At 40.4% G+C, this 144,179-nt stretch overlaps 1 protein-coding gene and 1 long non-coding RNA gene across 5 annotated transcripts; one reads left to right on the forward strand and one right to left on the reverse strand.

The window, feature by feature from the left end:
* Window positions 1-1,200: 1,200 nt before the first annotated feature.
* On the forward strand, window positions 1,201-12,722 carry LOC121675606. The gene is made up of 4 exons (XR_006020131.1): window positions 1,201-1,465; window positions 7,159-7,381; window positions 11,111-11,200; window positions 12,280-12,722. It is a non-coding gene; the product is annotated as an uncharacterized LOC121675606 (long non-coding RNA).
* Window positions 12,723-34,092: 21,370 nt separating this feature from the next.
* Window positions 34,093-120,444, reverse strand: CHRM2 (cholinergic receptor muscarinic 2). 4 transcript variants are annotated; one of them, XM_042050969.1, is made up of 4 exons: window positions 52,488-52,562; window positions 42,724-42,805; window positions 37,583-39,015; window positions 34,093-34,377 (listed from the first exon to the last, which is right to left on the reverse strand). In XM_042050969.1, the coding sequence occupies exons 3-4, from the start codon at window positions 38,974-38,976 to the stop codon at window positions 34,356-34,358; spliced, it is 1,416 nt and encodes a 471-aa protein (XP_041906903.1). In that variant the 5' UTR covers window positions 38,977-39,015; window positions 42,724-42,805; window positions 52,488-52,562; the 3' UTR covers window positions 34,093-34,355. The 4 variants fall into 4 exon arrangements, 3 of the variants coding, with proteins under 3 accessions (XP_041906903.1, XP_041906902.1, XP_041906904.1); XR_006020078.1 differs by lacking the exons at window positions 42,724-42,805; window positions 52,488-52,562 and adding an exon at window positions 119,693-120,444 and having other exon boundaries at window positions 36,530-39,015; XM_042050968.1 differs by lacking the exons at window positions 42,724-42,805; window positions 52,488-52,562 and adding an exon at window positions 119,693-120,444.
* Window positions 120,445-144,179: the final 23,735 nt, after the last annotated feature.

The raw sequence follows: 144,179 nt of genomic DNA on the forward strand, positions 1-144,179 counted from the left end.
AAATTCATGGCATGTACCCTCCCACCATGCAACTCAACATCTATTTATTATTCAGCCAGTAAAAAGTAAATAAACATCCTGACATGACCGTTTTTTGATTCACGCACTGCTCATTTTTAAAAATGATTCCTGAATCTTAGAAGCTACCAGCTCTATAATGAGGAGTATGTTCTGAGCATTTTAAAAATATCAAGCATTTTTCTGCATTTGTTTCTTCCCTGTGCAGTACTGTTCTATCAATATCAGCAGTTGGCCCTCATCTAAACTGGAGAAGCATCAAACACAATGATTTCATCCCATGGAACAGCAAGATAGTTAATGGTACACGTGAGATGAAGCTCCAAGAAGAAGTTTGAAAACAGGACAATTAGTTGGCAGGAGCCATAGAATTAATGCACAGCAAAATGTGCAAGAATGCCTGATTCACTGAATTTTAGTAATAGAGATCAGATGAAGTTGGTAGCTGGAGGGGCATAAACTGGATAAATGCTTATTTATCAAGAAACGTCTTTCAGCTGAGGAAACGAAATAGTGAATACTGTAAAAGATTGGATACACTTAATATTGGCTTGCTTAATGGAAAACTTTGCCTGCGCTATTAGCTTTAATTTAATGCTAATTTGCCCATTTAATAACAATTGATATTAAGCAGTTTCCTATTTAATGTTAATTGAAAATCACTGGTCTCCTGTTCCAGACAATATTTAATGTCACTTATTTCAACTTGGGACAAAAAAATGCATTTTTATTGTGGCCTGAAAACTTTGCAGGAAATATAAAGCACAGAAGAAGCATAGATCAGTTAGTAGAACTATACACTTTAATTTAATTGTATTATTATTTTAAAAATGACCATCAAAGACCTAGAAACATAATTAAATGCCACAAACCACGAAGGATACACTGAGATGAAACTGCAGTGCCTGCAAACTGAGTCACACTTGTGTTTGCTTCCTTTACTTTTTTTCCTTATTTTTTCCTTCTTGTTGAGAAAGGGCATAAAATGGTTGCAGTAAGCAAAAGAATTCTGGTTTGACTGCCACCTTTTCTGGATAAAATCCTATACCCATCTTCTGACTTTCCAGAGCAGGTGCCACTGGCCTACCAACAAAAACTGATGGCATAATGCCTCAGCTTGCATTCACTGTTTTGCTAGCTCTATGAATATATACTGAAAATACGCATTATGGATTCCAGACTGTCTGTGAACTCTAAAAAGATTCTCAGCACCCTACAGCCTCTCCCTGTAGGTATCTGCAAGCTTTTATTTAGATCCAGAATGTAACTCATTTTAGAAATTATATTCTATTTCTACTGCAGGTGTGCTTGTATGACATGGATTGCGTGTGTAGACCATTTATAAAATATCTTTGTTGCTTCCCTTGTGCATGTACATGCCCAGAGTAAAAAGAATATGTAACACCTGAGGGTGGGATAAAAAAGTGAAATATGTTCACATGCTATGGTAAGTACATTTGCATCATTATTTATAAGTGGTCTGTCAGTCTAGCTGTCTAATCTGCTACTGATGTCAGGATCTTCATACCTCCCTCAGTCTTGCTGGATTTCTTCGCTGTCATTTTGTTTCCCAGGATCTGACTCTAGTTTGGCACAAGTTATCACAGTTATGTTTTCTGTGCATTCTCTTACTGGTTTATTTCAAAAAGTACAATGAGTCAATTATACTGTTGCCTGTTTCCTACATGTGGGGGAAAAGCTCTAATTGCTTTCTGTCAGTTGACCCAGGCATGGCTATTTCCTAAGTAATTTCTCTTCTCCAGCAGAATAATCTCCCACTGAGAATACTCCCTCCTCATTGTAGAAATATGTATTTTGGTGGGTTATAATTAATAACAGTGATGTTATTAATCTCCACAGCATTTTCTAACCTTTCAAAAATAAAAAAAAAAAAAAAAGAAAATCTCCCATAATTTATAATGTTAAGGAATGAAATTATGGCCCACTCCTTCCCTGAGGGGAAATAGGTTTCCTGCACAATTCTCGATTCTTTCCCACAATTAATAGAGCCTGCAGCAGTCTTTTAAAAGCAAAGCTAACTGTGGAGGAGTGGGAGGCAATACGGATGGCATTACTTTACTGTGAGCCTCATTGCTCTTGCACATGGGAAGTGAAGAATGCATTCAGGGCAATGCTAATGGTAAAAGGTCTGTTTTGGACAGGAGCTGGCACGTCTGTTGTGAGCACCACTGATGGATCACCCACTTTTCTGATTCTGATCTGTGCTGATGTGCAAACGTCCGTTTACCTGAATCAGTGCAAGGCATTGAGCACATCAAGCTGCTGCTCTCCTACTGCTTGCATTGATAATTCATCCTCTGCAGTAAAATTTGACAAGCATAAAGTTTTGAAAAGGTCAAGTTTAGGGTCTCCTGAGATTATTTTTGACCTTAGTTTTGACAGCAAATGAAGGAAATCACTAGCTGTGTGCATTTTGCAAGTCCATTAAGCAACTGAGGCCTGGCAAGATGCTGTTATTAGTAGGATTAGTGATAGCAACCTTTCCATAGCTAATGGAAGCCAGAGTTGACATTAGAGTCTGACAAATACAGACGAGCTTGTGTCACCGCAGGGACAAAATAAATACACACAGCAATTGATTGTGGACAAGTAGGGGCTTTCCAAACTGGAAATCCTACTGCTTCGAAACCATGAGACCATGTCCTGGTAGGGTCTTTGATCTCTGAGGTATCAGCATTTCAGGAGGAGGCACTAAGGCTTTAACGAGGTTTGTTGTATGTTCTTCTTCATGGTGACCTGAAATCTCTGAACTGCTGGTCTAACAACTGTGGTGTCTTATCCAGCCGGAACAGGAAAATAATCCCCACTTTAAATATGACTTTGCAGGGTCAGATTGGAAGGTTTAAGGAAATATCCCATACCAACCTTTGCCATCTCCAAAGGCAACAGTAGGGATACAAATACTCCTCCAGGGAATGATCTGTGGGCTCACTCATTTGTACCAGCAATAAATTACATCTGTGGTTCTCCTACTAACAGGTGTGGTCTGAGAGGAGCCAGCCTAAGTGATGAAGGTACTTATGCAGTAAATATGTCAGAATCCATTTTCCATGTGCACCAGAGGAAGAAAGTCCTGTTAATTGAAGCTTAAGTAAAATGTAAGAACTCTGTGTTAGGAAATTATCATGCTTGGCAGACTAACCACTCACAAATTAAATTTATAACTGTGGATTGGTGTCCTCTTTCCCAATTTTACCCTGTTGATGTTAGTCTTCACAGGATAGTTACAGAAAGAAAATGAGGGATGAATGTAGCAGGGATACTGTGAACTTGGTATTAATGAAGGAGCCCTTCTTCTGAGGGCAAGAGGGAAGTTCAACATAAAATTTATGAACTGGCTTTTGACAATTTAGAGGCACTAATATAGACTTTGGCCAAACCAATATAAATATTATTTATTCATGCAACCTTACAGATTTTTAGTAGTGGCTTGGTTTGCTTTCATAAAAATATGTTGGTTTTACTAAATCTTTATTTCAGGTAGCAAATGAGGGTTCACTTTCTTTAAGATCATTCCTTTATTTCAGATTTTGATTTAGTCTATTTAGAAAGGAAGATAAATCCTTTGCAATGAAAAAGAGCACAATATGGGGACAAAACAGAGCTGGTGCCAGGGCTTGTACAGGCCCATAGGCTGGCCCACTTTTTTTGCCAGAGTCAGAGATCTTCTAGCCACATTCCCTTGCTGTCAGCAGTTCTGCCTGTGTGTCCCAGCTCTACCCATTCACCAATCAGTCAGCAGTGCTGATTTCTCCTGTCTGCATACCTGACTCCAGCACAGCACTCCCAGGACAGGGAAATACCTCATTCCCCTCTTGGCACAGGGTCTTCAGCCCAGCTTTTTGATGGATATCTAGTAGCAACACATTTCCCTGCTGTTGCAATAGTAGCAAAAAGTAATGAGGGAAGACAAGAAATTTCAGTCAAAGAGAACTGATTTCACTTCAAAAAGAAAAAAAAAAAAGATGTTAGAAAAAGATAATCTCAAGGCAATTCAGAAACTGTTGGAATTTCAGGCAGTATGGTGCTGGTTTGTTCCCTACTCAACTTCTATTTTGGCTGTACAGTATGTCAGTTTATTTTTTCTTTATAATTATTTTTAAACTCAACAGCCAGCCAAGGTAAATGAGTTCATCCTTAGAAACAGGCTATCATTTATTATGAATTGTCTTTTGTGCCATGTAAACTGTCCTTGTCTCAGGCATTTGTGCCTTTTAGCACTCTGTGGCCCCCAGAGCATAGTGATAAACCTTTGATACCTTGAAAATTATACCCTTTTTCTACATTACCACAAAATCCTCCAAACTGTATCAATACCAAAGGTGGCTATGATAGGGAGGAAGGGAGGAAGGGAGGAAGGGAGGAAAGGAGGAAGGGAGGGAGGGAGAGAGGAAGGAAGGAAGGAAGGGAGGGAGGGAGAGAGGAAGGAAGGAAGGAAGGAAGGAAGGAAGGAAGGAAGGAAGGAAGGAAGGAAGGAAGGAAGGAAGTTTCATAGTAGCAAGAGACATAATACAAAGAAAAGAACTCATTTAGGGAAGAAAAAAATATATAAAAGAATCAGTCTCTTAGGAGGTGAAATAAAATTTGAGTCTTGTGTTCTACTGTGACTATTTTATCTTTTGGAGGATTCCTTTCTCTAAGGGTGATCTTCTGGTGATATCTGCCTGTACAAGGAGCTTTGAAGTATACTTAAGGACTATGGGAGTGTGTCAGAGGATGCTTCAGAAAATGAGACATGATTTGAGCAGTGCTGGGTTTCAATATAGTTAGCATCTTGAGATGTTAATTAAGTCCACTTGGGAATATTGTTGAGAATATATAGTATTTTCTCTTAGAACCATGCCTTTAACATGCTTGGTGAATCCTCCTAGTGCACAAGTTTTGGACTGATCTGGGGCTATTTGTAGTCACCTGTAGCCACCACTCTCCCATTTGCTGACATTTTCACTCACTTTACATAAAGGATGACAGTGGGCAAATACAGCTGCGAGATTTGGGTCTGACTCGTGGCCATGTGGATGTGCACTGTGCCATGAAGAGCTATAAAAATTATGTCAGTGATGTTAAAATGTTGTAAGTACACGGCACAGCATTTTAGCTCTGAGGGTTTAAAGCAATACAGCATCTGCTGGATGGTTTCATTGTCACTGTCAATGACAGTGGGAGGTGGCAGAGGAAAGGCATCTGTCTGATTTACACTGAATTCTACTTGCAAGTGTTCCTAACTCCTATCTGAAAGGTTTCCAAACATTTATTAGTACTTTGTGTAGGGGATAACAATATTTTCTCTTCTGTAAAGATGAGCACAGTGACTGCATCTTGTCTGCAGCCCTTGCGCTGACAAAGGCAAAGTTTTAGAGAACCTTCAGTTGTCATTTTGCTTAAATTAATTGAATTGCTCTGGATCCTGTGTGACATTAGCCTCCTGGTCTCCCCAGGGAAAAATCTCAGCACTCAGTTACTCTTGAGCTGGAGATACTTTCTCACAAGATCCTTTCCTCAGAGCTCAGCAAGAGCTCAGCAACAATCAGTTAGTTCTCTTATCTGTTAGAAATAATGTGTTGTCAATACCCTTGGGTTGGAATCACTGGCATGGGTCAATTTTTTTAATATTAGAAGGTGTTGGAAAAGGTAAGCCTATTCAGTGCAATCGTTTTGCAAAAGCTACTTAGTGTTGCCACAGAGGAGCTAAACTTTACTTATTTTAAATTTTTGCAAAAACTTCATTTTTGACTTTGTTTTCATGACATGCCAAAATTTCCTTTTAAAGGGGCTTTGAAAGACGCAAGCATTAAACTGGAAGAAAAAACCTTGCAATGGAAAAAACGTGGGATTTTTTCCCTTAGTATGGAAAACATGAAAAAAAGGTACCTTTTAAAAAATCTGAAATACACAAGTGCATGCAAGTAGTTGTTGACTGCCATTTTTCAGTCTACAAAATTATTGACATTGACTGCATTCAGTATACTCGTACAGAGTATGTGGTGTAAGATACACAAATATACTTAGGAAATAGGTGGATAGGGCTGCTGTTGTGCTGTTTCATTGACTTACCACATACAGAAGGAGCCCACAAGTGTGTGTCTGTGCCACACAGTAGGACCAAGGACCGCACTAGAATTGAAATCTTAGCTCTTTTTTAATCATAGGTCATAAACCAATTTATCTCACACTAATCTTATAGATATTTACAATTAAATTGGATCTTGCCTCCTCTGAAGCCATCTCCTTTGACTGTCTCTGAGCTTCTAGTGAAGAAAAATTACACTGAGCTCGTGTCATCCTTAGCAAGATATTATCCTGACATCAAATGCAGGGTCAAACAAGGGTAGGTGCCTTATTGCAAGAAGAAGAAGTAGCTTTTACAGGAAGCCTGTCTGGTGAGGTAAACATTCCCATCACTCCAGGTTCTTTCAGGGGAGTGCTAGCCAGCATCCATATGTTGTTATCAGTTCCAAGTGGCGCAAAGTCTAAAGGAAAAGCAAAGGCCCTATGGGCCTCTATAATACACCACAACCACACTGAAGGTCAGACAGATGTGTCAGTTTGAGAGTTGTATTTTTGAAACACTGAAAACCCCAAAATAACAAATTATGAGTATTCTAGGAAAGCAATATATTCTGTTCTGCAAAAATAATATTTGATTTTTTTTTCTGAGCTCGAAGCCATCTAGTAACTTGAACATTTCAAATATCATTCCTGAGAGACAATTCCAAAAATGTGAAGCACATTTTAAACCATGAATATAGTTAGGCATGGAAGAATGTCTACTGAATTGTGATGGATTCTTCATTCTTGAAAACTGTGGCACTAAAAATGATCATTCTTCCACAGAGGACACTCTTGTCCAAACAGAAATAATTCAGTCCTGAAAATCGCGTGATCTGTGTTGTGCTGTTGGCCAGACTCGACTGTCACAGTGGCACTCTGGGATTATTTATGGATGTATCTGTGTGGCACTGCTTACAGAAGAATCAGCACTCATTTTGTTGAAGAATTTTTATTGATGACTGGCTTTGTTTTAACTTTATTTTTCTCAGTGTGCACCAAAACCCAAATTCTAATTACCAATTTGTAGGGAAAAAGCATAAAAGCGTTTGTCTTCATTTCCTCAAGCAGATGTTTAGATGCAACCTAGAAGAGTGGATGAGAGAAGAGGAAAGCTGTGGGCAAGGGCTATCCCAGTCTGTTAGGTGTGATGCTGTGTGATGAATGGCTCTTGATGCTCAACGTGCTGGAAGCCTCGGCAGCTCCATCTGACAGTCACAGCCACAAACAACAGCAGCACACACTTCTTGTTTAAAGGATGAGAGAATACTTTTTGCTGCTGTTTCAGCTTTGGGTAAGTGTTTGTTTCTCTGTTCTCCAGATAAAGCTTTAAGTTCCTTTAAGTTCAAGGAAGTGAGAGAGAAGCTGCAAGCAGAACGAGGACTAGGAAAAGAAGTGCAGTGTTTAGCAGCTTCAAATTCTGTTCCTGACACCAGCAACCAATTGAAATGGTGCAAAATCCTTAGTGTTGGTCCTGCTCCCTCACATGCTACAGTTAGAGGGGAAGAGTCATTATCCTGCCACCAACTTTTCTCTGCCCTGTCTGTGAGCAAAGAGGCACACAGCCCTTGTCATATAATCATAGCCCGAGTTGGAAGGGACACAAGGATCATTGAGTTCAGCTCTTGGCTCTGCACTGGGCAACCCCAAACCCCACACTTTTGCTGATATGTGAATGTTCATGTAGACTGCGGAGAAATTTCTGGATTTTAAGTTACTGCCGAGTGCACCCAGGATGGTCTAAAATTTGGCTTTTCATGTTGGAGATGAAATAGGTCCGTGAAATTCCTTTGTTGTTTCCTATACCTCAAAATTTTGCCTCAGGAATGCTTGAGGAATGCTTGCAATGAAGGCATAACTTCTTTGTTAATGTTAATTCATAGTCTCTCATGACCAGAACAATTAAACTGTTTCTCTTTAAGGTGAATATATATGGCAGGAATTTATTTATGCATATTCAGCAAGAGCTTGAGGATGAACCCAGTGGAAAAAAATGAATACTGGCAGTGTTCTGAAATCCCAAAGTGAAAAATGCTATGATTAAACCCATGATGATGCTGGTTTATATGTCTCCTTTAGTGGAAAGAAATCATGACATATTCACATTACATTATTTTTGCCTCCCAGATGACCTTTCTTAAGGAAATGGGAAAATTTGCTTTTTCAAGAAATGATTGCAGGATTTCTGTTTTGTTTGTTTTTCAAATTTTCAATGTTGTAGATAAAAGCAAAAATTCACTGTCAGTAGTTCCATCTTTGATGTGCTGCATTGATAAATTAGTGGCTACATATATACATGCTTTTTTTTCCTCACCCACCTACAAGTCTTTCCTCCCCTGACAAAGGTGAATAATTTGAATTACCAAGAAACTCAAAATAATATTTTCAAAGGTCTGTTGAACAAACATCTTTTTCAATGATTTGAACTAGACTTCAACTAAGGGAACGAAGAAATAAAACAAGAAACTCTAAGAGAGAGGAAAAAACTAGCTATCCATCAACTCTATCAGTCTAGCTTTTAGTAGAACTCTTCTAATTCGAATTAATATCTTCAATGACTTCAAATTTCTGATTTCATAAATTCTCTTAATTAATCTTGGCACAATTACTCTACTCCCTGATTGTGGTCTTTACAAGGCACTCATTACACTGAGTGCATGTGACAGAGTTAGAAGGATGTGTCACAACATCCTAAATGATATCTGTCCCTCTGTCTTTGGAAATTGCCTCCTGAAACAACTGCACTGCAGAACTGGTGACGAAAGACTGTAACAAGTCAAAGATGCTTCTGAAATGTCATCCTTGTTGTATCATGATGGAGTAGTACCCATTAATCCTTAGATTCTGCATGGAGAAAAATTATTGTCTAAATTGATGGGGAACTGACTTAATTTAGATGTCATGCAAGGAGACCCTGAAGGTGAAGATTGATTTCAGTCACATTGCAGGTTTTTACCTGATAATGTTTAAATAATTCCACCTTGTTATTTCCCACATATCTCAAGGAAGCTGAAGTTCCCTGCAGCTCTAGTGCGAGGCAAGAATGAATACAGTTCGTTTGTCAAAGTGTCACTGACCTATTTTATAATAACCTGTACAGTAGCCACAAGTTCCAGATTTATTTCTCTGGTGGGACAGTGAAAGCAATTTTATTGCAGATAAATGGACACTGGAAACAAGCTCTCCCTTTCCCTGCAGCGTTCCTATGGGCAGCAACCCAGACAGGGCTGTGGGAGTCTTTGAAGGAAAGTTTTACTGCACAACAAACACACATTCATAAACTATCAGATGCCACCAGACAACCTTCTGGAAATGTAAGCCACAAAAACGAGACACCCACTTAAACACTCACCCAGGGATCAGCCTGTGTCCACATATAGGCACACATACACAATATACAGGCACATGTGCACATGTTCCCACACAAATGTGAGAGGAAGCAAAGGTTTTCCTGTTTCACTATAACCATAAATGTATAAAAGCCTATTACTTTCTCACCTTCATATCCACACAGGGAGGAGCAATTAGGCAAGTGTTAGACTTTATCATGTCAGTATTAGGGGCAGCTAGTTAATCTTTAGAGAGGATTAAAAGGGGGTTATAGCATTATATGGACTTGGCAATATCCTAATGAGAGAGGGAAAGTAAGGAAGAGCTTAGAGAGCCCTGTCCCAGTAGGTTCTGGCAATACAGAAGAGAAGTGGGAATGAGCTGGGACTTTTGGATGTCTTTCTTTTCCCATGTGCCACATGCCATCCCCAAGACAAGTGTACCTGTAATTATCTCACTTGCTTGAGCACCAGGGTTGTTTATCAGGAAAAATGTGTTTCCCGTCCTTCCTGCATTTAGTGGAAATAAGATACTCCTATTGGCTTTGTGACATTTAGCACACTCAATTTAAAAGAGATGTTTTATTGTCTTTTCAAGTGCCTTCTCTGTTAGCTTCATACTTTTGAGACTATCCACAGAGTAACAGCATGATGATTGTTTTCTAAAATCCTCTTGAAGTTTCATTAGATTTCTTTGGATCTTGTAATAAGCTCAGAGAAACTCTTTGAGACCCATGACTGTAAGTGCATTTATTTTGCTAAACTTTATTTTCCTTTCCTCTGTTGCCTAGGGCCAATATTTTTTTTGTGTGACACTTTGTAAATGTGTTAAAAGACTGTGGACATACATAGAGGGAGGTGACTGCATTTAATCAGTGACTGACTGCATGCAAAGAACAATATTTGATTTCTCCCTCGTATCACCAGCAAATGAAAAAAGAAGGGTAGGAAGGAGGTGGTGTGGTTTCAATCTTTCTCATTAAAACCTGCAAAGGAATTATTACCTACCTCAGCCTGAGTGTTGACATAGTAGATGAGTTGTAGCATAAGCAGTCCAGTCGAACCCTTCTGTCAGTCTCTGTCTTGTGCTGGGGCAGAAAATGGAGAGGTCTGAGATGGAGGAATTGTGCACAGCTCACACCTACATGGTGCTTGACTTCAGAAAGCCATCTGCTCACAGTGCTTTCCTATGACATGTCTGTGTTTCCAATGGAAAACAGTTCATGTTTATAGTCTCAATTTATCAGCGTCAAACCACGACACCCTCTCACAGATGTAGAGAGAAAATGCAAGGCAAGGCAGAATCAGGCACCATGCCTGGGATCCAGAATTTAAAATTAAACCATTGAATCCAAGTTTTTATGCCACTACATTCCATTTAAGCTACTAAGATTGAAAAGATATAGAAAAAAATATTTTTCCTCATAGAAGTTTGTACATTGCTGTTTGGGTTTTGTGATGAGAACAGTGCTGAGAACATAGGGACAGAATCAAGGACCTTTTCAGCTTCTCACACTGCCCTGCTCATGAGGAGGCACAAGAAATTGGGAAGGGTCACAGTGGGGACAGCTGACCCCAGCTGACCATGGGAAGATCTTCCATGCCATATGATGTTGTGTTCATCAACTAAAGCTGGGGGAAGAAAGGGAAGGAGGACATTCGGAGTGTTTGTGTTTGTCTTCCCTGACTATTAGGTGGGATGGAGCCCTGCTTTCCTGGACGTGGCTAAACACCTGCCTGCAGATGGGAAGGAGTGGATGAAGTCCTTCATTTGCTTTGCTTAGGTGTGCAACTTTTGCTTTACCTAGTAAACTGTCTTTATCTCAGCCCACAAGGTTTCTCATTTGTACCCCTGTAATTTTCTCCCTATCCCGCTTGGGTGTGAGGAAGCAGCTGTGTGGAGCTGAGCTGTCCACAAGGGTAAACAGACAGCAGTTCTTTGTGGTGCCCCAATGTAGGCCATGACCCATGGTCTGTGCACCCCTGCCCATAAAATGTGTCCTTTTGGGCTTAATGTTTTTGTCCTGAAGCAGCATTTGTTTACAGCAGTTCAAAAAGGACACAAAAAGTACCTTTCAGTACATGGCAGTAATTACATCTACCCAGTATAGACTTAGGTGCAAGTTCAGTCTAAACCAGAGGTAAGCAACTCCTGTTTTTCCTGGAAATGAGTCCTTGTTCAGTGTGCTGGAGGAAACTGAAAGCTGGAGCCTTCTCTGCCCTTACACTGAATTAACTGGGGATCTCTCCCATGATGATGTAAATGTATGTTCTCTTCAGGGAGGTAACATATGTACCATGGTGATTCACTATCAGTTCATCAATCAATAAAGAGCTGACTTCTTATGCAAAACCGAGCTTCTAAAATTTTCATGATTGCTTGATGGGAAGGGACCAAAGAAAAGCCAGCCAAATTGGGCTGTGAGCTATTTGGAATTTGAATATGACTAATTTTTCATTCACAATTAATGCAGCGATGCACTCTGCATGAAGAGCAAAATCACATGCTGCCCCTGAAATAGTTTTTAGATGACTTGGAGGCACACAGTTTTGTTCTTTGACTGTGTAAACTGAGGACAATAAAAGCCCCAAGGGATCCTAGAGGGGACCTGGCTTTGATACTTTGTGCTAAGTCCAAGTGACATGTCATAGCTGCTGATTAGAAGCATTCATTAAGTTAGAAAGTTGTTTTAAAAAGTTTGTGCTATTCCTTTCTGTGTTTTTCTTTTAATTAAAAGTTCAAAGCCTCACTAAAGTAGAATAGAGAACATTATTCTAATGATTTGTAAATATATAGGAATAAATGTTATTCGAGATATATCTTCCAGACTAATTTTTGTTTATGTTTTTTTTTTTCTTGCAGGATACTGAAGATTTGCTAGGATGGCACATCAGACTGAATGGACTTCTGGTCAAAGAGCACATGTGCATTAGTAAAGCTGTCAATCAATTCTAAGCCTATTGGTAGGCCCAAGTGTAAGACCTTCTATAGGACAATGTAGGAAATAGTATGTGGAAATCACTATGGATGGAACAAGATAAAAATGATGACAGTAATTTCACACAAATGAGAAAAAATAAAGGCCACTTATGCCAGAATAATTTATTATGTTAGGAAGTTAGGTAACTGGGACACTTTATGGACACAGATCAGAAGAGTTAAGTCTGTTCAAAAGGCGCCTGATCAACATTTTATAATGTACTTCAATTAAGATAAAAGAGTACTCTGATATGTTACCACCTTAAATAAGGTATTTATTGATATGTGTATGCCAATAATAAAAATAAAAGAAAGACCACCATGGAGAAGATGCTGTCCTTCCATTAATCCCATGCTCATCAACAGATTCTCATCTTTTAATACCTTAAAAATACCTCTGTGACTCTAGCTCAAGAATGTAGGTTGCTTGGGTAAGGTTTCTGCCTTAGTAAATTAAATTCTTTAGAAATAATCTTTACATTTACTTTGTATAATCTTTCATATCACATGCACTTTTCAGTGTAATTGTTGGCTGCATACCCTTTACATCTCTGTGAGACAGGACATGTATGAGATACTATTTACTTATTTAGTCATTGCATTGCAGTTTCAAATGAAAATTCTTTTTATCTCTTACAGTTGCTTGGAGTGGGTTACTTGAACTCTCTTGGTTCTCAGCTAATGTCAACATGTGGGAGAAACTGAACCTGTCTGGGTCATGTTCTTTTTTGCTCAAAATTTAATTGCTGCATGTGCAAGGAATGTGCAGCACTGCCAAATGGATAACCCCATGGAGACTGACATTATAGCTTGCTGTGGGGTGCTTGTGCCTGGGATGAAGCAAATTCCAGAGCAGTAGGGACCTGAACATCTCTGAGCACAATCTGTCTCATTTTACCGAGTATCTCACAGAATTCTGGCCTTTAATCCAATGCAGAATGAAAACAAGGTATTTTCTAAAAAAATTTGATTCCTGTTTGATATTAATCTAGTCCCACATATCCTACTGATTAGGAGAGCATTGCTGGAGGAAATGAACTACCTCAAGGCTGGATTCTACCCCCTCCTTAGCTCAGCCTGCCCAATAATTTATGTAGTGCTTAGAAAGGGCAGCCAGGCATTACTTTAAATGGAGGGAGACCTGTACTTGTATTCCTACTTAAAATCCATCACATTTCTCCTTAAGCCACCACCTGTTTTCTGTGAAAGCTTGGAACAAGCTGTCTGAAGTAAACAGGGGTTCATTGGTTGGACTCAGCTGGAGTGCTGTTCTCCACAGACATCACAACAAACTGCTAAGCCAGTAGCTGCATGTGCGTATTTCCACTGCTCTGCTGCCACCTCACCTTTCACAATGTTGCCAGTATTTTACCCGTGTTTTGCATTCAGCCTAGCTCATACACTGTTAATTTTCTGCAGCATCATTGATACCAGTTTTGGGGGTTGTTCGTAAAGGAGTCCAAAAGGAGTACCTCCATAAAAAAGGAAAAAAATTCTTGTTTTATATTTTTATCTGTTTTAGGAGCTGAAAATCGAGGAAAAAAGGGATGTTAAACTTGACTGGTATACCCATTTTGCTTTTTGCCAGAATAGTCTTGATGCTAGCCTTTGAAGATTTACTTCCTTTGGGGATTGTCTCCTCCCCCTTCCTCAGCAGCCTGGATCAGAGCTGTTTGCCCTTGAAGGCTGCTTCTGGTTAAGAGGAGTTGTCCTCCCACGCTCTCGATAACTGCTCCTGGTGAGGATGAGTGAATTAAAAAGGCAAAAGCACTGTGAGTGTCAGAAATACTATTTTCCTTGTGATATTTTAATGAGGTTACATCTTATGGTAATCAAGAAATTCCCCACTCTGGGAAAGGAAAGGGGTTTATGCTAATCTGCTGTGATGCTGATTGTTTTCCTAGTGTGAAATGATGTTGTGCCTGTGTAGCAGCAGCCTCAGCCTGTGTCCTCTCCCTGCTGGGCCTGGGAGTACAGAGGTTGGGGTTGTGAAATGGGTGATAGAGAGCCACTCCTGTTTGATACAAGCTGCCTAGGTGTCTTTTACAGGTGTTTTATCAGTCCTTCCCTTTGACCACAACCTCAGGGAATGTACAGCTCTCTGTGTTTCCTTTTTGCACCTGCAGTGGGTTGTGAGACCAAGAACATATTACCACTTTTAAAATAAGTGATTCCATTTAAGGAGAATCTTCCTGTTGAAATATAATTTTATGGGTATGTTAGCTCTCTCCCTTAAATATTGCTTTCATAAAAGCTGTCCGTTTTCCCTGGGAATTTTATTTGCATGCATTAAGAAACTTGTAAAACCAAGAGATTGGGCTTTCACTACAGTTAAATGGTAAGAGTGTTGAGCAGGTTTGGGTAGAAATATTTTAACTGTGGGATTTTAAAAAAAGTTCCCAAACATCATCACTTTAAAATTTGAGCTCTGAAACTAACAGGGAGCATATTTCAGTGAAAAGTATAACAGTAGAGATTGGGGTAGCCTGGATTATCCTGTAATCACAACCCTTGTGTATATTGAAAACACTGTCTTGTTTACTCACGGTGTGTTTTTCCATGCAGGGGTATACCCTACCCCTTCAGGCTGGGCTCTGTTGGCCCTGAAAGTATAGTGGCTTAGGGGAGATGAACAAAAGGCAGAGGAGAAAACACTGCTTGTTTCTAGCTGGCAAAAATTAACTTTGCAGAAGGCTGCATTTCCAAGAAAAACTTTCTGAGTGTCTACAAGCAAAAATATCCCAACACTGAAAGTTATTGTCTTCTGAAATGGAGGGATAATTCAGGAGTCAACAGCACAGTAAATGGTTCAGGGATTGCTCTCTTGAGAGATGGAGTTTGCTTCTTCGGACAAAATGTGGTGTGAATAATTCTCCTGTGCATCCACGGATAAATAGGAAAAAGAGACGCTGATGAGAGGAGTCCTTCAAGCTGACAAATTACAGGTGTTCTACTGTATCACAGAATATTGTGTGTTGAGAGGGGCCCACAAGGTTCAAGTCCAACTCTGCAGTGAATGGCCCATCCCGGGATCAAACCCACAACCTTGGTGTTGTTAACACCATGCTCTGACCAACTGAGTCAGTATGATGCTATATTCAGAAGAGAAACTCAACAAACTTGCATGCATAAGGTGTAGTCCTACAAGACTGCTTGTGCACATCTTTGAAAAGCTTCACTTTAGAGAGGAAATTATGAGTAGAATTTCATAAATTGCACCCCAAACAGAAGAGACTACACCCATGTTACCTGGGATAGAGTCATTTCACTGCTTCCTAATATTTTTCTTGGAAAGTTGCTCTATTTTAGGAGGCTGGAACAAGTACTGAAATAAACAGCACAAGTTGGAAAGTCATTAAAAAAAATCCACACCAAACCTCAAATGCTACTGTGTGCCTGAGACAAATAAGAACCTGGCTGTCATGTGGTTTGGGGCATGCAACAGCTGCCTTTACCTAGAAGAATTGTACAGGACCTAGTTAAGCTGTGCTGAGTGCCTATAGGCACACATTCTTTCTCTGTCCCTCTTTCTCTTTGCCTGAGGCACAGTAATTATATCTGTATTTTGGGAAAACATAGGCAGGCCCTCCTTCCAGTCACATAAAATTTCCTGCCTGGACTGCTTTTTGTTTCTTGTCACAGAGAGAGGGAGAAGCCTGTGACTGCTTTCAAAACTGACTGCCTGTGTGAGGAACTGAAGCTGCAGGAGGGATGAATGGTGTAAGTGCCAAGTTCCATAGCAAGAGGGGACTTTAGAAGATATGGGATGCTTCACATCTCAGAGGCCTGGTTTTCCTGAATGGAAGAGAAAACTGGTAGGTGATTAAGAACTGGAAATCTTTTCATGGCCATCTTTGGAGTTGCCTTTCAATATGCGAGCAAGGGCAAATCTCCCTGGGTTTCCTGTGGTCATCCTCTTTGCCCTGATCCCTTTCCCTTTGCTCAGTTCCCTCAGCAACATTAGTTGTGGATACCTTGCCTCCAGCTGGAAGGCTGAGATGTGTGGGAACTTTCCAAAGCTGCACATTGATGACAGCATAGGGGGCTCAGCTGAACAACTATCACCTTTTATTTAATACAGCTAAACGCAAGGTTGCTCATCTAGGAATGAAAATTGTAGGCCTTACTTGTATAAGATGAAGGATGTGTTTAGAAATCATGATTGAGATAAAGGACTGAAGGATCACGGTGAATAATCTTTGCAACATGAGCTCTAAGGATGGTGTAGTAGCAGGATGAGAGGCTAAGCAGTCCTTGATTGTGTAAATAAAGATCAATCACAAGCAGAGCAGCTGCTACCACTATATGTAGCAAGACTACATACAGACTACATACATCAGATAAACCAAGATTATCTGAAAAGCAGGAATGGTGTTTTACCAGTAGAGATTGGGACAGCTTGGATTAACAGGGTATTTCAAGGCATAGTCGTTGTTTTTAGCCCTGCAAACCAAAATCGTCTGATATTTGTTGCGTAAAAGCTAGAGAACTCAAAGGCATTCAAAGTAGCCTGTGGCAAGTAGTGGTTGCCCTCCCGTGGGACATCGTGGACTTTAATTCAGTGTCTGGATGAGTGTCCCAAGGGGTGCCTTGGAGCCTGGGTACATCTTGGCACCTGGTGCATTCTAGCCTCCTTGATGGTCCCCAGCCACAGCCACCTCTTTTCCCTGCCATGGCAGGGCTCCCATCCTGTGGGAGTGCTGCAGCAAGACCTGGACATGTTTGTACCTTGGACAGTCCCTCAGGACACCCAAGATGGTGGTCTTCCCACCAGGCTATGTGTCACAGTTTGTGGGTCTGCTTTGCTGGATTTGGATCAGGAATTTGAACCCAAGATATTCGTGCCAGGAGCAGTGCCAGGAGAGAGCTTGTGCAACACATGATGAACTACAATTTCCTCAGTTTATCTCCACTGAGCTTCAGTGAGTTACAAAAAGTGCAAGAACTCCAGCTGGAGACAATCAATGCAGAGCACTGCTGGTTTAGTGGTTAGGTCAATCCCTTGGATTACCAGAGTTAAATATTTGAGATCCCTGCTTTGAACTTAGATGACTTGTACATGTATCAGCCACATTCCTAGAAAATATTTGCATTGTTGGTCTAATTCTGAGACAGTTTGGCAATCTCCTGTAAATCCTTGTGTTTCTATGGAAAACTTTGTTTTACATTGAGAAAGGTGTTTCAAAGAAAACTGCTCACAATCAGCTCTATTTCATATTTTTAAAAGCATATTGACAAACTGAGAAGTCTAGAAAAGAGCTACAAGGAATACTGGAGTCTCGTAAAATCTTTTTTACTGTAAAATGTCTTTTTCGTTTATCTTTAAAAGTAAATGGTGCCTGTTCACAGCACATAAGTGCCATTGAGAGGAGCAGATTTACTAGAAGACAACATTTTAACCTTCTGAAAGTATAAAAATCTGCAGATGGCTTTCATGGCTGGAAGCTGAAGCTACTCAAATTCAGAATAGAAATCAATGGCAAATGTTTAAGATAAGAATAATCAATCACTGAAGCATCTTTAAGAGAAATAGATTATACCTGCCAGCAAAGGCTGTCACTAAACCAGGATTATTTTTAAAATGTCTCAAGTTTCAGCAGGAAGTTTTTCTATAAAACAAGTTTTAATTCTAGTGCAATTTCTGAACTTGCAGTAAGAATCTCTTGATGGTGACTCCTGGTATCTCTTCCGCAGAAGGTCAGAGTTGATGACTGTATTGAAGTCAAGGTTTTGCAATTATTTTCTGCCTCATAAGTTAATCTAAAATTAATGATAAAAAATATTAGGTCAAATGAAATGTTTTCTCACTAGACATTCTGCTGAAATCTACTTAAATGAAACAAGGCTTGTTTTACTATTCCTTTCCTTATTTTCCACTTAATAAACTATAATGTAGGCCATTTTTCAAAGACATTCCTTTCTTTTTCACATTTTCCTGAAAATATTTCAATTATTCATTCTAAGATTTTCTTCTTTTCCCTCAGTATAAATTTTGAGAAACACTTGACAAATAGCTTTTGTTGACTCAAATATGTATTTTTTAAATCCCAGCATTAAGAAGATCTATGCCTTATCATCTGAGCTCAAATGTTAGGATTTTGAGAAAAGAATCGGAACTTACTCTCTAGTACCTTTCCCCATACTGAAGGGCATGCAAGCCCTGGGCTTACATGTCACCTTTTTCCTTGAGGATTTGTTAAGTAGCAGTCTTAGTTCTAGAGAGATGATAGAAAAAATTTTTAGACTCTTGTTTATAGGGATGTTCACTAGTTATGCTTAATAAAGAGTGGCAAATTGCCATGATAAAGGCAGATAAGTAACTGATGAAGGCTAATTAGTATCAGAACACCTCATTGCTGAATAGGGTTATAGCTGGCTGAAAGAGAACACAAATGCTGAATTTCACCAGTATGAGTGATGATTTTGGCACAGGAAATAGATGATCCTGCCCAATTTCATTCTTTTTCTAATGAAAATTTTATAATTTTATTTTATGGGACTGTTCCCTGCACCCATGAATCTTTCCACAGAGATGAAAGGCAAAGGTTATGAGAAGATTTTGACCAAATCTTTGATGATTTGTTTTCAAAATATCCTCTTCTTTGTTTCCTACTAAGCATGCCATAGATGAGGAACGCTCCCAGGGATATGTAGAAGTGGTGCACCTAAAAACACAGAGATGGCATTCTGGAGTGGCATCCCTTGTGCTTTCTTACTGTGTGGTGAATCCAACACACTGTTAAAAAATACAGTTCTTTGAACACTCCTTCATTAAGTGTAAAATAAGAAGCTCGTAAATGGATTAAATTTCAAAGAAGGTTCAATGTGCTTTGGATTGTCTGAGTGTCTCTCTGAATTGCTTTATTTCTAAAAGAAATAGTGACATCTAAAAAATGTCTCAGCTGGATGACTGTAGTAATCACCTCATCTCATTATTTTCAAGAATTTGCATGTTGCTACTTCAGGAGAGAAAAAGGGTTCAGAAGCCACCTCCATTTGTGTTGGCGTCTCATTTCAGATAGTCCTAAAAATGAACAGGTTTCCAGTAACCCCCGAAACTTGGTTTCAAGGAAGATTCTTGCCTACAAGGAAATGAGTTTGTGTTCAAATGCAGCCTCTTGCTCAGTGAGAGCATCACCACTGGGATCTCCAGGATTTCAGAAGCCTGTGGCCCTAAGTGCAAGGCAAAGGGTTGCTGCTAAGTCTTTCCTGAGAGACTGAAGGAGAGGAAAGAGGAAGGGCAGGGCTGGAGAGGGTTGGGTGAGATCAAGAGCTCAATTTTTATTCAAGAAATACTGCTGAGCAATGAAACCTGAGTTAATTCATCATCTTAGCTCCCAGGCCTATTTCTGTGTAATTCTAATTAGCCTACTTTGTGTTTGTGGTCAGCTGTTGAATCAGATTACAGAACAGCATATGTGTCCTGGTTTCAGCCAGGACAGAGTTGGAGTTAATTTCTTCTTGTTACAGTTCTGTGTTTTGGATTCTGACTGAGAATGGTCTTGATAACACATTGATGTTTTGGGTTTTTTTGCTAAGTTATGTTTATCCTAAATCAAGGACTTTTTTTGCCCCTTGTCTCATGCTCTGCCTTTTGGAGCTGCACAAAAGAAACTGGGAGGAAGCACAGCTGGGACAGGTGATCCAAAGTGAGCAGAGGGATATTCCACACCACAGAACATCATGCCCAGTATATAAACTGGGGGGAGTTATCCAGAAGGGTGGCTGATCTGGGCTGGGAAAGGGGGATCTTGCATCAGTCAGCAAATGGTAAGCAACTGCATTGTGCAATTCCAGACCTGGAGAGAAGAAACCAGTTTGGATCCTGATTTGAAAAGCCTGAAGCATTGGGCAAGTGGCAGAGCACCACGGATGACAGCCTGGGGTCCCCAGCTGGAAGAGCTGCCTGAGAAGCTCCTCCATAGGAATGATTTATCACTGCAATGCATTTCCCTCTGATTAGGCAGCAGGCCTAATTGTTGTTGTCTTCAGCTGCAAATGCATTAGTAAGGATGAGTGTGTCATGGGGAACATACTGCCTTCTCACTGCACTGAAGGAAAGGGCAATTTTTTTTTGAGGCTATTGCTGTAATTATTCTGTTGTGTTTGAATTACTCCCAATATATGTCATGAATAGGAATTGACCTTATAGGATGTCTCCAGATGCAGAGCTTCCATCCATCTATTTTGTATTTATAGGTACAATTTTTTCCCAGCTTGCTGCCAGTTTCTCAGACTTAAAGCAATGCTTTTGTGGCCCAGGGATGGTTGTCTACCATTAGAAAACCTTGGTTCATATCTGTCTGTCGTGTCCAAGAAGGCTAAAATATCCTTCTTCCATTTAAGTCCATAAGAGCAACAGATTCATCAATCTCTTCTTTTTAATACACTCAACAAAGTGACCACCTAACCTCCTGTTTAGAGCACTGGAAAAAAAGGGGGAAAGTCAGTGCTGACAGTTGTCCCAGGTAATATCTGAGGCACCCACAGGCATCTTCTGCCACAGCTGAGTGTCCTAACAGCAGGTATCCAGCGGGTAAGGAGTCATTCTTCTGTTCCACTCTTGTAGTTCTTGAAAAGTAGGAAAAGTTCAGCCAGGAGATATGAGGAGGCATTGCTGACAGCCCCTGCTGACAGCAGGACTGGGAGAAGAACTGGGAAAAAAGTGAAAATCCATGGATAATAACGCTGTCCGCATCATTAATTGTTGTCTTCCCTGATGGGGGACACGTTCAGATTTTTGCCAGGACAAAAAAGGAGGTGAATGGGACTTCATTCTCCAGACAGGTGTTTATTAATTCTTATCTAAGGAGTACAAGCCACTGGCATGGCCTAGACCTAGCACAGAGCAGAGAATGCAGCAAGAAGACAACTTATCAAGATCTCACAGCCTTTTTAAGGTAAATTACCCAATGAAAACTTAAAACGCAAGATCTTTTCACTTTTTTACCAATGTCCAACAAGTTCCTAAATCACGTAGACAGGAACAACTGTGGAATTCTGTATCCAATCATCCCAAACCACTACTGCTGCAAAATATGGAGTTAGTGAAGAAGGAGAAAGAAGCTTTTAACTACAACTTATCCTCCAATTTGAGTTTTCTACTTCTATCTATTTACTATGCAAATAGACCTAAAACCTCTAAATTTTTCACCCTGTGATAATCTCACATAGTATTCTATCACCTCATTCACACCATTGTAGATTCAAATTCTTCCCAGAGGCTAGGCAAATTTTCCCATGGACAAAGGTCAAAACCAGTAATGTCCAGAGGGGTAAAACCTTTCAAAACAGGCAGAGAAATATTCTCTGCATTCTAGGTTCCCACAGTTTAACAATTGAAACAAAGTAAATATAACACAAATAATACTAATGACAACAATGCTAATAATTGTAATGAAAAGGAGAGAGAGGGAAATAAAACCCAAGAAAGGCATGTCATGCAGAGTATGTGTTCACCACCTGATTCCTGGCCTGTCCCTGAGCAGTGATTGGCCACCCCGGGCCAATTCCCCCTTAGTTTATATACTGAGCATGATCTTCTATGGTATGGAACATCCCTTTGGTTATTTCGGGTCAGCTGTCCTGGATATGCTCCCCCCCAGCTTCTTGTGCACCTGCTTTCTGAAAAGCCCTTGAGTTTGGGTAAACACTACCTAGCAACAACTTAAACATCAGTGTATTAACAACCTTATACTAAATCCAAACCACAGCACTGTACCAGCTACTAAGAAGAAAATTAACTCTGTCTTGGTTGAAACCAGGACAGACAGGCAGAAGAGTATTTGTTTATGAGTTTTTGAATGCCAGCAGATCTTGTGGATGAACAGAGACCCTCCATAGTCAGCACTCTGTGGGCAGAGGCAGCTCAGCAATGCAGCTACAAGTATTTAGGCACTGCGGATGTTTTATCAGTTCTCTACTTAGTCCTCTACCTCTGCTCCTGTCACTGCACAGGGAGTCTTGCAAACTCAGAGTCTATCCTCAGCTACCATGTAAGCTGATCTCAGCTCATTTGAGTATTTTTCTCTGACATTTTGCATGGCTGTTTCTGTGTCCTTATGGCTAAGGTCTTGGGTGTGTGAGGAATGTTTTGTTGAAACTTTTGGACTATTTGTTGCTTATGTCAGAAGTGTGGGCACAGGGGAAATGACACCTGTTAGGTATTGGTGACTTCTGCTGAAGATGTTTGCTCAATTTTTCTCCTTGTTGTGGTCTAGTGACCTGAAGTCAATCACCTTCTCCTTCTGCTTTGTTCACTACAATCTCAGTATGAGAAATGTCATAAAACAAAAATGGAAGTTGCTTTACACTACAGAACATAGCTGAGACTACTTAAAATAACTTGTATATTATTAGGAAAAACAACCAGGAACACTTGTCTTGCTTTTTTCTGAACATAAATGTTATATCTGTCTAACTCTTTTTTTGCACAGGTTATTTTCTCTGTGTTTGCTACCATTGCCTTTTCCACATGCACTAACAGCAAGCTGTTAAATTAAGCAGTGAAAATGGGATACCTCCCTCAAGTTTCCTCATATATCCCTTGGAAAGAGCCCAATATTTTGTGATTTTTTGACCAGCAAACAGGATTTGCTCCTTACTGGGAGCCAGCTGCAGATGATTTTTTCTGTCTGTCATTGTTCTCCATGCTCCCTTCAAGCTGTTTTAATTTCCTCTCTTACTCCTGAGGACCACAGAGCAGTCAATCCAGGTAGCTGAACACAGAGGGACCAGGGAGCTGAGGGCTCTGTGCAGCACTGCCACTCTGCACCAGGCAGTGCCCACAAGGGGCCCCAACCCCACTGAAAGCCCCTGATTAAGACACAGCAGCATCTGACACCTAATTGCTTTGTGTGGGAGTTTTCAGTGAAACATCCTGAGAGTGTAATAACTTTTGCAATTGATGGCACCTCTTGGAGCCTTTCTGGTTATTTAATTGATTCCAGGCTGGTGCTAAGAAAAATGCAGCTTGTGGGTGCTTGAGCTGTTTATTACCCATTAATAACCACGTGGGTGGACAGCTGCATTGTGCTGATCAATATGCAGAGCTGTGCTCCTGAAACAGGGGTATGGGGAATTTGGCACCCAGGCTGTGCAGGGAGAGGAGTTCCCTTCCAGCCTACAAAGATACTTCTTGCCCTTGCTCAGCTGGCCTAAACTCCTACAAGCATCAATCATTCCCAGGTGTCTGGAGAGGCTTGTTTGTATGAGGCATGAAAGACAGGCTGTGTGCTGATGCTGATTCACCTCCTCCCAGCTGAGGGACTGATCAGGACAGCAAACACCACCCCCCTCTCCCAGATTGTGAAAAAGTACTGCCTTTCAGTGTTTTTCTGAGGTTTAAAAAAGAAGATTTTTGTTTTGCCCTGCTCAAACCATACTCACTGCACAATTACATTGAATACAAATTTTAAATATTGAAATAAGTATTTATACTGAGGAGGCAGTAGTTATTTATACTTCAGCTTCTGTGCCTGCTTTTGTGATGTCTAGTATGTCAGCATCCTGGCCTTCAGGTTTTTCAGTTTCATGTCTGTGTATGTTCTCATGTGGTAGACACACAAATATTAGGGACATTGAAATACAGTTTTTCAACTCATGGAAAACTAGGAAATTATTATTTTGTTTTTTAGGCTTGGAACAAAAGCTTGTTTCTACAACTTTCTATGAAATGAGAAATCCTGAAAATTGTTTTCAGTATCTTATGTTATATGGTGCATGAATTTCACTGATTTATTACAGCATCATTTAGAAATACATACAATAATCAAAGAATAAATAATGGGATTGTGTTAAATGAAATTTTCATTTTGTTGAATTTTTCATTTCTAGTTTTGAAATGCTTTTCTGATGTTTATGTCACTGCATGTGTAATACTATGCCCCTCCCTCCCCTTGCCACTTTCACTCTAGAATAACTTACTGACAAATTTATGGGCAAGATTATTGACAAATGCTTGCTGGGCTTGTATTTGCTCTGAGTTGAAGGTTAATTCTGAATTTGTTTCAGATAAGCTACTGACCTGATGAAAAACAGCAGAAATTAAAGAAAAAACTCATAACCTTCCCTCCCTAAATTCTACATTTCATCTAGGTTCTGCCTTTAAGTGCTTTGCTTTGCGGCAGCAGTACCCACCACCATTAACATATTTTGTCATCAACAGATTGTGATCACTTCTAGCCATGGAGAAACTAGAGGTGGTTTCAAGTCAGTGACCTAGAGATGAGGGGTACTTTATCTCATTAGAAGGTAATCAGCACTGTCTGGGCCCCTGAGAAATTACTGTTTTATGATTAGGTCCATAACCCAATAGGAAGAAAGCCCCTTGGAGGAGGTTTCTTGGAAAAATAGGCAAAAGGCAATACAGAAGGAGATAGGCTGTGCAACAAAATTTACTTTAAACAGGAGTCTCAAGGCTTCTCCTGGCAAATTAGCAGCCAAGGGTGTATTTTTTTATTCAGTATATTTACAGCTTATCAATTACAGTCACAACCTGTGTCCAGCATAACAGGAAGAGCAGTGACTTGTGTGGAATTGATTCCAAATCTGTTATTTTATTTGTCCCTTCTGTACAAAATGCAAACTTCGAGGGGGAGGGGAGGATGAAAATGGAAAAAATGCACGTAAACTGCTGCCTGCCCCTTCCTTTTCCTCTAGGTGGTTATTAGGCCTTTGCAATCAGGTTCACAGTTGCCTTTGTAAGGCTCCTCTCGTTTCAGGTTAGTATTCCTGTGGGGCGATGTTATCGTGAAGTGGCTTTCCTGGCACCTTCGGTGGGATGCATGCTAATAGGGAGTGATGGAGAGGGGAAAACGTGATGGGGATGTCAGACCCTGTTAACAGAGCAGTCCCGCTCTGCCCTTTGCAGCTTGCACTGCACCAGGCCGGAGCTCTTGGCCTGATTGCTTTGTTCACTTCACATGATGAGAGGGGCAGGTCCATGCTAGCCGTGATCATTGCACCCAGAGTAGAGAAAGAATACTGTTCTGTGCCCTCAGGAAACTTACCTCAAAGGTGGCTCTACTGCATTCAATGACATGCAAAACTGGACATCACCGTCGCTGCTGTAAGAACCGAATGTTGTCTCAGAACAAAAGACTCCTGGATACAGAGCAAAGGCATAAGAACTAATCAGATTTATTTTCTTCCCATCCAGTTTGCAGCTTTGCATAATGGATTTCTCTTCTTTCCTCCCCTCTCTACTTCTTATTTTTTCCCAGCATGACACCAGTTATTATAATTACTGTTACAGCTACATCTACAAAACCTATGAAACCCTGGAGCTGTGCACACGTGGACTGAGAAGCATCTTGTCTAACTGCAGCAGTTCAAAAGAGGGTCATCTGAGCCTGTCCCCCTGGCTCTCCCTATCATCAGTATAGGCAGAAAAAACTGTATCCAAAGAGGCCTTCAAGCCATTTCAATAAGGTTCCTGTTCTAGGGAAAATTATATTTCTACATTGCCCCCAGGAGGGTGTCCTACTTTTGACAGATGAAGTGTGACATGCCTCATCTTCATTTCTTGCTGTGGCTTCAGAGTTCTTTGCAAACACCATTGACTTTCACTTTTCAGCCCTGTCCACTCTGAACTGTGCCTGCCAGGGGATTAACACATGTTATAGCATGTATCTTTTAAAGTATATATTCCTCCCTTCTATTCCTCTTTGCAGGGTCCCACGTGTTAGAGTAGCACCACTATAACTGTTCATAAAAGTATAATCATGCTGGTTGTTTGCTCTGGATTATGACCCAAGCATGCCCAGAACAGAAATGGTGGTCATTCCTGTTCTTTGTGAAATGCTATGGAGATCTGCTTATGCTTGTTCTAGCCTGGTGCATGTCTCTGTTGAGCCTCTGCTCAAGGCTGTGCATAAGCCATACAATTTATCCCTTTTTTTTCCTAGAGCATTTCAAAACCAGGAATTCATTTGAAATCACAGATTCACAGAATAAGCTGAGTTGGAATGGACCTTCAAGGATCATCAGGTCCACCTCCTGATCCTGCACAGCACCATCTCCTAGAGTCACACCATGTGCCCAAAGAGTATTGTTCTTGAGCTTCTTGAGCTCTGTCAGGCTTGGTGCTGTGACCACTTCCCTGGGGAGCCAGTTCCAGTGCCCAGTCACCCTTTGGATGAAGAATATTTCCCTGATAGCCAACCTAAACATCCTCTGACACACATTCAGGCCATTCCCTTGGGTCCTGTCACTGGTCACACAGAGCGGAGATCAGTGTCTGCCCCTCCTCTTCCCCTTACGAGGAAGTTGTAACTGCAATGAACTTTCCCCTCAGTCTCCTCTTGCTTTGCCCACCCCCCTGAAAAAAAATTAACAAATCAGCATTTTATAGCAGGAAAAAAGTTTCACTGGAAAGTTCCCAAACAATTGTTGTTGTAACTGCTGGACTCTGCCTAGCAGGCTGCAGCTCCCTGAGAGCTCAGTGAGGGTTTCCTAGGGCCGTGCAACCAGGCGCATCCCGGAGCCCATTTGGGACAGCCCCGCGATCTGGCTCCGGCAGCCAGCAGCGTTACAGTGCAGTGGTGGTAAAGAAGGCAGAGAAGGGTCTCTCATGAGGGTGTGAGATGGCTTTAATCACATCTTGTCCCAGCACCCTCGGAGGCAGAGAGAGAGAGACCTCGTGGTCTGGGTGCAGGGTGGTTTTGTCAGGGGCCCAGGGGTGGTCCCTGGGCAGGGTTGGGGTACAGGAGCCAATAGAGAGAAACCGAGGGAGTGGCCAAGGCTAGGGCAGGGAACAGGGGGAACATGGCATCACAGAATCAGGGGGGTTAACAGGCTACCACAAAACAACTCCATTATTTTGTAGTTGTCTAGTCCTCTCAGCATGATGTAAAAGCCACTGAACAGAAGACATCAACCCTCCCTTTTAAAAAAATTATGGTGACTTTTTTCCACACAAGGAAATTACATGGAAAATATATTAATTTAAACACTTGGAAACTTTTTCTTTATTTATTTTTAATTTTAGAAAGACAGCATAACAAAATCTGGGATTTGATGTCCATATTTGATATGTCTTATTTATATTTTCTGAGAAACATCCGGAACATCCACGGTTTTAATAACTAAGCCTGTATACACTGAATTCTGCTCTCATCTCTTGGCTACTGGCAGGAATGCTGAAGCCTAACCCTCATGTTGAAAGACATGCAATATTGGCAGTAGCTTAGTTCTTTGTACCCAAAATGGCAGCCTGGCCAGACAACCCAGGAGTACCTTAATTTGTGCCAAAGAGTGCGACTTTTATGGAGTTCTTGCTCTTTGGGCTCCTGGCACTTCTTAGTCTTCCCCTCTGTGATGGGAGCTAAGGTAGATCTGTGCTGGAGGGATTTAATTGCTTTGACCTTACTCCCTATTCTTTTATTAGGTTGCATTTTAGTAGGATGAATTTTGTAAAACCACAGATCCACTGTATCTATATTTCCAGAAAATGGTTTGGTGCAGCTGCCATCAGCTTCCATTTAGAAATATTGCTCCAATGTTTCCCTTTAGAAATATTGCTCCTGTGCCATATGGATTCAATCATCTCTGCTCAGCCCTGTTTATAAGTGTTTTTCAACTGCAGGCAAAATGATAGCAATGATTATGGGGAGAGTCAGGGAAAACCTTTGGTCCCTAAGCTAAATGAATTAACTCCAGTTTTTTGAGGCATTCCTTCTTGTATTTCTCTCCTACATTGCTTCACATTTTTAAGCCAAAGGCTTTGATTTCTTAGTGATTTATTTGGCACCTTTTGCAAGCTGTTAATGAGAGAGAGAAACCTGGAGAGGTAGATGAGACTTGTCAGAGACAGGAGAGGAAGAAAGGGACAGGGAGAGGGAGGAAGGAGCGAAATAAGGAAGGAGAGGGTGGCAAGACAGAACAAAGACTGAGAGCAGAAGGAAAGGGGTATTTTTGTCTCTCTACTTCTTCAATATCATTCTTGCTGATTTTCTTCTTTTCCCTCATTCTGTGTGTTGGCAGAAGTGAAGTTGGCAAGCTCCATGGAGAAGAAGGTGTCAATCTCCTAGTGCTGCCAAGTAGGTTCCCACGTCTAGACGGTGCATGTAATGATTGGCAAAAGGCCAGAAACAGTGTTAATGGATTTACTAAATAGCAGCATTTCTCTGTATTGATTTTCTTAGGGAGTTCCCAGAACTCCGGGTGAAGTAGGTAGCTATGCTTTACCTGATATTTTCTGCTAATAAATGGCCTCAGATAGGAGCACTTAATAGAGACACTTCTGGCCTGGTGCCATTGTCTCAAGATGTCTCTCCAGAGGGAGATGATGGATATTATCAGGTATTATATTAACTGCAAGTATTGCTGGCTGTACTTGAAGATTGAGGTGGCAATTTCTATTGTGCTAAGAGTGATTCTGCACTTTTAAAGAAAAACGTAACTTTGCTCAGAGCCCAGTGGTGAAACTGTGAGTGTGAGTGAATGGCTTAGGCAGGTATTCTGGCATATCCATGGACCTTTTCTACTGTGTACAATCAGCACTGGCAAAAAAGTTCTCAAAATATATGTGGGAAGACAAACAAAGGTTTAGCATCAGTGCTCTGAATTTACTGGTAGCCTTAGCTGTACGTTTCTGCAACGTTGATCTTAAATACATGTATAAATAAGAAATGTGCATGCCAAAAATAGTTGTGCCTTGGGAAAACAGAGTTCAGGTACCTGTTTGTGTCTCTATTATGATTCTTACAAATGTCTTTTGACCATCAGGGTCTACCCCTTAAAATTTTCCCACCTTACAGCCTATCAGTAGAGTCCTTCATCTGCAGGGTTCAAGGGGCCTTACATACAGGGCAAGAAAATAAATCTATTCAAACACATCAATTTATCTGACTGCCCTGAGAAAACGACAGTTAAAAAACTGGCTTTTCTCATTTTTATTGTGGAAAGGTGGTGGGCAGCAGGGTGGTGAAATGGCTGGAGGTGAGCTTGGGCTGAAGAAACAGTAGAGCAAATGGCAGAGGCAGGAAGTCTTTGGCAGAGAGGTCGACACAGGTGTAAAGTCCTCTAAAGGTGGAACCAGTGAAGATCCTCAAATTTTAGAAAGGAAAAATTGAGAAAAAGGAAGCCAACATAGACCACATTATTAAAATGGCTTCTTCCCATTCTGGAGTGGCTGGACAAAAGTAACCTGACCCTGCCATGGCTGATGCATCCACCATGCCCAAGAGACCCCCTCTTCAATCGCTTGTCAGACTGATAGACTGACTGAGCTCCAAAACCTAGATTTACCTCGGCAGGCATGGCCCCACATCACCCCCACTGTCTCCCTCTGCTTCTTTGGAGCCCTGTCTGCTTCCAAAGTTGGCGTGAAACTGTGTTCTGAGACCCTGAGAAGATGAATACGCACCTTATTTCTTTACCTCTACTCCCAGATGCTTTCCGAGCCTGCCATGCAGCTGGGTTTGCATTCATAAGGCAAAGGGAGCTCAACATATATTTGGTTGTTAGTGGTGCCATCTGCCTTCATAACTAAAAAAATTCTTTTGCTTGGATACAACAGGATGGCTACAAAAGAATCTTACCTATTCCCTTCCAATACTTGGATGACAGAAATATCTGGAGGAATGTTTTATTGGAGGCCCTTGTCAGACTGCTCAAGGGACATTGTGGTTAAAGGTGACATTTTCTGAAGGAGGAACAGAGATGTGGACAAAACAAGGACAGGTGAAGTTGTACTTCAGACCTCTCTTGAACTTCACACTTGCCAAGAAAGTCAGGCAAAAGAAGGTTAGAATTTTTTTTCTGGTTACTACAGACATTCTCACTGCCTGTGGCTACTGTAGGAAAAGCATTTCTTTCGATCTATCACTGTTTCGTATTTCACAGAGTAGTTCAGTAGGTGGAAAGATAAATTAAACAGAGATACCACATACAAACACATTTTTACTATTATAATTCTCTGTTTAATGCAATGCTTTAACTAGGAATACAACTCAGCAGAAATACATACACATATATTGCATGTAATTTTAGTCGTCTCTTCAAAATGTTTCAAACCCTCATCATCTTATTCCTTCATGGCTTGTTTTGGTGAAATACCTTCTTTCTTCATCTTGTATAACAAGTTAGAATGCTGCTGAATAACACAGACATTTTTCCTCCAAATGAAATACAACATTACATCCAAATTCCCAGTTAATATGACTTTAACAAACTTCGCTTTCACTGTATGAAGGTTGTGTATAATATATGTGTATCTATACAGCATATATAAATATATATCTATAATGTATATATAATCAAGTGGGTCAGCTTTACACAGCTAACCATAAACTTGTGCTTATCTTATTTATATGAGATCAAATGTACGGCATCAAGAATTTGACCAGTTCCCGACTTGTAAGATCCTCAGTTCCTGGTTTTACCACAAGATTTTGGACATCACATACAGGTAACGCATTCCCTTCTTTTTTGCAGTCATATTTTCTTTTGAGGAAAAGAATGCAGGTGTTTTTTAATACATATATAAATGAATAACAAGTTTTTCATATCCTTAAGTTAAAAAAGATCTCAAGAAGATATGAGATTCTTCCTTGTACATAGAACTTGAAGAGTAGTTTGACATTCATTGTAGATATATTTACATTACAACCTTATCTGGATAGTATTACACATAATGTATTATTTTTTACACAGTCAGGATATGGTATTGGTCATGTTAAAACACACTATCTAAAGGTATTTACAAATTGCTAGTCTCTAACTTACCAACCACCTCAGCTAAGTGGCACCAGAAATAAGGGATAAGATAGAAGAAGGTCTGTGTTTGGCAGTCATGGCACTCCCGCCAGTGTTTTTATTATTATTATTACTGCCACTACTACCATGATGTGCTTCAGAGAAGGGTTGTCTTTGGGGTAGAGGTGGAGACAGAGTCTCCAGTGGGGGAAGAAATCCCTACCTCCTCCGAAGCCTACATGAACTGGGGGAAGCAGAAAAGCAATCCAGCTGGGACTTGCTTGTCCCTTTGCAAGTAAGAGAACACCAACCTTGTCCCCCTGTGCTTTCTCCATTTCCATCAGGTGAGTCCAGACATTAAACGCTCAGCGAGGTCCTTGCTTCCAAGGGCACTGTAACACGGGCTGTGATCACACTGCCTCATGTACTACACAGAGCTGCTTCTGTCAGTCAGAGCACGTTGGGACATCTCTCAGAAAATAGTTTCTGTGTGCTTTTTGGTAAGTATGATCCAAAAAAATAAAAAAGAAAAAGGAAAAAAGGAAAGAAACTCACCGTGGAAAGATGGAAAAGAGTAGTTACTGAATGGCACTTTTCAGGTAATGCAGAATTTTGGAAGGCAAAAAGACACCAGAATTTATTTTCCTTTATTTGGTTAATACTGGAATAAAATGTGTTTAACAAGTCTACCCAGTACCCTGAGATATGAGGCCTGGGAGGACTAAGACGCTCGTGTAACCCACTAGTTCCACAATGTAGCAAAAGAGGCCATAGCAAAAGGAGGGAAGGAAAATTATAGGAGAAATAATTGCATTGGTTGTGGTAAATGATTCATGTTCAACCTAGCCTTGATATAATTACATTCTTAGGTTTGGACTCTCAGTGCATACTCTGCTAGTAAGCTCATGAATGAAAGGGGATTTGAGGGAAGGCAGGGCTGCCTTTCCGTTGCACAGAGCATAAAATTAATCCGTGCATGTTGCAGCATGATATTCCACTACAAGCACATTTGCTCCTTGACATTATCCACTGTTGTGCCTAATACAGAGATAACAAAACTGGGGAACAAAAGAACTGATTTGGCTTTTTTTCATCTGAGGGTTTGTTTTACTTCCATTTTAAAACCCATGCAGAAAGGATTTATGGAACTTGCCACTCCACACAGTAGTTTGGGCTTCAGTGGAGGGGGGGATGTGCATGCTAGGGAAGGCAGTTTTTGGGTGGAGTTAAAGAGGTTGAGTACCAGCGTTCACAGTGCCTGAAAGGCAAATGAAACTGCATGCCGGTAGCTGAAACACAGGTGACATTTGTTAAAGTGAGGAAGGAAGAAAGCTTTTTGTTAAAACTGTGGTAAAAGAGGAAAAACAGGCAGAGAAGAGAGGCCACAGCAAATTAAAGACCATCTCTCAGATTCCTTCAAGGCCAGATTTTCTATAAATTAAAAAAAAAGATTCCTTAAAAGCCTGCAGCATTTCATGACATACAAGAACTGTAAAAGCAATATTGTATAGAAATCATATCCTTGTAAGTGTCTTTAGACATAGTATATAGACCCAGTGTGAAAGAAAAGCTAACTTCTTTTTAGCCTCTCAATTTCTACCACTTGTACTGCTGTCATCTGGAACTATTAAACTCCAAACTCACTGTCAGAAAACACCCCCCATGCACAGGGTTTGTTTTCTGGTCATTTCTTTTGTAAGACTTTAGCTTCTCACCCCAAAACCACCACAATTTGTCAAAAAATAAAGATTTTTAGGATATATTTTAAGGGGAGGGAGAAAAACATCAGCATTGCTCTTCTCCACTTCCCCCCCACCCCAAGCTGCACTCATGTCAGCTTTGCAGCAGGGGGGCTGTCAGGATGCTTTACCTATTTGGTCCTGCTAGGCCACTGCCATGATTGGTTTTGGGGCACAGAAGTGGCAAGGAGAGGTACTGTCAACAGAAGTGAAAAATTCAAAATGTGCCACCTCAGCACCACAGGAGAAACTGGGAGCCATATCCTGAGGCAACACTCATCCACAGGAATGTCTCATTCATAGGAACGAAGAACAGAGACCAAAATTGGTCAAAACTGGGCAAGTGGACAGTGAGTTTGCTAGCAAGTCCCACAGACAGATGGACACATTCAAATCCATAAAGAGATAAAACCAAAAAATTCTGTGCCCTCCTGCTCCTAACCCTGGATGGGAGGCCAGGAGCTGCTGGGCCACTTCAAGGTTTCTCAGTGGTGTGTGGGCTGCTCTCACCACAGTCACACTTCATAAAAGCACCTCTTCTAGTCAGTATGTTGTCCTCCACCAGAAGGGCATAAAACAGAGGGCTGATAGATTTAGCACTTGCTTTTGTCCCCTTCATGCTTTGTGAATGCCAAACAACTGATCTCTGGGGTCCACTTGAGCACTCCCTATCCCGTCAGCATTTGTACAGCAAAAAAAGAATGAAAGAAGGGAAGAAAAAGCAATCTGACCTCTACAGATGTGTTTGTTGCCTTTGGACTGTCTTTCATCAGGCAGCATTCATATACTTTCCTATATTTTAATAGATCCTGTGATTTCTAATAAATCAAATGAAAATCTCAAACAGAAAGAAGGCTGACAAGTTTTTCTTAGACTTTGTTCTCGCTGGAAAACAGATTTTCAATATTGCTTCAGATTTCTCTTTCTTCTTTTCTTTCTTTTCTTTTTTTCTTCTTTCTTCTTTTCATTTCGTTTCGTTTCATTTCTTTTCGTTTCTTTTCTTTTTTCTTCTTCCTCTCTTCCTTCCTTCCTCTTTTACCACAACACCTTTAATACTCAGAGAAGTTGCCCACTGGATTGTTGCATCTTCAAGTTGCTGTTTTCTTCCTGAAGAGTGAAGGTAGGGCTGTCCTGTGACAACACAAATCACTCCCCGTGGGCTGCCTCTTTCTGGAAGTAATGAAAGAGGAAAAAAAACGAGGGAACAAGAAGTTCTAGCTGCAGTTTTTTGTTGTTAGCTATCCTTTTTTGTTTTTTATTTCTTTCTTTTTTCTTTTTTGTTCTCATGAGTCACCTGCACAGTATGCTTGATTTCTATGTGAAGCAAAAGTGGTCAGTGCAGCACGTGGTGTGGATGTGCCGCTGGGATCCTCTGGCCAAGCCCAAAGTGAAGATGAGGCAGCTCCAGCAGCAGGGCCACTTGGGGCCGCAGGGCCACGGGGTGCAGGTGACAGCCAGGGAAGCCGAAGTTACCCAGGGAGAGTTGCTCTTCAAGACTGACATCTAGATCCCGCAGAACTATCACTCAGAAGGGAAGTGAAACCTGGTGAACGTGGTTTGGGACACAAAGGAAAGACATGAAAGCTCAAAGGATATTCAAGAACAAATTGTTTCGTGGTTCTGAACCATTATGACATTTTTGTCTTACTGAGCCAGCTGAAGACCCAACAGGTTCCCAGTATCTCAGGGCACTCTCTATCTGTACCTCCTCTCTGCTTTCAGGAGAGGCTAGATAGTGTAATAAGTGTTGGCTCTGCAGCTGCCAGCACCTGGTAATGCACACAAGGCAGACAAGATTCCATGCAATATCTTGATTAGTAGTTGGTTATTTTTCATGTATATAAACTATATTGGGTTGTGTGTTTGCTTGCCTGTGGACACATGCATTATGTCATCTATTTTTACACTGTTTAGTTGTCTGCAAATGTAGAGGTATCATGGAACTGTTGCAGGGTGGAGAAACACAAAGGACTGTGTGTCCTGCAAGCCTTTTAAATATACTAAAACACAAATTAAAGCACCTTGTCTTTTGGGCTCAAAAGTGAGGGTGGTGCCAGGGAAAAGCGCTAGAAAGCTTTGAACTGATATTTTTCCTTTGCTTGTTTGTTACATGAATGCTGGGCCCCAAAGTACTTTTTTTTCTGTGGTATTTTGAGTGTTATCACATGATGAAGTATAATTGTAATCTATCTGTCACACTTCCTAACCTGTAGGGGTGTCATTAGCTGTTAGATTAATTCATTATGAACAAGTGACAGCTTCAAATGTGAGAATAAAGGATTTGCCCCCTGCCAGAAAACCAGAGTTAGAAGATTAAGCATGGCTGTACAAACCATTATTTCCCAATTTGAGTACCTGTACTGTTGATATCCACAGCACTTGCTGAATGAAAGAAGCAGGTGTGTTTCTTTTATGAAACTTTTCTAAAGAAGTCAGATTTAGAAATTGATCACATTTGATTTTATTTTATCTTGGGATTTTATCTGGGTTTTTTAATACTGTGAGAGAATGAACAGCCTAGGAATGTGTAAGTCCTTCCTTTGACCTGTCAAGATAAACCTAGTGAACGAAGTTTTAAAAGGCAAGTAGTGCTCAGTTTGGCAAGCTTTGTCATTGAGTTATTCTTCCTTACAAGCAGGAAGATGAAAACAGTGATAGCAGATATGACTCGAGGCAAGTGGGGGTTTCAAAATTAGATCCTTGGCTGTATGGAGACACTTATATTAGGATGAAATCACTAGGGGTATAAATTCAATGGCTTCATATTAAGACACATTAATCCTGAGTTTAACGTGGCCTTAATTTACTGCAGTTTAATCCTCCTGCTTTTTGCTTTCTGCTGGGAACTTGTACTACGAAACATGAAAATTGTTGTGATACCAAAGTGCTTTGACACTGTGTTCCAATGAGCTTGTCAAATGTAAAACTTAATTCTGCAAGATTAATTTCTCTGCAATTTCAGAGGCTGCTATTTTGAGGTACATTTTGGAATACTCTAATGTGGTAGCATGAAATAACAGAATGAATTGGTGTTCTGTTTGGTGGATGGCTTTCATTCTAGAAAAGAGACTCTCGGACACTGTCTATGTTCTTTTTGGGTAACAAAATATATAAACGTGTCTTTGATAGGGCCTGGAAGTTAGAGCTACTAAGAAAGAGGTAAATAAAATATGCACAACTCACAGACAACCTCTGTTGTCAGTAATCTGATACCCTTTGACCTGTCCACACAATGCTTAGTTTTGCTACAGTAAATATCAAATATTGGAATACTAAATTCTTTATCAGACAGAAATAATCTAAATTTTGCCTAGTGTGGAGTAGCAGAAAATATTTGATCTTAACTCTTGCCAGACTCCCATCCAGACTATTTCAGTATCTGATTTCCTATAATCACAGTTTTCCTCTCTGCCTTTTTATTAGTGTTATCCCTTGGCTTACAGTCAAAATATGGCTCCCAGGCAGTACACAAGGCAATGTGACCACTATCTTTTCCAGAAAGCAAGCATCTTGTCCAGGATTCACCCAGAAAGGACCCAAGTTTCACACTAAGGGCTTAGCAGAGCTTGATCAAGGTGGATATGTTGGTCTATCTTACTCTTTTCCTCAATAAATTAATCATAGAATCATCTTTTGACAGGCCAAGAGCATGGTCATCTAATATTAACTATTCATTCTGTGAAGCCTCAACATACCTCTTTGTCTGTACATCCAACTTTAAATGGATGTAACCATTCATCTTCCTAGCAATAATCTTGTTTCTATTCTTCAGCTGAGACCCTTTGTTTGGCCACCATGGTGGCTGACTGGATGAGACATTTGAATTTAAACTTCTTTTGATGTTCAGTCTTGCCCGGGACAAATAAGGTACAGAAAGGAAGAAAAGGCTGATGGAGGTAAAAGACAAATCCACAGGTTGATGTTATGTGACGAACAAAGTGAACAAAATAATCTCAAAAGCTTTGGTTTACATGGAGGCTGAAAAAGTCTTGACATGTAGCAATCTGGACGAGACCACATCTTTTCACTTTGATCTTGACGTGATGAAGTAGTCACAGAACAAAAGCCCCTGGGAAGGGGCAAGCGGCAGACTTCAAACAATATACAATGATTACATGTTGAGAGCATAAGTACACTTTCAGAACTGAGGCAGTTTTGGAAATGGTGGTGTCATAAACAACATAAAAAACTTTCATCATGATTTACCTAACATTAAGCTTCTTACATGACAGTGGCAAAACAGCTTTAGACAACTTGGAGCTTTAGAAAATTTCTGCCATGATTGATTTGGATTATACAATGATCTTCCAAACTCCTGTGCCTCTTCCACACAGTTATTAAAATTTGGGGGTTTTAGCCCTAGGTGAAGATGTATTAAACACATACAGGAAAAAAACAAGAAAAAGAGAATGAAAGAACAAGAATTTTACACAGAATGACTAAAAATCAGAGACTTTAAAGCCCTTCTGCAGAATATTCTCAGAAAGTAAGGAACTGTGCCTCCAGTCCACATCCTTGAATAATTTCTCAAACATCCCCATGTCCCAAAGATTTATTTTCATTTATAAAAAAAATGTTTTTAAGTGTAGTCCTCAGGGGTTCAGCTGATGCCCCTTATCAGTATTTCCACTAACATCCTGGATTGCACATTCCATAGAAGAGCATAAAGTGCTATAGCGTTGGGTTTTTTTAAATTTAATTTGGAACTTCTTCACCCTTTCCATAATTATTTTCATCATTATTTTTACCTTGTAGCTCCTATATTCTTGTAATGACACATAAGAAGGTGCTTAAAGGTCTTCTTGAAAGTGGCATTGCACAGCGCGTAGCAAGCGGGGTTGATGGTGCTGTTGATGTAACAGAGCCAGTAACCTATGGTCCATACGGTGCTAGGGATGCAGGATGTGCAGAAGCTGTTGATGAGCACCATCACATTGTATGGGGTCCAGGTGATGATGAAGGCCAGGAGGATGGCCAAAATAGTCCTTGTCACTTTTTTCTCCCTAGAAGGGGGTGGTTTCTTTTTGGCTGGCTGCTTTGTCATCTTGACGATCTTCCGGGCGACGCTGTTCTGCTTCTCTTCCCCGTTCGTGCCTACAATCTCCACGGTAGTGTTGGTAGGGGCACAGCAGTCCCCCTTTTGGGACTTGGTGACTATCCTGATGCACGTCAGCTTGGAGTTCTCTGCTTTGAGATGGTCTTGGGAGGCAGAAGCCTGTCTGGCATCTTTGGTAGCTTCGTCCTCTTTCAAGTTGGAAGCAACCACACTGACGGAGGTGGAGTCGTTGGAGCTCTCCTTCTCCCCTTGAACACAGTCTTCGGTCACAGTCTCTTCGCTGGTTTTTCCATTCTGAATTTTGCTGTGCTCCAACCCATCTCCACTGGTTGGGATATTGTTATTGTTTGGTTTCACTATTTTACCTTGGACAAGGCTGGGGGAAACTGTTTCTTGGTTTTGGGTGGCTTCCTTTTTTCCTTTCTTTATCCGACTCTTACTGGCTCGAGAGATTTGCCAGTAAAGGACAGTCATGATGATAACAGGCAAATAGAAGGCTGCAATGGCAGTGCCAAATGTGACAGCAGGGTTGGAAAAAAACTGGATGTAGCAATCCCCATCTGGGACAGTCCTTCCTCCCACAATAAATTGCCAGAAGAGAATTGCAGGGGCCCACAGGATGAAGGACAGCACCCAGGCAGCTGCGATCATCATGCCTGCCATCTTCGTGGTCCGCTTCACAGGATATGTCAGAGGTTTGGTGACACAAAAGTATCTGTCAAAGCTGATAATGAGCAGGTTCATTACAGAGGCGTTGCTGACCACATAGTCAAGAGCCAGCCAGAGGTCACACACCACAGGCCCTAAGGGCCAGTAGCCTATCACAGTGTAGAGGGTGTACAGGTTCATGGAAAAGATGCCGATGATCAAGTCAGCACAGGCCAGGCTGAACAGGAAATAATTGTTGACAGTCTGGAGGTGCCTGTTGACTTTGATTGACACCATAACCAGGATGTTCCCAATTATGGTGACTAGACTGAGAGACCCTGCCACCAGGACGATGAACACCACCTCAACAGTTTTATAAGGGCTCTCCAAAGCCATCACATTTTCAGTGGAAGAGTTTATGTACGTTGAGTTATTCATTTCGCTTCTTATAACAAGGTACCCAGTTACAACTTAAGCCTGCAGAGGAGAGAAAAGAAAACAGATACCATCAGGAAGTTAGTTTCTTTGCCTTTAAGGAATGGATCCCAAAAAAGCCCGACATGACAGGAGTTGAAAGGTAGATGTATTCAGGAAAAACCAGTCAGCTTTGGCTAAAGGAAACACCTTACAGTGTACAGTTTAAGAGTAACAGAACAACAGGCTAGGTCTAAGCATGTGAGAAAGGCACACATTTGGATCCAACACTACATTTTTAAGTTCTCAGATACAATTTTCTCTTTGTTACTTTTTTAAAACTAATGTTGACTTGAATAGTTTGGAACTGAACCTGCATATTGTTTTCTTTCTTGCTAACAGTTCACTTTGCGCATTTCAAACCCTATTCCAAATAAAAAGTCTGGACCTGAAGGTGCAACACCCTTATAACCCAAAGTGAAGCTGTGATTTACTGAGAGGCAGATGACATGAAGGAGATTTCTGTTTCCATCTTTCTTTCCTGTTCCACCCGGGCATGTTTCTGTGAGGTTTATGGAATGGGTTTTTATCATATTTCCTCCCAATTTTCTTACCCTGCAGTTCCTTTTATAGTCAACACATACAAAGATTTTGGCACTGCATCAAACTAATTAGTCTGTCAATAAGCAAAAGAGGGTGATTCTGTTGAAGTTAACAGAGTTAGTAAACTCACATCAGTTGAGCGTTTGGCTATCTAGTTAGATGCATACATAATTTATTTCTATTTTTTTCAATTTCAATGTTTCAACAAGTAAGATTAAAGTTATTTTTTACTTAGTTTTGAGTATTTGTATCTGGATAAGGCAGTGTTGTTTGGGTAGAGTTTTTTAAAACACAATGAGATTATCTTTTGATGCTTGCTTGATACTTTTCTCATGATTTTTCAAATCACAATATTTTTAACTGGTATCACATTAAACTACAACAAAAGGTCTGAAATGGATAGCAGGGTAATGCTAAATAAAGAAACAGATAAAAATAGTTCTGTTTACACATAGCAATTCTTTTTGTGCCCTGTATACCCTACTGGCAGTGCTCAATAAATAGCAATTAAATTGCTAGCAATACACATTTGAGAGAAGACTGAGAAAACAGTGCATGCTTTTGCCTTCAGGATATGTTCTATCATTTTGTGCATCCCCTGGAAGTCAATAGAATGCACTGGAATTGTACAGCCCATCTCTGACTGCTCATTATTTATGAGCTGTGCTCAAGGGATTATTGAAGCATGAAGGCCAGATGTGACAGGGAAGTTAGGTTTTTTCTAATTACAATATTCTCCTTTTTTTCCCCCCCACACATAAGGCCTCACTTCCTTAAGAAAGAGTTTCTAAATGTGGTGGTGCAATCAAAGGAAGACAAAAAATTCATCTATGTATAGCCCCTCCAAACACCAGGGATTCAGGAATTCTCTGGTCTCTCTGACTAACCTGCTGCTGTACAGGCATAGGCAGTCCACGTCACTTAAGAGGAGCAATGCATTTTTACTGTCATTTCAGAACTGTGCTTTGCTTTTCTTTTTTTTTTCAGATGTGAAAGAAAGAAAGAAGATGATGCAAAATGTCAACACAGCAGCAAAACCCCTTCTGACCTCTCGGAAAAATAAGAGAGTATGTCCCCATGGAAAAGTCAAAATGCTAAACCAGGGTAAAAGGTTTTCTGTCTGAGGCAACTTTGTAATCTTGCAATTTACACTTAAAGAAATACAACTGGCAGAGGGTGGGGCTCTTTGAAAGCCTTTGCTTTCAAAAACAGCTAAAATTTGTTTGCCAATTCCATGTTGAAGTGAATACATGAATAAGTAGAGGAACATAAGGCTAGACAGGCATTATTTTCCTTCTATCTGTTTAGAGGTACATCCCTAAAATTCTTGGGATCAGGTTCGAGACAACAAAAAAAGGAGGAGGAATGCTTTAGCAAAGTGTGTTCTTTGTACAGTAAGAATAGGCTGAGTGCAATGAAGCAGAATTTCTACTCTGTGCAAACACATCCACAGGACACCTTTAATATATAGGACTGTCATTTCAGCATTTCCTTGCGTATTTTTCTCCCAAAGCTTCACAGCTGAGCAGCTGGTTATCCAGTTAGATGTGTTAAGACATCAATTTTTTGGACAAGCTAAGAATTACTCCCAAGCAGAGTTGTTTATGAACATTCTTAACAGAATGCATTTTTAATGAAAAGACAAAATCACACATAGAGATGTATTGATTTAAAAAAAAAAAAAAAATTCAGCTGAAGAGGGTTTGTGATCCAGGGCTCTGCAGCTACCTCTGGTGACAGAAAGTGAGTGGGGGAGCAAAAATGGAAATGACTGAGAATGGATCAGAGCTGAAAAAAATAGTGCTTTATGATAAGGAAACAAATGTTTCTCTGCAATAAATTTTTGAAAAACTGTTCAGAAGTTCTGCTTCATTCCACCAAAGAGCAAAATTATTTTTAAAAACTTGAAACTTGTTGTGAAACCAAATTGCCATCTCCCAGCTAACTTTATTCCTGAGTTTTTTCAGGTAAAATTTTTACACACTTTCACTGGAAATATTAGTAATTCAATTCCCCTGATTTTATGGGAATCTATGGGATGCAAGGAGATGGATGAAAGCTAAAAGCTAATTTTACTTGCTAGGAATAGGATTTCCCTGTGTTGATGCAAATGGAAGCAAAGCAAAGTAGTCCCTTTCCCAGTGATCTGTGCACAAAACTTTCCAGCCTTTAAAAAGGTTGGTAATTGTGGACTGCAAATTCCATAGATAGTGACAGCTTTCTGAGGTACAGGGAAACATCTGCTGTCACCAGCTCCAGTGGAAACTTCCTTTGCCTGCATCACTGTGATTGTAAAGTGAAGCATGTTTTGCTGTGTATGTTGATGAGAGGGTGTAGGGCTGGAGAGAAACATCTGATTTCCACTGACATATATTGTCACTGCTGAGAGTACAAATATTACATGAGCAGAGGCAGGGCTGTGCACGCTTCCTAACCCAAGAGCCCCTGCAATCTTCTGGGGCTCCTTCCTGTTGGCTCCAGTAGAGCTGGAATCAGGTGCACAGAGAGGGTTCTGTTTCTTGTCGTGGCCACTTGCTGCCTCAGTACAGGACTGCCTGCGGACTGCTTTTGTTTTTGTCTTGCCACAGAGCCCATCTCTCCTGCTGGAGAGGCAGTTGTTATGGGAGCAGATGTTATTCATCAGGCAGACCTAGGGGCAGAGGCATTTTAAGGTAATATGACCTCCGGTGTGAGAAATACCAGATCTTACTCTTGAGCAAACAGAGCTCTCCTCTGCAAGCCCATGGGTGTTTGTGTGAGTTACACAATATGGCACTGACTCCCATGGGCTACCATAATTTATCCTCCTATACTAAGTGCATTCTTGCTAAACAGAGGATACCCAGAAAAGGCAAGGAATGTCTCTTGTGACCTGAAAAGCAACCAAGTTAATATTCTGAAATATATTTCAAAATATATATGACTTCGTGGAGTGGAAACACCATAATCACTGCACGGAAAATGTCCAAAGCCAAGAAATCCACATATAAATTAATTCATTGTTTATATTTGATATGTACGTGGGAAACATTCCCAGTGCAGTAGTTCCTCCCTCTAAAGAACTCATAGTGCTGAAAATCATTCCCTTCTTTTGACTGGACAACAGTTTAGGGCAGAACTGGAGCATACTTAAGCACTACATCCTGCTGAGTTGTGCTTTCCACTTACCCCAACAGGAACACATCCATTTGGTGCAGGCGAATCTTGTAGCAAACACTGTAATTTTAAGTTTAAAATATATCTCCAACATCTGTCACAAAACAGACTGTAGAAATGTTTGGTATATTGAAAAAAAAGGCTGAAACATCACGCCTGTCAGAGTGTGTTAGACAAACCCTTCTTCTGTATTGTGCATATTGACAAGTTAAATTTGGTAAGGATTTAATGTCTTCTTTGAATTCTCTGAAACCATATAAAGGTCAAGACGTGAAAGAGGCAACAAATGATCTGCACCTGAAAGTTATATTTGTGATTTAAACAGGATTACCCAAGACTCTATGTGCATTGCTACTCTGAATGCATTTCAACATGAAACTCTCAAGCAGAAGTTACTTTAACTTTCTTTTTCTGATCTAGTTCCTATTCAGCCCAAACCTATGTAAAATGGATTTGATGTTTGCTGTAGCAATAATAGAATTTTTTTTTCCTGAACCGATTTTTATCCTGAATTGAATTGATTTTGATTCTACATTTCTTCCTCACACCATTTTAAACTCACAGTATGAAAAGAAAAAGAGAGAAACAAAATCCCTACATCTGTGACAAATATCCTAGGTCTGTTAGCCAGAATTTATTGCAGACTTTAAGAGAGAACTATAGATGTAGTCTGGACTTTTGGTAAAAAAACATTTCAGAAAATACCCCAACACCTGAAGAATAAAATCTTCACCACATGGGTTATCTTCTGCAATCCTTTTGAAACTAGAAACATCTTTGCTAAGTGTTATGGTCTTGGTGTGGTCCATTTGTTTTAATTTTCATGCACTTTTGTTTATCTCAATCAACACATGTCCTACAAAAAAGATATCCTGTGGGCCTGCCTGGATCTACTTTTCTCCATCTCATTGTGAAGAATACCTAAGGGCAAAATTAAAAATTTCTGCATGTATCTTGAAACAACAAGTAGATCAGAGTCAAAGAGCATTAAAAAAAGCAAACCAACAGTGTGCCACAAACAACAATTGAACAAGGCAGAAATGAAAACATTCCCCCAAAAGCAGCAGGGGACTGTACATGAGAAGGTGTCAATGCTGGCACCAAAAGTGCTGCCTCAGGGCAAGTTAGGGTCTGAGGATTTGTAAAGCTGTTAACTACATCTTGCACACTGCTGCTCTTATAGTCTAAAGCTATATAGGAGCAAATGTAGAAAAACTATTTAGAGGTAAATATAGTGCAATGAGCCCAACTTGTTTGTATTAAATATCACACAAAGAAAAGTATAGTCAGTATAGTAAAAAAAACTCAAACAAAGAATAACCTCTCTGGTGTCAGGAAATTAAAAACAAAAAAAAAAGGGTAGTTTTTCCTCAAAGATATGGATAACCAAGTATTTCTAATATATGGGTACTGTTATTACAAATACCACTGTTATGTTGATAATCACCTGTTGGTACTGAGGCACGTGAAATATTACCTTTCTGTAAGTATAGGTTTGGCTGCAGATATGTTTTTGTTTTCCAGGACCTGAGTAATCAAGAGAGAATTTACATTCTGTCTTTGGGCAGCTAATACCATTACAAGCTAAACTCTGCATCCTACTGCACTGGGCAAACCTGAAAAATATGCTTAATCGGCATGGTTTTATCTAAGTGGTTTTGATCCACAAAAAGGGATTTTTACCTCCTGGACTAGAGAAGATACTTTGACTCACATGCCTCCTTATTCTTGCTAGGATCATATGTGAAAAATCTTGGTCCAGAAGGGAAATAGCCAAGTCTCTTGGTGAAGTTATGGAAGGTTTTCCTCGCTGTTCTTGTGGAACCATGAGATATATCCCTATGATAAAAGTGACTGAATACAATGATCCATATCATTCCTTCTGAGTCCCACCTGCAATGCTGTGCACCTCAGCTTGTCAGAGGTGCTTACACAGTAGAGGGAATTTTCAGGATAGCAGTTGTAAAGCAGAGGGTTTCAGCACTACATTTCAGTCAAAGTCAGTAGTTAGGGATGCTCTTGCTGTTGAAAGCTAGAACCAAAGAGCATTTTTTCTGGTGGTTTTTTTTTTTTTTTTTCAGGTAAGCTGTGAAATATGTCTACTTGCTAAAATCAAAATAAATTTATAATCCAGAAATCAGAGAAAAAAGTAAAATTTAGTCTTTGGAGTATGAAAGGCAAACTGGAGCTCTTATTGAAGCATCCCACAGCTTTCTCTAGAGGGTTGAGTTAAATGGATAGGATCTCCATCTAGAGGCACAGATAAGCAGCTGCCACATAAAACAGTAATTTCCAGCAGTAGGATAGCTTCAAAATATGTTAAAAACTTAGATAATTACTTACGTCTTAGGCAGAGGAGCCCCACATTTTATTGCAATTTACTTTTTATTATAATTAATGAGCAGAGACATAATTTGATGAAAACCTGAAACCATTACAGTTAAATATTCCTGGAGCAAGCAGTCTGGGTGAAGAGGTATATGGCCCTGGGATTAGCTCAGTCTGTCAGAGCCTGGTACTAATAGCACCATGGTTCTGGGTTCAATCCCTGGATAGGCCATTCATTTAAGAGCAGGACTTGATGATCCTTGTGGATCCTTCCAAATCAGAATATTCTGTGATCTAGTTACACTGGGGCACCCACTGCACAGAAGCACATGCTTAGGCCTGAGCTTATTCACTGCAACCATCATTTAGTCATCTATTTGGGCATGACCCAGCTCCTTCGAGAGGCCATAAATGGGTCAGAAGAGTGGATGATGTCATCAAAAGGTAAAATCTAGGGACTAGCTCACGGCACATACACATTTCATCAGGGCACCTATACTGGTTTATACTTGCAGAGGTTATAGGAGAGCTAGAAAAGGGACTTACCCTGACAGGAGCACTGACAGATGTCAGTAAGTCACTCTTTTCCTCCTTGTGCTGCACCACTGTTGCTGGAAGTTGACTGAAGCTCCACACACCCATCACCCAGCAAGTTTTATCGGACTATAACTGTCTTCTTCAAACACTTTAGATAAAATAATCATGCCAGAACTCAGACTAAAGCTATACCTATCCTCAGCCATGAGAAAGGTTGCCTCAGCAGAAGAGTTATTTAAGTTTCTGTTCAGATTGAATTGAGGATCATTAGGTTATATTCTCTGAAGGAACAGTGTGGTGTGAGCCAAGTTGTCCCTCTGCAGCCCAGCACAAATTGGAGGCACAGTACTTCATTATCCTCAGATCAGCTATCACACCTGTGCTGTTAAGTACAGAAACCTTATGAGACCTACTCGAAGCCCCTGAGTGACAAGTAGTGAAGCTGCTGAAAGAGGAGAGGGATCAGAAGGCTGACTGAAACCAACTTAGAATTTATTCTTACCCAAAGCTAATGTATAAGAGGAACGCATCTCTTTTAAGAAACATACAAGCAGACCTATAAAAAATCCCCCCAGACCAAACCAACAACCAACCAACCCCCCCCAGACAAAACAAAATAATAAAAATCAAAACCCAAATCCCAGTCTTTCTAGTCTTTCCTGGCTTAATTTTTTTTTTTTTTCTGGAAGAGCCTGTAGGAATATTGGTCATGAAAAAACCCCAGAGAACTGCAATACAGCACAGGGAGGGTCCCTTAAGGAACCATGGATTAACCCCCTCAACTTGCCAGTGAGCCCAGAAAAGATGCTGTGATATTTCAGTGAATGCCTGCAAATCCCTCCAAGTCATAGAAGTCCTTTTGGGATCATGGATAAACCCATGGAGACTCTGACTCTGTTCCTCAGACAGAGTCAGAGTAGGGCTTCTGACAGGAATATTAACATATGAGAGACAAAGAGACTCTTCCTGAAGCTAAAGAAAATCTCTCCTTTTCCCTAGGTTGTAAACAGTGTTAGTATGTGGCTTTTGCATGGGATTTTCTTATTCACTCACTAAGATCTATCAGATGATCCTTGAATCTGCTTTGGAAAGTACCTCACTTCTTTACTCAGCAAATGATTTTAAAATTCTTTTAAACACCATCATGGTCAGTCTTACATGAAATTCTCAAGAGCTTGAAAATCTAGTCTGTTCTGCTTCCGTGTCCATAAATTCTGGGGATGTTTACACATCTTCCATCTCACTTAACAGCTTACCTGAGATGTAGATTAGAAGCACAGAGAAGAATGCTGACTCAGATATAACAGGGAATGGCTCAAATTCTTTGCAAGTATTTAAGCATATATTGAACAGAAGTTCAAACTTGTTTCTGAGAGAGCAGCTAAATCTTTTTTATGTCTGTATTACTGAAGATTGCATTTGAAGCAGTGATAATGAAATACTGAAGGAACTTAGTTTGGTTCTTACCTTACCAGAAAGCAGTGATACCTAAATTTCCAACCAGAATCTATATTTCCAAGCTCATTCTGCGGTCTGAGAAAAGTTTGTGAAAGAAGGAAAGAGGGTGGCAACACCTAACAAAATATTTATAAAAACATTTAAAAATCTCAAAGGAAGTGTTTTCTGCAGCTAATTATAAATTTGTGGGTCACAGCTATGAATGTTTGCTGTGGGTCTGCATGATCATCTCCCCTTTTGTGAGCAGAGAACCTCAAAGATTGCATAGTCCTTGCCAATGAAAGGAGATATTTATTCAGCAGCTTTTCGTGGCTACTGCATTAGTATAGGTTCCATAAGTCTCTGACTATGCTATTTCACTGCATGACTGCTACCAACTTTAATTACATAGACTCTAGCTACAGACTAATTGTATTTTGACTCCATTACGGGTTTAACAAATCTGTGTTTGAATCTGGGTCCAGATATTGGTCCTAACATGCTGCAGCTACTCTTAGCAAGGTAAAATACCTTAGCTTTGCATTAATTCACCATGCCTCTAAGAGAAGCCCCTACCCTCTGTCAAAAAATAATGTAATGTTTAACAAGCTTAACTTAATAACAGGAGACTGAGGGACTTTTCTCTGACCATGTACCTTCTGCAAAAATTATGTTCATCATCAGTGGGCCAGGAAGACTAAAACGCATAAGCAAATACTCTCAAGCTCTCTGCTTATTTTGGTTTTTAAAGAGACATTGTAAAGCCTGTTCACATCAGATTTTGACCTCTCTTGAATATTTGCCAAAATAAAATAATGGGAACATTTGAAATTTAGGGTTTCAGAAGGGCTAAATTGGATTACTTGAAGCCAAAACCATTAAAAACCTGAGGGGCATTAACTAGCACAGGGTAGAGAAAAGCAAGGCCATTACTGTGTGCACAGATCTGCAAACTCCACAAACTCATCTTGGTACTTTATCAGTGAAGTCTGCGTGATGCAAAATTTCCATAGAGTGATGGTGATGAATATATTTGATGTCCCTTGCACATTCCATTCTACGTCAAAGATGAGTTTTTAATTAAAAGAGAGAAAGACGTTGATTTTGAAATTTAGAAGCTGTGCCGCTGTATTTTTACCACATGGGAACTGCCACATTGTGGCAGAAGCACCATGTCAGCTTCAGCACAACTGTTGCTACAATGACTTGACTTGCTGATGAAGTCAGTTCCTCTCCCATTTCTGGTGTTGAGGATCTCAAACTCTTTTTATTAAAGTCCTGAAATTCCACAATTATGCTGTAAATTGCTCTCTGCCTTTCTTTCGCAGGCTTATCTGTTACTGTCTGCAAGTTTCCTGTTTCTGCTTCTACATCTCAGGCCACCTTTCCACAGCAAACATGTCTAAGGACAAAAAGACTACTAACTAATATATTTTGTTTTCTGAGGTTTCACTTTACCTTATTCTTCTGCAGTGGTCCACTTCCCTGAACCTAAGTCCATCTTTACATAACAACTCTTTAAATTGGGACTTTGTGGTAAAGCAAACTTATGGGAAGTAAAATTAAATCTAGATAGGAATAGTATCTAGCAGTGTGCCTAGGGAACAATCTCCTCCATCAATCTGCTGTGTCCCTGAAGTGTCATGTTGGGGATTAAATCCCTCCCACTGTGCCATGCAACAGCAGCAGAACCACTCAGCAGTGATTGCTGCACTGCAACGTGCCTCCACACAGAGCAAACCTGTTTGAAGAGCACAAGAACATACCTAGAGAAAGACATAAAAACGTGTGGGGCAAGAGAAAATAATAAATGGGGTGAATGTGAGAGGGAGGAAATCGGGACAAGACTGAGGTGTGAATAAAAAAGAAAATAAGTTAATTAGAGGAAAGCAAGAAAGGGTGACTGCAAGAGAAGCAGTTCTGCAATGCATTCACATGGGCTCTTCACATTGTCACCCTTTAATGCCTATTTTTAGTAGAAATACCTCACTGACCCTAGTTTCAGTACCTGTCTGTATTATCCTATGACAGTCCACACAGAGATAGGGTAACATTTCTTCAAGCCTTGCACTTTGAACAGTATCGTGGAAACACTGAAGTGACTCGAAGTTTGGAATCTCACCTCAGTTGTCATTCAAACATTTAAGTTCTTAAAGCCACTGCTATTCACTGAGACTTGAGCTCTATAACCTCTTTAAAGAAGAGGATAGAAATTATTTTTTCAAAAAATTATCATCTTCTTTCATAATCAGAAATTCCAATGTATTTATTACTTGCATAGAGATTATTTTTTCTCCAGTAAATTTCTTTTTGGTTTTTTGTGTGCTATTATCTATGTTGTGATCATGAACTTATTTCCTCCTTTTCCTATCATTGTTTTCTTGCTCAGTTCTGCATCAAAGCCATGACCTCGAGTCTGGGATCATTAACAATCATTTCCACTAAGGGTCTGCCTCTAAATGATATGGGATTCTGATAATCAACTGGGATTCAGATTTTTATCTCCAGGTAAAGATGGCAGTTATCAAAGGGTTTCTATATTTCTGCCTGTCATCCCTGGGGACGAGTAAAGCATTCAAAATACTCAGTTGAAAGAAAATGACACAAAGTAAACAGAAAAGGGAAACTGTGACTGAATTTGGGGAACCCCTGGAGTGGGGTACATCCCTTCTGTGTCAGCTGAACTGGCAGAGGAACAGCTCAGTGCTGTGGACCAGCCACAGCTCTCCATAAGGTCACATCTTGGGAATTTCAGTTGTCTTGCTGTCTCTTTTCCCCCTGCTCTTGGTTGTATTAACAAGGGGTGCCTCAGCATCTCTTCTCCTTAACAGTGACAATTTTCTCTCAGATATTTGCAGCAGCTTTGCATTAGGACCTGATCTGTAGCCTGTAAGTCTGGGACAGACCTACACCACTCTTCTCATTGATCCATTTCCCTTTTCATTTTTCCTTGCTGCCTAATGCAAGACCTGCTCCCCTTCAGCCTCTCTGGTCCTTCTTACCCTCTTCATCAGCTCTCTGCTGTTCACATCCATCTTCTGGCTATCATTTTTCCTGAGGCTACCACTGTGTTGCTTTTCTCATCTCCTGGTCTAACAGGTATTGGTTTTGCTGGCAATGCTCAGCTCCCATTTCTCTGAGCACTTTAAACTGCAGAAAGACAAAAGAGGCTCCTGCAGTCTCAAATAAACCTCCTAAGGGGTGTAGCAGGAAGCAATGCTGTGATAGCACATTATGGTGCTGCCCTCCCACTAAAAGCCAATGTTGGGTGAACTTGACCTCTGTCTCTACCAGACAACTTGCAGAAATAATCCTAACCTTCAACAGCTTTGCTCTGAAGTTTGTAAGAAATGGGTACATCATTACTGACTGTTCCAAAATCATGAGACACAATTTTGCTCCCTCTTTGAGAATTATCCGTGGGACAGAGTATCTTTTTTGCAATATGCTTTATGTAGGAGAAGTAATGAAAATTGTTTTGGATGAGAAATGCGGAAGAATTGTGACTGGAGAATGAGGAGACATAACCATGGCTGGAGTATTCTGCCAATCTGTGTGTTAGACTGTGAAGTCAATCAGACCCCTCTGAGCAGGATATTTTTTAGGAAACATCAAGAGTGACCTATGGTGAGGGTAGTTTGAAGGGATGACCTTACAACAGCATTCTAACAATGAGGAAGTATCCAGTAGTAACAGAGCAACAGCAGGACTAAGGGGAACAGAGATGGTAACATTACCTAATTTATGTATATAAAATGACCAATAATATTACACACAGAACGTGTGCCTATGCTCAATTATTTCCTCATAAGCTGGTCACATCAACACAGTCACTGCCCAGGGTGGAAGTGAGATAACCCAGGTGGGAAGGTGGAAGGAATATGGGAGGTGATTTTGCCCTGCTGAGGTTTGTGGCTCTCTGCAGCTCTCCGAGGCTGAGGCTGAACAAAGCCTCAGTAACACCACCCTGATTTGCAGATGCCATGTACCCCAGTTGCACATGCCTTGTGATACTCTCTGAGAAATCTGTGGCTCAAAGGCTCATTTCACAGCTCCTTGCTCTCAGTCACTCATGCAATAAACCTGTGACTTCAAAGGGACAGCTGAAAGGAAATGTTTTCAGAGAAAAAAGGAAAAAAAAAAAGATTGTCTGCTTGTCCCTTTTTTTCTGTTCATGATATAACAGGCTTAGGATGTTTTGGTATAACTGCTTCTCAGTGGGTTATTTTTCCCTTCTTACTTTACAAAAGCCACAAAAAAACCCCTGGCAGTGAGGAAGAAAACAGCTGTGTGATCCCAATCCAGATGCTTTCATCTTAGAGTGGGCTTGTCAAAGACTAGGCTCCTTGGGTCAAGCTGGACCCAAGATAGGGACTCTTCTCACTCAGTTTTTTATTTTAGGGCTTTCAGCAGTAGCACATGCTAAAGCACTACTGCTCCCTGCTGCAGACCCAGCCACAGAGTAAACAGAAAATCTCTGAGGGTTGGTGGTGTCCTTTCAGGCTGTAGGCAAATCACTAACATGACATTTTCTTGTCTCTTAATGTAAATGAGGTTCATTTCTAAATTCAACACTTTCTGAGGCTTTTAACATGTTATCTATACCATCAATGTCCTAGATATGTATAAAGTCCTGAATGCCTTTCACAAACTTTCTAAAGCATTTTGTGGTTTGGGTTTGGTTTTTGTTTTTTTTTTTAGTACATATAAAGCTATATAAAAGTATGATTAGATTTCTTTTTAAATTTTTAATTAGTTTGTATCTATTTGTTGATCTGCTCTTGATCTGTTGTGATACACAATGCAATCCCATTGAATGTTTGAAGCATTGAACAACACCAAATAATTAAAATGCAGACACTCTTATTTGTAGAAAGACATAGCAGAGGTATTTACAGTCAGGTTAATGTTTAACCTCTTAATCTTTCTAATGTTATGATTGGAAAATGCCCTTTAAATTTAATTATCTGCTTCTGTACATTTACTACTTTGCAAGTGAGCATTTAAAATGTCATTTTTCTTTACCGAGATCTTTCATAATTTTGTATACACTCATAATGATACTGGTCATCCTAAACAAATGCTATCCAACCCACCATGCCACTGACCTGGGCATTTATTTTCTTCTTAATTGTGTAAGGTCTGTAGATCTCAGACCTTGTAATTTAAGGGATAGCGTGCTTTCTCCTTAACCCCACCATCTATTAAAAGCATTTCAATGACAGCACATTTGCATTGCATCACCTTTGTAGAGAAGATCAAGCATCTCAAAGATGGCATTCACAAGTAATATAATCATATCTGTTAAGAAGAAAAATGTCTTTTCTAGCTAATCCTGCTGGATGTTGTGATTTACTAAATTTGTACCCCATACCTCTGCACAACCTGTTTATAATTAAACATAATAACACAGTTCATAGCCATTTTCAACTACAGAAATTATGGCAGAGAGATTAAAAGAGCTGAACTCTTACACTTTCTCTGGGAGAATCTCTTCTTGCTGCCTTGTAATCTTCACAGGTGAAGGGGGGTTGTTGCTCTACATCAGGTACTGAGAACCTGATGCAATTTGCCTTGTACTACACAGAGTCAATATGACTTCAACTCCCATGTAAATACACATGGACTTCAAACACAAGCAGAAATTTGTGTTTCAGGCATTCTAGCAAATTTGTCATTAACCTGCAGTACATGACTTGTGATACCTCCTGTTCTTTCAATGCTGGGAAACGGGGTGACATTTGAGAGCGAGTTAATGGCAAATAAATGGTGATGCAGCTTGTTCTGATATCTGCTTGGTAATAAAGGTAATGCAGTAAAAAGAGGAAAAATTCATCCATTTCCTAGTTTTTCTTTCTAAATCTTGTGATGAATGTTGTACTTCTGTGGCCAGGGAGTGGTTCATTCTACCTGTTTGCTAGGGTCAGGATAAAAATAAAGCTTATGTGGTGAATTTGGATAAGTGAGCCAAAAGTTTTGGGTTTTCAAGGCTCTATGCAGGAAGTGACAAAAGACATTTGAGATTTTTCTCCTTCTGAAAAGAAAGTTCCTAAACTCTATTTTGAGACTTATAAGCAAAGTGACAAAGGTAGTAGTATTAATGAAGGGGAATGCCAAGTAGGTTAAAGCTTCACTTTAGATATTTTTTTTTCCTTTTGTCCTCCTATTTTTATTTAAGGAGGTGTTTTATCCCCAAGAGTGACAGCAACTACTCCAGCAAACACAGAGGTTTGTTAGACCTAATCACTATTCAAGAAATCATTTTTCCTGCTTCCTTAAAATGAGTCTGTTCTGCAACAGATAGAAAATCAAAAGCTCATAATGCCTTCAAAGCATAATCTCTCTTTCTCTGTGTGTGTATGTATATTTACATATTTATGCTCTATTGTAGTTTTTTATTTCCTATCTTCTTCATTCTTTACTAATATATTTCTCAATATGGTTGATCTGCATTGCATTTTTTCCTCTTTATCTGTTTTTCTTGTCGTGTACACAAGGGGTTTGGACAGAACTGTGAATATTAGACAAAGGAAAATAAATCCAATATGATCCAATTATATTTGCTAATCAACAATAGCCAGTGTTTCTGTCAGAAGGTGCACACCCATTGAATGTACGGTGTGTTTCTATCTCTCCTCTATATTGTTTGGGTTTGAGATTCACAGAATTAATCTGAGCTCCCTCTGTAGCTAACAGAGCTATCTCTTCATGACAAAAACACACAGATAATGTTTGCTTGTGCTAGATTCACTTCATCTGCTCTGCAAACATGCTACTTTTGTGCAGGTTTAAGAATTAATTAAATATCCGGGTGCTCATAAAAACAGCAATCAGTGGAAGGATATTAGAGAGTGTTCATGGATTGAGCTGTGAAATTCCACACATCAGCATTGGCCCTGGAAGCCTGACTTCAGAGAGTGCTGAGAGCAGGGCTCCACTGTATAAGCTACATTACTCATCCACAGTCCAATTTCAGAGCCTGAAATCTCATGGTAAATTGCTCTGAAGAAAGATCAATAGGTCAAAAGCCCTGTGTATGCCAATGGCAAAACTTCTGTTGCTTTTGGTAGGCTCACGACTTTTCTATAAAATAGGAAAAAGCCAGGATTGGTGTCTGGGGACTAGTCCTAGTTCATTGTTTTATTAGATCCAGAATCATATTCTGCTGTTCCCTGCTGTAAACTGTCCTGGGATCACCCTTGCTATTCATCACTTAGGAGAAAACTCCGTCTTCAGTATCCGTTTGTAACATTAAGAGTGCCCAACCAAGCATTTCCTCCTTCTAAAGGACAATATTTCTCTTTTCTCCCCTTAGCACAGGGTCAGGCAAAACTATCTAGGGCTGTGACTGTTGCCAGGTCATTGCCATATATATCTTGGAAAAAAAAAAACCTGCAAAGTATAATGCTGGGCTCAGGTTTGGAACCTAGTGGGCTTCTGATACCCCAGAGCTGTAGATACAGTCTGCTTTGCTGGTTTTCCAGGTGTATTTACTGGACAGTGGTCCCCTCCTTTTAAGCACCTGCTGCAGTTCACCCATCCTGTTTATGTCCAAATGGATCTCCATGTATATGACTATTCTGAGTTCATAAAGTAACACGGAACCTTAACTGATAAAAGGACTTTGTAAATGACAGGGACTAGCAGCATCATCAATAAAAAGAGCATAGTAATAATTCTATGAAGATTGTGATACCCAGCAGAACAACTGAGGAATAAAATAACATCATTTTCATTCACCTATTCTATGGAGAGGATGTGGCTAACAGGCTTTCCGTTATAAATTGGAAATTAAAACTCTGGGAAAAGCTGCAGGGAGAAGAGCTACTGGGATGTCATGGGATGGGATGAGTTGGAGGAAGTCCTGACAAAGACAAGGTCATCAGTACAAACAGAAGGAGAGGAAGGAAATTATATGACTGCCATGAGCAAGTGCTTCTCTGAACAAAATAAAATAGACCTAAGTCACCACCATTTTTACTCAGGTCTTGTCCCTTAAGTGAATAAGACAAAGGAACAAATAAATAACAGCAAAAAGAATTGAACTCCCCCACATTTGCCCTATCACCTCTTAAAAAAAATGTTTCTGTTTGTCGAAACATTAGTATGAGACTCAGACTTTTCAGTAGCTCCTTTATGCCACTCCTGTGGTGTAAGGTAATGGAAAAGCTTCCAGGCAACTGAATATTTTCCCCCTGCTGTAAGTTCTCTGGGTGGCTTAGACCCAACATTTAAAAACTCTTACAAGTGTGAATAACCTCAAGATACCACAGGTGGCCACATCTAACATTTAGTACAAAGGCCACTAATTACAGCTCTCTGTGTAAAAGGAAAGCAAAAAGCAATGCTATATATATGTCTCCCTCTCAAAAGAGAATCAATAGAGCCTACAGGAAATTCCTTAGAGAACTGTTGGACAGAAGATTGGTTCTTTCAGCTCAGTCACCGAACCCACACAGAGGGGCAGAAGTGATGCAGTATTCCCTAGGGCAACTGGGCTCTGCCTGCAAGACTGGGGATGAGAATCACCACTGGGATAAACATGGTCTTTCCTTCTTCTACTCACATTGCTTTCTGCCCTGATTCTCCTAAGTCACTAATCACTGCAGTGACAGTGGCTCTCATCCACCAGACAGCAGCTTTGGATATCTCATTTCCCACAGTCCAAGAAGGACTGTGTCCAGCAGATCAGAAGTATCTGTAATATAGCAGAGATGTCTAATTTTTTAAAAAATGCTTTTGTCCAGTGACTGATGCGTCTTGGAAAGTAGTTTAAGAGCAGACCATATGTCCAAGATCAATGACAAGGGATATTCTCTTTGATAGAGTGAAGCACATGACCTGGAAGGGAAGGCTGAGGGGAGTGAGAGTGTTTAGCCTGAAGAAGAGATGGCTGGGGTAGCAGCCTGCCAGTACCTACAGGGAATCTACTGAGAAGATGGAGCCAGTCTTTTTATAGTGGTGTGTAGTGGGAGGATGAAAGAAAGAAGACAAAAGGTTTTGATGATATCAAGGAAAAAAAGAGGCCAGCAAAGCAGTGGACACAGATTTGTGTACAGGGTCCATCCCTGGAAGTTTTTCAAGCCAAAACAGATAAAATCCTGAGCAACCTGGTCTGAACTCCACACTGACCCTACTTTGAGGATGAAATTGGAGTGGAGACCTCCTGAGGCTCTATCCCTATGAATTATTCTATGTTCCTGTGACTCTAGCATATGCCATGAAGTTTGCAGGTACTCTGGATCAGGAAAGCAGGAACTCAAATACCATTGTTTAATATAGAGTCAGATATGATGAAAGCAACCCATGTGATTGTGCAGAAAGCAGTCTGTGAGTCTGGGAGAAGCACATTGGAGAGAAAAACAAACAGCATCCTGCAGGTCCTTGGCTTCTCACTCAGAGTAAGTCAACATCTGAGCTGCACCAGAATGAACTGCCCCTTAGTCACCTGCCTGCAGTTTGCAGTGTGGGATATCTGCTGCTTCCCAGGAGCTGAAGCTGAGATCATTAGAGAATCAGAAAGAGATCCTCTTTGCCCCAATTTCCACAGCTCTGACCTGTTGTTGACCACTAGATAGCCTTAGCAGCCAGTCTGAAAGAAAGAGATGCTGAGAGTGGGTGGAAGGGCCCACAGAGAACATCTTAAGGTGTAGAGATCAGACTCTTACAGAGTTCTGCCCTGATTACATCATTTTGGAGAAATATACCTGGAGAAAGGTATAATGTGAGCAAAGTTGTGTGCTGGCAAAATTTCACTGCAAGAGTGAGTACTCAGGTGCATACCTCAGCTCATGCCAAAGCAAAATGCATTTAAGCACAAGTGAATTAGGTTCCATGTTTGTCCTTAACTCTTATTTCTGTTCTTGTCCTACCACAAGTTCACATAGACATTGTAACGAATCACATGAGAAGATCCCAAGCTCTACACTGTCTTCCAAAAAAGTGCTACCTTGTGCATAAGCAAGAGAAATGACAGTTTTAGCAGGCCCTGGCAGAACTGTGGAATAATAGTGAACAGGATCACACAGCAGTCAGCCTTTCCATCTCCATTACATGATATGTATCTTTCCCCCCCCTCCAAATTGCTTTTACCAGCAACCATGACAGCTGTCTGTCTCTGATCCCAAGCATGCAGGTCTTGAAGGAGCAGCTGCTTCCCCTCTGAGCATAATGGCCCTGACATGAATGGAGTCTGCAATGATGATGCAGCTGAGATTCATTTTCCAGTGTAAAGGCTCAGCACAGCAGCATCAAGAGAGCCAACCACATACAGTTCAAGCACAAAGGCTTGTAGGAAAGTAGCCAGACTCTTTGGGTTATCATTTCTGCTGTTAACTTGGAGGTTCTGTTATTCACCCATTGTTGAAGAGGATGAGGGTATAGAGATTCATTCCATTTAAAGAATAGTCAGTTCACTGATGCTCTATGAAGAGTTACCTCTATAATTAGTCCAGCTCTAATTACAACCCAGCCAGAACAGCATTCTCAGTTTTTTGACTGTCATTATAGTATCAGAAATATACTTTGTAAAATACTTGAGTGTGAAAAAAAAAAGCAGAAGGATGTGTTGTGGCAGAACTGTTACAACTAGAAGTGATGATGATATTGCACATGATAACACAGAGCTTTTGAAGGAACAAGAGTTTTGGCATAAAAACAATGACTTAGATTAAACTTTTCTGGAATCACTGTCTGTCTCTGAAAACTGTGGGCACAACACATCATCCCTGACCTCAAAGGCACCTCTGGCACCCAGAGGTGCTATTGCTTATGACAGTCTATTTATCCATTTCAGTCTCCTGTCTGTCCCTTTTTCCCCCCTCTTTTTCCTGCTCCAAATTTATCTTGCAACTCAGAGCTCAAAGATCTGCAGGGCATTGGTGATGTCTCACTCACATCAGAGAGATGCTGAGCACAATAGGCATGCCAAGACACGAGAGCTGCTATATAACTGCATGGCATGCCATAGTCCAAGGCATGGAGGAGAGCTGAAGGTTTGTTCACCTTTTCATTTTCTTGTTTGTTTACAGGCAATGAAACAGGCAAGCACTGAATTTATTTTTGGCACATTTTTATACACAGCCTGTGCTTGCTGGGAGGTGGTGGGATTTTGGGGCACATCACTGATGGCAGGCATTTCCATGTACACACAGACAGCTTTTGCTAAGGGAGAACTACAATAATGCTCAAAGAGAAAGGAGAAAGCAGGGTTTAAGAAAGGAAAAAGGGAAGTTAAGAGGATCCATTTAAATGCAGCAGAGCTGAGCTAAAACCTGGATCAAAGCCTTGAAATTATACCATGAAGTTGGTAGAAGCCTGGTAGAACTGGCCCAAATGAGACTGCTAAATAATAAGTGACTCATGCTTATAATTCCCCCTCTCTTTCTTTTTTGTGTGCTGAAGGTAAGTGAATCCTTATGCCATATTGCTACATTCAGTGAAACCATAAATAAGCAAGTTAGTATTATTACAGCTCCAGCTATAATAATAAAACCTGGCAAGGGCCTGAAAGGTTTTCAGTATTTTCACCAAAAATAGCAAGAACAAAACAAGCAGTCCACCACCTCCAGTTTTCATCAAATTCTTTATATATTAAATTATTCTGGAAAGACATAATATTGCCAATTGTTATATATTATTGCCTCATGGATACCAGATAGATTGTGTTATCATAACCACCTCTCTTTTGCTTTAAAAGTTCTATCAGCGGATCCGGGAACAGAAAAACTCCCTGGAATAGCTATAAGTTTGGATTCATTAATTCATCCTTTCCCCTAACTGGTTCTCTGATGCCATTTGAAATGAAAGTGCTGAAAATATTCCAAACACATTTTCTTCCCTAAAGATTGTTTGATGCATACCACAGTGTTTTCCATCATTTTTATCCACTAAGCTCTGCACTGTCTTTCTCTCTCTCTGTTCTGTCGTTTGCTGTGCTCCCAGGAGATTAACAAGATAAGTTATTTAGGTTTTGACAACTCTGCAGGGCTGCTTTCAAAGCGACAGTTTTTTTCATGCTCATTTTTTTTCTACTCGGAGAAAGTATCTTTCCTTCTGGAACAAACTTCTGAAAAACATTCTGCCTTGTATTTGCTTTTCCTGCTAATCTTTCTCTCCAGTGTTGTAGGCATTCAGGAAATAAAAGTGCCAGTTCTGAGACCTGAAGGGCTGTGGTGCTTAGAAGGTAAGAAAGGTCTTATCAGAGGGTTACTGTTCTTTGAATTCAGAGCAAGTCCCCTACATTTGGCTGTTCCTTCTGAAAATGCTCATGCAAGCTTTCTAAAGGCTATCTGAATCCAGAAAAAAATCTTCTTTATGACACTTAGATGAGTTCATTCCTTCACAACATCATAGATAGTTGAAATACCACTTTAAAGCATACTTTAAATGGGGAAGCTCACAGCTTTAAAGAAAGTCACAGTTATCACATGCCTGGAAAGAAATTGTAATTATGATAAGGATTTTGAATCCTGTGAAAGAAAGTCAAAGTATGGGTGCCCAGAGGGGTATAACTTTTTAATTATTATTTTTTTATTTCCTGGTTTATCTGGTAATATTCAATAGAAACCTGAGTAGCTTCCTGCAAAGAGTATTTCAGTTACTATTAACACTACTAGATAGGAATAAAAGCCATGCAGGTATCAGGAGCCCTGTCATGCGTCAGTGTGCAGTTCAGTACCTGGCTTCTTGTGGTGGTTACAGACTTACTGGTTAATTACTACAGAACAAAGAGAGAGTGAAGGAGAGAGTTTTCATACCTATAGCAGCTGATGCTTAACAGTGGTACCTAAGTTAGCAGACTCACCTTCAGCTCTTCAGTGAATGAAGATGGGGAAGATCTTTCACAGTCATTTGACTTTTCAGACCTCTGAAACCTTTCTCTCTGATCCCTCTTAGGCTTCTAACCCAAGAATCTCAGCTGCAGCTTAGTGGAGCATGAGCCCCATCATACCAAAGAGTGAACTGTGCTATTTAGTTTCTGTTATCCAGTTTGATCTTTGGGAGTCTTTCAATATCTCATCTTTGTCTCATCTCCCCTCCACAAATTATTGTGCAACCTGATGTGGAGAAAATGGCAGTCAAACAAGTATGTTATAAACACCTTGTGATGAGTGGAGCAAACAGCATGGCAATAAAGTTGACCAGCCAGCCTCCCTCATGGGCTGCTTTTTATTGTGTTCAGCTGCAAGTGTCATTCCCCTAATGCTGCCCATTCATCTTGTGCTGGGTTGCAAGTCAAACCTGCTGACACTCATGGTCTCTTGGGGCTGGAGAGATCCAGCTTTGGCCCACTCATGGCAAATAAACTGTCTCATAAAAATACAAGGGTTCCCCCATAATTTTTTCTCCTGACTTTTTGTATCGTTGCTATGGAATAGATGATTGCAACTAGACAGTCCACAAAGGCATTTCTTGACATGTCAGACAGCTGTGTATCATTTATTTGAGATGCCACGGCAATATCAGAGGGATTCAGGATGGAGAATAAAAGATATGGTAAAATCTAAGCAGAGTGTAGTGGCACTATAATTGAGGGAAGATACAGGAAAATGGAGTTTACCTACAAGTAAACTGAACAGTGTAAATTTGCTGGTACTCCTCTAGTGGAGTAACACTCACTGGGGAAGGAAAAAGCTGTTTTGTGAGATGAGGGGGGAAAAAAGAAAAGAGAAAAATTCAAGCAGGTTGTTGTAGAAGATTATAGGGGTAATTTATATGAAAGCAGCTGCTCAGTTTCTCACCCTGAGTCAAACTGAGACAAAAGGTCAGAGAAAACAGTGATGGCAGTTCAATATCTACTTCAATAAGCAGCAAAGTGACTTTGCCCTCTGCAATCTTTCAGCATGAAGAAAGACTGCCTTGATTTTTTTGCACTTAATGAAAGTAAATCATGTCCGGCTCTAGAAAGTTCAATAAACCTTTCTGGTTAACACATTTTGGAAATGGTTACAGTCAAACCATCTAGTTAATCTGAAATCCTAAAGCAGATGCTTTGACAACTCCACAATATTTACATCTTCTAATCCTGTCACCACAGCAGGCAGAGACTTTTTGTGCTTCACTATAGAAATAGATTTCCTGCTTCTTGTTTTTCTGTTGAGTCATAAAAAATTCCCTGCTATAAAAGATCCAAAACCAATTTACATCTGTCTTTTCATATCCTTGTTCAATTATGGTTTCTATTACCTCAAAAGTTATCTTAAATGCTCCCTATTGTCCAAGAGGTAGGTAATTAAATAAATAAACAATTTAACTGCAAGGGAAAGAAAAGCTTCATTCCAGTATTTACCACAAAGTACTCCAAGGAACTGGTTCCAAGCTGTATAATGGCTACACTGGGTTAAGAGTCTTCTCTCTGAACATTTCAGATACAAAGGTCTTTTACCTCTTCTGTCTCTACCAAGGTTAATTTAGCTGACCTACTGAGACATCAGAGACTGCCGCTGTCTAGCTTGAAGAGGAAAAGGAGATGATGCAGTGATCACATGAAATGCTCTGTGTCAGACAGAGGTTGAACTCAATGCTTATTTTGCCCCATTCCTCTCAAATAAGGGGACTTCAGAGAAATTTGAAAGTCCACAGATGTGAATCTGGCACAAGGATTTTCATGTGCTGTACATATGGCTGCAGAGCTCACTTCCACAAGAGAGGTTTGTGGTCTCACCATCATTTAAACAGGACTGAATGTGTGGACTCACAAAAAGTACATGTAAAATGTTCATAATACGAATCTTCAAGACTATATGCAGAGGGAGATGGCATGCTGGTCCTTACTCACCTGTGGCTGGATTTCCAGGGTGATTTCTAAGCAGTACAACTCACACAGACCTTTTTAAATTTTTTTTTTTTCCTGGTAACAGCTATTCATCCTGCTGTTTGTTTAGGAGCTTCCTAAATAGCTGATAAGATTTGAAGCACTAGTGGACATAAGCAGAGGGAGGATTAGAAACTCACTGGGCAAGTCCTGTGTTCTCATGGTCCAACACTATTTGGCTAGCATGAGGTGTGCTGAGATCAACCCTGACCACGCACATCTTTCAGCCTTTGTTAGACCTTTAGGTTTCCCAAGTATGGTGGTTTTTTGAAAAAAATGTATTCCTTCTCTGTAGTCTTATGTGCTCCAGGGACCTTAGCTTAGTCCTGCTCTGAGAGTGAGGCAGAAGGCTTGGAGAAGATAATGTAATGGCTTTTGTATCTGAAGGTACTTACACTGACATAATTGCAATTATTAATACTGGTGACAGGATGCACCCAATCTATAATTTGAGGTAATGTTTGGCAACTCGAGCAATACGAGTCATGAATCATTCATTAAGTGAGCAATGCATTTAAGGAGTTAGAATTAATTTTTAGATGTCCTCTGTCATTTTGTTGTGTAATTTAAGGTCACCAGCAGTACTTTCTGTATGTCATAATTACATTGAGGCTTACATGCAATCTCTACAGAGCGCAAATATATTATTTGCTTTAGTTTAAACTTTTTTTTTACTTAGGGGAAGGACTTTGGGAATGGTGCCTGCTTGATGTTTCAGATCCTCTTTAGCCCTAAATTGGCACAGATACATTGAAGCTAGCAGAGCCCTACCACTAAAAAAAAAAAATGGACAATGTGGCTTTGAGCAGGGATCTGTTTCCTAATCAATACATTTCCAGGCTGCCCACCACTCAGCCAGACATTAATACATTCAAATTAATTACAGTCTTTTTGATTGCTTCACCAAAAACCCTCAAAGGTTATGTGACCTCAGGACATGGCACCATTACATTGTGTCAGCCCAAAATGCAGGGGATTAGGCAGAGGAGCCCATCTTTACCAAGATATAAGTAAGGCATCTTTTTCTGCACTGACTTACGTTCCATTTTTCTTCCAGCATATCCTAATAAATAACTGAGACAATCCCCTCCTTTCTGCACAGTCCTGTAGCTTACATTTTAGTTGTACATGCTGCGTCTGTCTCTGGAAATGCTCATCCTCACACTCCATCAGCAGAGGAATGAAGACAAAATGCCAGCTTCCTGAGAGACCACCGAGATGTCTTTAACTGCATAATAATTGATGTTTTTATGGAGTTCCAGATAATTTACTGATATTGAACACTTCAGTGGTTTAATCCTTCCTCACACAATGTGTAGACAAATAATAGCTTGATAGACTTCATCGTTTATGAAAGGCAGACAGAGCAGGCAAGCCAGCATGAAAATATTTTAATTATACTTTGTCAGAAGTATATAACGGGAGATAAGAGTGCTCTTCTTTCACCAGTTTCATTTGGAGAATTTGCCCAAGTCTAAATTTATTTGCTATTAATTGCACTTGGGCTCAGAGACTGTGTTTCCAGAAGGCAAGAAGAGAGACAAGATAAGAACAAGTATAAGAACAAAAAGTAGCAGAACACTACACAACTTGGGAGAGCAATTTCTTGCTTGAGGCCAGGCTTCAAAAAGAAAAAACTTCCTAGAAAATATTAAATAGTATAAAAAAGAGGATACGACAATCTCACATGTTTTGTTAACTCTTGGCTTTATGTAAATTTAGTATGAGACAATACTATGCAGTATCACTGGACACGTGCAGAACTCACTGCAGAAAACCTTCCCTTTGATAAGTGTTCTCCAGCACAGCATGTGTTCTCCAGGCTTTTCTCCCTAGCTTCCCAAACCATATTTATAAATTATCTAGAAGTGTAAATGAATGGCATCAGGGGTTGATAAGGAACATAGAAAGCTGGCTTTCTGATCAAATAAAAAAGTTATGTCAAAGATAATTTTTTTTTTCTGGAGCTGGATCCAAGCTTACTAAAGCCAGAGGGAGTTTTTTCCACTATGTTTCAATAGTTCTGGGATTGAGCCCCTGTGAAACTGTGCAAGATAAAACACCACATATTGCAAAACAAGGTTATTGATCATTATACTGCTCAGCTTCTGCTTATGTGGGTGTTATTATTTTTAGGTTGTATAAAACAGCATTTGATAAAGGTTGTCAAAATTATATTGTCTCCAGTGCAAATGTAGTATTGCTTTTATGTGTGATGGTGTTATGTTACTGGTGGCTTATCTTCTAACAATATGACATGGTAGGAAATATGTGAGAGAATCAAAGATAACAAAATGGGGTAAACCATATAAAATTCCATTTTCTTTCTTGTCAGTGTTACCATAGAACCATAGACTACAGAGTCCCTATACTGCTGAGATAGATTGTATTGCAGGACTAAAGATAAGATGTATTTACCTGGCCTTTGGTGAATGCAGAAAGTGGTCAAAAGTTTTTCTGTCACCTTTGCCACTGAATGTCTCAGAGCAAGAACTAAAGAAAGGATTTCCAAGAGGTGTCTAGAATTTGCTTTATTCTGCTACCATTTAAAGCCAAGAACAAAGTACTCTCGACAGCCATATTGGTGAGGTCATAGCAGGAGAGGGAATTGAAATTCTTCCCATCCTAAAAGCTCTACACATACTATAATGGGATCAAGCCCCAGGTTTCCAGCCATTCATCTTGTTCAGCAGTAATGGCTCTTCTCTACTCAACCAATTTCCAAAACATAGGCATGTATCCAACATGTAATTCATACAAACACAAACTTTTTTTTTAATCTTGCCAAGCTTTTACTGTCAGTAAAATTTCCATGCAGTGAAAAACAACAATTCAATTAAATGTTGCATGAAACTATTTCTTTTCCCCTGTTGTACATTTGCTATTAATGCATCCTGTGCTATTCAACTCAAGGTAAACAGACATCTCTATTTAGGTCTATTTAGCTTTCTCAATCAATTAATTTAATTTTTATAACTCTGTCATGATTGATGTAACTATTTTCTTTGCCAAAAAATTTTCCTACTCTCTTCAATTCTGTCTTACACTGAATGATGTTTTCCCTCACTGTCTTTAGACCTTCATATTTTTGTTTTTTTCTTTCTTAAAGACAAGATAGTTGAAACAAAAGACTAGAGGGCTGAAACCACTGTGGATGAGACACTTAACTGTTCATTTTATTCACTTCTTGCCTCTTCAGCTTTATTAACTGTTTTGTTTTTTTTTTTTCTTTCCCTAGAAAGGTTACTTTGATTTCAAAGCTGATGTTTGTACATGGATGCACCTGAGACTGCCCATTACACTTATCACCTTCCTACGTAATGTGATTATTTAGGAGTACATTGGAACCTTACATATTCTATCTTGGCTAACCTAACCACTTCCATCAGCTAATTTTGCCAAATCTGTATTTCCCTTTAGCCTATTGACTTCATTAGGTAATAATTGCAGCTAATTAAGAGCAACTCTTGCAGAGAGTAGTCCATTTATCTGCTCGATCTTATACTGAGGCTTGACAGTTATTATTTCTGTTGGCTTACTGTCTCTTTGGGAAAGTTTTTTTCCTTGAGAGTGTGGGCTCTGAGGAGAGCTGAAGGATGGAGGTGAAGACTCTTAAAGAGCATAAACCAAGTCTTAATAGGATGTGAGGGTATTCAGGTACTTCAAAGCCTACATGCTATAAAAACACACTTTGGTCTGAATAGCTTCTCAGTCAGAGAAATGTGGAAAATTGAATTGTCTCCCTGTAGGAAATATTACTAATTTGTTTTCGGCCCACGCTGATGAAATTTTGACATCTCAACTATTTGCACATAAAAGAAAGTGGAAAACAATCTCAGTGTGGAAATATTGGACTGCAAAATGTTTTCTTTCTTGATCAAAGAGATTATTAATCTCAAAAGGCTGATGTGTTTGGCATTCAGAAATTTGTACAATATTTCTGACAGCTGGAAATATTAGTGTTGGAATTTTTTTAGATTGAAATGTTTATTTGAAATGTTCTACTTCAAATATTCTGTAACTAATATTATAGAGAGAACATCCTGTTTTGTTTTGTGGTGGTGGTGGTTTTTTAAAAATTTTTGTTTCTTTGAAATTCTAGATTTTTATGGAAAAGAGTCAGTCAAAAGGTTTTAGACATCTTCTCTCCTACTCTGTTTTCCAGCAAAAAAAAAAAAAAAAGGAAGAGGCATCTTTGAGACGACTCTCTCTTGGTTCACTGAAGACATAGAGACCATTCATGCAGGTGCATCCATGAAAATGCCCTTCATGGAATGTGCCAGAGAAGAGGCATTTTGAAGAGATGTGCATTTTAAAAAGACACCACATGTTTCTGCAGGAACTCAGAAATTCACTTGTGTTCATTTAGTAATTTTGGGCCACAGATTATTTCTGACATGCTGGTTAACACATTTTCTTAAGGGTTTCTAGTTGTCATTTTCATTAAAATTTCATTATCAATTTTGATAAATTATGGTAGTGCTCTCTTTATTTGCCCTAGTTGTTAATACAATATGGGAGGAAAAGCTTGTTTCAGCGTAGAAATGGAACCTAAAACCCTGGAAATAGCAACCAAAATCCTGGTTTTGATTTCAGGTAAACATCTGCAGAACTGGAATATTTTTTTGTTTTACAACTGCCACCAAAAGAGAAATTTGATGAAACTAAATGTTCAAGTTACCTTGTTTTATTTGAATTACCTTAGCTTATTTGGATGAGAGAGCTCTGTGGCAAAATGCATGGCACCTTTCAGATTTCATGAGGGCTCCATCTCGACTCTGCCACCACAGGGGAGTAGCCTATGGTGTTCTCACCCTCACTGCAGGCTTGGCTCATAGGAGCCATTAGGAAGAATACTCAGCTATGCTAGACATTAATGCTTCTTTTGGATTTTGTGACTACATAAAATGGGAACTGGGGTTTTGGAAGACATTGCCATATGTGTTTTATCTGCCAACAAACAGTAGGTGTATCCCCTACAAGTTAATGTCTGATGCCAGCAGAGGCTACATATCTATGAATTTACAGATTCTCATTGAATTGCACTGACCTTTTACATATGACAAAAAATTAATATTTTAATTAAACTTTTTTTACCTCCCCCTCAGTTTTTTTTCTCCCTAAATTTGGCCTGCACAAAAGCCTGAATTGCTTCATGATGTCAGGCAACTTTCCACTCATCCTGGAAGTGGCAAGTTTGTGCTGATAACAGTGGTAATGACACCATAGGAAGTATAGGAATATGTGTACCACAGTGTTGCCCTCCTACAGAGCCATCTGAGACAGTGGAAATGGATTTTGCATTTTTAGTGATTAAATATGAGGATGTCAGATCAGGAAAACTAGATCAGAAGTGACAGGAATGTGGCCACAGAGTAATCTACAATTAGTATTTTGTTTATCATTTTCTCCAGATTCAGGCTGGAGCTACTGTACTTTCAGGAGTTACCAAGCTGCACAGAGAAACAACATCAAGAAGGCATTTTGTATTTTAAATTAACACTGACCTTCCATTCACCTTTCAGTCCTCTTGGGTTACCCAGCTTCATATTAGAAGTCTTCATCTGCCTTGCTTCAATCCCCCTTCATTGGTTGTGTAATTGGAAAAAGTCAGTACAACTGCACTTCTGTGGTTTGGTTTCAGTTGCTCGTACTGACAACACTGGAATATTGCTATATATTGCAGTTTAGAAAATCACTTGTATACTAGGGCCTTTCATAAATATCAATATTGAAAGCTCTTCTGCAACTGCATGGGGTAGATGGGTTTAAATTGACACATTTTGCAGTCAAGCTGAGGGAACTGATGAAGGCTGTAATGGGTTAGGGGAATCTCAACAGCTGCAGTGTAAACACTTCTCTGCTAAGCTCTACCCAAGCAACAAGACTTCATATTTCCAAACATATTCAATGCTTGATTCCTACTCATCATCTCTCATATTTTGGTTTGGAAATATGAGGGCATTTTTCAAGCAAACTAGACTTTCCAGTGAAAACTAGGTGAAATATAAGGTTGCACTTTGATTTTCTGAGATATTTAACTGTTACATTTTAAATGAAAGCAATGAGAAATGGAAATTAAAATGTCTGCCATAGGTTACAAGTGAAAAACTCACACTTTCACAGTTCAAGTCCTGGTATCTCACTTCTTGCTGTCTCTATGTGAAAAGCAAACATATCTCTGAATGCTTTGCCACTTGAGGCATGTAAGGTTTATCAGAATTAAAATCTATAGATACTTAGGAGACCAGTAATGTCCCTCTTCCCCCAAAATCAGAGTTTAATTCACAAATCTCTTTTTATTATGGTTCAAACTCAAGCTGAATTCTCCTCTATGGGAATTTACTTGAAGAAAATATTGTAAATTGGTTAATTGTTGGATTTGACAACCACTTCATTCGCAGACCGAGTCCCTCATTTGTCTTCTTCTCACCTGCCTTCCTGCAGTTCAGTGCAGCACATTTCAAAGGCTAAAAAAGCAGCTCTGAAACTTTACCCCAGAAACCCAATAATATGCCCTGAGGAGACAGCTTCTCCTTTGAGGGCAAGTCCCTTGGTTCTAACTCCCATGCATGCTTGTTTTTCTTCTTTTCTCCTACACTTGGACTAGATATGGATGTCCATCCTGTCTCTCCATGGTTTGTCATTGCTTCCCTTTTAAAACCTCGAGTGCTTTTCAGCAGATGTGAGAGCCTTGGGCTCACTTGCCCTCTGAGCCACAGAGAAATCCTGTATATACAGAACCAGGTTTTGTGTGCCAACAGCAGGCACTGTAGGCTGAAGGTGTGTGTTTAACAATCAGCTACTGAACGTGTAATGGCTTCTACCTGAATTGCTAAAATCACACAAGGGAGGGCTGACCTTTGCAACATGGTTCCCACCAAAGCTGTTTTTCTGCTCCTAGGGCTTCTCTTTTTAAAATGTTTTCATTTTCCTGGCAGCAGTTCTATCCTCTAACTGCAGTTTCTCTTCAGTGGTTATTCAGATTAAGCAGTTTGATTGAAATTCTTTGCTGTTAAGCTCTGGAGTTTTCAGCTGTGCAAATGGCAGCAGATATTGAGAGAAGGGGAAACTCTGGAGGCCCTGAAGAAGTGCTTCCTTCCTCAACATGCTGATAGAGACAGCTATTCAGATCCTTTTCTTCAATAAATGTCTGCTGCTCCCATTTTCTACAGTCCATGTCTACAGTGACTCCGACCCGCTGGCACTGCCTGCTGCTCTGCTCGGGGTGCATGCCAGCGCCAGGAGTGCTCTCATGGCACTCGTGGTGCCAATCATCTCTGTGCCTGTGCATCTGGCTCTGAGCACAGAGCTTAGATACTCTTCTAGTCTGAATATTTGATCAGATGAATTTAGGACAGTCTCACCACAACACACAAATATTTGTTATTCTCCCATGCATCCACTTGTTTGATCTAGGCTCATAACCCCTTCTCCCCACTTTCCCTCTGGCTCAGGATGAGAGGTTTTTGGTCCACATATGACAGTTTCAAGGAACTCTTGAAACAAGAACTCAGTGGGAGCACTAAAGACTGTCAGTTATAAAATGCACAGACAAAACTGCAAGAAATGTTTAACAGCAGAGTTCAGGTAGGTGTCATCTAAATTATCCGGGAAGTCACTGTTTCTCTGCAAGTGAATTGCAAGGATAGTTTCTTATACACTTGCTGCTAATGTTTTGACTGCTGAAATCAGATTATTTATCTTTTTTTTTTTTTAATTAGCCAATGTTATCAGCTCTCTAGGAGTGAAAAGTTGCACGATTGCAACTGGTACTGCCATACAAGGGAATTCAGACACTTCTGCATCCTCTCACAGGAGCAGGCATGAGAGTGCAGTAGGACACACCATTCTAATTGGTACTGCAGAAGACCACCTAATATCCAAATTCTGTGCTCTATTTGCATATGTCACCATAGAGAAGGGGTTTATACTCTACTTATCAACAACACCCACTGCACCTTGTTTCATGCCTGCTTAGACCCATCTGAGATATCCTTTGTCTATTGAGCTTTCACCTTTGAGATCTGTGGTTCAAAATGCAGTTGAAGAGTTACATGCCATGTTTGGAGCTATACCAAGGAATAACATGAATTCCATTCTTCAGCCATTCACTGCTACTGTGTCTTGGAAATTTTTTTCAGCTCTCCTGGTGAATAAAGCTGGATTCAAACTCTATGAACACACAGTAAGCACATACCAGCTTAACCTTCAAAATCATGGCACACAGTAATGCACCACCAGTGAAGGTGCCAGATAACTGAATTACATTGTTTTTGTTTTTCATTGCTGATACTGGAATAAAATAAAGAGTAAATACTGTGCCTTTTTTAAAAGACCAAACTGAGATTAGGGTAACAGAATTTAAAAAATTAATCATAGAATCACAGAATGGTTGAGGTTGGAAGGGCCTCTGGGGGTCATCTTGTCTACCCTCCCACTCAAGTGGGGTAACATTGAGCAGGTGACCTTTATGGACCTTTAATCATCTTTTGTTTTGAAGTGTTTTGGTTGAATTTGCAGTAAGTGACACTCCAAGTGCTTAACTGAATTCAAATAAGTATCCAAGAGCTCAAAATTCTCACTGGAGATAAATTTAATTTCTCTGAAACTTGGTAAGCAAATCCTACTGAAAAATTTCATGAAAATCACTTATTTTGTCACATTGAAATGAAATGGAGTAGAAATTAATTTACTGAATAGATCACCACTTTTTTTTGCCAGAATTTGAAAAGTAGCTGGCCTCATTCATTAAACTATTGATTACCTCTTTATTTAATATTTCTAAGAGTTCCTATTTTTTCTGGTTTTGAACTAATTTGATTAGAATAGTCTTTATTTTGCTCTCTTAATATTTTCAAGTATGGATAAATAACAAAAGGAAAAAGTCCCATATGAACTGAATCTCTCCATAATTGCAAGTCAGGCTCATGGATTGAGGAGTTCATTAGTGTTCTCCTGTATTAACAACCACAAGTTTCTCTAAGTTTCAATTACTTTCAGGTACCAGGGCTCATGGCCAAGCAGTGATTGTAATAGAGAGATTAATCGAAGTCTCCAGTCTATATAGACAGCACACTTGCTCCCAACATGACACAGGAGAGAGGAAAGGCACAGAAACCCACCCTGTCTGATGACTGCATGATTCTCCTGGCAGTGTTATTAGCACTTCAGAACTCAATGGAAAACAGCAAGGTGAGGAGTACAGGGTGCCTGTAGAAGATGATACTAAATACATGAAAGATGAGAAGAGTGTAAAGTTTTCAACACTCTGCTTCTCTGAACTGATGGCAGCACTTTTTGAATCTGTTTTGGGACAGAACAGATATCTTCCTTGCTTTAGGATCAGAGACTTAGCAGTCCTGGAGTGTGCTCCTTTAAAATTTTCAGACAAAGTCACCAGCTCAGATAAAGCAGTATAACTGCATTGTGGCTTTAATTAAATTATGTCAGTCCCTGAGTATCTTGCCCTTGAATAGTTGAAGAAGGAAGCTCTTCCCTCTCAATGACTTTATCAACTAGATAGATAGGGTGGAAGAAAGGAAATATTACTGTCTGTATTAAAACTTAACTTATAGTAGGCAAGTAATTAAGGGATAAAATTATAGAGCACTACATTTTCTTTTCCACCAAGAAATCTCTGCAGCAGAGTAAGGGAAGACATCAGGACCTTACTGATGGCTGCAGCATTTTAATTTACATGGTCAGTCACTGACAAGTAGTGTCTTAGAACAGCCCTTTTGCTTGGTGTCCCCTCAGAGGACTCTCCATGGCTGGAAGGCTGGTGTAAAAGAGATTTGTTGTCTGTGTTTCCTCCTTGAAGAGGAGAAGAAAGGTGACAGATGCAGACTTCCATTACAGATGATTTGCATTGAGAAACTCCCTTTGAGTACAGGCAGTGAGGACACCAATCTTTTTCACAAGTGGTATGAATTAAAAAAAAATAAGAAAACTTTGCTCAAAACATTTCCAAAGCAAAGCCTGGGAAGTCCATGCCAGAGTACAGTTTGAAATCCAGCTTTGAGTATGTTTGTAGCTTTCCTGTTCATGAAATTGCCCTTCCTGCATATTTCATTTCTTCTATCTTTATTTCTGGTTAAGGGAATACCCTGTTAACTTTTTAGGAAATAAAAAAAGAGCTTGACCACATTTTGTCATAAAAATACAGATAAAAAGGAACCAGGTGTTATAAGAATAATCCTAGGACACATTCAGAGATTTCTTAGGCGCTACTGTATTTGTTCCCTAATATTTTTCAATGCAGCTTCCCTTTGATTTAGACCACAGGAACATAAATTTTGATCTCCACTCCACGCTCTTCCTATTGATCTTTCGATTTGTTTATGTCTGCTTATACTTAAAATCTTCTAAGTTTCCTCTTGACTTCTTTTTTTACCCTCTATTTCCCACCACTGACCCTGTTATCAAGGTTACTTTATGCACTGATAAAGGCCTTTACAGCTATCTGAAATGCTTCACTAGAACCAAGTTATATTTTGACTATCCCACTTCTTGTACTTGATCCTGCACTTAACCATGTGTTTAAATGATGGAAATCCATCCTAAAGGGGATAAAAATTTCTGAATTTCAGTTCACTTGCATCCATTTACTGCACACTGAGTCTATATCTGGCATGATATATCCCACTACTCAGAAGGAAATCATTCTGTTTGAGGGCAGCTTTGATAGTCTTTTACTGGTTTTTATTCAGTGCTGAAACTGAACTAGGACCCTTCAAATGTTCCTACAGAAGTGAAACTGTGCCAAAAAACTATTAACAGGTCAGGATGCCTTTGATTCAGGAACCTTGCTAAGTATATTAACCATTTTCCCTCTATGATTCGAGCTGCTGACATTATGGAGCTATTATGTGACTCTGTGGAGTCACAGAAAAGAAGCATGGTTAATCACAAGGTATTACTCCTTTTCAAATGTGAACTGGTATGGGAACCATCCTACCAGAACTCCTCATCGCAGTTTGCATGGAAAATGTTGGTAACAACATCCCTGTCAGCACTCCTTGTCCAAGAATGTAGTTTGTCTTGCTGTGAATTGCAAGTAGTCTTTAGCTAACAGTAAATTTCAAAATATTTTTAATCTGTTCATTGTGAAAAATGAATCAGCAATTAAGGGGTAACCCAAAGCCAGGTGTTAGTGGTTCGAGAGTGTCACAGCTGCTTGAACACCTGCAGTGTCACTGCTGTATAAGAAACTCACTTTTTGAATGACCACGCCATCTAAAAGAGCAAAGGAGAGGAGGAGAAGGATGGGAAGGAAAGCCTCTTTCCCACAGAAAAGCAATACCAGCTAAGCACAAAGATAAATTACCATGGCCCTGCCAGTGACCTAAAATTGTCAGGAGCTGGGTCTGAACTGGAATAGAGTGAAGCAAGTATAGTTTTGTGTTCCTCCTCATGGTGACAGTTCCCACTGCAGGAATGGAAAAAAATGAATTCATCAAAATGTGTACAATCTTGTAGAAATTGAGGTTTGACTTGTGGAGTCTTCTGCAATCTGTTGTCAGGGGTTTGGAAATTGTGAAACCAAAGCCCAGTGGGGCAGCCATGGATGGCTGATACTCCTGGATAAGCTGAAACATCTCTCTGGTGCCTTTTGTCTGCTGCTGGGCAGTGCTGCTGCTGGACTCTCTGGAGGCTGGGTGGATACACCAGAGGAACCACAGAATGGGACATAAACCGTGGAACTCTCTGGCTAGCCTTATGTTTTGTATTTGCAGGGAAGTGACCAGCTTTACCAGTCCTCCCAGGTGATCTATGATGGAAGAAGAATTCTTCCTGAAAAGAATATGACACCTGACTGCAGTGGTTGCCATGAGAGAGAAATCCTGTGGTCAGTAAGATAACTCATTGCCTCATTTAACCACTTATGTCACTGGCAATGCCTGCTAAAGTGCTGTTCCTTGGGGGGAAATGAATAGCTAAGAAGGAAAATGGCCAAGCTCAACAGCACAAATGATATAATTGCAAAGCATGTTAAAGAGGCATTATTAAGTGAAGTGGGCTGGATGATTTACTTCGAATCTGCTCAGTGAAAATTTTGCACTGAGAGACATGGGACAATGCCAAGGTTAATCATCTGCATGGCTTGCCCATAGCAAACACTCCCTGCATAGACATCTATCTGCTCTTTAGAAATGGGCAAACCACAGAGTGTAATCAGAGAGGAAGAATGAAAAATCAAACCCTCTGCATCATATATTCAACACAAAAATACAGTATTTTACATTGCCACTTGATACTAATGAAACCATGAAGTTAATGGAGTGTAAGGAGAACAGCACACCATCTCCTACATGGAGTTTACATTTTAAAGACCTCTGGGACATGTTTTTATATGTAAGAAAATTTGTAGAACCTAACTAAGAGGTGTTTTATAAGTCAGAAGTGTTTCTGCATGATTACACTGCTTATTAAAGATGCAAAACGTTGAACTACTCTTCCAGACTGATTTCTTAAGACAATTTGACATCACTCTTTATGGCTAGTTTCATGTTTGTCAGGGAAAATACAATCAATACTTGCACAAGTTTCTTGAATAATAAAATTCAGCACAATGCCAGAGACTCCATCTGGTCAAGAAGGGAAAATATATTAGCTGGATTCTTGACAGTGTTAGGGAAACAGAGGAGTCATGCAGCCAGTTTCACAGAGGCATGCATGTTATTCCACTGTTTATAGCAATTGTCAAATTCAGTTCTGGTTTATGAAGGTTTAAACCTGTGTGATTCATTAAGTGTCTGCAACAGTTAAGGTATATTTTGCAGGTTATCTTGTCTTCAGAAAAAATAACTTTGTCATTCATATTTCTGCATAATTGATATTCATACTACAAGAAAAGTTATCTTACAATAAATGGCTACCTTTGAAATATTCATTGGTCATGAGGAACACAAGAATATAAGGAGAGAAAAAGACCTTGGATACTGCTGTGACAGAATTATTGTTACATTCAGAAAGTATTTTGAAGTAATTGTAAATTAAGAGTTATTGGAGGTTTTATTTTACTGTTTTAGATGTATACAAGAATTTACAAAATTTTAATGTCAATTCCTTGTTTACAAGGTTAAAAAATATATTTCTGTTTTAAAATATATTTGAAGAAAAAAAAAGACCATACAAAGCAAAGTTTTGGAGGAAAATACCCCACTGAATAGGACACAGATTTAAATCCCTCTGCTTCTGTTACTTTTGAAATCTTAACCAAGATGCAGAATTTAGGATTTTGATAATGCAAATTATGGAGTTCACTTATCATGTAAAGCCTGCATATTTGAAACCCCCTTCCACACAGTACAAGGGTAAAAGAGAACTGCAAGAAAGAAACACATTCCCTGGGGAAGACAAAATTCCCTGTGGAGTCTGTTTTTTCCAACAGAAATTATTTTCATCAGTCCTACCTTAAACACACATGGGCTGGTCAACCAGGGAGAAGCTACACACTAAAAGCAAGGAAGCACTTGGCAATGATTTGTTCTTTCAGCCTTTTGCTACAGAGGATGATAAAGAACAGCTGAATCTGGGGACATTTAACAGTTAGGGATTCTTGACTCTGTAATACAGAAACTGAGACACATCTGAACCCTGTCTAATACACTTCTAGCAGTGGAGGGCTTGTCCCACACACTTTACCTTTCTGCAATCCTCTCAGTTGCCAGTTTTTCCCTAAAATCGTGGTGGGTGGCAGGGTTGGCATACTTCAAGCAGGTTTCTGCCTGTAATTTCTAGCATAATTTTGGCTTTTTCCTTCAATATGAATCATACAGAGGGGCTTCCTCCAGAATGTGGAACCTTGCTGCCTGCACACATGAGCCTGATGGCCCCCTCTGCCCAAAGCCCCGCCCTGTAGTGCTCAGGTGAGACAACAGTATTTGAACATCAGGATCATACTTTGTATAAAGCTGAGGAAACAACCTCATAGAGGTAGGCTTCATTGTAAGCAAACTGTTGATTCCTTTGTCCCTTTATGTGTCCCCAAAAGTCATCAAAGAAAATGTGGCTGCAACCAACACCAGCTCTAAAGAGGGCAAAGAATTTCCCTTCCAATGAGCAGTGATGCCTGGAAGAGGCAGCTCTCAGCCACGCCCTAAGAGTGTGCGTGGCTCCAAATCACAACTGAGCTTAGAGTTTCTGGTCACAGACCCCTTCCTCCAGAAACCTGTGTGATTAAAGACCTAATTATATTGTTTTCCCTATCCTTAGTCTGTCTGCCCTGACCTGACATTGACAGTCTCATTTGTTTAAGCAAATGAAAGATGTCTGTCCCAGCTAATTTATGTTTGGCAACACTGCAGTAGAAATTTTTCAAAGAAAACATCACTTCTGTCTTCTTGCCAGAGGCAGGTAAATGTGATGTGAGTGACAACCTGACTTCTGATTCTGGCTTAAGAATTAAGAGAGTGAGGCTGAGCCCCTACTGTGGAAGCAAAACATCTTGGCAGTGACAAGCATGTTGCAAACTCTCTGTACCAGCAATGCCAATGTTTCAGGGCTGCATAAAATTCAAGAAAAAAGGTCACTAAGGAAGAGTTGATTGTGGAATTTGCTATTCTGGTACTATTCTGAGAAACTGATTCTCCTAAAAAAGTTTATGTTTCTGTTTGACAGATTGTGAGTGATATTATAGTTGGCCATTTTTCTTCTCCTCTCTTCTCTAACAATAAATACAATGAAATTCTATTAAATTCCATAATGATTTGGGTTGTGGCAGCCTTACTCTCTGCCAAGTCTGCTGGCAAAATTCCACAATGCAACTGGGGAAATCCATCAGTTACACGAGCAGATAATGCCAAAGCATAAACAGATGTAATTGCAATTGCTGAGGTGTGCTCGAGATGAGGATGATTATCAAAGTGCAGCACTAGAAATAGTGTGGTTATTTTAGGTAGGAGTTTTAACATCTTTTGTCCAGTCAAACCTAGTAAGTGTAGATAAATAAGTAGATATTTGAAATTCAGGAGCGAAAAAAGAGACAATCCTCCTAGTTTCACGAAATCGCACAAGACAAGGAAACCTTTTGAGAGGGAGAGGGAAGGAAATGCTAACTATTATTAACTGAAATGTGAATTACCCCTCTTAAGAATAGAAAAGTGGTAGGTCTGAAAAAGAACTCCTTTCAGAACGTCCACACATGTTGAAGTATAGAATTTAGTTACAGGTTAATGTCCAGATATGTTTCAAAATGATACAGTATTAGGAAAGAAATAAAAACATCACTGAAGAAGGAAAGCAAAAGGCCATAAAATTTAGATGGCCAAAATAGGCCATCAGACTCTAAATTGTCCCTGTTATTTGCACTGGTAGAATGGTACAGTAAAAAGCATCTAGACTTGGAAAGGAGTACAAAAACAAACAAACAAAAACCCCAGAGACTGAACAGTGAGGGTAAATCAGAATTTAGGTTTCCAAAACTGAAAAAGTCATTTAATAGGAATGGAAGAAATGTGCAAATGAGAAGGAAGAAGCAGAAGAAAGATGGGTGTCTGTTTTGTGCAGGCTTTGTGTCATTGTTATCTGAACACTTCACAACCTCACCATACCATGAATTAGTTCATCCTATCACACTCCTGAAAATTGAATAATGAAAACTTTCCTGGACAGTGGAAATTAAAAAAAGAAAAAAACAAAACCAAGGAAAGAGAGTTTAGTAAACTATTCATTGTCTTTTTTGACTTTATGTAATTAAATTTTGACATTACAGTGCATGCCTCAAATAAGCAGTTGGATGATTATTTACACTTAGTATTGTCTGTTGGGCAGTGTTCTACTGAGCTCAGTCTTCTGTGGAAGAATCAGTAAAGAATTTTTCTCTGTTTTCTAGACCTTTTCCCCAACTGTCTGCCACTTAATAATACTCAGATTCCACATTTGGTCTCATTATTTCTGAGGGCACAGATGAAAAACATTTCATCTTGTGAAGGCAGTGTGGAGGTGCTGCAGCCTCTAGCAAAATACGTGAGGGCTGGCTGCTCTGGATTCCTCCTAAGACCCACAGTGTGGACACCCTCCTCATGCACCAGCTCCGTGCCTGGCCCTATATCTCAAGTGCATGACATCCACAACATCCAGCCAGGAGACAAGAGGGTCCCTTCCACTCTGGCGACATGGGCAGACAGTGCAGCGAAGGGGAAGCTCCCAGAAAAAATGTAGCTATCCCTCAGCTCGTTCCATGCCTGTTTCTGAAATCTCTTAGGACTAAATTGCAGACTGGCTTACCTGCTCTAATGGTCATGCCCTGCCCAAAGGGCTGTATGGAGGTTACAGACTGAAGCATATGCAGCTTATATGGTATTGGTTTCTATCCCAGCTGGAATAGAAGAATTGGAAGTCATATTATCCTTGACTTTGAGGATTGTCCCTGCATGCAGGTTTGAACCCTGCTGGTCATTAATGCTGCTAAATATGCAAAATTTTCTTGCACTGACAATGCCTATGCTGTGAAGCAGAGGACTTTGTTTCTCAGAGTCATCACTCTAATAACTTTCATCAGCACTGAACAACCTTGAAGGAGCAGTGTAATTTCTTCAGCTTTTTTAAAAAAAGGTTGTCGCCTTAAGGATATTAGAAGACAATCAGTGTCTGACTATTGTAATCACCTTTTACAGGAGAAGTGACATGTCCCAGTCAGACATCCTTTGGGGACATGACCTCTGTTATCAGCACACTTATTAGAGTGGACCACTGGTCTTGGAGGCTACCTAATGAATACAAATCTCCTTGCAAAGTAAAAACATTCCTGTTGAAAGCCTTCTGCAGCCCCTGGTTTGAACACAGGTTTGCTCTCCTGCAGTTAAGTGGAACCTTACTCTGCACTTACATCTCTGGAGGTTTCTGTGTTTATTGGTTACCAAAACTCCACAACAATATCCTGGGGTGCCTGGTTGTTCCTTGCTGGATGCCCATTAGGGATAGAGACGGGAGTCTCTGGGGTCTCAGAACTGCATTGCAATAGGTAGATCCCCAGTCCTGGCTGAATACTGGCAGCTGAGGGATTCTCCCATACAGCATGCTGGATGTTTCTAATCTGTACGTAGAACCTTCTGTGAGAGCATCTGCTCCATCCATAGCACAGGACTGAATCCTTGACAAAAAAGAGTGAAGGCAATGGGAAGTGTCTGAAGACAGAGGAGTAAAAAGAGGGACAGCAGAAGGAAGACCAAGGGAAAAGGGAGAAAAATGGGGAGATTGAAAGGCAAGGAAATGAAAGGCATAAAAAAGGCAAATGAGATGTTCTGAAGCTTTTTACAGAAATGGCACAGGTTTTCCCTGCAGGATGTGTACAGAGGTTGTAGTTGGTGTAGAATGGCAGAATTACCCCATGTCTGAAGCTTCAGAAATTTCAGTTGCTTTCTGGACACCCAGTCACTGGAAGCAGCCTAAGACTAGTGAATATCCTTGTTCTTTTCATGTGTAAGGAGAAAAGTTTGAGGCTGTTGATAAAGACCGATGATTTTTTATCTTAGGCTTTTTTCAAGCTAAAAAAAATTAAAAAAAGGATGTTGCAGGCACATAGTTAAATACCTGAGCTCTGTCATCTATCTACTTTCATCAGATCACCATTAATTCTACCTTAGGAAAGCTGTACAGTCAGCCTTGATAAAGGATATTGAGGGAAGAATGAAATACCATTAAAAACCTGCTTTCTCAAGGTGCTTCAGGATGCTTCTGGTCAGCCTAATGCTTTTTAGTAAAATTGAGTGTAGTGCCATATGAATATCAGCTAGTAGCTCATAAGAGGAGCCTGCATGCTGCCCCCAGAGCACTTAGCAGCACTGTGCTCTAAGTGATCTGAGCCAGTACATGGCAGGGTAACACTGCATTATTCCAGGCCACTGTCTTACACCACCACCACCACACTGAGATGCAGCCCCGCGGTGTTATCACGTTGTTGAGCTTGGTCCTGAAAATAAACTCTCTAAAGGTTGCAGCTATAAATAGACATGGTACACTGCCTTATCACCTCCACAGCCTGAGCTGAGGGGTGATGTCTGGTGTTGGCAATGAAAAGGGGTTAACTGCATGTCCCCAGCATGCCAGAGCACATCACAGCAGTGCCACCACGGGCCTGTGTTTTGCCACCTGTATACAAAGTTGGATGTTTCCTCTGTTGGAATCTGGCTGGTATCCTGTCTGCACGAAAGAATGGTATTGTTTTAACCAGCTCAGTAAAGATCTTACAAGTGTTTGGCCACAGTACTCTTGGGGACAAGTCTTGTGATGGGCAGAACCACCCACGGTGGGCAGAGTCAGATGAGCAGGGCAGTGGCACAGCTCAGGTCTTGCTGCCTTGCTTTTGCCAACACCACAGCTCTGGCAATGCCCCCCTGCTGCTGCCAGGCACCTCAGAGCAGGCACTGCTGCAGTGATGGCTCCTGACAAAACCAGCAGCTGCTGACTGCTTCCCCCAGGCTCTCACCCTCTGGCTCCCTCCCCTACTTATTCCTGTTTTCTCCACCTTCTCCTGCCCCTATGCTGGAGGTAGCAAGATTCGGTCACAAGTGAGAAGCTTTAACCCAGCTCTGAATTATGTGCATCCTGTAGTTTCACTGAAGAATCACAGTGTGTTTAATGAGTACCAGAGCCCTCAGTTCAATAACTGTAGGCAGTTAAAAAATAAATGAATAATAGATAGATTTTTAAATTTGCATCCATATCATGTGTTCTATCTGCATATTAATTTTGCAGATAATGCTCTAGGAAAGAATATCAAACAGTTTTCTAATATGATGTAATATTATATTAAAGTATGTAATGTAGGTTTCCATGAAATGTTGCTATCCCCAGAAACCCCATCTGACTTAAATAGGAACACTACTGTCTGTGAACTAAGTAAAAACAAAAGACTGCAAATAAAGATAACAGTTCTGTGATATGTCTGATCTGTGGAGTGATATTCTCTAATGTGGCTACAGGGAGAGCTGTTTGATTTAATTTTATTTAACATATTCATTAATTCAAGAACATAAACAGCTTAGAAATGAAACAATATGAATATATTATAGGAAATAATGGAGCAGATGAAAAAATAATACAAATTAGCTTGAGCTTTGATTTAGGAAAGAACTTAAGCAGGCCCTTATTCAGGAAAATTCTTAGAATGAAATATCAAATTTTAGGAATATGTCTGCATTGCTAGTGGGGGCCAGGATATTGCACAATGTTGTCCATTGCACAATGACACCTCTTTTTGTCATATGTCCTTGTCAGAGCAGGAATGAGAGTAGAGGAGGAGACTTTTCCCCTTAGCTGTGAAATATGATGCTGCAATTTTGAATTGAAACTCATGATTAGCCTTAAACATATTTTTAAACTTTTTCTTCAAGGGGATATTTTCTGTGAATTGGGTTCTCAGGAGATTTGGAACCAGAGCAGGAGTAAAGCTATACCAACTGTGAAGTTTGAAGAAAAATTGTCAGAATATTAATTTACAGTGAAAATGAGAAAAAGTAATACATTTAGAGAGGTTTGATCAATAAAGAAAAATGATAAGGTAGTGTATTACACTGCAACACGGATATCAAGGAACATTATTAATGAAAACTTTCTTTATAAAGGTAATTTACCACCCAAAAAGCAGCAGCTGCTCTCCCACACCACTATGCTGATATCACAACATGGATGAGCACATTTCCCTCAATGGACCAGCTGGAGGCAAACTACAGGGGGTTCCACAAAGCTGATAATCTTTCCCCAAAAAACCCCTGATCGCTCACAAACTTTGCCAATGTTAATATGTGGGTATGAATGATAAGCAGTGAGCATAAGAATGAGAATCTCTAGTGATCTAGTGCCCTGGAAAAAAAAATAAATCAGAAATTAAAATTTGATAAAGGCAAGAACAAAGTCCTACATGAAGGAAGTGGAAATTAAATAGACAAACTCCAAATGGAGACTATCGTTCTTGTGGAAAAGATCTTCACATCAGTAAGATCCAATATGCAGTGTTACTATGAAAAGATAAATATGATTATGGAATGTGCAAATCTCAAGCTAAGGAAAATAATTATTTCAGCACCTAACAATAATGAGTATTCAGCTGGAATACTGCATTCTATTATCACACCATTTTCAGAAATTCTCAAATGTATTATCAAAGGTCCAGGGCAGTAGAAATAAACTGATCAGAGGTCAAGAAATCATGCAATAGACTGAAAATTGGGAGAATTGGATTTTTTAATTCTAGAGAAGTTTGAATTTCAGAAGGTTGTTTCAAAGGATGAGAAACTTTTCTCTACCCTCATAAGCAACAGCAGAAGGAATAATTACTTTGATCTGCAGAAAAGAAGATTTAGATTCCTAATTAGGTAAAGGTTCTAGCTAAAGGGAGAGTTAAATGCTGGATCAGTGTACCAACAGTTTTATAGCATCTCCATCCATGGAGGCCTTTAATATCAGGGTATACAGATACCTATTGATGATAATCAAGATATCCTTGGTACTGCTTCCATGGAGTAAGAGTAAAAGCATCACAGGCCCCCTTTAGCAGTTTCTGGTGTAATTTCTAAAATGCCTAATCATGACACCATAACAAGGCTTGCAGGAAAACCATGAAGAGGGGGCATACACCAGTGGGTGGTTTGACTGCTCTTTTCCATTTTTACTCTCTGTTATTTTCACCTTTACCTTGTTGAGCTTGTTTGGCATCCTTAAGGATGACTAGCAAAGTCACGTATGATTTTAGTGAAGTGAATGTCTGTGAGTGCACAGAACAGCAGTACCATTCTCTATCACAGTGGGCTACGTTATATTGAAAAATGGTAATTCTTCCATAGGAAGAAATGGCTCTCTCATACAACACGTGAACACATGGGAAGAAGCAAAGACATCTCTTTCATAATTTCAGTGTAGCTGTGTAACACAATCTGTATGCCCCTCTCTTGAAAATTCTGGAATGAGCTCAGGAAGGATAAATTGGAGAAATCAGTGGTAAAAGACCCTCAGATGTGGTGGTGGTGTTGGCTGTAAAATTGAGGAGAAAGGGAAAAAAAATTCCTGTGTGGATACGATTGAGTTTGTTATCCATATTGACATAATTTGAGGAAGTTACTTGCATGCACCTTCTAAAAGGTAAGCTAAATGACTTGCATTCAAATGGAAGAAGAATTCACTGCACAGGACTCCCTGTAGCTTCTGAGCTGCTGCAAATATTATGTCTATACCAAACTGTCCTTCTATTGACTGTAATGAAGCTGTGTCACGTAACAGTTGCTGAGACGCTGACATTAGAGCTTACTAAAGATAAAATGCCTTTTGACTTAATGTGATTTCTATTTACAGTCATTTGTCTTTACATACAATCTAAAAATACAAGCATTTATCTATGTATGTTTTCTCAATCAAGTCACTTCATACTTCTACTGGGCTCCCTTAATAATTCTGCCAAGATCAAATAAAGAAGTAAATGGGTCAAAGACTAGAAAGAAGTGATGCAAAATTTCCTGCATAGATCTTTGGAATCTGAAACCAGATTCCAGCTTCCAATACATATAAAATGCCACAGGGCATGGCAACAATGGTGAGTGAATGAACCTCAGAGTAAAGCAAACCAACTCAGTACTTTCAGTTTTTATGATTCAGCTCTTTGCTGACGGAACATCTGAAAACATATTCAATTGGGCATTACTTTCAAATGTAAGTCCATTTTGGAAAGGCTATCAGGAGTTCAAAGCAATCCTTCACATCAGGAAAAGCCCAGTCACTGCCAGTGTATATACATTAAGAAAGTGCATGGAACTTACCTGCACTATAAATTTAAATCTGCCTGGCTTTGTAACATGGAGCTCACCTGTTCTGGGATATGCAGAAGAACTAATTTTATAGGCTTTAGTGATTCTCCAGTATTTTATATTACAGCAATTTAATTTTGAGATAACCTAAAACCAACTAGAGAAAAGGCAACCTGAAATCATAACACTGTTGCAAGTTGTAGCTGATTCAAGAAAATGGATAGATGGAGAGGAAACTACACAATGGTATTTTGAAAACTGTACATTGCAAAAGACAGAACATTATTCACTCACTGGTTGTGTTGTCTGGCATCAGGGGGGAAAAAAAAGCTAGAAATCCAAATTTCATTGCCTGAAATCTTGCTTGGATGGATTTTCTTAAATTAATACATGACCAAAATAAGATATTCATATCAGATTCAGTAATTTTAAATTAAATTTCTCTGCTGGGAAAAGTAATCCTTTGACACATCAGAGAGTTTTATAGATAGGCAAATATAATTGTAGTAGATAAACAGTGCACATGTCATAGTTTTAGAAAGTAATATGAGTTAGAAAAAGAAGAACAAAACCCAAACACACAAAACACCCCCACAAAACAACAACAAAAACCCCACAAAATTTTTTCCCTCTCCAGAAGCAGAGTTTTGACATTAAAAATTGCAGAGACATGAAGAATATAAAGTTAGAAAGGAGGACTAAGATCACTGATAGGAGTAACTTCGTGGAGCATTGGTTATCTACTTTTTTCTGAAAATTATTTATGGAACTTCAAGATTCAAGCTGTCTGGAGCTAAAGTCAGAACTCACTTTATTCAGTAAAGGGGATTTTTCTTAGGAACTTCGAATCCTCCTCTAGTAGCACCTTTAATTAAATAGGAATTAGGTTTGGCAACTTTGGGCATACCTTTATTTGTAAGGAAAAGCCTAATCTACAGAAGTAGCTTGCTCTGTACCTTACAACTAAAGAAGAATATTACAAATACTGTGCTGGGGGTTAGGGTATGTTCCAGGCTCAGGGTCCCAATCATAGACATTTTCAAAAGCAGAGGCTACTGAAATGATTGTCACTGTGAAAATGCATAACAAATTCTTCACAGACACACCTTGCCCTGTTGATAAATGTCCTGCTGAAATCAATGGATACGCTCCCAAAAATTTCCACAGAAAATTCTGAAGCCTCAACAGAGTAGGTGACAAGGGAGAAGAACAAGCAAAATCTCTTCTTTCAAATACCAGGGGAAAGAGGCCCCTTTGGTACCCCACGAGGTCTCTTTCATGAGGGTATTTCACCCTTTGTTCCTTGTTCCTCGTGTTTGATTAGAAGCTTTGTATCAAGGGCTGTAGGAAGGTACCCCTTTCTGGTTGAAACAAATGTTCATTGGGGTTTGAGGCTGGAAAAAGGAGACAACAAGCAAAACAGACTTGAGAAATCTTCCTTCTCCTTCTGCGGGATACTGTTTGCCTGATTTTAGTGTTCTGTAAGTCATGTACCTTAACAAAGCTATCTAGGGTCCCTCTACAGCAAAGAACACCACAGAGATGCCTCCAGAAGGGAATCTGCCCCCTCTTCCTTATTCCCACAGTAGGATGGAACTAAGTGCCAGCAGTGGACATTTCTTTACTACACAGCAACCTTAGCCAGGCCTTGTAGACTAGAAGGCCAACTTGTAAGTGGGTTTTGAAGCCTAACTGGGAGGAATCCTACCTCCAGTACTGACCTGGAGTACCTCACTGGACTGAGTAAATTTCAATTGTGAAGCTTCCCACTACAAGAAAAAAGACAGCATCACAACTGTGTTATGGAATTCTCAGTGCTTACTAAGTAGTAAAGCTATTATTCATTTTCCTTGGCATTAGAAAGGGCTCTTAAAGCACAGAGGTTTCTTTGGCTATTGTTAGGTAAAATGTCAATCCTCTAGCCTGTGATTAGAAGGCTTTCAAGCTAAAGGCATTACTTCCTTCTTTCCATTATGTGTGTGAGACAGAACTCACAGTTGGTGGAAGTGAGCTACAAGGGAACTCTGAAAACAAAGCAGACTAATAATAATGGGATTTTTCTTTACCCTCACTGCAAAGAATGGTAGTAACAACAAAAGCCACACTGTGAAAGTACCAAGTAGGGCTCTAGATTGTGTTTGCTACCTTATGTAGATTTCTGTGTCATATTAGCTCAGTGCGCAAATCAAAAGTCAATCTAAGTGTCTACAAGCCCTGCAAACCCAGCCTCGTGCCTAAACCCTCCTATAATAAAAGTGCAGTGACTAAGGCAGAGCTGACAATTTTGCTGACGGCACACACACATCAGATCAGAGCACAGCTCATTCTTCCAGATTGTAATAGCTGAGCATTGCTAACAATAGAAAATCTTGGTCAGTAAACTAAGCAGAAGTCTTCAAGGACACATACATAATGTAGATCAAGAAGTGTCTTTTTCACACTTTAGACTGAGGCTGCATTAACTGTGTGGATTTGTGCTCTGCTGTCCCTTCACAACACTGTTAATGGCATTGTTCCATCGCAGCCCATCCAAAGCACCTGCTGAGGAGCACCTAATAACAAAGATCTTTGATGCAGAAAACAAGTAAGCTCATCCTGTTGCCTTCAACATGATGGCAAGCAGTGTTAACACAAGTGGCCTGATATTAGCTGGGAATTTAATGCAGGATCTCTCCCTTCACCTAGCCCTCAAAGAAGGAATCTGTGTCACAGGTGTTGTAATTAGGGGTAGGAAGGTATATGCATGATGGTCACACTTTCTATTCTCTGAGCAGAAAACAAAGCAATGAGCTGGCTACATCCTTCAAGCAACTATAGAAAGAAAGGGAGTGCAATAATCCACCTTGTGAATAGGTTCTATTCATATTTAAAACTGGCTTTCACCTTACTGAACTCCTTCAAGAGATTGTTAATTTCCTTGTCCAATAAAATAATATTGATTAACAAAATGAAACTTTGATCTATGGTTTTGGTTGTTGCATTTTGCTTTGTAGGTTTGTTCTTTTTTTTTTTTTTTTTTTTTTGGTTGGTTGGTTTTGTTTGTTTTTTTCTAAAGATGATAATAATATTGTACTAGGAAGAAAACCCTCCAAACAAAAAACCCTAAAACTGTCTATAAATCAGGTGCAAAATCCAGCACTTTCAGATCCTGTAATTTTAATATGTCATGTGTTTGGGTTGGGTTTTTTTTTTCCCTTAAAATCCCAGTTCTGTGAATCAGGTTATGATAGCATCTAATATTTTGAAAGAATGTAAGTTTCCAGTCCTCAAAACATTCCAACATCTGGAAGGAATTGAGAACAGCTGAAATGTTTTGTTTTAAAATGTGCTTGCTGAGGAACAATCTTCCGTGAGATGGATCTGGGGAGAATTAGGGGGTTAAAGTGAAGATGGTTCAGTATCTGCTGTTTGTAGAAAGGAATCACAAAGGAGCCCAATGAAACCTCAACATTGTATTGTTGCTGTCTAGTGTCCTGTATATGGAGTGGCTTGTGCTACTACTGAGGAAAGACAAAAACCCTTACTGTGCTGAGGGTGTCACAACTTAAAACCCACACTCTCTTAGCTTCCAGGCTAGAAGATGAGAATTCCTTCACTTGTCTCCACTCCTTTTTCTTTCCATGTGTGAATGACCAAAGAAGGGAAAGAAAAAAGTAAATTCTAACTCATATTGAGGTGCACTGTGCTGAAGAGATTCAGAAATACTCCCCATGCCATATTAAACTGGATTAGTCTGATGGATCAGTTTTGCAGCTTGTGGCACCCATATTCAAATAGTTGCTACATTGTTTATCCAGCCACACCAGAATGGAAAGGATAGATTTATAACTCTTATGAAATCAGCAGGTTGAAAAGGACAAGTTGATTAGCCAGTTTGCAGTAAGCTTTACACTTTGCAAACTAAACACACCAGCTGGGAGCAGTTACCCAGCTAGTAAACACCCATATGCCATGAAATTTCATAAACAAAGACAAGTGGTCACGTTTTTTCACTTTGGTTCAAAATATAATCTACTTTTTAAGCATGTTTACATTTTTAAGAGATGTTGCAATGAGACAGAGCAACTGAAGTCAAAGCTACAGGCTCCAACATGTGAATAAGCAGCTGCCATGGTGTATTGTAATTCAGCACAAATCTCTGTCTAAAAATAAGATCCATAAATATGGGGAAAAAAGCCCTAAACCCATAAAAGTTGGTGCAGAGTTTCTTAAAAGAACCTGAGTAAATAGCAACATGTTTTCTTTTTCAGAAGACAAGAGAAAAACAGGGACAACGATTACACCCTACTCTCTAAGAGCATGTCTGGACAGATGGGTATAGGTGGTTTGGAGTCCCTTAGCCTCAGCAAGGTCCCACTCTGTGCCAGGAGTTTTTTGAGGACAATGAAAGATGCATTACTGGGTGAACACTGTTTCCAAAAACATTAGGGATCTGCTTGAGTACAATCCACTCACACAGCCAAAATTTAACATGCTACATCACAAAGCTCTTTTGAACAAGTGGGAGCATTCATTTGTTCCTGATTAAAGCTGTTTTTGCTCAGTAACAATATCTGGTGACTGCCGGCCAACTTGGAGTCCAAAAAGTTTATTTTATGACATTAGATAACCAGCACAAAAGTGACACCCCATGTGCTTTCTTGCTCTCTGTCTGCTGGAGGCCAATGGCACTAGTGCAGATTTCCTTGGAGAGGGCTGTGACCCCGAGTCAGCTCAGCAGTAGGATAATAGGGCACTGGAAAGTGAGTAACACACTGCCTCCACTCTCCCTGCTTATCAGCTCCCCCCTCTTCCCAGTCACTACCAACAGCTCCAAGGGCTCAGGTAAAAGAATGTAACAAATATCCCCTCAGCTGTGGGTCCTGTATCAACTCATAATGCATGAAACAGCCCTGGTGAAACAGAGAGCAAGGGAGCTTGTAATTCCATGTAACTCACAGCCACGTCACAATCAATACTGTATAATACAGGTGCATTGTTTGTCTCCCAAAGTCATTTTATCCCCCAAAGAACTCTTTCACTCCCTTAATCTCTTTTCTTTTCTTTTTTCCCTAAGGAAAAGAGAAATGCCTTACGGAAAGCAAAAGAGGTCTCTGAAAATCCCATCACTTTTAGATTGCTCGTCAGTGGCAGACAAGATATATTTAAATCACAGTTCAGTGAAGCATGCATAAGGATGCATCCCGCTTTACAGAGCTCTTGCTCATATCTATTCTCTTACAACCTCCTATTCTGCCCTCAAATAGAAATCCTGTACAGTAAAAAGAAAATGTAAGTAAGTCCAGTAAGCAATGGCCTAAGCTTTACCGCTGACAATTCCTGAGGTAAAAAAATTCCTGGTTTGCAACGATTCATTGTCAATATCTTTGAAGAGCCTTGGTGCTCTCAGATGCAAAAAGTGAGTGATCCAAAAGTCACAAGGTCTTCAATATGAGTGGCTGTCTTCTGCTCCAGAGTAGTTCCCCTCTTCCAGAATGACAAAAGTTCCCTTTACCCAAGTGAACAACAGTGGATTCGATATTGAATTACACCATTGCACATAAACACACACGATCATGCAAAAGACATGATCCTCCATAGGTATGTCTACACTTCCAGGTGGAAAGAGGGCTCAAAAGTAGATGTAAGGGTGCCATTCCCCATGACCTCAGAGCTTTCCATCCACACTGGTATTTATAGCTCAAATTTCCAGGAAAAAGGCAAAAGCTGTACCTCACATGTGCTGATGCAGTGGGAGAGTAACATGCTCTGCCCAGCCATAGCTTGCTCTGCCTAGAACACTTAAACAAGATTTGGGTTCATGCAGAGGTTGGGAATGAGCTCAGGCTCTCCTCTCTCCAAAAAATCATAAATAACCTGAATTCAGAACCGCTACCACCACTGTAGGTATTCACTGAGGATGGAAGGCATCCATCCACGTGTGTTGGAGAATGGCCTCATGCCCATAAATTTTTGACAGTGTAGGCATACCCTTTCAGAACATGCCTGATTTCTTTGCTTTACTATTTCAATGGTTTCACAGAGAGCATCATCTGCCCATTTACCTCTCCCTTTGACAAAGAATTGAAATTTGCAGCATTCACAGCAAGGTGGAAGCAAATCCACTGCAGACATGTGCACGCACATGCTCTTGCTTGGTAACAACCTGGAAATCTCCTCAGCTGTGTACCAGTATTGATTGTGCTTTAGGCCCCAACAGAGAGATGGTTTGCTCCGTCTCGTCAGTTGTGGAAGGTTTGGGGTTTTCTCCACGGGTAATTTCCTCCAAAGTGAGCGCAAACAATGCAGTCAGAAGAGCTCCAGAGGCAGACAGGGAAAATAACCTGGTGGTTGAGAGGAGTTTATTGGCTTCCGCTGCTTATGAACAGCTCAACAGCATGGAGTCCTCCAGGTTGGTGTATCTCTATAATCTTGACCCACCTGGAGATCCATGGTGTCGAACCATGAACTCATGAAGACAGCACTGCTTCCAGTGTTCCTCTTCATCCTCAGTGCGTCGGACAGGGAATTGCTGAGTCCTTTAGCATTTCTTCTACGACAGGCAAACTCCTTTGTTCCTTTTACTACCCCTTTTCCACCATTGTACAGTTTGATACACATGGATAAGAGGTCACACACACTTTTCCTTTCAGCGTTTGGTAAATGGCTGTCATGCTACTCCTTCCACACTCAGTACTTTCTGTATCAATTAGAGCATCAGGGTGGAGACCTCCATCAGGAATTACAAAATCTGGGATTCCTTTCATGTCCTAACCAAGTCTGAATAAGTTTTTTGGGTAGCTGCTTTGTTTTGCAGCAATGCTGAAGAAAGTGAGTAATAATGTAAGAAATACATTCTGGTTGGCCAAGAAAGACTTATAAAAGGAAATTCCTCAGTATTTCTCAAAGATGAGCAGAATCTGAACTGTCTTTCCAGCCTCAAATCACATGTTTATGTCCAAGGAAGATTCTATGGTGATCATGGTGATTATCATGGCGATCTTAAAAATTTTTCTACTATTTCCAAGCACAGTACAAATGTGTGAGCACAGTGTCAGAAGCTGTTCTTTAGTTCCATTGACTCTGTACTTCACTTTGGTGCCTCTAATGAGACCTCACTTGCAACCTATTATTTTCAAGCTTTCTGGCTTGCCCATTATTCTCCTACACTTTGGGTTTGATGTATAAATAATAAATGGTCAGCATGATGGCTATAGGACCTTTAGGGAAAAGTATTAAGAAATCTTCTTTCTGTGAAGGTTTAGATAAATTAATTTTGCTTAAAAAGCAAATTTGAGCTGACTGCCTGACATTAATTAGCTTAGCCTTACAAAACTCCTCCAAGGTATTATATGAATTTTACAACATGCTATGCATTTTACAGAGAGGTATGCTGAGGTTCACAGAAAGACTAAATGTCACATTATTATTTTATGCAAACAGCTGACCAGTGTGGTGATTAAATTGTGCAGTGATATATTCTTGACAAGAGTCTTCAGCTAGCTTCACTGGGGAGCGATAGCAGGACATTTCAAACAAATAGGCATCTATTTTGGAGCTCATCTCCCCTACTGATTTGCAACCTAGCTTTCTTAATTTAGTTGGCAGGTAGGTTTGCCATTCATTTTTCTGCCACCCAAATAATATTTTTTTTCTTTTCAGGGTAAAGAGGCTGTAATTATTCACTATTGATATACAGTGATGATACATGACAGCATTTGCTGGCTAGAGAAGACACAGAGACAAGACTCATGCATGCCCCACCACTCTGTCACAGGGAAGGAGCACACACAGCCACCTCACTCTGTAAAGGCTTGTGTAACCCAGGAGAAGCTTAAGAAGAGACCTTGTACACATTTAGGCTCCTGTTCAGCAGCACAGTTACTCACTAATCTTCTCTTCTAGAACTACAGAAAAGGAACAAGAAAGCATATCTAACATTTAGTATTGATAAGTATGATACATTCCTAAAAACATATAAAGAGATGCCAATGACAATACAGTTTTGAAAACTACTCTGTATCAAGGAAGTACTACTTAGGACAAAGAAATTATTGCTGCATTTTGCAGTTCATCCCTATAAAGATGTCTCATAATTGTCTTGAAAGTATTTGAGTTAAAGAAATTTTTGGTTTCTACAATGGATATGTTTGGTGTTTACTTTCTTCTGCAATGTATTGGGATGATCATTTGCTCAGAGTCAAAATACATGTGCTAGAGCTGAGGGGTTTTAGGGACGTGCATCTGTTCTTGTGGCTTTATCTTTATTTGAAATTACAAGGCTGTTTGTACCATTAACTTTAGTCGCAGCTGAGATGATGATGATGTCACAGCAGGAGCAAATAATGAGTATAAGCAGAAAGGACAAATGAAATCTTAGTCTTTGCTTTCATGCATTTGCCAACAGTCATTTCAAGTAAATATATGCACAGTAGTTCAAATTATGTTGATGACATATACTTACTTTATGGTGAAGAGTACATTACTCCCTGAGCTGCTGTGGGGAAATACATGGGATTCCTGCTTAGTAAGACATTATTCTTCAAATAGCCCAGTTGGAATGCATGAACTGCTGCTGAGTAAACCCACAGAAATGTGCAAGGCTGATAGGAAAACTACGTCTTCTCAGAATGAAATAATGTTTCAAGATCTAACTGTAAGGAAAAAGTAAATAAAAGACACAGTATCTGATACATAACTAAATTACAAGACTGTGTGTTTCTGCAAGTTTTCTACAACTTATCAGCAGCCCTTTGATCACTTTACTGTGTAATGGCACTGTAGATTTGTTGTTCCCTGTTTCATTTCCATCAAACATGAATCAGAAAAAAGTTTTACTAAAGCAATTGCCATGAGAAAATCTTTAAAGAATGGGGATAGGGAGCTGCCAAAAGGTACTAAGGAAGGTGAAAGACAGATGAAATTTGTAGTCTGACCTTCCAGTGCTCTTTTCATTTTCATTTACCTCTCCTGCCTCCTTTCCTGCTCAGGTAGGACTGTAAGCCTATACTTCAAATCTGCTGCAGAGATGACTGACAGCAATGATGCCAGTGTACTGTGGAAAGATAATTGATGTTGCAGTCTGTCAGTCTCCCTTATGATATTATCACTATAACAGCAAATTTCACTGCACCACCAGAGACAGTTTCTTAAGAACTTCCTGGCTGTCAACAACAGAGCAGTCTGATAAGTGTGCCAAAAAAAAAAAAAAAAAAAAACCACCAACTTTGAAATGTTCTTTCTTGGCACAGGAAATATTTAGATTTTGTTTCTATTTGTGTCAAACTTCCTGGCTGGGGACCTGCTCCAAGGTTTCTTTAACGTGCCCGATTATACGTAGTACCTGCTGACTGACTGGTCACTGTCCAGATCCCATATCAAGCAGAACTTGATGCAATGGAGAAGGGGACAAAGATCTTTGGCAGATCTCAAAAGACAACCTCATCTCTGTGATTTCCTCTGTCCTCAAGAAGGCAAAGAGGAGTTTTAAGAGAGTCAATTCCTTCCAAAAGCCATGAATTCTTTTAGAGTTTTTTGGTTTGGAGCTCAGATTTATCATTATAATACTACAAAATATTATCGTCTGTAAAATATTAGATCTCAGCTGTATGTTATTGCAAAGTCTTTCAGTGATTGATTTAAAGGCATGTGAAAGGCATTCCTCATAGAAGATTTTCTTTTATTCCTCACTTTTTCCTTTAAACAGTTCTGGTTTTGTGCCTTTCTCTTTCAACATTACAAGGGCTGGATAAAACTATCTCCAGAGACCATTGGTATCACCAGCAGTAAATTACCAGCAATTGTGCTATTCTCTCAAATGATAATGAGCTGGATTAAAGCAGATACAGAACTGCTACCCTAATACAACTTGGGTAATTAAATTCCAATATGTAAAATTCTATCTGGCATTGCAATGGGATACCATACTCTATTTCCTATCCTTTGATAAGGTGTAATTCTCCTAAATGCTCTGACACAGCTGGCATTTTTCAGCCCAGAAGTGTGCTGAATATGATGCAGTGGAGAGCTTTTAGTGTACTGAAGTTGAATAAGTTGGTAATATATTTTATTGCTCCCTTAAGGTGATAGATAACATGAAAATGCAAACCGTTTCCAGTAGCATTTGATTATGGAGAATCTAGCATGATTTTTGGAAGTGTTGGGCTCTAACAGCCCCAGCTGAAGACTATGAAAGCAAAGAGATTCCCAAAATCTCAGTAAATCAGCCTCATGGGCTTCCCTAAAATGCTACAGAAGACTTTCTTGTAATTACTGCTAGTAACATGAGGGAATGCAACAGAGACAAGACGAAAGCTCTGGATAATAATTTTTATAATCGTCATAGAAGTGAAAGTTCCTGGGTGGAAGCTATAAGATGAAAATGCTGCCAAGTCAAGGCTTTTCCTGCCTCTGCAAAGTTACTAGTCCAAGGGAAGTGTCAAAGGAATTGATTAGTATTTGTATAAAATTTATATCAGGGTAGAATTTTTTCAAAGTGAATTCGAGTCAAAAATTTCCAGTAATTTCTGTGGAGGACTTGATGAGGACAGATACCTGTTTTACAAAATTGCAGGCTTCTCACAAGATTAAAAGTTTTCACATTTCTTAGGATCTCTGGGGGAAGTGTGTCTGTGTTGATTCATTTTAATTTGGAGTAAGATGTTGTCTAATACTACCTGGCCAGAAAGGTATAAGATGAAGTTTTGTGACAACCAGGAGAGAAAGAAGATCTACTTTAACCCCTGTGGAAACAAGCTTTCTCCCAGTCCAACTGTTTGTGAGCTGAGACTTATAGATTTCTACCGAATGGGCAGAATTAATTTGATGTGAACTGTGTGTTGTGTACTATTGAACTAATGAATAGTCCCTGATGGATATGGTATCTGCAGGGCATTTCACCCTGCTGAGTCACATAGTTTTTGCAGTATGTCAAAAATGAAATGATTCTTCTAAGGGCCAGCATTTTTCTGAAGACAAATAAAGACCAACAGGCAGCTAAAATCTTTTTAAGGGACAGCACAATCCATCATTTCAGACATGATTTTGACATTACCCAATATTTTAGCAGCTGACCATGCAAACTGCCTGTCCCCAAATACTGCCACATGCCCTCTTCCATCCAAGAGTTATAACCAATAGTGAAAAGATGAATGGTTTATTATAATTGCTTTAATTGTCTTATAAAACCAAGCAGCTCTCTGATAAGTACAGGAGTTGATTGTCCTGCTTTACTCCAAGCTGTGCAGCCTCACCTCCAGTCCTGTGTGCAGTTTTGGGTTCCACAATATAAGAAAGACATAAAGCTGTTAGAGAGCACCCAAAGGAGGGCAGCAAAGATGATGAAGGGTATTGAGAGGAATCTGTACAAGGAGCAGCTGAGGGCACTTGGTCTGTTCAGCCTGGAGGAGACTGAGGGGAGACCTCATTGCAGTCTGCAACTTCCTCATGAGGGGAAGAGGAGGGGCAGACACTGATCTCTGCTCTGTGGTGACCAGGGACAGGACCCCCTTGAGGGAATGGCCTGAAGTTGTGTCAGGGGAGGCCCAAATTGGATATCAGGAAAAGGTTCTTCACCCAGAGGGTGGCTGGACACTGGAACAGGCTCCCCATGGCAGTAGTCACAGCACCAAGCCTGACAGAGCTCAAGAAGCACTTAGACAATGCTCTTGGGCATTTGGGGTGATTCTTGGGGATGATGCTATGCAGGGCCAGGAGCTGGACTTTGATGATCCTCACGGATCCCTTCCAACTCAAGGATATTCTATGATTCTATGATTACACTGTGCCAGAAGCCAAGAGAAAACACAAGTCTGAAAAAATTTCATCTATTCTGAGGTGTGAGATAAAGAGATCATCATCATGAAACGTTTGCTCATGAGATGCATCCATAAAAAGAGAGAAGAGAATTTGAGTCCTGAAGAGTGTTGCACAGGACAGTATGCTAAAATATTACCATAGTCATCCACAGGGATATCAGAGGCTTCAGTTATTGGAGAAATTTGCTTGAAAACTAGGAGACCTCTGTTTTTGTCACCTGAGAGACAATCCTACCCCAGTCCATAGGTGGTCATTCCCATCAGGGATTTAAATCAGACAACTCTTTGAAAAAGGCTCCTACTAGCTGTACCATTATGTATTGAAAACAAATAGCCTACTGAGTGTTGCCTACAAAACCTTGCCTCTTTGATGAGTTTAGCCTCTGCTGTGAGGAACATGGGATTTTTAATCTTGATCAAATGGGACAAGGAACACCTTGATGTCCCTGGCATTTTCAAAAGAGATTATCTTTCACATTCAGATTTTTAACTCCTTGCCAGCTCACTCCTCATTTGCTAGTCATTTGCTTAATGCAAAAGAATAAGCCATCTAAGTAATGAAATCTCAAGCACATCACAAGCCATTTCTTGCACTGAAAGGCTGAACTTCAATTCAAGATAGTCACGTGGTATTTTAACAAATTGCACTCTATGTATTACACTATGAAAAATTTAGCCTGGTAAAAGTAGTCCTTTTTCATAGTGCTGTTTTGTAACTGTGCTTTAGGTAGGGCATCAATCCTCACTAGTAGAGGACAATTTTTTCACAGGAGTGTAACTCTGGTGTCAGAAAACCCAGTATTTTCACAAGGGTTCTGATCTTTTAAGAACTGAGCACAAGCTTGCACAGAAAGATACACTTTGACTGAAGAGTAAGTGCATTTAACAAGGCTTTGGAGTTTTGTTTCTAATGCTACTTTTGGTGTTTGTTTGCTTGCTTGTTTGAGTAACAGGGCAAAACTCATGATGCCAGAAAGAAACTGGTGAGAGCAAAAGGTAAGAGAGCATTTCTCATTCTCTTGTGTTTCTGCTGTAATGCCAAGCTCAGGAAATTAGGTTAATTTTCTGGGAGACACACAGCTTCGCCAGTGTCTGAAAGCTCCTAAATTCTATAAGTCTGCTACACATCATTCATGACAGGTTGCAAAGAGAAAGAACACTTACCAAAGCAGAAAGAACAACCCAAGGGGCAGCAGTACTACCCAGAGAAACTCAAACGCTGCTTACTACACAATGCATTACATGAAAAATGGATATATAGAGTATGATGATCTCTTCTCTTGTCAATGACACTGACCAAACTAAACAAAAAACTAGACATTTATCTTAAAGGAAAGTTACTCTTTCAAAACAGAAATATCCCCAGCAGGATATTCTCATTTAGATATGGTCTTGTTTGGAGACTTAACTGAAAATCCAGCTTTGGTTTGGTCTGCTTTTCTTTTGGTTTTCCTACTTTGTAATAATTTTGTCTAAAACATAAAGGGAAAAGACAGGCAGGCAGAGAAATCTTGTAGTTAAAGGATAAACTGATTAAAATGAAGAAAACAAGATTACATTAAAGGGCTGTGATGTGTTGCAGGACAAAGAGAAAAAACCACCACCAACAGAACAAAATCCTGGATGATGAGGGGTTTATTACTTTTTGCTTTCAGAAAATGATGATTGCTCTTTCCATCAGTTGAAACATTGTTTTAGAAGAACTGATTTTTCCCAGCTAAATGGAATGAAATCTGATTTTCTCTCTTACTACTGAAGCTCCCAAGAAATATGGTATTTTCGGAACAGGCTGCTGTGCATATTGGAAGTAACTGGGTAGAACAGCCTGGTAAACTACACAAAATCAGAAAGAAATTTTGAATTCAATTCAGCTCACTGTGCATGAAAATAAAAACCAGAGCAGATATTAATTAATTAATGCTACTTTCATGTTAATTCTTAGAAGAACTGCACCACACAGAATTAGTTAAGTAATACCATGAAATACTTTGCATCTTGTCAGAAAGCAGGCAGCAATGGACAGTAAGCATCCTCATGATAATACCCTGGAACAAGAGACTCTTTAAAGGTATTTTGGTTATCCTTGCTTTTGTGAGGCTTTTTGCTATCCCAGGCTTTAAGTAATTTTCCAGACATTTTGCTTTAATAAAAGCAGAACAATGTGTCACGCAGAAGTGATATTTACCAGCTGTCAGGTAATTTCCCAACACAACTCAAAGCTGTTTTCCTCAGCAGAAGGCTTTCTATAATTCTGTGTAGGTTTTCGTATCGCCCACAAACTCCAGTTGTCTTGTGAACGATTTTCCTTCTCCAATCAAAGGACCAAACTACTTCCTAAACAGTTTCAGGGTAAAGTGTAAGACTTGCTTGCACTGGTCCTGGATAAAAGGATTCTAGCTGCAAGAGGCCATAGATGACAAAAAAGATTTCTATTCAAACATTAGCATTAGCAAGGAAAAGTCTCCTTCTGAAGAATGCTACTGAGTTTGAACTGCAAGCAGGGCTTTACAATTAAGTTTTTTACTTCTTCTAAGCCTTTCAGGAGCTTTTTCAGTAACACTTCAAGAAAATCCACACAGAAATGTAGAATGAAAATAAGAAGAGAATAATAATAATAATAACAGTAATAAGGAGAAATAAAAACAAGAGCTATGGTTTCTCTGTGCATTTTTTTTTGTTGGTCTTGTTTATAAATCTACCTACAAATTATCTTCTAGTGTAGAAAAAAAATGAAAATTACAAACTATAAAGAACAGAACTGTCTTTTTTATTTCCAGAGCAGCCTGGGATTTGAGAAGCCATCTTTACAGCTGAAAGATGCTTCTTTTCATCTCAGGGGACTGTGACCAGGACAAAATTCACCCTCTGCCAGCTCTGCTGTGGCACATTCTGAGCAGTCAGGCCATTGACCTAAGCAGGCTGACACAGAGACACTCACAGAGGCAGCATCAGGTGGATGTATTATATCCAGGCAGCCCAGGGAGTCTGGAAATACCCTGCACTCCAAAGCTGTGCTGAGGTAATGTGGCACGAACGAAGCAGACACGTGTATGCTCTCATTTCTGCTCCGGGCACACAGGCTGCCCTTCAGGGCTCATTATTAAGTGCTTAATGTAAGAGGCCTTTGAAGTCTCTCTGGCCTGAAATTGCCAGTCTCTCTTAATTTAGTGTTCCTTATATTACTGCATTTGTGGATACTGCTGGTAGGTAAGAGTGCAGGTGTAAGGGTGCTGGGCTCAGGCAGACAAAGGCTGTTAGTCTGCTGTTTATCTGATGCCTCTGAAATAATTGCTGGTACTGGTTGCTGACAGCATGAAGGAGACACTGCTTTTACCCTCTTCTTGTATCCAGATATTTTAAAAAGAAATACAAATGCAAGGGCTCTGACAGTATCTGCCACAGCAGCATGACTGGGGTGAGCCTGCTCCAAGCACTGTGGAGGTGAGAAATATCAGTGGGTTTGAGGCTGGACTCTCTTTGCCAGCCATGCCACCTGTGGATATGATGGAAGGCCACAGTAAAATGCACCAAGCTGGTGCATCTTTGCTGGCAAGTGAGTTATAGCTTATCCTGGGATAGGTCTCTTTCAACCACCCTGTGTGACAGGAGCCAGAATACCAAACCCCTCCATGTTGGTAGAAAAAAGGAGAGGCAGAAAATGAAAACTAAGTTTGTACTGTACTTTCAAGAGAATGCATTAAAAGTAAAGTAAAAATCAAGCTCCACATTTGTGAGCCAAATTCTAGCTACTTGGTTTTAGAATTCCCTCTGTGACACTCAGAGCCTGCAAAGGATCGGAGGATAGAATTGTGTCATCTCATTCACTCTGCAAAAATCTCTACAGATGAACATATAGGGAATAAGAGGTAGGGAGGTGGAAAAGAGAAAGCAGAGGCAGGAATAAAGTGGGAAAACCCCTGTGTATGAGTATTAAAACAAGCTTTTGAAACATGAAAAGGAAGAATGGGAAAGAATCATACACCAGAAATACAACAACAACAAAGAAAAAACCAAACCCCAAACAAAACTCCCCAGAAATTAAAAAGAAAAAACTCCCAAACTAGTGAATTAGGTAAGATAATCAAACTCCTTGTGAACTCCAGCCAAAAATGTAGTCTAGTTTAAAGAAAAACAGGGTAAGGAGAAAGCTGGAGAAGAAATGACTGACAGCTAAATGGAGTTTAAGAGACAAACAGGAGTTTGGCTTAAAGCAGTGGGATCTATCCATCCCTAATCTATTTATCTAAAACAACTATCTTCGTTTGCTAACATCATTCATTTCTCAGTCAACTGATTTGTGTGTGTTTTGCTGCAAGGATACAGTGGTTATCTCAAATTATCTTCTAAATCCATTCCTTCATCTTTAAATTACATTCTCTATGGGGCAGATATTGGGAAGTATTGTGAGGTTTTTATTTATTTTCCTGTACATTTTCCATATAATAAAGATAAGACACATATTAGTACTCACTTTAGCTTGGAACAGAGAGGCATAATTAATTGGTTTGGAATCATGTTTGAAAAATTGTGTAAGCTAGATAATTTTTCTGAGGTATAATTTTTTTATATATATGTATGGGTGATCTCTAGATCATATGATGTTTTTCTTTCAGCTGCAAGCAAAAAATAGATTTCAAGACTAAGTTATTTCCTAAGGAACAGAGTTGATTGTCCCATGTTCTCTCCCTTTCATCTTGCTCCCACACACTATTTCCAGAGCCAGTGAGAGAGCAGAAAACATAAACCAACAACATCATTAGCAGGTTTTTATGCTCCCCACCCCATGGGGATGGCTTTGGCTTTTGTCTGGCCAAAAAAATGTTGCCTCAGCATTATTCTCTCCAGCTCTGTGGTCTTTCCTGTCCATACATTGCCCCTGTTCCTCCAAGTCTTCATGTGGAAAAAGAAACTGAAGCAGGTGACTAAGAAATTGCCTGTTAGTCAAAGCCCTGCCACAGTCAGGCAGTCACAAACAACCCTGATCATATTTCATCCTACACAAGCACTGATGTTTTATGGTGATATTGGTAGAAAGGTAATCATCCTGCAGGACTTTCAGCAGGAAAATATGGAACAAGTGTTGATTTCAAACTCATCCATTCCTGCTTTGCCCAAAGACATGAAGAGCCCACAGTGGGCACAAAAAAAAAGTATTTCTGTTCAAGGTAGCAAATGAAGTCTGTTCCAAGAAATTCTCCTAGTGGCCTATCACCAAAAAAAAAAAAAAAAAAAAAAAAAAGGAAATTTAAAAACATTCTAGATGTAAATGGATCCAGTCAAATCAAGTACATACTCTACTCTCCTTTAGAAAAATTACAAACTTTTAGGTCACAAGCTTACCATGTATTGGGGAATATCATGGTAGTAACAAGTGTATTTTTTAAAACTACCATTATCTTCTAAGGCTTTTATCTCCTTATTCCCTTCTCTTTTTCTCCACTAATTAGATTTTTCATCGTATTTTGTTTCTTCACATATACCTAGCACACTGCTGATCTGGTACTTTCATCCTTCAAAACAACATCAAGCAAAAAATTCAGCAAGGTTTTTAAAACTTTGTTTTAAAATGTAAGAAATTAAAGGGAAAGAGTTTCAACGAGCTGTTGAAACCTGAGACAATGCATTGTTTTGCATTTCTAATGAAGCAATTAGTAGTTTTTGTTGTTTCCTTTCTTTTTAATCTAGGCAGATGTTTTTCACTGGAATTCTTAGCTAATAGAAAATCAAATATTTTACTGAGGAATCATCTTTTATAAATATATTAAAGTAATAACTTTCTTGGGCTTCTGCCCAAGTTTTTGGCAGTCATTGCTTTTTAATACAAATAAATGGCAGTTATTGACAGTTGGAGCTGTTCCCTTTTTTTATCTTCCTCTCCTATTAGGTCATTTCTTGTTCTTAAGCATAGGAAATTACTGAATCTAAAAAGAAATAAACCCTCTCTGCTCTAAAAGAGTGTTTTTCATTAGAGACAGCAGTAATTCTATAATAAATTTACTAATAAGGAAGTTTAATACATAAAGAAATACTATAATGACTGAAAATGAAAGAATAAGACTGTTTAAGAAAAGACTCCATCTGAAATGGAAAGCTCCTTGCAACTATGGTGTCAGCCCAGAGTCTTAAAAATTAATTAAGGAATGTAAAGAGGAAGAGTGAAAAAATTCACTAAAATGGTAACACTTCATCCTAAATCTGAACATTCAGGAGAGATAAGGAAAGCTGAAATCTTACTCTTCAATCCCATGCAGAGAGTGAAAATACATCTCAGGTGAGAAATGGGTTCATGAAACAAACCTGATGATTTTTTTTGTTCCCGTTTTTGCCATGAGACTTCAGCTTAGACTGATCTATTCAGAACAATTATCCAGTCAATGACATGTTAACCTAAAGCAGCACTGGGACACTTCATTGAAGTACCAAAATCAGATCATTTTGGTCTCCAACAACATATTGTAAAACATGGAGTGAACATTCTTTCTTCCAAGTCTGGCTGTGTGTTAAAAACCTGTCTAATGAGACCAGGGGACAAAACTTCAGCAGTAAAGTGCAGTGCTACTGCATAAGTACAAACCCAGTCAGACTGCTCATTGCCAGCTCTTACAGTGGGCCAGGCCTGAATGCCAGCAGATTTTCTCATGCTTCTACAGGTACACTTACATCCTTCATGTTTCAAAAATAACAATTCCTGTGCCATGTCAGTAGCAGCCTTCCTCCTCAGATTTACATTGCGCAGGAGGGAAATCAGAGCTGGATCTCTCCCTCATTGTGTGGAGACAGCAAATGAGAGCTCCTCATTCCCAGTTCAGGACTCAAATCCTGCAGTCCTGGCTTAAACAAATGCCTCTTCCTCGTCCAAATCTCCTACCTACATCTGAGGGACCACTTGTGAGAGTGACAGTCTACAAAGTTTCAGCAGGAGAAAAACACCCACTCTACCTCAAGCTAAGAACACAGAAGCTGCTTTAGAAGTGGCAGCCACTCAAAAAGTATAACCCCCGACCTCTGCTGTTTGCAGAGCAGGGGGAGGATAAACCAGCCCACAACGTTGCTCAAGTTACCTTCAAACACAACTTCTATACAACAAGCCTGGGTATACTGTGCTGGCTGCATAAGTAGGAAGTCTAACAATTATAGATGTTGCTAACACAAAGATCAGTTATTATTTTACATATAAATCTTAAAATTAAAATAAATTCTTTATCCTAAAGAGATAATTTTTTCAAACACCCCCTCCCCCGGAAAAGTCAGTATGGAGATCTGCTCTCAACAAAAATTCTTAGGAAAGGGAGATCCAGCATTCAGGCAGAAACCATCTTTACCTCTTTCTGCTCCAGGCGTCTTTTTTACTACTCTCTTGAAACCAGAAACTCCTAATGACATGCTGTTGAAACCCTTAGGTTTCAACTTGGTGCTGTAGAATTGCTGGGAATAAGGTTTTTTGTTTGGCTTTGTTTTGTTTTGTTCTGTTGGTTTGTTGGTTTGTTTTTTTTTTTTTTAACAAGTAAGTTAATTAATGAAAGAAAGCTTTAAAAATTCAGTAGAGCAATATTTTGACCACTTATATGATTAATGTCCGGACCTGATTAAGGAAGCAGTTTACATTGAGAGTCACTGCATGGAAGCCCCTTCACACTTTTTCCTGCCTTTTGATCTGCCTGAGTTCATTCCCTCTCAGTTCCACTGCAGCATGGACCTGTAAGAGCCCCTCTGTAGTTCTCAACCTCTCTGCTGCTCCTTTCCAATAAAGATACCAAAAGTATAAAACGATATTTAACTTGAAAAACGTGAAGGCAAGTAAATATTAAATGTGAGCACAGCAAGGAGATTGATAAAGTGGATAGCTGGCATTTATTTCAGATGAAGATCTGCAGCAGTCAGGAGCTGGAAAATAGAAACGGTTTGTGACAGGCACTAGCCTGTTGCAATGGTACAATAGCCCTTGTAATGAAGCTGCAATCACTCTTCTGATCTCCTGCTGCCTTGTTTCGTCCTTTTCCTTCTTGAGGAACTGGCACTTCCAATCTGTTCTAATTCTCCTGATTCTAGGCTTTGATTTATACTGCTCTGGCTATTGTACATCCTGTCAGAGGAAGGAGGAGTTAAGCCCTCGAGGTGGAAAGAGAGGCAGCAGTGACATGAGGGTGAGTAAGAACAGAGAATAATACCAGCGATTAGACAATGCTGATGGATGACGTACGAGCCTGCCTTGCTCTGTAATTATACATAATATTTTTTCTTCAGCCTTGGCTGATGTGAACAAATACAACGTACCACCACCCTCCAACCCCCTGGGGAAAAAAAATAAAAGAAAAAGAAAGAAAGCTCCATGTAAAATTATAGTCCAATAATAAGAGCATGGTGCTGAACTCCGAGTCAGGACATCTGGGTTCTGGCCTCTTGGCATCAGCATGACACTAGACAGAACCCATTTATTCTTCCTGCTGCCTTTGTTTACTCTGATGCATTGAAATAGATTTCTAGAAGCTCTGCTCTGCTAACAAAGTGCAACAAATGAAGAACAGACTCTTTAGAAGTGACATCTTAAATAGAATTTATCTAGCCCTGCCACTTATGACGCTTGTCTGTCTATTTACAGGTCCCTGGGGCCCTGTGAGTCTCCCATGCTCTTTTTGGCCATTGTTTAATGGCTCTGAGACATTTTTGAAACTTAAGAATCTCCAAGGAGGCAGACATCATTGATGCCCCTATCCAAGAGTAGAGCAAACACAAGTTGACATATAATAAGTATTTTTATATATATAATAATATAGTAATTATAATAAATTATATAGTAAATAAATACTACTATAATAAAATAATATAGTAATTATTTATATTTCATTCTTTGAAAATCATGCACTTTGCTCAATAATCAGCAGCTTTTTATTAAGTGGAAGGATACTCTTTGAACTCTGTAATCCGTGTAAAACCAGGCACATAAGGTCTGATACCACTAGTAATTCTAAACATACTTGAGGGTGATGTCTATTTCCACATGGTTGATCAATGCTTCTTAAAAATGCACTAAATTTCTTAGTACAGTCACTGTCTATAGTCTGCTGCCTAACAGTAAGAAAGTCACTGAGTAAAATACACGTTGAAAATATTTTCAAATGTGCTGCCCTGTATTTTCAGCATGTGTGAACAGATTTTATGTGTAAAACAGGAGATGCTAACAAATGTGGGTGAAAAGATCATGAAAGATTTTGAAGTCTTTGCTCAGATTGGATACTATTTCATTCCTTTTAGTATTTTGTGCCAGATCCAGGGACCATCACTCACAGTATGGAGCAGTTGACGTGACAAACATTTCTGGGGTGTTTGTTCAGTGATGAAGTACTACCCAAAGTGAATAAAAGAGCAGTTGCCTTATCCTAAAATGAGCTGAAGAGACAGTAGGTAGTATAAAAAAAAGGCAGTGCTAAAGCAGCAGAAATGTCATAAGACAGGAATCCCTTTGCTTGCTTTGCAAGTTTTTGCAAAGTTTTCAAGAAAAGGGATGATGGAGCAGCCAACGCTGAAGTGAAGGAAACCATGAGACAGAAATTAACTCCCCAGGGAAGCCAAGTCTATCTTAAGATCACACATTTTCCCTTGGGACATACACAGCCAACCAGGTTTGCACTTTTGGAGTGGACTGGACTCTGTGCTTCGTCCAGGATGGAGGAGATGCAGCACAGTTTCTGCCTTGTGTGGAAGCAGTCCTGGTGTATGCAAGGAAAATGTGCCTAAAGGGAGTTTCTACTACTAGCCACAGTGTAGACCTGCAGTTTCATATCTCTTTAAAAGCACTTGTCTTTAAAAAGACAAGTGGATGATGCAAAATAATGCTAAACCATAACATATCAGTGTTATGTTCCCAGGTATTGAACCAAAAGATCCTTCTGCAAGATGTGATCAAGAACAGGCTGAGGTATGGAGTCAGCCACCAGTGATTTACAATAATTATCTGATGGGAGGAAAGGAACAATAAATACAGCCCCTGCTGAACAGCACATGCTTTTGGTTTTGTTTTTTCCTCCAAGATATTTCTGGTTTGGGATCTCTCCTTTCAGCTATGCTGCTCTTGAGCTCTTCTTAGAGCAAAAGGGAGCAGTTGTTGTCCAGCCTGTCTTGCCATCTAGAGCACCTTCAGCTTCTGCCTACAGATGTCAGGTCATTAAATTAGAGGCAGGAAGCTGGTTTACATGCATTAAGTGGACAGTCACACATGAAAAGTACCAAGTTCTCAATACTGAATGTGAAAAGCTTTAAAGAATCTCTTGGCCTTGACATAATAATTGGAACTATTAATCAGACTGTGAAGCTTAGCCAGCACACTTGCAGATGTACAATTTAAAATATAGGGGGGAAATATCCAGTGGACAAATTAATGACAATTAACAGATTGTTCATCATAGGTCATTTTATTTTCAGTGATCTGAAAGCAAAAGAAAGCATCAGCTGTCTGATGAGACCAGTGACGAGACCCAGGACTGAGGGCATGTCTGTTCTCAGAAAAGCCCATCTTCACACAACCCTCTTTGAGGCTATTGGGAAGACAAAATTTTCCTCACGTCTTTCAGGTTAATGGCACTCAATAATTTACAGCCATTTTCCTCTATAGAAGCCTGCTAATTATGTCCCCATAATAACCATTTGTGTTGGCATTACACTCCGGCACACCAGCCTGATCAGATGGCTTTGCTTGCAAACAAATTCCATCACCATCATCCCAGAGGATGGCACAAGCTTATATGAGCAAAGCTGAGTGGGGAGGGTGGCAGGCAGGAGTATAAGATAAGTGTGTGGTTTTGTCCCACACCTATTCATTACCTATAGCCTGACAACTTTTTGCGTCCTGCCCTCTCTTCCTTAGGCTGAGAGGGCAGAGATAACAGCCAGACAACCCCACAGAAGTGGCAGACTGCAAACTGTTCAAAACAGCAATGTGCTCCTGCACTGAATGTGCAAAATCAAGAAAATCAGTAGCTCTACATGTGAATGGGGCTGGTTAGGTGATCACAGCACATTGACTCAAAGACTCAAACAGCAGATTAAGTCATTTGCTGACTCACTAGGCTGTGTCTTTGAAAAGAGTGATGAGAAGTGCATGGTGGAAGGGAGTATGGAGGGTGGAGGAATAAACAGGAAACTGAACAGGAGTTCTCTGTTTTCAGTCTGCTGGATGTAGACCAAAGAGAGAAAGTTTCCTCTCTCTTCTCCCAACCCAAAACAGAGAGCTGCTTTCCATATAATAATAAATCTTTGGCTTTTTTTTATAAAAAGTTGCTCTCTTCAGTTAGATGTTTAATTAGAGTAATGATAGATTGTTAAAAGAATAAATAAACGTGGGATAGCTTTGGCAAAATCTATCCTTTTAAAAAACATCAAGGAAAGTATTTGATTTTCAGATCATTTCCCCAATTAATCCTTTCATTCCCCACTGGGTGGAAGATAGCATAATCATCTATGTGTAAATAGTGATAAGAGTAACTGCATGTACTCTGTTGTGGAAACTGTGGAGGGTTTTTTTTCAGAACTTCTCTTTTCTTTTGCCCTTGAGGCACTGTAGGTAGTCATTTCAGAAAGTAGCAAGAGAAAAAAAAAATTAGGTATTGTACCAAATCCCAGGTACTCCTGAGTTGAGGGAGTGGTTCTGGTCCTGCACCATTCAATGTGCAGGACTGCCCCTGGAGCTGGGATGTCATGTACATGATTTCCTATAGGAACACAAACAGCTATGTCATTGTTCTGTTAATGTGCCTGAGAATGCTTATCTAAGCAAAGATCAGCTCTCCTTTCCCTCACTGTGCAGTTCCATTCGGAGTTTAAGGAACGGTGGGAGATCAGACAAGGCGCAGTCCTTCTCCCTTATCCCCGGTGGGACGTACACGGCCCTTTAAAGCAAAGACAGTGATGTTCTCACGTTGTAGCTAATCAATTCCACCACTAAAAGGGACTGACATCTTAGCAGCAGCGGCACTGAGGGCTAACTGGAAACACACCTTGTTTCCTACCAGAGCAAAGAAGTGCATCTGAGTTCTCTGTGAGGTGCTGTTTTCTTTTAGCACCTCTCCTCTTGCTTTCATGCCTGCCTCATAAACACCCAGCTTGTCAAGCCCTGGTATCAGAGAAAACGTGCTGCCAGCTGACAAGGCCTGGATTAGGCTCCTTCTGAGGCTGCTCTTTAAGCACCCAGAGTGGTTCACTGCAGAGCAGCAAGAGGTCTGGCACTAGCACACATACTAATCCTCTCACATCACGGCAGGGAAACAGGGGCTTTAAAATCCCTGTGTCTCTGCTCACTCGATGATCCTGTGGGCCCTTTTAGTGTCCAGGATGCAGTGAAATCAGGATGGGCTCTGCACAGCCTGAATGTCCCCCAAACCTCACCTGTGGCTGACCATTCCAGCAAAAGGAGTGGGTTAGAGTGGGGGAGAGAGTTGGCATGATGACCACAGAAATCTTCTAGGTGGCCTGTACAATAACTAATCATTACACAAGAAAAGGCAACAACCACTCTTTAATGCTGCAGTGCAGGAACTGGCTTTATGGCAGAGAAGAGCAGGTGGAAGAGATGAGGGTGTTTGTCAGCACAACAAATATATGCTGGTGTGATCCCTAGCACAGAGGTAGTACTAGACTTTCAAAATAAGCAAATGATTTCTCTCTATCATCTCTTCTCTGCCTATGTGTTCAGCTGCAAAAAATTTCTTCCTTCCTGGTTGTCGTGCTTTTAATTTTGTTCCTTTGTTTAAGAAGCAATAATGTGCAATGAATAAAATCTTGATCTGGAGCTATTCTTGTGAAATAAACAAATTATTAAAGAAAACAAAAAGTGAGAGCTCTCCTGGGCTTTTCTCCTCGTTCTTTTTGTTGTACTGCATTAACACCACTGCCAGAGGTTTAGGAAATAGGTTTAACCACAGCTTCCTCATGCCTTGAAGGAAAGGGATGGAGACCTTTTTATTTGCTCCATCTATTCAAACTGGAATAAAAGTTAAATTGAGAGCTTTTCACCTGCTAAGAGATGTGCAATCAGGAGTCGCTGAGCCTCCCAGCTGACTCAACCAGAACATAGCATCCAAAGCATATCAGAAAATGCAGAGAATGCATTTCTCCTTTGCTTCTGTGCTGTAGGCATTTGTTGTGTTGTCATCCTTAGCACAAAATCAAGGCATTCTCAGCTGGTCCTGTCTACTGACCTGCACTGAGGAAACCTGATGTTTCAACTCTTAAATTGTGGAGAAAAGAATGGTGTAGGGAGGGCAAGGGGTTCATTCTCATTCAAGTCATAGCATCATAGAATATGCTGATCACCAGGAGAAAGATCCCCTTTGAGAGAGAACGACCAGCCTGCTTGTGTCCCAGGAAAAGGTGATTCAGACAGTCTTCAGTGGGATTGAGTCTTTAGAAACTGCACCTTTTGTCTACAGCAGCCAGATCCAATGATTCTCCCTGAAGAGCAGCACTTTTGACTTCTAGGCTGCCACTATATCACCTTGTCACACCTTCCCAAACTGGGTAAATACTGCTGTCGCTGGTTTGGGTGGCTAAGTGCTTTCTCTCTGCAGCTTTGCACCTGCCGTTCCCTCAGGGCTCTGAGCCCTCCCACCCAGTCTGTTGGGGCCATGTTTTCAGAGTCCCTGGAGCAGTGTTTTCCCCTCACTCTTCCCAGTCTTATTCTCATGCTGATAACCTCAGAACCTTGCACCTGCACCTCCCAATAACCTTTCTGTACTGGGTTCTCATGGGCAGCAATTGCCACCTGGGAGATAACAAGTTTTTTTCCCCCCTCCTTTCACTGTATTTTAGTTATAGCCTTCAGTTTGTGCAAGGGACACAATAATGCTCTTGTATGCACAAGAAACTGGCCGTGCAGCCCCTGCCTTGAGCAGTGCATGCTCCAATCAACACCAACAGCAAGCAATAACAGCCAGGAGAGGTCTGGAAATTCTGGCTGTTTCTCTTCCCAGCTGAGTGGCACAATGAGAACTTCCCCTTTCTCTTTTGTCTCTCCTCTGTTTTTATGTTTTTCCAAAGTTTTCACAGTTAGAGACAATGTTTGTTGCTGGTAGTGGAAGAATGAGAAGAAATACCAGAGATGCGACCACATTTTACCTTTCTCAACTCACTGTTCCACTCTAAAGAGAACACCTATAACAGGCACGAAAAGGCCTTAAACTGAAAGAGAATTTTGTCTGCAAGGTTAGGATCTTATATTGTAGTTATAGACAGTGGGGCAGGAAAGCACACTCTGAGGATGGCATCGAGATCAGCCTGGAAACAAGGTGTATTTTTAAATTCTCCAACTGCTACAATGAACAAATAAAACAAAGAATCTTTGGATTTATTTGTAGGAGGTCTTCTGGTGGGATTAAGGGTTAATTAAACAACTTTCCAAAGTATCTTGTAGTAGTTTTAGTAAGAACTTGGCCAAGAAGGACAAACAATTTCTGGTGAGCAGAGAAAGTGAAGCAGGCTGAGCATTGTCCAAAGAAGATGGCTCACCTGATGACTCTGAGTGGGGCTCTGAGTGCAAAAGCAACTCTCTCTAAGCCCATGTTCCCACTGCTCTCTCTCAGAAGTGTGTGGCAACAGTGAGCAAGCAAAGGGAACAGGCATACAGTGACACCACCCCAGCATGTTGGGACACCCAGGGTCAGTGGAAAGGCTCTTACTCTCCAAAGACCCATGCTATTAGGTAATTTGCACATGGAATAAAAGCAACTGAATGTTTGAAAGATAATATATCATTAATTTCTTTCTATGGATGCCCAGATTTAGGTAAAATTAAGGGTAAGTTCAGTGCTGTTCCAGAAAGGCTGCCAAACGCTTTAAAATCTAAACAGGAAGAACAGACAAAGCTTGTGAGAATGAAAATGTTATTTTATACTATATCCATGTTAGAAGCTGAGATACAGGAGGTTGCTGAGTTTGTCCAAGGCCATGTGGTAAAACCAGGAATTCAGCACTTGTCACTACTTTCTGAAAGCAGTAACAAGAAAATTACTCCTCATCTTTTTAGCTATGTGTCATTTCCACACCCCACTTTGATTTTTAAGAGGAATTAAAGACAATAATGTGGAATATTAATTGTCAAATTTGCCATTCAGAAAGGATGGCAGTGATTGACTTACCTGGTTTTTTTTAAACCAGATTTTTTGCATTCCCCTGTGCTTCAAAGTAGGAGATACATAGTCTCACTCTTTGCTAAAGAAAGGGAGAGAGTGAGTTACAGGTTTTCTTCAGACAAAACACGGTTTTGTTCTTCTTTCCTTGCTTTTTTCTAATTGTAGACTTTTGCATTTTTTTCTCTTTACTGAAGCACATAGCAAAATAACTAATAACAGTAGGATATTCCTTGCAAGAAACTCTTTCTGATGTCAAAACCTTTCAGTAAAAATCCCTACATTTACTTCCAGTGGATCAGATTGTGAAAATGACTAGCAGACATCAAACAGACATTTTTTATGAGAATTTAACAGTGAGCCCTTCATGTATTCTTTCCTTCTAGTGGCAGTTAAGTGAGCTGGCTATCACAAATGTCAAAAGCAGAAGGTAACTTATTTTACCTTCCTTCTTCCCTGCTTTTCCTCATAGTTAAGAGCCTTCTATGTTTGGCTAAAGGAAGAAACTTTACAACCAAGACTCCCCGTTTAAATTCTCACTGCTAGGGCTCAAGGTCACAACGAGAAGGCATGACATTGCCACGTTAAATATAGCACTTTCTTTGGTGATGGCCTCTCCTTTCATGTCACTCGTGCTCTGACAGCTTTCATCAGCTGAAAATACACTGCTAAAAAAGTGAAATTAGTGTGGGTGAAAGATGCCAGTAATGGATCAGGGGATCAGTTTGAGCTTAGCTTAAGCATGGAGAAGCAACAGTACAGAAAACATCTCTCTTTTACTTCTCACCAAGATCTGGAGCAGTTGCAGCTTCAGTACTTGTTTGTTTGAGGGATCCCAAATATTTTATCTTATCCTCCTTTTCTGAACAGAAACTTTCCCAGTAAGCAACTCCTAAGGGCTCAATTTTCCAGCACTCCAGTGCAAAGAAAAACCCTGTGGATGGAGTCTGTTCCTTTCTTGCATTTGGCAGCACCACAGCTGAACCTCATTATCTGACAATCTGTGGGAAGTGAATCCCCTGGTCATGGGACCAGGAAGAATTATTGTCCCTGCCTCAGAATGCCAAGCCAAAACCTACCCAAGGTAACAAGAGTTGATCTCTGACCTCAGCAGACTTTGTGTGAGGCCATAGGACTGTGTCAAAAATCAGGCAGCAGTTTGGTGGCATGGTCAGGACCTTATCTATGATCAACTTGGTCTCAGTCCAGTGTGCTAAGTGAAAAAATATCCTTCTCTAATTAAACCCTGATGCTCGCACAAAGCACTAGCACCCTTAGTCCAGGAAATGTCTGGGATATTCAATGGATTATTATGGAGAGAGATCAAAGAGGTATCCAAGTCTAATAGAACAGCAAGTTCACCCACCCACGTTGGTAGTTCAACTGGTTCAAACAGATTAAAAAACCCCAGCAATTCCTAAGTGATTTCTAGAATAAGTGGAGAACATAAGAGTAGGTGCTCTTAACTAAATAGCTGAAGATGTGGTACAGTCAAAACACTGAAAAGTAATAAACTTATTATTATATTAAGAGCATGAAGCTAAAACTAATTATAATTAGTGAACGGCTTAAAAAGCACTGAAGGCAGAAATAAAATGAATTCAAAATTAAAAAACTGAAAGAATGAAAGAGAAAGAAAGTAAAATCCATGGATTCAAAACAACAAGTATTTCAACAGACAGTTTCTGGTTCAGTGAAGTCAGGCAGAAAGCAAACTGGAAGGCAAGATAGGAAGAAAGTTATTGTGAAATGTTGAAGTCCAAGAGGTTGTTTGAGCCAAGCAACCAGCTTTGAGGAAAAGACTCTTCATCTCTGGTGAAGCCCATGGCTAAGGGAGGGAATTAAAATAAAACACAAACAAAATGTCAGTCGTAAATGAGGAGGGCCAAGGGTGCACAAACTGACAAGAGCTTGTGGGGATGTGTGCAGAGGGGGGAACTGCAGGACATTTCTGACGGGTCTTGAATTCACCCTGTTTAGGAGGGAATCAATGGGATCTGCTGCACATCAAGGGACTATTTGGAATAATTAGTGAGGAAAAGGAGTTTACAGAGGTTCTGAATTATTTATTTGGTTAAATCTTCTCTGCAAATGATGCTGTGCCAATATCCATGTTAGACCTATTTTTTTTCAAGACAAGAAAGCACATGAGCTGTCGGAACGTGAAACACTGAAAGGGGAAACATTGGAACAAACTGATAAACTAAACAGCAGCCTATCACAAGGACCTTATGGTTATATATGCAAGGGTTTGGAAGGCATTTGAAATTGAAGTGGCTGTGCTGATAGCAAAAATACGCAAGTTGTTTCTGAAGTCAGATATGCTACAGAAGGACAGAAGGGCAGCAACAAGCACACCTATCTTTAGGACAGGCACAGGATTAATCTTAGGTATTATATACTGAAAAGCCTTGTTTCACTTCCACCTTAATTGATTGAAACTAACAAAAACTAGATTTACAAATAGGAGAGGATAAAAGAATCCTAGCTTTTGTTAAAAAAATGTTGTCTGACATATATGCTTTGAAGCATCAAGTTAAAAGACCAAGAAAAACAGCCTGACAGATTTACACATACAGGTTTTTATATATTGTTTTAAATTCTTTGACAAATTTGAGTTGTGGTAGAATAGGTGGATTATTGTTACAAGCCGGAAGGTGGTTAAGAAAGAGAAAACAAACTACATACAAATGATCCTTTTTCACTATAAAAGATTAACAGTGGGGTTGTCCAAGAACTTAGAACTTCCTTACTGAAATTATTGCTCTTAGAAAAAGGGAATAAGGGTTAAACTATTTCATAGTATGTTAATTAAGTTGAGTGAACCTAAAATTTGGATCTCTAATGGAAATTCACATTGGTTGATGCAGAACAATCACAGGTGAAGTGAAATATCTGGCAGCCTTTCTGGGTTCTAAGCCAGCTGTGGCTGCTCAATATGACATTACAGTGAACTACCCAATTCTGCTCTATTACAGCAGTGGTCAGCAAAAAAAAGCCCAAATCAAACAGACAAAACAAAACTTCAATTAGCATGGGAGGAGTAAGAGGTGTTAAAATGGAAATTATTTTATTGTTCGTTTCTTCTCTCATGGTTGAGTAAATGAATGACACACAATGAAGTGGCTGTTCCAGTCGGTCTTTTTGTGTTGTGTAACAGAGAGGTATCAATAACACTGAAAGACAACTAATTTAAATAGGCCAAAAGTCCTCTGGAATATGATTTTCCAAAGAAAATATTTAATTAACCTATGAACCTCACTGATATATGCTATCACTATGGTACTGACCCTACTGGGAGGCAGAACTGGATTAGCTGCTTATCTGGCCAGTGGGTACAACTGCAGCTTGTCTAAAATCGCTAAAATTTGGTGAGGGAGGTGAGGAGGTCTTTTTGTCATTTGGAAAAGAGCTCTGGGTAGTGAGCAAACCCAAGCTGATAAAAACCTTTTACCTGAGGGCAGTGGAGATATCTAGGGCACCCTATTCCTATCTATTCCCTACACCTGCCTTTTTGGTAGCCTACATTGATAGAAACACTGCAGGACGAGACAAAACATCTGTCTGATCCAATACTGTAATCATTATGTTCTAATGCTCTTTAAGTGGATGACTGATGCCTTTTTGAATAGGAAAACAATGAGCAATGAGAACAAATAACACAAATTCTGTTAATTATTCATGCTAACATTCATGAAACTTTTGAAATGTGTGAATATTTTCATGAATAAATCAGTGGTCACTGGCTTGCATTAAAGGACTTCAGAAATAATAGCGGAATAAGCTTGTTGCCATTACTCATGAACAAAGTTATGAATAATTTTCAATATATGACTGCTTTGCTTTCTAATTGACTGAACATGAGAAAGATGAGTCTAAAATAGACATCAGTAATTCATTGCAAAGCTGAGAGAACATTTCTCAGGAATCTATGAAAATGCTATGGGCTATATCAGAAAACTAATTTTTCCTCATGTACAGTTTTTGCTAATTTTTGTTTCTCACATGGTGGAATGGATTACAAAAGAGAAGGATCTAATCTTTAGTGTTTGCAGGTCATCCAATCTGCACAGAAATAAAGAGATCTTTATATATTCAGGCTACCTGAAAATCCTAAGCCAGAGAAATCACTAAGCAAGAGAATTCTTTTAAATTACTAGGTTTATTTTATCACCTTGGTTTCCAACACTAATTTTGACAATGATTCAGAAGAAAGATCTATGGAGATATTTTTGTCTTATTACATCTCTCTCAAAAGAAAAGCCAAAAACCCCAAACAAAACCAAACACCAACCAAAAAAAACCAAAAAACAAGCAACCAAAAAACTATGAAAACCCACACATGCCCACAGTTTACTCAAAGCTTTTCTAAGAGCTTGAGGGAAACCCTGGGAAATGCTGATTTACAGAATTTCTGGCCTATTTATGTTGTGGCTGCTCACAGAGATCTTTATTGCTGTCACTGCAAGAGGTGCCCCATGTTATTCCCAATGCCCATTATCACATTGCATTTCCCTTTCAGCAGAGTCGGATGAAACAGAGCTGCTCCATGAACAGTTGTCAAAACACTGGAATATTCTAATTACAACACTTACTATGTTTCTGTGAAAGTCAAATTCTGAGCTCAATTGCACCAGAATAAACCAGACGCAATTAAAATCACTGGAGGCACCCCTGATTTGAAGGGACGTAATTAAGATCAGAGCTTATCTAGCCCATGGAGTCTAAAGAAATACTGGAATCAGAGAATCATCTTGTCAAACAGAAAACATGCAGAAGACTCTGAGCAAAGCAGCTGGCCCTAAATGTGGTCTGTTTCATTTTATCCATATCATATCCTTAAAAATGAATACATGAAGCATGTGGACTACTGAAATCCCATTGCATATCTTAGTGGCATTGGCAAGCATTCCTCAGGAAGTGCTTGATGGAAATGAGATGAAACTCACTCCACCCTGTCCTATCCTCTTGGGAGTTCAAATTACGTTATATGAGAGATATTCTCTTGAAGACCTGCTGATGTATAACCCTTTCTATGGGGAACAGATGATGTTAGACATAGGTAGCAATATAGCTTTAAAGGTAGGACAGTCAGCCCAAAACGACAGGCAGCTCCACAGCCTAAAGCATTTTTACACAGAAGCAAGCTCAGGGTGTATGGGAAAAGGAGGCAGCCCTTTAATGCAACTTCAGGAGTGGTCCCAACTTTTAATTCTGCCCACTTCAATCAGGGAAGTGTAGGAAGGCGGTGGGATAAGTCAGCAAGGGATCCCTCCTTGATTTAATATGGAGAGCTAGGGAGTGCAATCTGCTAGGCACAGGTGTTTGGCAGTCAGCTGGTGGGATGAGGACAAGCAAGTAGGGAACTGTATCTTTTTGGGCAGCTCTGACACAGGAAAAGCTGTGGAGACCCTGGCAAAACTGAAAGCCACCTTTGCCAAAATAGAGGAACTGGAAAAGACGGGTAGGAGGTGTGCGTGGAGTCTCTTTTAGCTACAGGAGTTCTCAGTGCTAGGCTCTTTCTGCAGCCTGGTTCTTAGAGATGGGAATCTCTAAGATGGGTTTAACAGGGCTTGAAGTGCTACCACACAATTTAATGCTACCATACATTAAATACCAGCATACAGTTTAAGCTTTTTAAGATTTAAGGCTACAAGTATTTGTGAAAAAGTTATCCCTGTCATTCATATAAGCTGGATCTAAGCCCCTTCAGCTTTCCTTAGCCTGATTACTGCTGCCTATCCCACCCACCCACCTAAACAGCTGGTAGAAGGTCAGGGCAGCAGTTTCACAACTGAGTACTCCTCTTCTGTGCCTTCAAATCTCTCAGAATTAGCTGAGAGCTGCTTCAAGCTGCGAAGCTCAAGGACAGAGAGATACAAAATTTCTGAATAAATGGCCAGACATAGTCTGGGCTTCCCAGCTCCAATTTCTTCCCACTTACTACTCCACAGTTTAACCCACCCAAGCCATAATCTCCTAGTGACCAAACCAGGATCAGCTGAATCAGCTGAACACCACCTGCCTTTTTTTTCCAGCTTGGGATTTAGAAGAGGGAAGATCTGACTGGAAACATTCATTGGGAAGAATGTCCTTTTCTCACACCACTCGCTTCTCCCCCTCTGCTGTAGTTTGCCATGGAGCCTCACATTCCTGGCGCCCGGGGATGCTCTTCCTCGCCTGCCGCTGGCACTAGAGGGCGCGGGGATCTGGGCTTCAGGCTGGAAATCCAACTCTCCACGGCTTCCGACTTTGCCTTAAACTGAACTCAACTTTCAAAGAGGTCTTGATTTCACAGAAAGGGAATTGGCTTTATTACTACTGGCTTGTCTCAGTTCCCCATGCTGCATTGCTATGGAAACAGGACCAGAAAATACGTCTTTTGCATGTAGGTCATGATAGTACTGGGGAAGGGATAGTTGGGTGAATGGGTGAGTGGGTTACAGGGGTGAAGTGGGACAGAGTAACCTCCTGGGATTATATTAACAACTGTGAGGGATTTCATAGTAGAAGTCCTCGAAAGATTATTGAATGAGGCACCCAATGGGCTCAAAAAGCCAAGCATTTTGAGTAGCTGAGAACCATGACACACACACAGGGATTCAGCCCAGAAGTGACAACCTAAGTGACAGTGGGCACTGGGCTGAACACTTAGGAGGAAAAAAAAAAAGTAGTTTTGTTCATAGATTCTCCTTTAAACTGATGGCCTCAGTTTTCCCCTTTCTATGTCTAGGTCTCCATCCCGGATGATGACAGAGCACTGTCCTGTCTCTTCCATCTTCTCAGGTCATTCTTGATCACGCATGGTCCAGATCTCCCAGAGCTCTGCCCAGATGCTGAGTTACAACCATTCAGGTAGAGGACACTACTCGAAATTTTGGGTTTGGGTGGGAGAAAAGCATGACCTTTCATTTTTTATAATTTTGCCCTCCATCCAAAACAAGCTGGGGACATCCTAGACCCCCCCTCCCCATGTACTGGGTCTCATTCCCAAGTGGACTGCAACGCAGAAATTGCAGAGTGCTGAGGGAAGGAACAGAGAGGGCAGCTCAGTGGGGCACATTTTCAACAGACCAGCGAGATTACTGCACCTCTCACTCTCCTGGTGCAAAAGCAAACAGTCCTGGGGTCCTGCAGAAGGGAAGTTCAACCAAACTTGTACTCAAAGAGCTCCTAGAGGAAAGAGGAAATGTATTCCCTGTAGCTTAGAGGGGTTTATAGATGAGTCACCGAGAGTGGCTCGTATCATAAACCACATAATCAAAGCTGGTGTGTATTCAGACAGGGGCTGTGATTGCAAGTGATGCAATACCATAATGGCAGACAGCATGCATACTTCTGCTCTCCTGTATCAACCTTCCTTATTGCTTTTTATAGTTTGTGGATTTGGTATCTCCCCCAAATAGCTGCAAGAGCAGGCTGTCAAGCAGAGGTTAGACCTTCTTTTTTTGTCCTTGCTTTTTTCCTTCTGCAAAGAGAATATCTTCCTTAAGGGACAAGGACAAGTCAGTGTGTGCAAACACACTGGTTGATACGTAAAAATGGGAAGAGATGTCATTTTGGCTAGATTTGCAGCAAGAATTTCCAGCTGGAAATAAAGCCATCTCCTTGCCCTAAAAGGAAGTTTGGCAGATGAAAATAGTAGGAATAAACAATCCTACAGGGGTGGGAAGAAGCGTTGCTTGTCCTGCACCCAGCAAAGGGGTAAGGACTCACCCATGGGCCAGGGGGGATGAGTTATAAGCCCTGGCAGCGGGCACAGCCATCCTCCAGGAGCGCCTGGCATGAGGGCCCTGCGGCTCCGCCGCCTTGCAGGGGGACGAGCAGAGGAGCTCGCAGCCTGCCTTTCCCCATCATCCTGCTGCTGGGGCAGCCGCCAAGCATGGCACGGGGCACAGAGCGGTGGGAAGGCGCAAAGCCAGGAGAGTGCCCTACCTGTAGGGATGGCCAGAATCGGCTTTTGCCCGAGAGGAAGCAGAAAGCACTTTGTCCCTTCAGAGCCCTCGATACGGCCTTACTGTGGGGCTGCACCAGGACCTCGATGCCCCAGGGCTGTTTCTGGGACGCAATTTTTCTCCCACAGCTTGATCTGAGCTCCCTCTCAAAGTATCAGCTCGCTCTTTCCGGCCACAAGCACCCCGTGGCGGCGGCACGGGCGAAAGGAAAGGGAGCTCGGAGGCACGGCCGGGAGCGACACAGCCCTGCCGGGTCTCAGCCGGAGCGGGGCCGCGGGGCGAGCTGGACCCTGCCGCGGAGCATCCTCTCCCGCAGCACCCTGCTTCCTGCTCCGGGGAGCGAACCCCAGGAGCAAAGATCCGGGGAAGAGGGGCCGGAAATGAGCCGGGGAAACCCCAGACCCTTCCCACCTCCGGCGGCGCCTCCAGCCGGCGCTCCCCTCCCCGAGGCAGGACGTGGGAGCTGAGGCAGCGGGAACGGGAGCTGCTCCCGGGCAGAGGAGGGATTCTGGGGGCGACGGACCGCGCCGGCACAGCGGCAGCCCCCTCCCCTGATACCCCGCATCCCTCCTGGTCCCGGCAGGGCAGGGATCCCGCCCGCCCCGTCCCTGCCCGCCCGCCCGACAGCGAGCGCGCACCGCGGGCAGGCTCCGCTCCCCGGGGACGGCTCCGCTCCCCGCTCCCGGTGACATTTTGCAGGAGTCGTCGACAAACATGTCACAGCGGGATTTGGGAAGGGTAGCCTGGCAGATGAACCTGTGTCGGAATGTAGCATTTATAATAAAACCCCTTGTGTATAGAGCTTGAAGAATGGGAGGATTTCTCTAAATCAGGCTACTGTATCTCTGCTTCCCCGCTATACCATGCTAGGCTCGGTTCTGGGATTAATATCGCAACTGAAACTCGACAGAGAAGGGCTCTGTGCTGGGAGCAATCGCTTTGCCTAATCTCCTCTCGCTGTCTTTCACCGCTGGCCCGCACAGCTGTGACCCATTCAGCAAAAGTTTCCCTATGGTCTGCTCTGCTTCTTCTACCAGGAAGCAAAAGCTCGTTTCTTAGACATTATTTCCTTGGCGGGAGCTTTCCTATGACAGCAGCGGATGAAATCCTAGGTGCGGCGAAGAAGGGGCGGAGGGTAGAGGACGCGAAAGAAAAGCCAAGAGGAAAAAAAAAAAGACAAAAAACATAGATGGCAAGAAAAAGGAAAAAGAGAGACAGAGAGAGGAAACGTCAGTAAAACCCAAAGCTTTCCTACCTGTGATCCAATTAGCAGAAGTTGCATCTCATCCCGCTGCAAGCGGCTCGCTGGAGCGGTGGCGCGGAGCGGCCGCGGCTGTGGCGGCAGAGGCATGCGGGCTGCGCGCCGTCAGCTCCCGCAGCCAGCGGCTTTATCTTCCTCTTCCATATCTTCCACGAAGAGGGAGGGGGGTTGGGCTGGGGGAAATACAGATCACTTGGTACCGTGATAACGGGGGGAAAGAATAACAGGTCGGAAGCTTTAAACAAGAGGTGGTATTGTCCGGGCTGATGGAGTTTTTGTCTCTCGCTCCCTCTCGCCCTCCCACACCCACAGGCACACACATATACACGCACACCCTCGGTGGCTCTAACCCTCGGGAGTCTCTGCTCTAGTTCAGCCAAGCTGAGCTTTTAAAAAAATAAATAAATAAAATTGAGAGCAATAGTGCAATCAAACCTGGCTCAAAGGTTTAGACAAAACTGGAGTAATTAAAAACAGGTGAAGCCGGGACTCGTGAATGAGCCGGTAATAATTCATACTTCCCCCAGAGCTCGTGGGGAAATGAGGGTAAGCTGCCGCCTTCGCTGGGCTGGTGGCGAGCGAAGGGAGAGGGGTGCCTAGGTGAGCATCTCGGGTGAATGTCCTTGCTGGGTGCTGCGGCTCTGGGTCCGCTCGCTGACCGCCCGGAGGGGTGTGCGGGGGTGTGTGATGTGTGTGAGCGCGAAGTGGCCTCGATTAGCTGCAATGGGAAGGCAATTTCTGCAGAGAACATTTACAGTTTTCTTTCAATATTACAGGATTAGTTGCTGTTGAAGGCTCTCCTCCAATAAGATCGCACTGCTTTCTGATTTGGTGGTTTTGCTGAATAGAAATTACTGGTTCTTGTTATCTCTCAACACACTCTCCCGTCTTCCTCATCAGGCACTCCCCTCTTTCTCATCAGAAGTCTTTATCTACAATTTGCACATCAGAATCACTTTTTTTTTTTTTTCAATTACCCCTTCCCCATCTTTCCCTGCAATACTCTTATCTTTATTTCTGGTGGGGGTTTTTTTTGTTGTTGTTTTTGTTTTTGTTTTTTTTTTTTTCAATTCGGTGATAGCTGTAAGTCTAAAGAAGTGTATGGGAGGAGAAAGAGAGAAAGAGATCTTGCTTTTAGATTATTGCAGTCATCGGAGGCTCCACACATTGTGGAAAAATGTTCTTACACTAAATCCAGTTCAGGTTTTTAAACTGATTATTGTTCTGAAATTTTCTTGGAAAGAGGCTTCCTTAGCACAATGACAAACAAATTAGGGAAAACAGGTGTATTTTGAGAACAAGAGTTAGTTCTCATAGGGTGTAAAGCATTCCTGTTTAACTAATAGTCACTAGGCTAAGAAGTATTTGTTTTGCTTAAGGAAACTTGCCAGTTCTACGGATGTAATCTAGATATAAAAATCTTTATCTTTTCTTTGTTTCTATTCACCTCTCTCCTGGACCAGAACTGATTTGTGGTGTGAAGGTTGCTTTTTCTCTTGGGATAGGGGCTGTCGGAGTGGGAAGCAGGAGAGCGGAACCCATCTCCTCTAACGTCCAAAGAATAGTAGGGGGGAAGTGGCAAGTGCAGAAAAGAGAAGGGGACTTTGTGAAAGCAATCCTGGCTTTTGGCTACTGCATCCCCTGCCCCATCTCTTGTCTTGAAGGGCCGAAGGAGCCACAGCCCAACCACTCCCTTCGTCTCAACTCCAAAACCCCCTTCGCTTTGGAGAAAGCATTTCTTGGTCTGAGATTGCTCCAGGAAGAGAGCTGGAGCTGTCTACCTGACTCACACACATGTAGCTGTTGCTCCTGGAAGCTCCTGGAAGCCTTAGGGGTGGATTTACCCCAAACAGGGTGATGTGCCTTCAGGGTAGGACTGTTGCCTGGAAGGGTTCAAGGCCAGGTGGGAGGGGGGTTTGAGCAACCTAGTCTAGTGGAATATGTCCCTGCCCGTAGCAGTGGGGTTGGAACTAGATGATCTTTTGTGTTCCTTACTGCCAGCTAATTTGGAGATGGGAAGCTCTGAATTTGGAGGCGCTTGTACTTCAGTGTTACACAAGGCTGTGTTTCTCTACCTGAAAGCACTTTCACGTGATTTAAGGGCTGGATTACTTGTAGCTCTTCGGGAACATCAAGGCAGCTGGGACCTGACTTCCGCCCCTTGGTTTCTCAGCCTTCACAGAAAATTTTGCCTGGACTTCAGAGTTAGAAGACAGCTATGCAGGCAACTCAGATGAAATTTCGTATTGGGAGGTTGGAATGATGGCCATGAGCACACTGCAGCCTCGCGGGGCTGCTCCACCTCACGTGCCAGGACAGGGAACAGCCGCCTCCACAGTCTGGGTGCCCCTTCCTTTGCCAGACAGAGCCTCAGCCCCGGCCGCCCCCTGCACCTCCCACGGGTTGTCTCTCAGACCTTGGCACTTAACACGCTTTAACATTCACTAATCAGGATGATCAGCAGCCTCAAAAGTGACAGCGCCTGCTTCTTCTTCCCCTTATTATTATCATTATTGTTATTTTTTCCCTCCCAGCGAGTGTTTGATTGTGCACGTTGATTTCTGGAGATTTAATTAGAGTTCAGTCACTGCGAGCACGAGTCAGCCCTTCCCACAGCGGGGGGAGCAGGGAGTGGGTGGCGTCCCTGCCCTGGGATGACCCCGGCAGTACACGACAGTCCTGGGGACTCCCCAGCCTCCCTCCCTCCATTGCAGAAGAAGGACAGAGGTCTGGGGCCGGGGATCGCTTCCAGCAGCACGGCTGGAGTGAAGGCAGGAGGCAGCTCCGAGCTGGCTCTACCCAGCTGCAGGGGGCTCCCCAGTGCCACGCTGCTCAGCGCCGTGTGCTCGTCACGGACCGCTGGAGGGACATCCTCCGCCGTGCCAACCTCGGCCAAGCGGGGAGCATCTCCCTTCCTCGCAAGCATCCCCCCCCCCCCGCCCCGCCGTGATCTCCCGTGGAAATAAAAGCTCGGTCCTGAAAACCCCTGGCGTGTGACCCTCACCTCCTCCGTGCCTTGTCTGCAGCCCGCCCGGGGAGAGCGGATGTTCCCCGCACCGACACTCGTGTCAGCAGCGCTGCCCTCCCGAGCCTGCCGAGCCCGGCTCTTAATCAATCTCAGCAGATACATCTTGATGGCACCCAGTGACTCCGCCGTAATCGGCAGCTCTTAAGTTTGACGGAACATCCGTCATTACCGGCTCTCCTCTTTGTAGATCTAGGTGCTAGACACACCTCCTGAGGGAAAAATTGCCGCTTCTGTGCGTAAAACGTTTAAAACACAGTCCCCCCCCCCCCCCCCCCCCGCCGCCCCAAACCCCCCTCGTCCCCGGCTCATGCAAGAAGAGGGAGGGTGAGGGAGCCGAGTCATTTACAGGGCGCTAAACCGCTGAAGAGTTAAATTCTTAGTAGAGCCATAGAACAAAGCACTCAGCCCTTCCCTGGAAGAAAAAAAGGGAAAGCTCGTGAGGAAGCGAGTATTTGCTCATGCTGAACTTCCCCTCCCGCAGAGGGAGCGGGAGTCGCTGCCGGGGAGCGCAGGCAAGGACAGCAACTTTCAGCGAGGCTATTTCCAAAAGAAACCGCATCTGTGTCCAGAGATGCCGAGTGATCTCTAATGAGACTTTGCTGGGGGCTCTCCCTGTTTTTGGCTACACGTCTCCCAGATGGCTCCTTCCCCCGGCATGGAGCTACCTCATTGGGGTTTGCTCCAGCAGGATGAATCCCCTGTTCCCAGGGATTTATAGCTTGGGTGGAGAGGGAGGAGGGGTGTCCCCGGGAGCTACTTCCAAAGGGAGCTTTTCTGTGATATTCATAGGGGTGAGCTCGCTCTCTGATTCAGCTCTCATCTGCACCTGGGGGTCACAGAGATATCTGCAGAAACTCAAGGTTCCCTCAAGAGTGAGGGAGGCTACCAAGGGCCTGGGCAGGTGGTCCCCGTGCTCCCACAGCGCCTATTTCCCCCTTCTCAGCCTCTCTCCATGCCTGTTTCATCCTATTGCCACAGGGTTGGTGTTAGAGGGGGTATGAGAAAAGGTCAGACTGTGACTTCCCTCTCACTCCCAGGGGCTCTCACACCCACCTAGAGCCAGGCCACATGACAGCTTCCCTCCCATTAGCCTCTTTCTGTCCCCAGGTGGATAACGACGGACCAGGAGAGTAGTCCAGCTCGTCACTTGCTGTTTCCCACTTGCTAAGTTTCCTAGGAGGAGGGAAGCAGGGAGAGTGCACTTTTAGATGTGAAGATGCCCAGTGGATGGGGATCTGCTTCCTCAGATCCCTTCCAATATGTTCTTCATGGCTTGGGTGACTGGCTTCCCAGCCAGCAGACAGCTTTCTTGGGGGCCTGAGAGAGCAAGCCCAGGGAACATCCAGCTCTGCTAACCAAAATGCTTCACTTCCCTTCGGAGGTGTGGTCCTCTCCCTGGTGCCTGCTGGAGGTGGATGTGTCACCTCCCAGGGGAAGGAAGTGGGTCTAAGAACCATGTTTATTGAGAACACCTCTTCCCTGGGAGGTTTTCCCAGCAGTTTTAGGCAAATAGGACTGGGGAGAGCAGGACAAAGCCCTAATTTCTCAGTGGATGAAAACACCAGGCAAACAGGTTCTTAGTGCAAGTAGTGAAAGGCCATTAAAATTCCACATTGATTTACCCCCAGCCTCGCAATGGATAGCTGAATTTAATGCATGGGGAGGCAGGTGTCTGAGAGATGATGGGAAAATGCTGGGGAGAGTGGGACAATGGAACTGCAAATTACCTTGACAGTGTGGAACACGGAGAGCAAGAAGAAAGGAAGGAACAAATCCAAACTAAGACAAAGGCAAGCCAGAGTCCACAGAAATAAATTCCTAATAGACACATATATGAGGAAATTAAATGAGTTAAATAAACTGATGGTCAAACCTTTAACAGAAAATGATGTGTAATCCCTCAGCTATGTCCAGGACAGTGCATTTCTAGGAGTGCTATAAACCGCAGTTAGATCTGCCAGGGTAGGCAGTGAGACATTGACACGTGGTAGCTTGGATCTCACTAGTGCCAGGGAACTAAGAACGTCTTGGTTTCTTCTTCTCAGTTCAAGCCTTAAAGTCCTTCAGAACAGCTGGTGAGGAGGGGTGTTGCTTTCACTCACCAGCTACATTAAACTGCCTTGTTAATACAAAATCATCAAGCTTTTCTTTTCCCTTTCCCCTGGATGATGATATTCATTTTGTGTCCCCTTTGAATCTCAAAGCCCAACATACTGGGAATTATTCAAATCAGATGGAAATGGATGCAGTGGAAATTCCCAGCAGGCTTAGATGGGGCTCAGGGTCTAATTCTAAGAGCCAAACTGATCCTCTCTCTTGTGGAGCAGCTAGGTGGCGAACTGGAAAATCAAATCTACTGTTTTATTAAGGATAAGCACAGTACGTGGAGAGCATTCTGCTAGGCACAGCAAAACTGATGGAGCACTTTTTAATATAAGCATGCATGCAGTTACCATCCTAGCAATAAACCCCTACCAAGTGCATATCTTCACTGCATTTTTTGTTTGTTTGTTTTTTTGTTGTTTTGGGGTTTTTTGTTTGTTTTTAGGGGTTTTTGTTTTTGTGTAGAAATACTTATTCCTTGAAAATGTTGCAGTGTCCCAGGTGGGCAGATCTGAAAAGAGTTGCAGAACAATCTGCAAAACATATCTGCTGAGAATCAGTGTCCAGATTTGGGAAGACAGTGACTGATAATCACGCTATAGCAAATATTCAAGGTTGTCAGACACACTTCAGAGTACAGACAGAAGAGTGTGTTTCAGGAAAAAGAAAACAAGAAAGAAGTATGTCACCTCAATTTATGTGATATAGGAGTTAAAAAAAAATTAACGAGGGGACAAGCAGGGATATGGTTTTGTTTATAACATGGTATATTTTATAGCTGTGGCACAAAGCTGTTAAAAGGCAAAGAAGTTAAATAAAACTCCCTCTAAATTGTGTACAGGTGTGTGGAGTGGGTTATCTGCCTCATAAAAGCTTTACTTGACGTTGGCCATAGAAAAACAGACCCACCTTGACCTGAATCTCAGTGGTTCATATCCTGAAGTGTCTCTAATTGGGAGAAAATGGGAAAACCTTGAAATGGACGGAGCCGCCGGAGGAGTTCGGAGCCTCCGCCTGCAGCACCCTGGAGAGCGGCCTGGCAGCCTCCGGAGTGTCCCTGTGCCCGTGTGTCTGTGCACACACACACACACACAGACACACATCCCTTTGCACATACGCCCCTTGCTCGTACTTGTGCTCACAGCTGTTCAGGCAAACACAGCTGCACGTCTGGTGAGGTGTTCCTTGAGGTCACACCTCTAGTTTTCAATCCCACCTTACTTGGGAGATGACTCCCTGCAGGAAGCTGGAGGAGGGTGTTTCTGTGCCTTGCACGCACCCGTGAGCTGGAGTCAGTTGTAGAAATGAGGAAGAGTTTATTGTGCCTTTGAGAGTGTCAAAGAATCCCAGAATCCCAGAATGGGGAGGGTTGGAAGGAGCCACCAGAGAACATCTAGTCCAACCTGCCGGCGTCCTCTCGAGCATGTTACTCAGGACTGCGTTCAGATGGTTTCTGAATATTTCAAGAGAAGACGTTTAAACACACAGAAGAACAGAGTAACTTGAAGCTCAGCACTAGTAATAGCTCCTTCCAGTACAGGCTTAAGTAAATAGTTGTGTTATTGCAAAAAATGAACTTTCTGCAGAGAGCCTCAGTCACTGGAAACGTGCCCACTTGACTCATGCTGTACACCAGGATGGTGTGTGGACACGGGAAAGCAGGTGTCAGGCAGGCTATGCACTTCTTTTAATTTTAATTAGCTGGGAAAAGACCAAGAGGTATTTCAAACACAATTTTTTCTTAGAGCAGGCAGACTGTTGGCAGATTTATGTGCACTCCAGTGACTCCAAAGGTGCACTGAGGACTGTTTGTTTGATGAAGAGATTTAAAGAGGGCCACAGTTCAGGGGGAAATATTTCCCCCCAAATATTACTTTACAAACAGGCTCAATAGTTCATCTTCACTGGGCATGAAGTCAAGGGTTCTGTCTGCTCTTTAAGCACTCAAGCCCACATATGAAGTTCTCCTGCAGTGTAACTCTGTAGATACTTCCCCTTTGAACTTTTGATTCTGCCACAGGGCTTGTATAAAATCTAATACTGGTACTGCTCACCCAAGCACACACAAGGAATGAATGGTTATCTGAAGCCCATCTGAAGCACATAAATCCAGAAAAAGAATTCTTAAAATCAGAGATCCTGAAAAGTTTTTTATTAAGCTACTTCAGCAAGCAGCTCAGATCCATCCTAAAAAAAAAAAAAAATACAAAGAGGAAAACTAATTCAGTTTCTTTGGGGAGAGGGTATTGAAAACTATAACTTCTATGTTCCCTGTGAGCATTGTTTCTATGAGATACCTGTTTTCTCCTCCTGAAAATGCTGTATTTTGTGCCTTTTGTCACTTACTGGAGCAGTGAAGCTTGCAGAAGAACATTGCCTGATTAAATGGCTTAACTTCATGTTGGTCACACATACACTCAGCTGGAATGAGAATTCAAGCAATAATAGCAAAACCAACAGCCATTTCATTTAAAACAAGCATTAACAACAACATTCCATGAACAATGCTGGATAGCACCTTCTCCTTAGTGTCCAGTGAGTTGCTGATTGGAATCAGAGAGAGAGGAGCTCTATTTGTCCTGTGTTCAGGGGCAGACATCTCTCATCATGCTCAGGAATAATATGACACTATTTTAGCCTTTTCCTTTCTCCCACTGCTAGTGACAGCAGTTACACACTCACCACACAGTGAATTTGCACCACACAGTGCCAGGAATCCTGAGATGCCAGAGGTGTTTCTGCAATTAGGCACAATATTTCCAAGTATCTCTTCTATGGATCAGGGCTTACAGGCTCAGATGAAGCTCCACCTTGTTGTGCTCGCTCTGTTTTCAGCACCTGAACCATTACACTCCTGTGTTCTCTGTAGATACAGCCTTAAAAACACTTCTTTCATTTGTTTACCTCACTCTTTAACCTGAGTTTCATGTTCGTTTTTTTTCTACATTTTTCACTTCTTCCACTTCACAGCTTAAATTTCTCTTGAAGTTTTTTATCTTTGTCTCAGGCTCACAAAATGAGGAAAGAATTTCCAATCCGCAGATTGGCAAATTTAGCAGCCTGTCTCCAGCAATGGCCAGATTCAGGTGTTTCTGTAGAAAGAGCCAAGCAGTTTATCCCTTAGACATGAGATAATCTGCTTCCTCCTAGAAGGGTCCTCCTAATCACAGAGAGTTATGGTTGCATAAATTCTCCTGCATGTTTTTTGTTGTCTCTTCTCCTGTTTGTCTTAGCATTAAATACTGTAACTTATGGTATTGCTGGTATGCCTAGAAAAACCCAGTTCTTTTCAGGCCTAAGGTCATCCTTGGCTTTGACAACTACAGTATAAATACATGTTCTACACTTCAAAGTCTGTGGACAAAGGTATTTTCTTATATGAGTTTTGAAGTTGATACCTATTATGTCAACTGATGGCCCCACAGTGTTTTGGTTTTTGGTCTGAAGTGGCAAAAACAATGATTTCCCATCTTGTAAAAGCAAATTCCCAGGTTGGAATTATTCATTGTATCTTTACTTTTTCTATATTTTTTCTTGTCTCCCTACTCTCTAAGGGTAAGGATTCCAGTGTTTTTTCTTCACGCCCTGTTCAGCCAAGTGTCTCTGTTTTTCCTTTCTTCATGGCAATTATTTTCCCCCTTTCTGGTTCCCTTTTACAGCATCTTTCTCGAGACAAGTTCATTTTATTGCAGATACTATTCTGGATGAAACCACACCACTTAGATAGATGGTCTATATAATGTCGTATAATGTTCTAATATGATTGCCTAATATTATTTCATAAATCAGCATAAACCTTGTTGCTTAACATCCTTCTGCCTTATTTACTTAGCTAAGCTCTGAACATCTTTGCTAATCTGTTTTGATTTATACTTGTGTCACTGGTGTGTTTAACTGAAAAACTTGAGCAAAATACAACAGCATATAGCTTTTTTCTTCTTTGGAATCTTCTGCTTTGTATTTTTCAACAATGAGCTTCATTAACCACCAAATTTGTTAAATGCATTCAATTTTCTTCACTTTTTCTATTGGTTCCGGTCCAGCACAAAACCCATTCTCAATTCACTGCACTCTTCCGAACTGCTATTGGAGTCCCTTTGTCAGAAACAATTTGCAGACTCATTTATTACTAATGGTCAAGTTCTAAATTCCCACTCTTCCTTTATTACACCAGTCCTATCTTACCTGTTTATACTTTGAAAGAGAATAAAACTCCACCAAATGGAGTTGCTTAGACTTCCCCTCCTTTCTACTTCTAGCAGTTGCACTGAAGTCATACCAACTCAGTTCAGCTCTGTACCTACAGCTTCTCAACCTTCAGCTTGCAAATCAAGGTAAGATTAGTAACAGATACTGTCACATATCCCATAAAACAATTTTTTACTTTTGAACATTTTTTTTTTCCTTCTGCAGCTTTGAGCTATAGCCATATTATCTTTCCATAAAAGTTACAAATCCTACCATGTTTTTTATCTCTTAATCTTCATTATCAACACAGAAAGAACTTTATTATATTCCTAAGCATCCTGGAGAATTTACTTGTGTATTTTGCTGAAAACTTCTCCCACCTAGAAAGGGTGAAATGTGCCTATGAAACATGACAATGAGAAGCCATTCTTTTCCTCTTTCTATGATTTTAGGCTATTTCTTGTCAATAGGATATATTTAATTGAGGCAATATCAATAAAAAGTGTAACAAAATTTTCTGAATCAGTTTGACTAAACAAACATAACATTTATAGACCCTCTGTCAGTATTTCCATATTGTACATCTTAAAATTACCTGTTTTCACATTCCTGTGCGTTACGTTTTTGGTTGAATTGCTTTACTTTGGAAGGAACAGACTCTCTTGAGGGGAGACATGACAGTAGTTTTGTACCTCAAGCTGTCATTAAATCAAGTATAAGCAGCCTTTCTAATAAGCTTTTAAATTAGAAGGAGAAAGCTCTCAGATGAAGTTCTACATTGCTGCAGTGATTATTAAGAGCAATGAATCATGTGGGGTCAAGCTTAGCTGGCAAACTAAATTAGTTTTGGAGCACTTTTAGAATGTGTCTTGCAGCCACACTTTTAATGCTGTTTGGTGATTCAGCAACACTGTAGATCACAGCATGTGGCAATCTTACACAGGAACAGAGATTTGAATCCACTGCTGTCTGATTCCCTTGTGAACCCTTAGAATGAGAAATAGCTGAAAATCCCCTTCCTTTCATATGTTTTTTCACATTCCAAGTTATCAGCATGGACTTCTGCTAGGTCAAGCACTATTTAATCAAACATTATTTTCATCAAACCATCTTTTCTACCAGAAACAACAAATTATTTTAATTCTTACTCTTCCTCACTGTACTACACGTTTCAACAACTGAATAGCATTTATTAAGACAAGTTCCTTCTTGCATCACTTGTAGAGACAACAGATGATGCAGTGAAACTTTCTATATGCCATCTAAGAAGAAGAAAGTATGTTTTTTCTTCCCGAGTAAATAGATAGACCCCTTTTGACATTCATGACAAGCAGGGTGAGTAAAGCTAATTGCATTCAATTATGAGCCACTTGGAACATTAGCATGTCAGTGTTTTTTAGAACCTTTAGAAGTCACTCTCTGGTGCACATTTAATAAGCTACTGAGACTGTTAATATTCTGTTCCTGATTTTTCTCTTCAACAAAAGATGTACCTGACTACCTGAACTGCCAAACACTGTAGTATATTTTGAAAGATTATAGCTAGCATTAAAGCTCAATTTGTGCACATAAGCTGGCCCAAGTAAAAAGGTCACATCTGTAAACCATTAGAAAGACTTTTTCTTGCCTATTTCCATATGCAAGATAAGCCTAGATATTGATATCTGTTGGAAAATGGTGTCATCAGAATTATTATTCTGATAGTTCATGAAAATAGTTCATGAGAATGCCTGAGTGCTCAGTGTTCAGCACAAAAGTGTTGGTTTAAAGGACCTGAACATGGATATGATATTCTCACCTGGACCTCAGGGAGCAAAGAATAAGCTCAGGAGTCAGAATTATTACTTTAATACTCAATTAAGTGCCAGTTTTCCAAACAGTCCTTTCAAGTACAGGTTATACAGCACTTGTGCTCCAAACACAAGGCTGCTCAGCCAGAACTGCTGAATATCCACTGTGTGTGGCTGTTGAGCAGAGCAGCTGTTACTAAGAACCAGGGCTTTGCTTTGTCAGGTTAGTTGTTTAAAACCTAAAGAACTTAGTAAACATATAGGCTACAATCTGTCTTGGCTTCCTTTTCTAACCTGAGAATTCACTACAGTGATTATCCCCCTCAAAGGTGTGTTGTGAGGCACTACTAATTGAAGTCTTTCACATGTGGAAAGGTATAGGTGGCAAAGATGCTACGGCACAAATTATTAAAAGAGGAGCAGAGAGGCATGTATCTATTTCATGTAATGGGTTGGTTATTCGTTCCTCCTACTCATGTCTCTGATTCAACAAAGTTAAAATTTACATGCCTAAATACTCATAAAATAACATTAGATTCATGTTCACAATCAATATTACATATCTGTACAGCTGTTTCATTGATTTAGGATCTATTCACTGTACCAGTAACCAGAAATAGATCATGTTGTTTATATTGTTCTTTAAAACAAAAGAAAAATGCATCAGAAAATGTCATTTTTTAATCTGTTAGCTATGGTCATTTGGGATTTTGTTTATTTCTTTTTTTCAGCACATTTTACAGAATTCATGGTGTTATCTAGTGGTCCTTTCTGTCAGAGATTTCCACCTCTGATCTGAACTGAGCTTGATTTTATAGAAAGAAAATGGCTGTACCAGACAAGACTTCCTTGTATCAACCCCAGGTTTTTTGTACAAGTTGTTACCTGAGCTGAGCCTAAACAAAGCACTCTGGAGAACAAGGACCAAAATATTTTCAATTTCAGGCAATAATAATATACAGGGAAACAGAAAGAGAAAAAAAACCTCTTTCATCATCCCAAGCTATCCTCTGGGTCTCTGAAGGATGAGCAACTAGATCTAGCCCTGCAAAATGAACTAGTTTGTAAAACATTAACTTGCAGACTCCAGAGCTTGGACCTAGGCCCTTGAGTCTTCCTGTAGAGGTTTAAGACTTTGGATTCATAAGAGGTAGTTCAGTCAGGAGGCAAGAGCAGCAATTGATTAATAAGAGTCCAGGCAAAGAATGACCCTCCGTGCTCAATCTTTCTGGCTCTTTATGTACCACTAGACTAAGTTTCATCCTCTGTGTGTGTGTCTATGGGCAAAGAGATTTGGGACTTCTTGCTGACCAGTTTCTGCCCACATAATAATATTGGTAGCCAGTTGTATTGGCTTTGTCTGGGATAAAGTTGGTTTTCTTTATAGTAGCTAGTATAGTGCTCTGGATTTGTGATGGCAGCAGTGTTGATAACACACAGATGTTTTAGTTGTTGCTGAGCAGTGCTGACACAGCCTCCAGGCCTTTTCTACCTTTTATTCTGCCCTGCCAGTGAGGGAGCTGGGGGTGGGCAAGAATGTGGGAGAGGACACAGCCTGGATAGTTGGCTCCAAGTGATCAAAGGAATATTCCATATGATGTGGTGTTGTGCTCAGTAATAAATACAGGGGCAGAGGAAGTTTGCCAGGACTGACATTGCTTGGGGGCAGACTGAGCATCTGTTGGCTGGTGGTGAGCAATTGGACTTTTTTGCACCACTTGCTTATATTGTTAGGTTTTGGCTTTTGGGTTGTTTTTCTTTTTTTTTTTTTGGTTTCGTTTTTGTGATGTGATGCAGAAATCCTAAGCTCTAGATGTCTGCTAATGCGCTTCAGACCCCTGGGTTCAGGTTGTGCAGACTTTGGGTAGGACATATGAATAGATTTTTTTCCTTTTCAGTAGAATGGACAATGAGAGGAAATTTGCTGCATTCACAAATTCCCATTTTTTTCCTTTGTTTTAAAATAGAGCTTCCTTCTTAATATTTAAAATCTGGTAAAACTAAGTTTATTATTAGACATGGTGCTTGTCCAGGATTTCTGATTAAAAAAATAATGTGGACTATAGGCTATCTTTTCCTTTGAGAAAATTTTTTAATGTAAATACCACAGATGCCACTTGAAGATGCCCTAACTGTGTGTGGCAGCTCATGGAATAATGCCTACATAGGGAGTCTCAGGTAGATGATTTCACACAGGACTAAGGAAGCTGTGTGTGTGCTGACTGTGGAAATTATAACAGGCTGGAGAAGGCCAATTTCATCTTGTGACACCCATCAGTGTTTCACTAGTTCTTGTTGTTCTTCCCTCTGAAGAGGGGAACACTGAAAAAAGTTTTTTATTCTGAGAGAACTGTCAGAACATCAACTTGTTCTATGAAGTCAGCCTTAGAGGAGGAGGGCAGGGGAAAGGTTTTTCTCCATAACCAGGGAGATTTCTGTTGCCAAAAGAAACTGCCTTAAAACCACCAACAAATAAAATTCAAAAAAAAGCTTCAATAAAATAGAAAAAATATATTCTTCCTACAACATTTCCATTAGATCTAAATGGTAGACTCTGGTAATTAAAAGTACGAAGATTGAAAATAAGGGTTGAAGAACTGAAGAGCTTTAATAATTCTTATCATTATCTGTCCTCAGACAGATATATAAAAAAGAATTAGATGTATTAGTACTTCAGAATTTGACATGTAAGAAAGTATATCTCAGAGCTGGCACTCCAATTCTGCCACAGACTATAAATTGAGATGGTGTTCCCAGATGTGACTTTTGTAATGAAGTATGATCTGCCACATCACCACTGTAGAAGAAAAATATTTGTCTTCACTAAATCATACAAATACTGCCCATTGCATATTCCCTTGAATGGTGTAATCAGACTCACTACCACAAAATGAAATATATATCTTTATTCATGACTCCTAGGATATAGGAAATTAATGCCCCAAACACACACAAAAGAGAAGGAAAAAATGCAACAAAAACCTAAAGAACAGTTTCTATTTTGATGTAATTAGTTTCTAAAAGAAAATACCCACTACCCAAACTAAATGTGAAGTGTAGTTGCCTTCTTTATTTTACAGTGATCAGCTAATTGGCATCTTTTGAGTTAGTTTGGTTCTGACATCACAGAGCAGCTCCTGCTCTACTGTGTGGTGAGCAAGGATGCGGGATGCCCCCAACATCAGAAGGATGTGTACCTGTTGGAGTCCAGAGGAGAGCCATGAAGATGGTCAGAAGGCTGGAGCACCTCTGCTATGCTGACAGGCTGGGAGAGGTGGGATTATTCAACCTGGAGAAGAGAAGTCTCCAGGCAGTCATTAGAGCAGCTTCCAGTGCCTGAAGGGGCCCTGCAGGAAAGCTGGAGAGGGACATTTTGTAAGGTCACAAAGTGATAGGACAGGGAGTGATGGCTTCAAACTGAAAGAGGTAGGTTTAGATTAGATATCAGAAAGAAATAGACTGTGAGCATTGTGAGACTCTGGCACAGGTTTCCCAGAGAAGCTGCAGATGTTTCATCTCTGTAAATGTTCAAGGCCAGGTTGGATCGGGCTTTGAGCAACTTGGTCTAGTGGAAGGTGTCCCTGCCCATGGCAGGGGAACTCCAGCTCCCTTCCAACCCAAGCCTTTCTGTGATTCTGTGGTTCTATATGACTCCTACAGACATGACTCACAGAAAATGATTATTCTGGGATTAACCCACAGTACAGGGCAACAAACACTTGCAGTGATTAAGCAGTCTGTTCTTCCCCGTAAGCATTTAGAGGGCAGAAGCAGAACTTGCCACTGCTTTGCAACAACCAATTTGAGGACATTTCAAACCTACCCAGTCTTTTCTTCCTGTTGCATAATTACTGTTTACCTCACTGAGTTGCATGCATCCTCGTTAATAAGCAGTCTCATTACACTGGCTCCCTCTCATCTACAGTGAAAGCAGCAAGAAACAATCACCCATTGTCTTTGTCAGGATCAGCCCAGCTCTGAGAGAGCAGCAGCAGAGCTATTGTTATTTTCTCTTCCAGATCTATATATACACAGGCATATGGAACCTTTCCCTGCACTGATACTTTTCTGCTCAAGTGTTATGGTTTGCTTTTCAGGTTATTAATAACAACAGCAAGAGCAACAATAATAACAACAATAGTAATAATAATAATAATTTTACCCCACCAACACCTGCACTTTCAGTAAATTTCAGTTGCATCGTTTTTCCCCAGTTTCCTTGTTATTTGTCTTTCTTCCATATACTGACAGTGCCTAATGTCTAGACTGTAAGAGCCTAGATCAAAAGTTTTCAAACTTTTGTGTTTTATATACCCTGAAAAAAAATCCTAATGGAACTGCAAATACAAGACTAGTGAGTACAGATTTATTTTTGTTAGCTATATTTCTTGCCTTCTCTAGAAATAGCCAAAGTACCTCCAGGGGGTTGTAAACAAACCACTGGAAAACAGAGACATAAAAGATGAGTTTTCTGTGCCTTGAGGTTAGAGTCAAGCAAAATTTCAGGTGTTCTCTGCAGAGTTTGGGGTTTGAGAAAGCTCCTCTGCAGCATGGATGTGGTAGCAAAACATATCTTGTGGGAGAGAGTTGATGCAGTCTGACACGCAACAAAAAGATAGAGAAACAATATTTTTAGACTAAGGACTATAACAGGTCTTTTTTAGTCTGGCAGGAGTAGATCTCAGTGTCTCAGGGTAGACAATGTACAATAACAATACACAGAATACTTCTTTATTTGAAGAGCACAGGGTACCTTTGGGATTCAGCTCTTTTAGCAAAAGTATATTTTCCTTTATTACTATTTGTTCAGAAAATACAGTGGAAGTTGCAAAAATATGTGTATGGTGTTTTAAATGGTTTTAAGATCAGCACTGGTTGATCAATGTATCATATAATAACTTTTTCATTTATATATTTCAAATTTACATTACTCAATAGAGTATCAGTGACAATAGTAGCTGAGAAATAATTCAATTATTTGCCACCCTCAGAAAATGGCTTTTTGTCATGGTGGAACAGATTTATGGAAAAGGCAGTGTTTATTGTTCCTATTTCAGCATATGTCTGAATATAAAAAGTATCACATTTGCTTTTCAAAGAGAGTTCAGACTTTAAGATTTAATATGCCTACAAGTCAGTAGAAATTAAAAATAAGGTTTTTAGACAGAGTCAATTTTTGTTTATACCTGTAATAAAATTTAGATAAATAATTTCAGGCTTTTAAAATAATGGCTTTGGAGAGGAAAATGTATGCATTAAGAGATCCTTGGATGAAATCCTTGTGGGATCTCTATATATGAACATATATACTTATGTTTAGTTGTCTGTATGAGAAAGGATAGGTTCTTTTTAGTTGCAATAATAAATGAATTTTATGGCCTAAGGTTTTCTATAGTTTTTCTAGTTTTGAAATGCTCCTGACTTTTCAGCAGACATTTCTGAGGCTGGACCTTGTCTGAAGATCCCTTGCTAATTTCATAAGAGATAAAAAAAATGTCCATGGGAAAAGCGTGGAGACAGTTTGAACCTCCTTAAGGTGAAAAAAAGAAGCAGTGAAGATGCAATTACTGGTCTGTAGTTGCAGCTGTAGGGCACACACACTCTAACTCATATAAACCAGCTGCCCTCCCTTGTCTGTAACTGCCACTAGGTGTGCTAGATCCTTCCAGATTTATTTTGTGTTATACTCAAATATGCTAAAAACCTACTGCTTTACACTCCAGTTACTGTAACCACTTTGGGTGAGTGAAGGAGAGAGATTAAAATCTACTCCTAACAACACTGCTGCCACAATGTCCTCCCTACTGATGCTATTAGTCAGCTCAGAAAACCCAGAGGAAGCCCATCTTTATCGAGTAGAACGACCTGACTCATTGGGATAGTGATGGATTTGGATAGCTTTAGATTACCTATTGCTTATCTCTCATTGACTGCACAGAAATAAGTAAAAAAAAAAAAAAAAAAAGGAAAAAATAATATTCTCTAGAACACTCATTGTAGAGTGTCTAGACTAAGAGTGCTTAATTGTATCTAATAAGCACTAACCCTTTTCTTGCTTCTAGCTAAAAACCAAAGGTTATAGTCTCTTATCTAATGCCAAATACCAGCATCAGGCATTGGGTTACAGAAGGAGAAAGTGGTTTCCACATCTCAGGTATCCTCTTTGCTTTCATTTCTCCTCACCTGCTAAAGCTGAAAGTGTGCCATTAAACAGAGCAGCTTGATCCTCTGCCTTCTTCCTCAGTTTTAGCAGGTGCTTTAAAAGTACTGAATCATGAACAGTGATTTCTGAGGTCCAGAGACCAGCCCTGATCCTTTAATCAGCTTACAGGTTCTGGAGGACTGCAGTTCCTATCTGCATCTCCTGGGTGGATGACCTGCCACTGGCAAGGGTGAGTGGCTACAAATCTGCCAAGGGAAGGATGCTACTACCTACACCCCCTGAGCAGCTGTAGGTCATGGAGCAGGTACAATACTCAGTTTGGAAACTAATGGCTCCAGTTAAGATACACCTGAGACCTGTGATGTTAACACTTTTGGCAGTGCTTGAGAAGATTGTATCAAGAGCCATCATTTGAGTGACTGACCCTCACCATACATCTCACAACTGTCCAGCACTCTTTGCCTTTGCACACACAGGCCAGAGGCTTTCAGGCAGTTTCTAGGACTCAGGAATTGCAATCATGACCAGGAGTAGAAAAAATTATTATGATCTCTTCCCTAGGAGGAATGTGTTTTAATTTCATGGAGCTAGAGGGGTCTTAACTAATCTCTGCTTTACTTAATTAGATGTGCTAGCAGAAATTTCCATGCCACCTCTTGAGGAAACAACAGGAGGGAATTTGAAAAGAGGCTGTTGGTTAAAATGAGTAAAGATGTTATACACACCTCTTTTGCCTGCCTAATTACTCACGACATGAACACACACAGCTGTGACTAGGATGCACCAGAACAAACTGTTCTATAAATTCACAGCAGTTTCCTGGGTATTCCAGAAAATACATAAGGACCTGCAGATAATGCAGAGTGTCAGTAGTCTCTTGGCAACTCTCTGTTGAGTAAACTCATATAGGGACTGTAATAGAACGTAAAACCATTCACTTACAAAAGGTTTTCATTTCTTCTGAGATGTTGGATATTTATCTCCTAAGGGATTAATTTGTTGGAGGCAGATACTGAATGTTCCCAAGGTCTCGTTGGGAATTTTCTGCTGCGAGTGTGAAACCTCTGCAGCTTATGCTGAAGCACCGATCAGTTTAAGAAGCTTGTAGCTGTGTGTCTGAGGAAACATGTTGGTTCATTTTCTTCTACCTTTGAAATCAGAATCAGAATTAAAATAAGATCAAGCAATTTTATTATAAAGGAATGAACATAAATCCGTGGAGCTTGATTTCTCTGCCAATTGCACTAGGGCAGCTATATATCTAGGTAATTATTCTCATTTAGTGCTGATGTAAGTGAAAGGAGAACCATGGCCTGTGGTCTAAGAAGAGAAGGTTGTAATAAATGCTGGATACTTGCCATAGACAATATTTTGTATAGGTTCAAACAAACTCCTGAGATACATTTGGTTTCATTTAAACTTCTTCATAACTTATCCTGGTTACTTCAGTTTGCAAGAAGGTTTTTGCCAAATCCAAACACCTTTATGAAGGCTCATGAATATAATAACTATCATGCAGACTTCAAAGTGGTTAAAACTCAGAAGAACAGACGTTTAAAGATTTAATAAAAAAAAGAAAATGTATATACTGCTAAAGGTATCATTCTGCTATCGTCTTCAAGTGTTACCAGGTAGGGATAGTTGCATGTTGGTGCCAGGGAACAGAGGACAAACTCCTTCTTGTGCTTGCTACCATATCATTACTTTGTATACGGAGAGGAGAACCAGTTCCACAGTGCAGAAAGTCATTTGCAAAAGAGATAATTCCTGTCCACTTCAAAACATACCCAAAAATGAATCAGAAGAAATGGTATATTCTCTTCGGAGAAAAAGAGGTAGAAAAAAGAACATGTTTTACTAAAAAGTAATTTAAAAGAATATGATTTTTTCCCTTCATTGCCCCTTTTACTTTTTGTGTGTGTGTTTTGCAGGTAAGCAGAAAATTTACCATACAGCAATAATACAGCAAACTTGTAATAACCTTTCATGACTTTGTAGTCAGAGGGCCAAATCCTGTCTCTGTCAATGTGAATTGCAAAAGTATAATTGATTTATATCGTGTCATGTTCTCAACAAGACTCATGGAAAAGACAATTGAGTTTTTTGGAAGTTTTGCAGCAAAGGCTTACTTTTCAGTTTTTGTTCCAAACACATGATGAGCTCACTTACCTTCTTATTCTTTTGTTTCACATAAGTATAGATTGGATGTTTATAAACCCAGCCTTTTTATTTCTAATCCCACAGTGTTGCTCATACCAGGAAGACTTAAAATTTATGCAACCTTTTTGGCAAGTTTCACTCTGTTCAGCCTTTGTTCAAAATAACATTGCAAATTTTTTGTGGAACTTGACTCACATTTTCAGAGCAATAAACCTACCCAGAAAGCCAGTTGAATACATTCCTTAGGAAAAAAAATAGCACCATGCTAGGATTTTGAGTTTTTTCCTTTAAGTCATACTTGAGATTTCTAGAGAATTCTAGATTCCATAGAAAATGTTATTTTACACTGCTATATACTCTGAGAAAAGCTGGTCACAAAGTTTCATTGTACAGATGTAACTCCTGGATCTATCTGGGAGACAAACAGCAAGTGTCTGCTAGTCACAGCTCTCATCACATAGTTTCTAGCAGCAGTAAACCTCAGCATATGGCAGCTCCACACATAGTTACCTTTATTTAAATACTGTTTGTTGCTCATGGGGGATGAATAGTTAGATCACATGACAAGGCTTCTGCTCCCCAGTTGAATTAGTGAACATTTTACAACCAGCAAATAATGTGAAGTATATCAGAAATGAGAGTGAATGCTTTTATTTGCACAGAAAGATCCCAGTTTTTCTTTTTGGATGGGTATTTAAGTGATGCACAGCTAGGCTTCAAGCAACCATATGAAATGCACCAAGGACAAGATGAGCAAACATGACTGAACTCTTTATTTCTAATAAATAGTTTGAATAATTTGGATGTTGTTTATACAGCCTACAACCAGTTCCAACACAGAGCTGCACAGAACAGCAAAACCAAGCTAAAAGCCCTAGAAAGAGCCTCCCATCTTGCACTTGTTGAAACTGGGGTCACTTAAAGCACATCTTTTTCTCAAGGATCAGAGCTTTCCATGGGAAAGTGGATTTTGTTGCCACTGTTGGGGAGAACAGAAACACATGGTCATTTTAATGAAGTAGCAGGCAAGTCTGTGAGAAATGTTTGTGTGAAGCCAGGACAATGCTGTGGAAAAGCTTAAGGTTGAAACACACCAATACTGCTGAATTGATGGGAGAGTCCTTGTGAGTGTCAGGTTAGAGAAGTTGCATGCGAAAAAGAGTACCTCCGTGTTTTTGGAATCGTGTGCTATTGCATAGCTAATGAATGCCACAGGATTTCCATCTTTTAATAATTTTACATCTCAGTTGAGAGCTAAGAAGGAATAATATTTCAAGTAGGAGTCAGAGTCAAAACTCCAGATCTACGCATCCATCATCCTGAGGCAAATTTGGTTCTAGAGCGAAATGCTGTTGCCTGGGCTCAGTGCCAGAAATGTAGTGGTGACTCATTAGTAGCACGTCCAGGGGAAATGAAGGCTTTATGGTGGTATGAGCATATTGACTGAAAGGCCAGTAGTGCCCCTGGAAAGACTCCCTACCAAGAGCTTTAAATCAAGCTGCTAAAACTGGATTCCTGGGGATATTATTAAAACTCCATCATATATCTTGGGCTCCTGGAGAAAATGTAGCCATATGTCTACTTGATGAATCACTGAGATTTCTGATGGAAATATCTCATCTGGTACTGATCCTGCCAATTTCTATCTAGTTTAAGTTCCAGTAACCAATTACAACCCAATATATTATAGACTGAGCCACGTTCTTGCAGGTAGCTCAGACACGTCAGTGTTGCCGTAATAAGTTTTTCTCACACTTTACATTTATTTTTAAAAATTGCCTCTGTTATTGAAGAGCTTGAAGCAAGGATCCGTGGCATCAGGAAGGCAAGAAGCATTTGCAGAAACAGAGTCAACTTTGCTATTGCTCTTTGGGATTCAAAAGACACGTCCATATCACCTTCATTTTCTAACAAGTAAATAAGTCAACAGAAAAAGTGTTTAAGAGAAATTTGTTAGCAATTAATCACATGCCTCAGAGACCTCAGGTTCCAAATGTAGGCAGAATGGTGCTGAAAGTTGAGATTATAGAAGTGAACAATTAAATATTCAAATTAATATTTTTAAAATTGAAAAATCAAAGTTCCAACATCAGCAAAACATGGGAAAAAAGTAGTTACCTCTGCTTTGCAGTCTGTGATCTTTACTGGAAGAGCTGAAAAGAAATTAACACAAAATACTTTGAAGGACCTATTTATTGCTGGTGATTCTGTGGATCAAACAAATCTTCTGTAAATGTACTTCAAAATGTTAAAGTATGTAAAAATTTTAGAAATGTAGGAGGTGAATATGAGAAGAGTGAGAAAGGACACAACTTTATCAGTTCTTTCTGACTTTTTTGTATATTTAGTCTGATACTTAGGAGCATCCCTGAGCCCAAGTTTTCAGGGAAAGCAAAGCATAAAGTAATAGAGAGAATTTTTAAATCAAATGCTCTACTTGCATTTTGTGACAACTACACCTTTTTGTCCATATTTCCCTCCTGAAAAACAAGTCATATTTTCTGATTAACTTTGGTATTTCTTGGAAAGCCTGAGAAAAGCATAAGAGTAGGTTTTGACGTTTTCTTGGTTTTGATAAATGTCCCAGTTTGAAGGAAAATGAACCTCTTAGGTTTTAAAGGCATAGAAGTATTTCCTAAAAAATGTGAATTCTGAGAAGAGATTAAAAGTACTTCTAATTTCAAAATTTAAATTGACATAGCAATAACTACTTTTCATAAAACATCTTGTAAGCACACATGGCTGAGCTGTGAGGTATCTATTAGCTACAATAAGAGCAAGTAACTGATTTGTATGACTTCATAATGATTTATTACCCTTGAATAAATTTATTAATAGCTTATTAAAAACAATATAACAGGAGGGGACCTTAATGGTAAAATACAGAAAATGAAATTTTCTGATTTCAAATTAGATGAGAACACAAAATAAGGTAAATCTTCAGAAAGCATGAATTAGTGAGAGACCATTTAAGTCACGGGAGGTGGAGCAGTTAATGCCAGCTGATCATGTAGCTCCACAAACTTAAATCTGTTCTCCTCTCGTTAACAGTGGAGCAACTAGTGATCTTAATGCACTGAACTGTGCAAAGCCTTTGCACAGTAAAAAACCACATTATTCTTCTGGTATCAAAAATGGAATTTGGAGGTGCAAAGAGGTTAAGTGATTTGCAAAGGTTGCAGGACAGAAAAGTGGCAGAGCCAGGAATAGATCTGGCATGTCATGACTCCTTGCAGTAACCAGAAGACCATCTGGCTTGTCAGAATAAATCCACATTTAATTAGGTGATGTTCTAAGGGCAAACAAAAATGCCAGCATAGGTTAAATGTCATCTAATAATTTGTCCTCACAGCAGTTCATCTGTAGCAAGCCACTGTATAGCCCTATTTCTAATCTGTTGCATCACAACTTCTGCTACATGACTGCTAAAAAAATTCTTTCATCTTTGTCCTCAAATGCAAATTCAGAAGATGTAGTGCTGGCTAGGTTGTGCTTTGTCTGGAGATATAAGCAAGGAAATTTCTTGATTCATTCCATGAAACACTGAATGCAAATATCAGATCATTGACCTGACTTCTCTTTTATTAATTACATGTATTAGCCCACTGGGAAAAGAAAACCCACCTGATTTTATTGAAGGCAGTTCTCCTAAACTGAAATTCAGTTTATCTCCTCCTTAGTAGCAGTCCAGCACTGAGTAGACTGAGGACACCTGTCACCAGTAACAAATGGGGCAGCTCAGCCACATCAGAATCCAGGACTGGCCAAGACACTGGTATGTCTCTCACTTACTTTGGCTGAGTTTGTATTTTCCCTAAAAGTCCTAAGTTCCTCAACATAAGTCTTCCTTTCCCTTCTATGGCCCTACCTGCTGCCTCTTTTGCAGCCACCAGGCACAGCTAATGGGGCTGTTTTCTCCATCCCTCGGCTGCAGACACAAATTTCATAGTGGGATAACTCTCAACCATCTTTACATTAATACAATAAATCTCAGAGCATGTTTTACTCAGACATTGTCTCTGGCTGCAATTTAGTCTTTTCACACTTTACTCCTACACTCTCCTTCCTAGAAATGTTACCTTGATGAGGAAATTATTTAATTTTTTTTTTAATATTCTTTTTTAATTTTCCCTGAGCTTCTGATAACATCTCATTTACCTGCAGAACATGAAGTAGCCATAAAATATTCTGCAGTGTTAACAGTGCAGGAAGGGCAGTACATAAGAAATAGGGAGCAGAGCTTTAGACATTGTAATTCACTTCCAGTAACCCAAAGTTACAAAGACTTGCCTCAGCCAAGGACCTGACTTATAACCTAAGACTAAGATAACCTTCCTCCCTTTTATTGTGAATCTTTGAGTAAAACTATGTCATTTCTCAGGAAAAGGAGAGAACTGCAGACTCTTCTGTTAAAGCTGGTTATCTTTACCTATGCCAATCACATCCTGCTCCAGAGATATTTACCAGAGTGTGAGAATATACCTATAATCATAAAGTGAATTAAACATATAAATAAGTTTCATGAAGGTAATTGCAAGCAAAATGAAAAGAATAAAAAAAAAATAAAAAAAAATAATAAAAAAAAAAACCAAGCACATGAGGAAGAAACAGACAGGCATAATGAAAATGGAGACTTAAAGTAATAATTTCAGGAAAGACTTTGAAGGTCTACTTTAACTGATGACTTATACTCATGCAATTAATGAAGAAAGAATTGAAAAGGAAATTAAAGAATAAATTTAAGATATATATAAAAATTATTCTGTCTGACTGCCTTTGTGATTGCTTTTTAATTATCCAGGTGGGTTGTCTAGTTGACCAGAATGACAAGATTCATTCAAAAGTTTCACTCCCACTTGACACCTCCTTCCTTTCTGTAAAACCTTTTGCCAAATTATTAAAGCCCTGACACTGCTGTGGCCAATAATGTGACGCCACAGTTTTTAGCTAATACTCTGGACGTAAAATCTACCAGGTGGCTGTTGTACTCTGAAGACATTGGCACCTCCACCATGCTCCTCAAACACGACCTTAGGAAGAAAGAAGAGA

This window comes from Corvus kubaryi, unplaced genomic scaffold (genome assembly GCF_017639235.1).
Source record: "Corvus kubaryi isolate FWS band 111438036 unplaced genomic scaffold, C.kubaryi_AGA036_p1.0 74, whole genome shotgun sequence".
NCBI lineage: Eukaryota > Metazoa > Chordata > Aves > Passeriformes > Corvidae > Corvus > Corvus kubaryi.

Bases quoted from the DNA above. Each gene is read 5' to 3' on its own strand.
- CHRM2 (XM_042050968.1), bottom strand. From the start codon at position 38,976: ATGAATAACTCAACGTACATAAACTCTTCCACTGAAAATGTGATGGCT. The intron at 34,378-37,582 runs GTAAAAATAATG...CACGTTCACCAG, and splicing joins AAGAATATAGGAGCTACAAG to GTTTCACTTCCCTTCTGAGT.